We start from the raw sequence: 144,179 nt of genomic DNA, 5'->3' as shown, positions 1-144,179 counted from the left end.
ACCTAAAATTAGTTTGACATCCCTGTTCAAGATCATAAATCATGCCTTTCACCTGGATAGTAGAAGGACAACGAGTATTCCGAGAAGTTGGTACACTTTTACAGCTAATTTAGACCCGGAAATGGCAAAATGACTCATAATCGTGGGGATTATCAATCATTTTTAATCCAACGAAATTCTATCAATCAGCATCCTAATGACAGCAGACATTATACAGTAAGTTATGTTTTTAGCTCTCATAAAGTCTGCAATGAGTAGTAAGTAGTGATAAAGTGGGAATAAAAAAGTTAACTGTGTTTTTGAAATGAATGCGCCGCATATGCTTAAAATGATAAATACTTTTTAAGGGCTTTTATAGGCAGAATAGAATGGCCTCCATTGTAAGCAAATTTTTGAACGCATTTATTTAATATTTAGAATGCATAAAAAAAAGTAAAACATATGTGTTCTTGTCTTGCATAAGGATTGTGAATGATAGGCAAAATTAAAAAAAAAGGTGCAGTTCCCCTTTAAAGTTATGCACGTTCCTCTTATTTGTAATCCTCAATCCAGCCTGCGGACACCCCCACCCTGCGTAAGCGAGGCAAAAGGGCTTTAGTCGTGAATGAAAGCAGGCTCAATGAGCCGGACTTTGCCGTCACAGTTGAGATTTTTACTGACACTTGTGAATGCCATTGAAATCTATGAGGAAGACAACCCTGAATTTGAAAACTCCGTACCAATCCAGGCAGTGCTTGTCAAGTTTGTGTCAGCATGCATGCGCAACAGCGTCTTCTTTCAGCTTGATGTAACTCAGTACATGAAACTTTGTTTCACTTGTTATTACAACCAACCGCCCTGATGTTATTTGTGATATTAAGAGTTGTGTTAAGTATAAATGTTTGTGAAGCCGTGATGCGTCAGAATGTGTGTTTTTGTATGCGCGTGTGTGCTTGATAGGGAGAGCGTGACAGTTAGATATTAACTGTTAAAAATAAATTGATAGACGCTAAATTAAATGTTTTTTTCTGTTTAATAGTCACAAAGTTTAATGATGGCCTCACAGTACAGATCAAATCATGCATTATATATAGGTCTGTGCCAGAATGTCCACACACGGCTAAAATGCTCTTGTCGTACTTGTTTTCTCTCGCACTCAACCTGACGAGACTCATCTCAATGGATGTTTCCACGTGTCTCAATTGAAGTGATTAGAATAGATTTTAATATCTTTCTGGAAGTTTTTCTAAAATCATTTTATTACGTGTGGTGTCCACTGCATCCAAACCTCAACTGCAATATGTTTCACCTTCCCGGGACACTGGTCTGCAGCCTCAGAAGTGTGTTAGAACAAAAGTACCTCAATGATAGGAGAATTTGCGCAAACACGGATTTGACAGGGAACGCCCACATTTAAGGGTTTCTCCACCCAGAGTGTGCATCTTTGATGAAGACGCGCAGTAACAGACTGAAGTTGAGGCGGCCAAAATCCGTGCAGGTTTTTTCACTTAAGCACATGTGAGAATAGGCCCATTAAGGACAAGAAGTGAAAGTAACTTATTTGTGGTTGCTATGATATGGACAATGGATAGGAATAAATAAGCGTTTTGCACATGTTGAATTGTGTACAAGATATGAATGTATTCTGATATGTGTAAATCTGTTTGAAATAAACTATAGTACTACTCCTACTCTTAGGCACTCTGGCCGGTGGAATCGACATCACAACCCACTGGCTGACGGACTTGAAGGATGGCGTTTGTCTTGTCGGCTTCTGGTTTAACCACGAGCACTGCTGCTGGACCTCAAATGAGACAACCTTCCAGGAGCGCGACCAATGTCCACACTGGAAGAGCTGGGCCGAGCTCATTACAGGGACCTCAGAGGTAGAATAAAACAGAGTGGCCACCTGTATTTTGATTATGCTCTCATGTTTGATGACTGTAAAGAGTTCTATTCGATGATAGTATTATATTTTATTCTATAGTCATCAACAACAATTAACAATATTATTTGTCAGACATAATGATAAAAATAATCTCAGATGAGATAATAATAATAATACTATTATTATTATTGTTATAATAATCATCATCATTCAAATTAATGAGAAGATCCCTAATCAAATACATAACTTGCATGATATGTTTTGCACTGACTGCAGGACTTAAAACAGGAGTTTGTCTCCATCTGTTGGCTTTAAACTGTCTTACAGGGTTCGTCTGCTTATGTCGTCAACTACCTGATGTACATCTTTTGGGCTCTTCTCTTTGCTTTTTTGGCCGTGACACTGGTCAGGGCCTTCGCTCCGTATGCATGCGGATCTGGTATTCCAGAGGTAAGAGACACATCTATACAAACCATAAACATGTGGTCCTGTGCTTGTGTTTTTCTCTCTCGCTTTAATTTCCGAGCAAGCAGAGAGCTGGAGATTTTGTTTCGGTCTCAGTCCAAAGCACACAAACACAACTATTTCCTGCTCAGGAGGCCATTTCTTCACTCATGCTTTTCAAACACAAATCAGATCAGAATATTTTTTTTATTTAAACCGTTGCTGAAAGGTCAGATGATGGTCAAATATCCAAGGTGCATCAAATTTGATGCTTCTTGCAAACATAACATTAATAAATACAAAAGCTTCATCCACAATTTTTTTTCCCTTTTTAAAGATTAAAACCATCCTCAGCGGCTTCATCATCCGTGGCTACTTGGGCAAGTGGACCCTGATCATTAAGACCATCACGTTAGTGTTAGCCGTCTCGTCCGGGCTCACCCTGGGCAAGGAAGGCCCTCTGGTCCATGTCGCATGTTGCTGCGCTAACATCCTGTGTTACCTCTTCACAAAGTATCGCAAGAACGAAGTCAAGCGGCGAGAGGTAAAACTTTGTTTGCATCAGTTGTGTTTTTATTAGGGCTGTCAAAAAAAACCCGTTAACAACGGTAATTATTTAATTAATTAATTAATATTTTTAACGTGATTGATTGAGGCATGCAAGACTCACAGAAGTAGGTTTTAGCTTAATTTCCACTTTTATTTCATTTGGAGCTGTTAGTAAACAAAGTATGTTAAACAACTATCTGTATAGCTGTCTGTCTATCATTCTATTGTGCCTTTCTGTACAATATAGTGAAAATGGGTGTATTTCATACATACTTGCAAATGGTGAAAAATCATAATTAATTGATTTGTAAACATATCTGATTTGAAAATGTTAAACATATGACAGCCCTAGTTTCTATAAAAATATATTTTTCATGCAATGCAGGTGTTGTCTGCAGCAGCTGCAGTGGGTGTGTCAGTGGCGTTTGGAGCCCCAATAGGAGGTGTCCTTTTCAGTCTGGAAGAGGTAAATGTTATTATCAATGTATGAAGTTATTTATTGACCAAAGATTCTGTCAGTATTTAGAACAACACAAAGAAAAGAAGTTTGATTAGATTGACACAAGCTTAACATGAAAGAGAACGTTGTTTTTTTCCCCACTGTTCTGTTACAAGTTATATTTATCAGCACCAGACCGCTAATACCATCCATCCCTTTTTTTGTTTTTTGCTCCACTTAATTACACAGCTGGCGCCAACATGGCCCGTAATGAGCTTAATTTTGGCATGTACCTCATCTAGTTCCTCTTGAATTACTCTGAATGTAGCCCATAAAGCATGTAAACACTAGCAATAATTTAGTTGGGACCCGTTTCCAATTCTTCTTTTTCAGGTGAGTTACTACTTCCCTCTGAAGACTCTCTGGCGTTCGTTCTTTGCCGCCCTGGTGGCCGCCTTCACCCTGCGCGCCATCAACCCGTTTGGGAACAGCCGCATGGTGCTTTTCTACTTGGAATTTCATGCTCCCTGGCACTTTGTGGAGTTGGGGCCTTTCATCCTGTTGGGCATATTTGGGGGCCTGTGGGGGGCACTGTTCATCAAGGCTAACATCGCTTGGTGCCGCAGACGTGAGTGGTGTTTATTTGCATGTTCTTTTTTTAAAGGTTCCATATTGTACTCTTTATTATTTTTTTTTAACCATTTGTGTCAGAAATCCAACAATAGGATTTAAAAGTGCTTTTGATAAGCTCTACGGAGAACAGGCTGTTTTCTGTCAAAGTGTGTGTATTAGGGGTGTGGGAAAAATCGATTTGAATTTGAATCCCGATTCTCACGTTGTGCGATTCAGAATCGATTCTCCTTTTTAAAAAATCTATTTATTTTTTTTAATAAAAAAAAAAAAAAAAGTGTTAATTAATCAATCCAGCATAACAATACACAGCAATACCAAAACAATTCAATCCAATTCCAAAACCAAACCCGACCCAGTAACACTCAGAATTGCAATAAACAGAGCAATTGAGAGGAGACACAAACACGACACAGAACAAACCAAAAGTAGTGAAACAAAAATGAATATTATCAACAACAGTATCAATATTAGTTACAATTTTAACATAGCAGTGATTAAAAATCCCTCATTGACATTATATTAGACATTTAAAAAAATAAATAAATAAATAAGAACAATAGTGTCACAGTGGCTTACACTTGCATCACTTCTCATAAGCTTGACAACACACTGTGTCCAATATTTTCACAAAGATAAAATAAGTCATATTTTTGGTTCATTTAATAGTTAAAACAAATTTATATTATTGCAATCAGTTGATAAAACATTGTCCTTTACAATTATAAAAGCTTTTTACCAAAATCTACTACTCTGCTTACATGTCAGCAGACTGGGGTAGATCCTGCTGAAATCCTATGTATTGAATGAATAGAGAATCGTTTTGAATCGGGAAAAAATCTATTTTGAATCGAGAATCGTGTTGAATTGAAAAAAAAAAATCTATTTTGAATCGAATCGTGACCCCAAGAATCGATATTGAATCGAATCGTGGCACACCCAAAGATTCACAGCCCTAGTGTGTATCATGGAACAATTTCCCTTGTGGATCGCTATCTCCAAGAAGTGCATTAGCTGACAGATTTGCATATTCGGGGACATTTTAAATACTGCATCTAAATAATCTATGAGCGTTGTTTTCCCTTCTCACCACCAGGAAAGTCCACCCGTCTAGGTCACTACCCTGTCACCGAGGTGCTGGTGGTCGCCGCACTGACTGCCCTGCTCGCCTTCCCTAACAGTTATACCCGGATGAGTGCGTCAGAGCTGATTTCAGAACTATTCAATGACTGCTCGCTTCTTGACTCTTCCCAACTGTGCGGCTACAAACAAGTGCATGCTTGTGTATGTATGTGTGTATTTGTGTGTGTGTGTACGGGGGGTGTATACAACAATAGTTAGGCGTACATTGCTGTATTTTTGTCCATTATAATAATAATAATACTCTTTTTATAGCCCAGTAATACATCTGAAACAAGTGCGGGCAACAGCCTGGCGGACCGTGCTGCTGGAGAAGGTCTCCAGACAGCTCTTTGGCAGCTGGCCTTGGCCTTGATTTTCAAGATGTTGATCACTATCATCACTTTTGGCATAAAGGTCAGTGTGTCTCACACACATGCGACTGTGTCCACATTGAGTAGAGACACCTCACAGGGTTTTTAATCATTTCACACTGTTGTGTCTGCACACATTTTCTTTTATTTTTGACCAATGTCTTTGTCGCAGATACCTGTATGCCTCTTACAAAGATCATTTTGGCACATTTTTTAATTGAGTTAGACTACTTATTATAACTGTTATTATTAATATTGACCCTAATTTACATCAGCACCAAATCCTTCATCTGTTTGATTTTGCTAATGCAATATTCACTAGCACAGTGTTTTTCGACCTTTTTTGAGCCAAGGCACATTTTTTGCGTTGAAAAAATCCGTAGGCACACCACCAGCAGAAATCATTAAAAAATTAAACTCAGTAGACAGTAAAAAGTCGTCGCAATTGTTTGATATGAATTCAAACCATAACCAACCATGCATCACTATAGCTCTTGTCGCAGAGTAGGTCTACTGTTCCGACCTGTCACATCACGCTGTGAGTTATTTTGAGTTCTATGCTGTTTTCCTTTGTGCAGTGTTTTAGTTCTTGTCTTGCGCTCCTAATTTTGGTGGCTTTTTCTGTTTTTTTTGGTATTTTCTTGTTGCAATTTCATGTCTTCCTTTGCCGCATCTACTTTGTTTTAGCAATCAATAATATTTCAGTTGTTTTATCCTTCTTTGTGTGGCAATGTTGATTGTCATGTCATATACGGATGTACTTTGTGGACGCCGTCTGTGCTCCACACCCTGTAAGTCTTTGCTGTCGTCCAGCATTGTTTTTGTTTACTTTGTAGCCAGGTCAGTTTTAGTTTTGTTCTGGATAGCCATCCCTAAGCTTCAATGCCTTTTTTTAGGGGCACTCACCTTTTGTATTTTTGGTTTAAGCATTAGATATCTTTTTACCTGCAAGCTGCCTCCCGCTGTTTCTGACATCTACAAAGCAAATAGCTACCGGCTTCCACCTACTGACATGGAAGAGTATTACATGGTTACTCTGCCGAGCTCTAGACAGCACCGACACTAAACAACAACACATAATTTGCAGACTATAATTACTGGTTTGCAAAAAATATTTTTAACCCAAATAGGTGAAATTAGATCATCTCCCACAGCACACTAGACCGTATGTCGCGGCACAATAGTGGTTGAAAAACATTGCACTAGCAAATCAAGGAAAAAAAGGAAAAATCAATTGCTCTCAAAATAATAAAGTCCATAGCAAAAAAGATAGCAGTAGTGTCAATGTGTCTGCGTCCAATCCAGGTCCCGTCTGGGCTTTTCATCCCCAGCATGGCGGTGGGTGCCATAGCGGGAAGGCTACTGGGCGTCGGCATGGAGCAGTTGGCCTACTACAACCACGACTGGTTCATCTTCAAAGGCTGGTGCACGCCGGGCGCCGGTTGCATCACCCCGGGGCTCTATGCCATGGTGGGCGCCGCTGGTTGTCTTGGTGAGAGACTACTTACTTAATCACTTCATCGAGTTAGTTCTAAGTTATTCATGTCCAATTTTAGTTTTTTCTTCCTCTATTCATCACTTGGAGGACACTAAAATGTTCTCATCTCATTGTTTCCACTTACTGAAACTGTTGGGACTAATCAATGGACAAATGTCTTGATGTGGTGGTGACGTCTCATGTTAATTTGTGGTTTGGAGAAAACAGACGTGTGCTAAATCTAACTGCACACCAGAAGTAGAAGGTTCTCACGGTTACAAACTTAGTATTTAATTAAATTCTTTCCTCTGGTCACTAGAGGGCGTTGCGTCTTGTTTTTCCATGTAGAAAGCCTGCCAGAAGCATGCAGTTGGCAAGCATGGCAACACACTCTGCCTACCTTTTTTTTTTGGACATAAAAATTTGCTGACAAAGGATAGTTTGGACAGTTTTGACATATTTGACGAATGCTTACAAACTTATCTGGAGTCCTCCACTGATGCGACATGTGGATGTTTTCACAAGAATGGTGTCTAGGCTGTGCTGAACTCCAGGGAACCATTTGTGGTGCATGTAATAATCTCATTTTTGAAGTTGCACTAACGAGAAATCTGTCCCACTTGGCCCTCCCCTTAACAAACACACATACACAAACTGCTATAAGAAACATGGAATGGAGCTTGAGTTTTCAACCTTTTTGGCTTAATTTTTCATCCTATCTGAATGTATTAAGAACTGACAATTGTCTAACCAGTCAAGATTCAGTTATGAAAAACATCTTAAAGATCAGGTGCATTCTAACCCCTGGTCCCCGTGTCCACAGGTGGCGTGACACGCATGACCGTATCGCTGGTTGTCATGATGTTCGAACTGACAGGTGGCTTGGAGTACATTGTGCCTCTTATGGCTGCTACTATGACCAGCAAATGGGTCGCAGATGCTTTTGGACGGGAGGGAATCTACGAGGTAGGACTTGTGCGTGTGCAAAATTACCCCCACAAAGCAAAACTGTGTGTGTTTGTGTGATGCAGGCGCATATCCGCCTCAATGGCTACCCCTTCCTGGAGCCAAAAGAGGGGTTTGAGCACAGCAGCCTGGCCGTGGATGTGATGAGGCCCAGGAGGTCAGACCCCAGCCTCGCTGTGCTCACACAGAAGGGTATGACTCTGGGGGAAGTGGAGGTACTGAATTGTTTTATGCTTTACATACTACAAATACAAATTTCTATTCATTCACTGTAGATGTTGTCATGCCTCATTGGGTTTAAAACAGATGTTTAACCAGAGTAGGTGAACATTTGTAAAATATAGGTAAACATGTCTCTCAAATTGTTTTCACAAACATAACGTATTGTAAATAATATATTTTAAGGCAGTAATATAGCCAGGGTGTTTATTTACCAAAAAGAAGATGGGGTGTTAGTTAGAAGCAGGCAATAATTGGAGAGAGTGTATTGAAAACTCATTATACATCGAGTAAAAATTAAGCACAAAATAATGATTTGCATGGAAAGGTCAACATAGCTTTTTTTGACCACATGTTAATTCATCAACAAGCAGATTGCACAAGACAGAAGCAGCAGAACCACTCATGTAGTAGCAGTAAGGGCTAAGCTGCTCAGTCAGCATTATTAGCGCTGATGACTTCTTGTAAACAACAATACATCGACTGTAACACGCACAACTTTCACACCAACAGCTGAGTAGGAACATTTTAAATCAAATGCAGAGGTAGATTAAGCTGCTGGATGCTGACCACTTAAACTGTACATCAGCTATTAATGACAGTGTTTTTTTTACCTGTCTATAATTGAAGAACCTGGCGGCAATTTGTTTTCATAGGCCACTCACCCGACGACCTAATTGGAGACTTAACTGAATTGAGGCGGTAATTGAAGCATTTACATTATTTGTGTGCTTGCTTTTGTGCAGGCGCTGGTGGAGAGCACACAATATGGCGGCTTTCCTGTGGTCATCTCCAAGGAGTCTCAGAGGCTCGTAGGATTTGTGCTCAGAAGAGATCTACTCATATCAATTGGTGTGTGTTTGTGTGTGTCCATGTTGGCAAAGTAAGACACTAAGGACTCCTCCTCTTCCTCTCGTCCAGACAATGCCCGCCAGCGGCAAGAGGGCGTGGTCAGCGCCTCCCAGGTGGTTTTCACCAAGCACGGCCCGAGTCAGGCGCCCGACGCCGTGCCCCACCTTCGCCTCAGAGGCATCATGGACCTGAGTCCCTTCACCGTCACCGACCACACGCCCATGGACATCACAGTGGACATCTTTCGCAAGCTGGGTTTGCGTCAGTGCCTGGTCACGCACAACGGGTGAGGACAGACACACAAAGCAGACACATAAGCGTGAACCCAAGCCGAGTTGGCCCAATCAAAGTTAACCTTGTGTGACGACATGATGAGAACCAGCAACATTTAGTATTGAGAAATGAGGGCCTTAGCCTTCATAATCATCCAGCCATAACTAGTGTGCTCGTTGTTGCAATAGCACTGTGTAGAGAAATACTGAAAAAGCAGTCACCCAAATCCTCCAGAAGAACTTTCTTTGTCTGCATTTAAACACTAGCAAGACAAAACCATGTGTTTTACATCGAGCGAAAATATATGAATGTATCTAATAACACAACATTTTTTCTAGATTACATCGGAAAAGTTTTTTTAATGTTTTTTTTTCTTACCAAGCACTTTCTATATTAGACCTACATTTAATTAAATCAAGTCGACTATTTATCTTAAGTAATATAGCTTAGCTTTCAGTATATATATTACTTAAAGGGGCCATATTCAGATTTTTTTTTCTACATTTAAAAAAAACCTTAACTGTGGTCTACATAACATGTAGGTGGTTTTTTGTCAGAATTTTGCATAATTATGTTTTACAGACCATTTTCAAACCGCTTTCTGACTGTCTCTTTAGGATGTGCCGTTTTGTGTGCGGTCTTATTTACGTGACTGCGTCTTCACCCTGTCAGCTATGTTGTAGTTTTTAGCGCTTTTATATCGAGTCTACTGACAGATATAAGCTGGACTTTCAACTATACGTTACTTCGTATTTGGGCTCGACAATTAATCGAATTTTGATTTCGATTATGGCTCTTCACGATCATGAAAATATAATGATAGAAAAAAATGATTAATGGGCCACGCTACGCGCATGCAAATTCCGGAGCTTGTTACGGTGAAACGGATGAGTGCGCATGTGAGAGAAAAAATGACAATGTCTCCTCGAAGTTTAGGATGTCATCATGGTAACTACTGTTTATTTGACACATCACTCTTATCAATAATCACTAAACTAAAAAAAAAGGAAGGCATGTTTCCCGCGTTGACGTAACCACGGACACAGTCACATAATTGGCCAACAAAATGGAATCCGCTGATAAATACAAAATAACATCAGTGAAATTTACATAAATGTGACTGAAATGCTGTCATTGTGAGGAAAAGGAACATTTGTTTGAGAAAATAATTTGTCTTGACCGCTCATTCATCCCCGAAACACGTCCTGAATTAAACAATGTCGATACAATCACTTGAAACAGCAGCTGCACTACCAAGCTAAAGCTAGCAAGAACAAGCCATACACACACAACACATTATATCTGCTTGTGTTGTTAACGACATCATCGCTGTAAAATATATGGACAAAATTGGAGGACATCATCCTGTAGCTGCAACTTAAAAGTCGCTCTTTTTTTCTATTTTTTTTTTTTTTTTTTAAACAGCCTGAAGTCCTTTCTTTACTCATCAAGCTGAGAACAACAGTATAGCACACTTCCCCCATTCACAATAATAGCCTGGTGTGCAACATCTGGTTTGACTGACAAAATAATAGTTTAAAAAAAGTACCTTACAAAAACATAATGTACTTAAAGCACTTATTGTTATATTTACACAAATATTATGCTTTGACCTAAAATATTGGTCAAAATTGTTTAGAGATGTATTGCATCACTAAATGTGAGGATTTTTGCATTTATATAAGAAACATTCAATTTAAAAAAGTAATTTCACAAAAAGCACACACTATAGTGGTAAAATAAGTACATAAGGTAAAAAAATAGAACTAAAAACAAAAGGGAAAAATTAAATGTTATATATTTTTTTATATTTGCTCTTTGAATTTGTTATTACTATTATACTTGTTGTGATTTATTCATTACTAATTTATATACGTTTTTATTTTATTTTATTTGATTTAAAGTTACATTTTGGTGATAACTGAATATTATTTTTGCCATAATCGTCCAGCCCTACTTTGTTTTACAAATGACAACAGCGGAGGATGCATGTGCATGTACAAGTCAGTCTGCCCCACGACATGAGGATAGAGCAAAATAACAAACAGCGTCGGACTACAATGGTGGACTCACGCAAAGCTCTTCGGATAAAACTTAACCATACATGGAGATATCCACTGAAGTCACTAGCGATAAATACGTCACTAACTATTTTATTCCAAATGGCTTGTCTGGAGGAAGTATAGAAGAAGGCAAGATTGTTTTATAAATATCTCCGCCATGCCTCCATGGTTTGATTTATCATTTTTGGGAATTATAAGGAACCTCAATGCAAAAAAAAACAGGTGCCAACAGGTAAGAATAGTTTGTTTTGCATAATAAACCCCTTTAGGATAAGCAAATTGGTCTAACCTAGAAGGTTTCAGATGGGAAAAAAAGGTATTTTAGGGAGAAATAAGCACTTTTGACCTCTGTTATCATTTTGAACACACTTAATGATGGATGTTTTCACTTACACAATTTAATAGCGGTGGGCAATATTGGAAATTGTGGTATCGATGCGATAGAAAGTAAGATGCAATGCCAGGATTGCGGATACTGATACAGCTACAAATACTTTTTTACTTTAAATTCTTCAAAATCATTGAATGATTTTGCCTTTGATTTGCTGATCATAATTATATTCAGAATAAAACACAGGACTAAGATGTGCAAGCAAAAAACAGTCAATACACTTATATCTGAACAATATTTACCACAACAATAATTTTTTATTTATTTTACATTATATGAAATTCTTGGAGCAAAATAAAGTCAATAGTGCAAAATAAGTCAATAATAACATCCTTCTTTGTCCAAGAAAGAACTGAAACATATATTCTCTAGAGTCTATACACAGTGAAATATTTCAAGAAATATATGTATTTATCAATTACATTATATGTACATCTAAAAAAAAACAGCCATTTAAATATATATATTTTTTTTAAGTTCAACATTGTAAACCAAATAAGAAGATTCACACTCTTGTCAGCATTACCTACAAAAGCTTACTGAGTCTTGAATTGGTCTTTTTGTCTTAATTGAACTCCTGAGATGTTATACCTTTTGCACTATATTCAGATTTTTTGGGATGCACCTCTGTGTCTGGTTGTACACATACAAACAGAAAATTACAAACAATATGAACAATGTAATATGAACAACAAAAAAGATTGTTGTGAAAATAAACATAGAAGATAACTGAAAGGTTTCAATCTCATCATGCCTGTATTGATTCAATACAGATACTAATATTGATATTTGGCACGGGGAAGCGGCGAGCAGCTGTTATTGGTGTGCGCTCACCTCACTGCTTCTCTCTTCTCCCCTGTTGCTGTGTCATTAGGAAGCTTTTGGGTATAATCACCAAAAAGGACATACTCAAACACATGGCACAGATAGCCAACAGAGACCCGGACTCCATCCTCTTCAACTGAGCCCAATGGAGGAAAGACACCGTCCATGCAGCTTTTTGCACACAGAACAATGCTTTTTGTTTGTAGGATCAGGGCCATATTCTGCAAGTCGAAAAAAAAGAACAATGACTCATCCTCCAATTACATGTTGGAACCAGACAGATGTAAGACTCTGGAATATATCACATCTGCTCCATTTTGTTGTTGCGGCCTCCTCCTCCTTGTCCACCAAGCAGAGGATTTGGGTGCAGATATTATTCAGGACGGGAAGAATGTTGGACGTCAGGAGAGATAACGTTGGGAAGCTTGGTGCCTGCCCTGTGGCTGTCAGACGAGCCTAGACAGATTCTCCTGCTGCCCCCTCCTTTTGCGTCAAAGGCCGGGGGCAAGAGATGCGTAGTGTGAGAAGACACTCCGTAACGATGACATTGCAGGGGAATTAACCTACACAAAGAGAATCATTTCACATCTAATTTATGTCAAATTGTTTGTCCTACTAAATTATTTAACTGATTTTAATTTGCTGTCTGTCTTTATTTTTTACTCCAACCTGACCACACCGATATTATTCTGCGCTGTTTCAACACTTTGAACGTCCAATTAAATTCCCTCGGCCTTCATGTTTATCTTTCTTTGTTACATGCCAAAATTGGGTTCTTTGTGAAAAGACGCGTGGAAATGTGAGACGTATGCTTATGTTCTTTCACTAACCTTGGAGGCCAGCTCAAACTTTGAAAAGGTCAAAGAAGGGTAGGACCAGGAGGACTACACTTTATAAACTAAATGACTCTAGAGGAGGTGAAATGGGATGAAAATGCAAAGTTGCAGCTTCCGCTCTTCCAGACCAGTGTTTTTCAACCACTAGAGAATAGAGTATTTGTATGCCAGTGCAGTGTTTTTCAACCACTAGTGTGCCGTGAGATAAAGTCTGGTGTGCCGTGGGAGATTATCAAATTTTACCTATTTGGGTTAAAAATATTTTTTGCAAACCAATAATTATAATTCGCAAATGTGCCGTTGTTGAGTGTCTGTGCTGTCGAGAGTTCGGCAGAGTAACCGTGTAATAGTCTTCCATATCAGTAGGTGGCAGCCGCTAGCTAATTGCTTTGTCGATGTCAGCAACAGGGTTTCTCGTGATCACAATATGCGGGAGGCAGCGTGTAGGTAAAAAGGTATCTTAACACTTAAACCAAAAATAAATGAAAGGCGAGTGTCCCTAATAAAAGGCATTGAAGCTTAGGGATGGTTATGCAAAACGAAACTAAAACTGAACTGACTGCAAAGTAAAGAAAAACAGAATGCTGGATGACAGCAAAGACTTGCAGCGTGTGGAGCAGACGGCGTCCACAAAGTACATCCGTACATGACATAACCATCAACAATGTCCCCACAAAGAAGGATAGCGTCCGCAGAACTTAAATAGTCTTGATTGCGAAAACAAAGCAGATGCGGGGAATAGCGTTCAAGGAAGACATGAAACTGCTACAGAAAAAATCTAAAACACTACACACAGGGAAACACCAAAAATCTCCAAATAAGTCACTGTGTGATATGACAGGTTGTGACAGTACACCTACTTTGAGACAAGAGCTATAGTGATGCATGCTTGGTTATGGTTTTAATTCATAATCCAACAATTGCGAGAACGACTTTTTATTGTCAATATCGACTGAGTTTCATTTTTTTATGTTTTCGGCTGGTGGTGTGCCTCAGAATTTTTTCAATGAATAAAATGTGCCTTGGCTTAGAAAAGTTTGAAAAACACTGTTCCAGACAACAAGTTGGAATTTGTTCATACTCCTCAAAATATGCCCTCATTGTTGAGCAGCGTCCCAATTCTTTTGTCTCTTGCCTTATCAGTACTGTTGCCGTAGTAACATCAACCAAGCTGTTTTTTTAGGTACAGGTCGCACATGTTTATTAGTTTTTGATTCCGCCTTATATAAATGGGGTGTGCTTGATTCGTAGGCCCCTCGAGAGCACAGCTTGTCGCAATCTCTCCAAGAAGGAATTCGGAGAGGAAGAAGGGGTGTGCGAGCGTGCGCGTGCGTGTGGAATGTGCGCGCCGTCTAATGACTCAGCTTGCTTCCTCCTCGCTGACACTTCTCATGGGGCTCGAGTTACCCACCTGCCTACTCTTCACCTCACCACACTGCACCTTTAAATCCCCTGCCCATCTCGTCACCTTCCACTTTTCCCTCCGAGATACCATTCGGCTGCCTCTCCTTCGCTAAAAGAGGCGACCAATAAGGTGAGGCAGTCCTCCAGTTCCCAGAGGCCGCCGCCGCCGCCATTGTCTCGAAACGCATTACAACGTGTGGAAAGCATGTGGATGCGGTAACGCACCAATGGAAGGAGTCACCCAACACCCCCGAAGAGTCACGTCGCCTGTCTTGTGTGTGGACAAATGACGTGCATATTTAGGGATTGTGTTTGTGTGTGCAGAATGCAACCCGAGCTGCTTGCCACTGTTGCTTCTCTGCCCTCTTGGCTTCACCTGAGGTCTGAACCAGGCGGCAGGTTCCCACACTTTCAGTCAAACGCCCGCCGCCGCCGCTCGCATAACACAATCGCTGACATTTCTCGCCAAAACAAGCCGAGGTGCCTGCACACAGATTCCTGTTTGCGTCACTCACCGGCCACAATATTCACATCTTGTGTTCCCATATAGTTTTCAGCTAAATATGAGTACAAATGAACAACTAAAAATAAAGTGAGAGAAATCTTTGCTTTTATTATCAGTTTCTCATCATAATCAGCTTCTAAAATATTTTAAAGAACACTGTTGTCATCTGGCGATGTATGCACTAGTGGCCTGTTGAGTTGCAGGTTTAAAGGGGGAAACTGCACTTTTTATTTATTTTGCCTGTCATTCACAATTCTTACATGAGACAATGCATTAATGCATTCCAACAAGTAAATAAAACTGGGCAGAAATCGGCATACAGTGGAGTCTATGGGGGCTGCTGTATTCTGCCTATAGAGCCCTTAAAAAACATCTAAACACCTCCATTACGGTTTTATATACACGCTGTAAGTATATATATATATATATATATATATATATATATAATGTGTGTATATATGTGTATATATATATGTGTATATAGATATGAATATATGTGTATATGTATATATATGTGTAATATTCATAACATTTAATATTTACGTATTTTGCTCATTTTAGGCATAAAATGAGCAAAGCGGCGCATTAATTTTACAAGCGCATCACAACATTCACTTCTTTCGACATCACTTATTACTACTCACTGCAAACTATGAGAGTAAACAAACATGATAAAACATCACTTACTGTCGAGAGTCTGCTCTCACTGGATTCCAACTGTTATATGTATGTATATATATATACATATATATATATATATATATATATATATATATATATATATATATTCCCCTGGGCAGCACGTTGGAACAGGGGTTAGTGCATGTGCCTCACAATACGAAGGTCCTGAGTAGTCCTGAGTTCAATCCCAGGCTCGGGATCTTTCTGTGTGGAGTTTGCATGTTCTCCCCGTGACTGCGTGGGTTCCCTCCAAAGACATGCTCCTGGGGATATGTTGATTGGCAACACTAAATGGTCCCTAGTGTGTGAATGTGAGTGTGAATGTTGTCTGTCTATCTGTGTTGGCCCTGTGATGAGATGGTGACTTGTCCAGGGTGTACCCCGCCTTGAGATAGGCTCCAGCACCCCCCGCGACTCCGAAAGGGACAAGCGGTAGAAAATGAATGAATGGATATATATTCCCATTTAGATGAATGCTTTATAATCCTTGCAATAAGAAGGGGGGAAGAGTGGAACCAAGCTTTTTTTCGGATGTTTTTCGCCATTACCGGGTCTAAATTGGATGTTAACGTTGACAAATTTCTCGTCCTCATCCTTCTACTATCCAGGTGAGAGACATAATTCATAATCTAGAACAAACTTTCACAAGCTCCGAGGAGAGGAAGCAGCTCAACATCTGAGAATGTCAATGTAGTAGAATAAGCTAGTTGGCGCTCTGTGGTTACGGCGCCGCTAAAAAGTGGTCCTTAACGTTAGTGCTTATAATAATATCACTCATACTTGGTTAACATTCAGGTCACGAAATGGAGTAATGTTGGCGCTTTTTTTAGAGGACTTTGTGGGTGGAATAGAGGACCTCCCATTGACTATTGTAAGCAGACTTTTATTTAAGAGTTAGAATACATTAAAAAAAAAGAAGAAAAACTGATGTTTCTGTCTCTCATAAGGATTGAGAATAATGGGCAGAATTCCCCCCAAAAAGTGCAGTTCCCCTTTAAAGCTTAAGTCTTTTTCAGACTGTTATTTTGGAGAACAAATATTGTCTTATTTTTCAGGTCGATATGGTATTTTGTTAATCTATTGCGAATAATGAACCCTAATATTCAAACGTGGTGTTAAATTATGAGCACTATCTTTGTTTTTTACATGTATCTTTAAGAAGTGTCTTGTAAGAGTAAGCGTGCAAGTCTATAAAGAAGGAAGGCTCCAAAAATACGTCAACTAAAGACCCATGACTGGTTCTGGTTTCACCTGGGGGTTTGTTGGACGCCGCGCTGACCGCACCTGTGACGACAACCTCAAGGCGAACGTTATGCTAAGTGTTGTCCAACAGCCAATCAGCTGAGGTCACTTGGAAGCATATCGACAACCTGAAATTCCACAGCTGTCTTTTCAACATGAAGGTGTATCCTCGCTTGTTTTTGGCCTAATTCAAAGCCAGCAAAATGTAAATGACATCTGTGGCACACCCAATAGGTTGGAAGACCACTAGCACAGTGTTTTTCAACCTTTTCTGAGCCGAGGCACATTTTTTTCATTGAAAAAGTACCGAGGCACACCACCAGCAGAAAACATAAAAAAATTAAACTCAGCAGGCGATGTTGACAATAAAAAGTGGTTCTCGCAATTGTTGGATATGAATTCAAACCATAACCAAGCATGCATCACTATAGCTCTTGTCTCAAAGTAGGTGTCACAACCTGTCACATCACGCCGTGACTTATTTTGAAGTTTTTGGTGTTTTCCTGTGTGTAGTGTTGCGCTCCTATTTTTGGTGGCTTTTCCTTTTTTTGTTGGTATTTTCCTGTAACAGTTTCATGTCTTCCTTGAACACTATTTCCCGCACCTGCTTTGTATTCGCAATCAAGACTATTTAAGTTGTGCGGACGCTATCCTTCTTTGTGGGGACATTGTTGCTTGTCATGTCATGTGCGGATGTACTTTGTGGACGCCGTCTGCTCCACAGGCTGTAAGTCTTTGCTGTCCTCCAGCATTCTGTTTTTCTTTACTTTGCAGCCAGTTCAGTTTTAGTTTCATTTTGCATAGCCATCCCTAAGCTTCAATGACTTTTCTTAGCGGCACTCGCTTTTTGTTTATTTTTGGTTTAAGCGTTAGATACCTTTTTACCTACACGCTGCCTCCCGTTGTCCTCTGCATATTGTGATCACGACAAACATCTACAAAGCAATTAGCTACCTGCTGCCACCTACTGATATGGAAGAGTACTACACGGTTACTCTGCCGAGCTCTAGACAGCGCAGACACTCAACAACGTAACATTTGCGGATTATAATTACTGGTTTGTAAAAAAGATTTTTAACCCAATTAGGGGAAATTACATAATCTCCCATGGCACACCAGACTGTATCTCACGGCACACTAGTGGTTGAAAAACACTGCACTGGCATACAAATACTCTATTCTCAATTTGTTTTTGTAATCCTTAAAAAAATGCTTGATGACTAGTCAGACCCAAAACCCCGTAGGTGCTCCTGCAAATGTTTTTCCAAGCAATCTGGCTAACATTTTAGACATGTGCTTGTGAGTCCCATGAAGGGGTGCTTTTTAATTTGGCCGATTGTTGTGTAATGCACATTAAGCTGTGCGAGACATTTCAAGCCGGTCTACTTTGTGGGATCTAAGAAAAAATAATAGCACCATTTTCACACGACTTTATAAAACTGATCCAACTATGATGACGAGAACGTCTTTTCATATTTATTTTTATTTTTTTTGGTCCCACTTCCTGCTGCCGAGCCTTTTGTGCTTGCACGAGGAGGAGGGAGACTTTTCAAAGACCTTATCAAGCGCTCAGTGATGCATGCAGCCTGACTGCAGGAATACGCACATTGTTTTAGGTGCCCTGCCAGGGATTCTGATAGCCCGGCTCCCACTGCCTCTGACATTCCCGCTTCCAATGGCCGGTAGTCGGGGCAGCAGGGTCGCAACGCACGCATTGTTCTCCCAAAAAGGAGTGTGTGTGCTTCAGGTTTAGAGCTTGTCTGGCCCCACTTAGTCTCTTCAGGATGTTTTGGGATCTGTGTGTGTGTGAGAGAGAGAGCTTTATAAAACTCATTTCCTGGTTGGCTGTAAGGAAAACACACACGGCAAAGTGGGCAATAATACAAACCCCGTTTCCATATGAGTTGGGAAATTGTGTTGGATGTAAATATAAACGGAATACAATGATTTGCAAATCCTTTTCGACCCATATTCAATTGAATGCACTACAAAGACAACATATTTGATGTTCAAACTCATAAACAATTTGAAATGAGGACTCGTCAGACCACAGAACACTTTTCCACTTTGTATCAGTCCATCTTAGATGAACTCAGGCCCAGCGAAGCCGACGGCGTTTCTGGGTGTTGTTGATCAACGGTTTTCGCCTTGCATAGGAGAGTTTTAACTTGCACTTACAGATGTAGTAACCAACTGTAGTTACTGACAGTGGGTTTCTGAAGTGTTCCTGAGCCCATGTGGTGATATCCTTTACACACTGATGTCGCTTGTTGATGCAGTACAGCCTGAAGGATCGAAGGTCACGGGCTTAGCTGCTTACGTGCAGTGATTTCTCCAGATTCTCTGAACCCTTTGATGATATTACGGACCGTAGATGGTGAAATCCCTAAATTCCTTGCAATAGCTGCTTGAGAAAGGTTTTTCTTAAACTGTTCAACAATTTGCCTACGCATTTGTTGACAAAGTGGTGACCCTCGCCCCATCATTGTTTGTGAATGACTGAGCATTTCATGGAATCTACTTTTATACCCAATCATGGCACCCACCTGTTCCCAATTTGCCTGTTCACCTGTGGGATGTTCCAAATAAGTGTTTGATGAGCATTCCTCAACTTTATCAGTATTTATTGCCACCTTTCCCAACTTCTTTGTCATGTGTTGCTGGCATCAAATTCTAAAGTTAATGATTATTTGCAAAAAAAAAAAATGTTTATCAGTTTGAACATCAAATATGTTGTCTTTGTAGCATATTCAATTGAATATGGGTTGAAAATGATTTGCAAATTATTGTATTCCGTTTATATTTACATCCAACACAATTTCCCAACTCATATGGAAACGGGGTTTGTACGTTGTTGGTTGATAATGACGCGCGTGTGTGTGTGTGTGTGTGTGTGTGTGTGTGTGTGTCAGTGTGTGTGTGTGTGTGTGTGTGTGTGTGTGATGAATGTGTTGTGTTGTGTTTGAGAGATGGAGGGAGTGCTGTGGGATAAAGTCTGTGTGGAGGTGACCGGGCGCTTGTTTTAAGTCAGGATGGGCGGCGCTGCATTTTGAGGCGTGGGGGGGAGGTGCAGGTTAAAGAATAACAGTTGGCCTTTTGTTCAAACTTAGGGAAAAAAAACAAAACATGGCAGATCGAGTTCAATTGAAATGTCAGACATATAATCACTGATTAGCGACAGGAAGTGCAACAGTAGAGTGCGCTTGTGTATTGATATGACCTTTGACCTCAGTGACCCCCAGTCGTCTCAGACCACCAGTCGCCCCTGAAGGTCGGAGACAAGGCGCACATGGCTTTGACCTTTGATGCCCAGCTTCCTCTTTGTCGAACTGGGCACATATGCTTCTCTTATCCTACTCAGTGGCCTAGTGGTTAGAGTGTCCGCCCTGAGATCGGTAGGTTGTGAGTTCAAACCCCGGCCGAGTCATACCAAAGACTATAAAAAATGGGACCCATTACGTCCCTGCTTGGCACTCAGCATCAAGGGTTGGAATTGGGGGTTAAATCACCAAAAATGATTCCCGGGCGCAGCACCGCTGCTGCCCACTGCTCCCCTCACCTCCCAGGGGGTGATCAAGGGGATGGGTCAAATGCAGAGGACAAATTTCACCACACCTAGTGTGTGTGTGACAATCATTGGGACTTTAACTTTATCCAGTTGGCAAACCCTGTTTCTTCTTTACTTCCATGCAGCCCCTTTTTTCTTCTTCCCCATGTCACAGTACATGTTGAGGTTCATGTTTCCCCTCAGTGAACTGTAATCCCTCACTCATACGCCAGCATATTCGACTATATAGGCAAGACACAATAATCTTGCTTCTCACTTGGACGTGTGTTTTCTCATTTGGAGTGGATTGTAAATCTATACCGCTGTACAAGCTTTGCACTGACTACTTTAAAGTATACTCGAGTGCATAGATGCCGATCTACATTTCTGCCAGTGGGTGTTCGGTGTGTGTGTATTAGTGTTGTCCTGATACCAATATTTTGGTACGGGTACCAAAAGTATTTAGGTACTTTTCTAAGTAAAGGGGACCACAAAAAATGTCATTATTGGCTTTATTTTAACAAAAAAATCTTAGGGTACATTAAACATATGTTTCTTATTGCAATTGTGTCCTTAAATAAAATAGTGAACATACAAGACAACTTGTCTTTTATTAGTAAGTAAGCAATCAAAGGCTCCTAATTTAGTCTGCTAACATATTCAGTAACATATTGTGTCATTTTCCATTCTATTATTTTGTCAAAATAATTCAGGACAAGTGGTAGAAAATTAATTATTAATCTACTTGTTCATTTACTGTTAATGTCTCCTTACTTTCTGTTTTACCATGTTCTATCTACACTAGAGATGTCCGATAATATCGATAAATGCGTTAAAATGTAATATCGGAAATTATCGGTATCGTTTTTTTTTAAATTATTGGTATTTAAATTTTTTTTTTTTTAATTAAATCAATATAAAAAACACAAGATACACTTACAATTAGTGCACCAACCAACCCAAGAAACCTCCCTCCCACATTTACACTCATTCACACAAAAGGGTTGTTTCATTCTGTTATTAATATTCTGGTTCCTACATTATATATCAATATATATCAATACAGTCTGCAAGGGATACAGTCCGTAAGCACACATGATTGTGCGTGCTGCTGGTCCACTAATAGTACTAACCTTTAACAGTTAATTTTACTCATTTTTATTAATTACTAGTTTCTGTGTAAGTGTTTTTATATTGTTTTACTTTCTTTTTTATTCAAGAAAATGTTTTTAATTTATTGATCTTATTTTATTTTATTAATTTAAAAAAGAAAAATACCTTGTCTTCACCATACCTGGTTGTCCAAATTAGGCATAATAATGTGTTAATTCCACAACTTTATATATCGGTTGATATCGGTATCGGTTGATATCGGTATCGGTAATTAAAGAGTTGGACAATATCGGGATATCGGCAAAAAGCCATTATCGGACATCCCTAATCTACATTTCTGTTAAAATGTAATAATCACTTATTCTTTTGTTTTATACTTTACATTAGTTTTGGATGATTCCACAAATTTGGGTATCAATCCGATACCAAGTCGTTACAGGATCATACATTGGTCATATTCAAAGTCCTCATGTGTCCAGGGACATATTTCCTGAGTTTATAAACATAATATACATTTAAAAAAAACGAAAGGAGATTTTGTGATGTTAAATATTGATGTAATAATAGTAGTATCGACTAGATACGCTCCTGTATGTGGTATCATTACAGTGGATGTTAGGTGTGGATCCACCAATGGCGTTTGTTTATATTGTAGCGTCCCGAAAGAGTTGGTGCTGCAGGGAATTCTGGGAATTTGTTCTGTAGTGTTTATGTTGTGTTGCGGTGCAAATATTCTTCCAAAATGTGTTTGTCGTTGTTGTGTAGTGTGCTTTCACTATATGGCACAGGTTTATGACAGTGTTGGTGTTACTCATACTGCCACCCTTAGTGTGACATGTATGGCTGTTGACTGAGTATGCCCTTCATTCGCTCGTGTGCAGTGTGTTCGAGCACAATGAAGTCTTGGTTAGGCTTTGTTAATCATAGACTATATGATTTGTGACCTTTTTTTATTAAGTAAAACGGACCAAATTCGCCACAAAATTAACAACAAGAAGAAATAATTTTTCAAAAATTATATTAAAGATTGAAAGTTGGCATCAATCCCACGTGGGTGCTCGGCATTGTCACGGGATCGGCGCCTATGCTCGAGTGTACCTTCTCTAAAATAAGATGAGAGTTTTGAAGGGGCCTCATCACGCTGGCATGTGTGCTCGCATGTGCAACTGGCGATGACATCATCTTCGCAGCAGACATCAGTCACATCATTCATCTTTAACGATGATGTGTTCCCAGCAGGTGTGAGGCGTTCACATATTACGTAGTCAGTGGTTAGCGGGTGTGCAGATATTTGTGCGTCCAATGAAAGCCACATGGACAGAGGCTGTTTCTGCTTGACTGTCCCCGTCTCTCACTTTGTCTCATCAAAGGGAGTCGTCGACATAATCACAGGCCCCCCCTCCGTGGCAGTTTTTGTTTTAGTCTCGATAAAGCGTCTCCTAAATTACGGCCGCCGAACGTCACGCTGCATCCTCCAGCGTCGTCAAACAGCGGGAGTTGGACGGCTGGCAGATGAGAGACAAGCGCCACGCTGCTTCGGTTTGTCACTGCTTTGCTTTCCAATTTGCCAGGCCTCTGGGAGTCCGCCTCTTCTGCTGACCTTTGACCCAGTTAGTGAGATGGACCTTGTCAATTTGACCCTCCTTGCCTCCTCGCTTATCCCAGTCCTTCGGAGAAGGGAAACGGAGGACCTTGAGACTCTGGAGAAGGACTCTGCAAAGTTTGGCGGTTGATGTAGGGCAGCACTGCCAAGGTGCCGCGTCCACGCCCGCGCCCACAACCCGGAATTGTGGCACGGGATCAAGGGACACAGCTGCATCGTCTCGAGAGTTGGACGGAATGATGTGTGAACCGTCTTTCCATGTTCCCATGGCTGTGAAGGGCGAAGGAACAGGTGGTTCTCCAACCACCATTATAGCCCATCGGACAGCTATAGAAGTCCTTTTGGGACTATAAACTGGACTTAAAGTTAAAGTACCACTGATTGTCACACACACACTAGGTGTGGTGAAATTACCCTCTGCTTTTGACCCATCCCCTTGTTCCACCATCTGGGAGGTGAGGGGAGCAGTGAGCAGCAGCGTTGGCCACGCTCGGGAATCATTTTGGTGATTTAACCCCCAATTCCAACCCTTGATGCCGAGTGCCAAGCAGGGAGGCAACGGGTCCCATTTTTATAGTCTTTGGTATGACTCGGCCGGGGTTCAAACTCACGGCCTACCGATCTCAGGGCGGACACTCTAACCACTAGGCCACTGAGTAAGATAAGATAAGATGCATCAGATTGTAGGTGGGGTTTTTTTAACCTTCGCGTTCCTGTTTCGCTGTGTTTGTGGCATTTTTGTTGCGTTTTGCTTAATTGTAAAATATGTCGATCAAGAGGGAGTGTGACGTTCATATGTTGTCAATATTCAGTGTTTTATCATTCAGAGGTAATGGGTCCCATTTTTATAGTCTTTGGTATGACTCGGCCGGGGTTTAAACTCACGGCCTACCGATCTCAGGGCGGACACTCTAACCCAGGGGTCGGCAACCCGCGGCTCCGGAGCCGCATGCGGCTCTTTGATCACTCTGATGCGGCTCAGCTGCATACTTGCCGACCCCCTGATTTTCCCTGGAGACTTCCGGATTTCAATGCCTCTAGCAGAAAACTCCCGGGGTTAATATTCTCCGATTTTCACCCTTACAATAATAATAAGGGCGTGCCATGTTGATACAGCATTTAGCACCCTCTACAATCTGTATGAACAGCGTGCCAGCCGAGTCACCTGTTATATGCATCTTCTGCTTGCACACGTAAGTGACAGCAAGGCGTACTTAGTCAACAGCCACACAGGTTACACTGACGGTGGCCATATAAACCAACTTTAACACTCTTACTAATAATGCGCCACACTTTGAACCAAAACCAAACAAGAATGACAAACACATTTCGGGAGAACATATGCACCTTAACACAACATAAACACAACAGAACAAATACCCAGAATCCCATGCAGCCCTGACTCCCCTGCTCTAACCACAAGTCCACTGAGCAGGTGTTAGAATTAGAATTGAAGATCACATCTGCTTATGAAGGTAACAAAAGGTGACTAAATCAATTGCATTTCTCCAAAAAGTCTGCATGTACACAAACGGCCGACTCGGTCGCGAACAAAGTTTGTGTTCTCTCATTGTGGTGCACCTTTTGCATTTTCAACACCACACAGCAACATGTATGTTACTTTTTCTGTTAAAGGGGACCTATGATGATCTTAAGCTACATTCAAAACACTTCCATGTGGTCTAGATCAGGGTTCCCCAACCTTTTTTCCACAAGGGACCGGTTTAATGTATGCATTATTTTCACCAACCGGCTTTCCACGGATAAAAACAGCAAAAATATGCGCATGAAAAATCATCAGTGTTAATATTGGAGATGTCCCTGGGCTCCTGTGTTGTGGAAAAGTTGGGTGCCAAGGTCAAAAAGGTTAAGAACCCCTGCTATATACAATGACCCTGCAGGGCACTGCAGATGGAAATGAACCTTTAGCTACAATCTGGCACATTAACATTTTATATGTCCATTAAAATGAAGAATGTGGGATTTACAATATTAACTATGAATGATAAAACACTGAATATTGACAACATATGAATGTCACACTCCCTCCTGATCGACATATTTTACAATCAAGCAAAACGCAACAAAAATGCCACAAACACAGCGAAATATGAACGCGAAGGATAAAAAAACCCACCTACAACCTGATATATCTTATCTTATCTTATCTTATCTGGAAATGAGCCTTTAGCTACAATCTGGCACATTAACATTTTATATGTCCATTAATGTGCATTAATGAACTATGATCCTGCTCAGTGGCCTTGTGGTTAGAGTGTCCGCTCTGAGATCGGTAGGTTGTGAGTTCAAACCCCAGCCGAGTCATACCAAAGACTATAAAAATGGGACTCATTACCTCCCTGCTTGGCACTCAGCATCAAGGGTTGGAATTGGGGGTTAAATCACCAAAATGATTCCCGAGCGCGGCCACCGCTGCTGCTCACTGCTCACCTCAGCTCCCAGAGGGTGGAACAAGGGGAATGGGTCAAATGCAGAGGGTAATTTCACCACACCTAGTGTGTGTGTGACTATCAGTGGTACTTTAACTTTTTAACTTTATAACAAAGGAGTAGTAATATACATCTATTAACAAGCTTATTGGTGTGTTTAGTGCAGGAGTAGGGAACCTATGGCTCTAGAGCCAAATGTGGCTCTTTTGATGACTGCATCTGGCTCTCAGATAAATCTTAGCTGACATTGCTTAACACGATAAGTCATGAATAATTTTGCTGGTAATCACAGTGTTAAAAATGAACTTTCAAAATATAAAACATTCTCATGCATTTTAATCCATCCATCCGTTTTTTACCGCACCTGTTCAAGAAGTCGCATTAATGGTAAGAAGTATTTTATTTATTATTGGCTAGTTTCAGAAAAACAACAGATTAAGAGACTTATTATAATCTAAAAATATTGGTCTTACTTAAAAATGCACGCATTTAGTTGTATTCAGTGTTAAAAAAAATATTATATGGCTCTCACCGAAATACATTTGAAAATATTTGGGTTTCATGGCTCTCTCAGCCAAAAAGGTTCCCGACCCCTGGTTTAGTGGGACAGGCGAAAGTTAAGTCTGAGAAAATGCGGTAGTTTATGAAGTAATGTTTCTGTGCGGCCTGGTAGCGATTGCGTCACAGACCGGTACCGGTCACCACTGGTCTAGATAAAATGTATTGAAATATGCTTTGATGTATATTTTGCGTCAGTTTGCTCTACAGTCACTCTTGTGTCTGCAAAATGTTTAAAATCTGGAGGCGTTCCCAGATTGCAAACGAAACCAAAAGTATCAGAATGTATCTCTTGAAAAAGTACACTGTTAAAATATATATCTTGATGTCCCCATTCTTATTTTTTTACCCAAACACGGTCCAAAACAAACTTTATAAACATTAGGTACATCTGCAAATTGTCGATCGATTTAGACTCTGCATAACAATAGAATAGAATAGAATGCCTTTTATTGTCACAATACACAGGTAAAAGCATCTCCAGTATCAGTGCGACAGTCTATAAATATGCAAAACATAGGAAGGAAAGAAAATATAGTGCAAAAGGAGGTAAGATGCACAGTCCAGTCCTGAGAACAAATGTTCTGAATGTGTTGTTTAAATATTATACTATATACATATATACAGAAGCATTCAGACTGTAGGTGGAGAGTAAAAATTGCCCACATAGAGGTGCTAAACTATAAAATCAGTGCCTATGAGAGTTCACCGTGGTTATGGCTTTAGGGAAAAAACTGTTCTTGAGTCTGTCTTAGACCTGATGACCGTGTGGCCTTTATCTGCCTTTAACAGCATTTATTTCCCCGCTGTTGTCGCATGTCGGTGTTATTATGCACAAAATAATACTTTATTCTACCTTTCATGTGTGTTTTTTAATATACCGTATTTTTCGGACTATAAGTCGCAGTTTTTTTTCATAGTTTGGCCGGGGGTGCGACTTATACTCAGGAGCGACTTATGTGTGAAATTATTAACACATTATCGTAAAATATCAAATAATATTATTTAGCTCATTCACGTAAGAGACTAGATGTATAAGATTTCATGGGATTTAGCGATTAGGAGTGACAGATTGTTTGGTAAACGTATAGCATGTTCTATATGTTATAGTTATTTGAATGACTCTTACCATAATATGTTACGTTAACATACCAGGCACGTTCTCAGTTGGTTATTTATGCCTCATATAACGTACACTTATTTAGCCTGTTGTTCACTATTCTTTATTTATTTTAAATTGCCTTTCAAATGTCTATTCTTGGTGTTGGGTTTTATCAAATAAATTTCCCCAAAAAATGCGACTTATACTCCAGTGCGACTTATATGTTTTTTTCCTTCTTTATTATGCATTTTCGGCAGGTGCGACTTATACTCCGAAAAATACGGTAGCGTCTCCTCTCTTGCTGAGAGCTTGACTTAAAATAATTACGTCCACCTCGCTGTGACGTCACAACGCAGGCCGATTGCAAATCTCTGGTTAATAGCATTAACCAAAATAACATAGGAAATTACCAATGCAATAGATGGTAAAGAATGTGCAGCCGCAGTATTCATGGACTTAACAAAAGCATTTGACACAATTAATCATGATTTTTTAATACGAAAATTAGAACGATATGGCATCAGAGGTTTGGTATTGAATTGGGTAAGAAGCTATTTAACCAACAGGAAGCAATATGTGAAGATGGGTGAAAATATGTCAACACGGCTAGATATATCCTGTGGTGTACCCCAGGGATCAATACTGGGACCAAGATAGTTTAATCTTTATATAAACGACATTTGTAAAGTTACAAAGGACTTAAAGTTAGTTTTATTTGCAGACGACACAACTGCTTTCTGTTCAGGAGAGAACACACAGAAGATAATACAAATAATAACAGAAGAAATGAACAAATTAAAAAGATGGTTTGACAAAAACAGACTATCTTTGAATCTCAGTAAAACTAAAATAATGCTCTTTGGTAACAGTAGAAAAGAGCATCATACACGAATACAAATAGACGGAGTAGACATCGAAAGGGTAAAAGAAACCAGATTTTTGGGTGTATTAATAGATGATCAAATGAACTGGAAATCTCATATACAAAACATACAACATAAGGTGGCAAAAAACATTTCAATAATGAATAAAGCAAAATACGTCCTGGGCCAAAAATCACTTCATATTCTCTACTGCTCGCTAGTGTTACCTTATCTGAGTTATTGTGCAGAAATATGGGGAAATAACTACAAATGTGCACTACATTCGCTAACTGTGTTACAAAAAAGATCAGTTAGAATAATACGTAGGCTTGGATTATAGAGAACATACAAACCCTTTATTTATTGAGTCAAAAATATTCAAGTTTGGTGATTTGGTAAAATTGCAAACAGCTAAAATGATGTACAAAGCAAACTATAACCTGCTACCCAAGAATGTACAACAATTCCTCTCAACTAAAGAGCAGAAATATAACCTTAGAGGAAAAAATAATTTAAAACATTTATATGCACGTACAACACTTAGAATTTTTAGCATATCACTATGTGGAATTAAATTATGGAATGGATTAAGTAAAGAAGTTAAAAATTGTACTCATATGATCCAGTTCAAGAGGTTGTTCAAAAATAATTGTGCTTACAAAGTACAAAGAAGAAGAATTATGAGAAATACTTAAAAACTGTTGTGTATACTAATTCATAGATCTTATTCTATTATATAAACAGGTCAGTAAATGATTCTATATATTTGTAAACGCTCTGAAGTGGGAAAGGGGTAGAATTAAATAAGCTTTGCTTCTTCCTACTCCTTTTCGGGCATGATGTAAAATGAAATGATATGAAATTGTGTGTGATGTTTTATGCTGTAAGTGTGTTCATGTTCGAAATAAACTAAAGAAAGAAAAGAAAGAAATCTCCACAAACAGAGGCATCTAAAATTGTGTGCAAGCCCACACAAAAATGCATAAACCTTATGATTTGGTGCTTTGGAGTTATTTAATTGAGCATTGAGTATCTAATATTGCAACAACATGTATTTGTCAGAAAAGACGAAATTCATAATAGGGCCCCTTAAGGCTTCACGGAGGCTTGTTTGGCTTTAAGTGTCAGCACAAAGCTCATGTATTTGATTTATTGACCATTCAAGCTCCACATCAACAGTTTAGGCTGACATGTAGTTCTTTCATGTGCTGAAACATTTGGTAAAAGTAAAAGGAGGCACATCTAAGCACTTTTGGTTTACTCCCAAAATGACACACAATAACATTTTAAGACCATGTCGTGCAAATGCTTGCCTACGGTGCGGAAATGAGCTTCATCCCTTCGCAAAGCCCGAGTAAATCAAAGCGAGTTCTAAGCTTTGGGACGTCCATGGCAAAACTAAAAAGACTTCATGCGTCCTTTCAAATGTCACAATGAAAAAATAAATGAGTGGAAGCGGCTTCGGCGCTGGCCTGCTTCTAATCCATCATCTAAGCCCTGGTACCGCTTATTAATTGCCCCCATTTCGATGTGTGGCACTTTTATGACACCGTAAAAAAACCCCACTACATTCCATCTTAATGAATCCGTGGCTTCGTCCACTTGCCCTCGTTGGCTGCCTGAGCAACAGGAGGGATAGTCGGAATCGTGACCACAGGAATTTGGTCAATTGGATGATAATTGACCAAATCCGCTCGTGCTGAGTTGTCAGTGAGGTGCACATTGAAGATAAAGACAGTAGGATGGAACACATGTGGATGACAATGAGTTGCAGCAACATCTGGGCTTGATCTGCTGACTTATGCTGCAACAATAAGTAATTATTTGGGAGAATAAGGGCAACGGTCCAGACGGTGATATGTTGAAAATACCTCTGTTTTGTTCGACTCTGATAAGTCAGAGTTCAGGAATCAGGTTGCGATGAGTCCGAACCGCCAAGCAACGTGATGTCATGGCAGCATATTGGTGTCCGTGCTTCACATGCGTTCATTTGCTCGTTAACCTAGTAGTAACCTAGAGTAGTTAAGAGTGTTCGAGAGATCGGTAGGTTGTGAGTTCAAACCCCGGCCAAGTCATACCAAAGACTATAAAAATGGGACCCATTACCTCCCTGCTTGACGCTCAGCATCAAGGGTTGGAATTGGGGGTTAAATCACCAAAAATGATTCCCGGGCGTGGCCACCGCTGCTGCCCACTGCTCCCCTCACCTCCCAGGGGGTGATCAAGAGTGATGGGTCAAATGCAGAGAATAATGAGACCGGATTCCTTCACTACTACGTTTACATGCACTGAACTATTGCATCAACTGGCTTGAAAGCTGCTTTTTTAAAAACAGATGTAAACACCCTTATTAGAATGATTCTAAATATCAGATTAACATACCTAGACTGCACTATGCAGTTCTCTCTTGCATGTCGATAAAGCAAATAGTATTAAAGCATACTATAAAATAAAAACTTACCTGTTACCGTATTTTTCGGACTATAAGGCGCACTTAAGATCCTTTGATTTTCTCAAAACTCGACAGTGCGCCTTATAGTCCGGTGCGCCTAATGTTGGTTGTGCTTACCTACTCAGTGGCATAGTGGTTAGAGTGTCCGCCCTGAGATCGGAAGGTTGTGAGTTCAAACCCCGGCCGAGTCATACCAAAGACTATAAAAATGGGACCCATTACCTCCCTGCTTGGCACTCAGTATCAAGGGTTGGAATTGGGGGTTGAATCACCAAAAATTATTCCCGGGCGTGGCCACCGCTGCTGCCCACTGCTCCCCTCACCTCCCAGGGGGTGATCAAGAGTGATGGGTCAAATGCAGAGAATAATTTCGTCACACCTAGTGTGTGTGTGACAATCATTGGTACTTTAACTTTAAATCAACTTAATTGCCTCCATTACAAACCATTAAACCGGTTTCACTGCGGGGAAAATAGGCCATTGTGCAATATGCAATGACCAAGCAAGAAAACCATCAATAGTGACAAACTTCTCCATTGATGTGTGAGGCCGTGTTAAAAACTAGAGCAGGGGACAACAATTTGACACTTGAACATTTTAATTGGCCCAGATGTCTTATTTGTAGAAGTCAAAGTCGATCGGATTGTTTACACCGTTGGCGTTGTTAGGCCTATTTTAGGGGGGCTACAGCCCCCCTAAAATATTCTTAAGCCCCCCTAAATAATTTGGTGTTATATATATATATATATATGTATTTTTTTTTTACAAATACATATTCATTATAAAGTGGCCCGAATATGAGTTTAAATAAATAATCATATATCCTGTTATTATTCACTCAGTTTCCCCACACTTCGTAGCGTAAGGTAGAGACCCCCTTTAGTGTGTCGGTATCCAATCCATTCCACTTGTTCATATAGAAAATGCCAACATCACTCAAATTCCAGTCCGCATTTTCTCTGCGACCTTGCTTGCGGTCCTGCATGTGTACGAAGCACATTATCTTCCTTTACAATGAGTGAAGCTGCACGAAACCTTGTGTGTGCAATTGTAAATAATTTAGTTTTTAAGTTTTGTGTTTCTTGTAGAATCTATGTAAAGTAATGTACATTAGCCTATTGTTAAAATAATGAAAAAAACCCATCATTAAATATATTTGTTTTATTGTATTGTTACATTAATAGCTGTTGTATTATTATAGGATGGCTTGTTAAACATTTCATAGGATTTTCAGAGGGAAGAAAAACCAAGACATTTAATATAAAATGTAAAATGAATAAATACATAAAAAGAAAAAGAAAAAAATGATTAAAAGCCATCGTCCCGTGGAGCATTTCATTTCGTCCCGTGCATTTAAAAAAAAATAATAATAACAATGAATAATTTCTAAGTCTTTGTTAGCCGTTTGTGAAGTTTTGTGCTTGTGCGTAACGTTCGCTCGCATCCTGTACATCTCCTGGGGGCTAAGCCCCCCCTGTCCTTAAAATCTAGTGACGCCCCTGGTTTACACCCTAAAATATGCACTGTAATATTCAGCAAATATTACATTAACATCCCAGCTTGAGTGCTGGATAAAAAAACAGCTGGAAAAGACTCCTCCTGAACGGCCCTCCACCCGGACATTCCTAATGCATCGGTGTAGAACACAGTTGTGGGAATGCGGGAATCACTAAAAGACTCTCACAGCTGGGAACAAAGACAAAGGGATTAGCAGGGAATTTAGCAAGGATGAGAAACACATTCTCCACAAACTGCGGGGAAGAGTTTGAGTTTAATCAATGATGTTGGCTCATTTCAAGAGAGTGGACACACTTCCAAAACACGCAGCTGAAGCATGACAATATGGAAAGAGTTGACGCCAATGATTTGAGGACAGAACAGTTATTTGTCTAGGCTGGAATACCTAGAAAAACTTTACATACTGTGTTGAAGTATGGGGGAATACTTACCACAACACAATTCATCCTCTGATCATATTACAGAAAAGAGCAGTGCGGATCATTCACAACGTTGGTTATTTAGAACATACTCATAATCTGTTTATGCAATCAAAGTTGCTCAAATTTGACGACCTTGTTAAATATAATACATTAATAATCTTATATAAAGCATTTAACAAATTATTGACGCCTAATCTACAACGTTTTTTTTTATAAGACGAGTGCAGGCTCATAACTTGAGAGGCGTTGGATATTTCTTATTGCCGAGAGCTCAAACCACTCGTAAACATTTCTGTGTGTCTATATGCGGAGTAAAACTATAGAACAAACTGGACTTACAACACAAGCAACGCCAAACTATTAATGGATTTAAACTATTATACATACATGGGGTCTGGTTCAAATATAGAGATGAGGGTCTTTATTTTGACCTGCTGCTGTACTCTGTCTCAAAGTGTTAACATGTGCTCAATGTTTCCTTACCATTATTGCTATGTTGTCTAATACCATTGTTGGTGTATTCATTATTCCTACATTGTTGATACAAAGTATTGTTACAGTGTAATAATTATTGTTACCTGTGGTAATGCCACTATGATACAACATTTGTATTATAATCCTTGAACAAAGTAAGAGTGAAACTCATGTGAATAATCACTGAATGGATAAAATAAATTATCTTCTTCCCACTCCCTTTCAGGCAAACGGGACAATCATGCATTACATACTATACATTACCTTTTGCACTATATTAATTTATATTATTATGTGTTGTCAACTTTGTACTTTTTTATGTCATTGCCTGAAATAAATAAATGAAATGAAAATGAATTATACAACATACATTTTCCATGATATATACAGGTCTTTTTTTTTAAATTTTCTGTCATTTACACCAGGTCAAATATACTTGAGACATGATTAAATATCCCTTAGCATATTTCAGCTTGACTAGAATAGACTTCTGGCATATTTCTAACTGGATGTTTGGTGGAATTGATAGACTTAATTTAAAAGTCTTTCCTGGAATTTCAAGCGGAGTCCCTAAAGATCCAAACATACTCGGGTGGAACGTACGCGGAAAGAAGTCTGCAGAGGCCTGTGCACGCGGAGCTCAAGTTATGACCGCGTGGACTCTGCTCCGCGCACTTGTGTCACACAAAACACTGCTTGGCTGGTGTTTTTCCACATTGACCCACATTGCATTCGACTTTGATCCGCAGTTTGCCACCAAAGCATATCATAAAACGATCAAATCAGGTCAACGCATGGATGAAATGTTTTCCACGACTCACCTCTGTGACCGTTTCTGACACAGTTGATGTGCCTAGTCTGTAATTGTCTGCAGCATTTTTTACGGAGCAGCTGGGACTACATTGTGACTAATGTTGTGTCGTTCGCGAACGATTCGTTCGAACGAACAAATCTTTTGAGTGAACGTACTGAACCGAATCACTTCATGAACTGATTCGTTCCTTTCTCAGTTCAGTTGAGCTCCGCCGCGACCATGCCGGTATGAGTGGAACTGGCGCATTCTGTGACTCACTGAACCCTCGACGTCGGCGAACGACGCAGCCAGCTACTCATTATGGGGGTGGGGGGAGGGACTGAGCGAACGATTCGTTCACCGCGGATTAACGACATGAATCACTCAGTGAACGACAGAATCAGGACTCGCGAACCTACTGACACAGAGAACTGACTGTGTCGCGGAGGAGGACGTCACATTGAGGCTCTCGTTCAGTCACTGTGCGCATCGTTCATTGGGTGCTGAGGGCTTGTGTCGTTCGCGGACTGACACACACCGCTGTTTCTGACTGACTCATGATTCGCCGACCTGCACACAGAACTGCTGCTGCAGAAGTGATTCAGGTTTACGTACTGAACTGTGCTGACTGTGGCGCTGTGTCAGTCACTCACTGCCTGGTGTACTGCATGCACAGAGCTGTGTAGGGACTCGCGTTCACCCTATTTGCTGCTTCTCCCGCGAATGTCTGCACTGTACTGTACTACGCCCCCCCCCCCTCCTATTTTTTTTTTTTTTTTGGGGGGGGGGGGATTCGGTGAACCAATTTTTTGAACGACTCAATTTAAGGAACTGATTCTAGTGATTCAGTACAGTCAAAAGAACTGCCGATCCCATCACTAATTGTGATGTTCAATGGCCACCAACCGTCTCTTTTAGGGATGTCCGATAAATGCGTTAAAATGTAATATCGGAAATTATCGGTATCGTTTTTTTTATTATCGGTATCGTTTTTTATTTTTTTATTTTTTTATTTTTTTATTTTTATTAAATCAACATAAAAACACAAGATACACTTACAATTAGTGCACCAACCCAAAAAACCTTCCTCCCCCATTTACACTCATTCACACTCATTCACACTCGTTCACACAAAAGGGTTGTTTCTTTCTGTTATTAATATTTCTGGTTCCTACATTATATATCAATATATATCAATACAGTCTGCAAGGGATACAGTCCGTAAGCACACATGATTGTGCGTGCTGCTCGTCCACTAATAGTACTAACCTTTAACAGTTAATTTTACTCATTTTCATTAATTACTAGTTTCTATGTAACTGTTTTTATATTGTTTTACTTTCTTTTTTTATTCAAGAAAATGTTTTTAATTTATTTGTCTTATTTTATTAATTTTTAAAAAAAGTACCTTATCTTCACCATACGTGGTTGTCCAAATTAGGCATAATAATGTGTTAATTCCACGACTGCATATATCTGTTGATATCGGTATCGGTTGATATCGGTATCGGTAATTAAAGAGTTGGACAATATCGGATATTGGTAAAAAGCCATTATCGGACATCCCTAGTCTCTTTAATTAATTTACGGCTTTGCAAAGCGTGGAGGTAGGGAAGCTCCACTTCCTCTTCAGTGTAGGGCGCAGTGACAGAAACGTGAACAACTTGTAGGGATTGTGGGAAAAGTAGTGTTTCACAGAAAACAACCAAGTCGAAGGGCACACAACTCTGGAAGGACTAAGGACTTTTCGCTCACAGTGCGCCGGAGTCTGTGGGCGCACCCTCCAGAATTTCGTGACGTTCGTGACAATTCACGCAAATTCAACTGATCCCTGAAAATGTTTTTTCCTAGTATGTCCCTGAGCTGCGCTGTAACACGCCTGTCAACTCTCTAACCAATCAACCTATCTACCTACTCAGTGGCCGTGTGGTTAGAGTGTCCGCCCTGAGATCGAGTCATACCAAAGACTATAAAAAGGGTACCCATTACCTCCCTGCTTGGCACTCAGCATCAAGGGTTGGAATTGGGGGTTAAATCACCAAAATGATTCCCGGGCGCGGCCACCGCTGCTGCCCACTGCTCCCCTCACCTCCCAGGGGGTGAACAAGGGGATGGGTCAAATGCAGAGGACAAATTTCACCACACTTAGTGTGTGTGTGACATTCATTGGTACTTTAACTTGAACTTTTCCTGCTCTGGCCTGCATCAACCATCCGCGTCCTCATTTCCTTATACCTTTACTGACTTGTTAACATGTTAAAAGCGCCTATAATCTTTCATTTGCCCCACAAAAATACTGCTATTGATCGCTCTCAATGGTTCCCCAATGTTCTTTGAAAGCAGGGCTGAATTCCGTGTTGATACGTACACAGAAGCGTGACGTACGCGGAGAATGTCGGCAACTTGTGGGCGACAGAGCTGATAGCAGACAAAAAAAGGCAACCTTTGATGGCTTATTTTTAAAATCCGAAAAAGACGTAACAATAGAAAGGTCTTAAAAATGCAGTGTATGTTGGAATTTCCTGTATGGGCCATACTGTTCTGTTCATCACCGCTGCATACAGTGCAGACTACACTTTCAAGTGAGGAGGTAGTTTGTCTAAAAGCAGACAAAAAGTTGAGGCATTCGGCCTTGAAGTGCAGATTTAATCGGACAACAGTGCAATGCAGTCCAGTCAACATTCCCAAGTAACACCTCAGCTGCCATCATGCTTGTCAGCGGGGGATCGTGTCACCCCGGTCCTATAAGCTTGGCCCCCACCCACATTGTGTTTTGCATTTGCATTTCCTTACTGTGCAGGAAATTATTGTGCAGTTTTCTTGCATGTCTTTGTACTTTATTGCCAAGGTATATTTTATTATTATTATTATGACTATTACATTATTATGGTCTTAGAAAGTGTTAAATTTGACTTGTTGAAACATGCAAAGACACTGACTACAAAATAATGAATACAACTATGATGGTATGGATAAATTATGGTTATGGTTTGAGTTTATTTCGAACACTCATACAATTACAACATGATACATCACAATTTCCAGTTTCTCTTTTCAACATGTTCGAAAATGAGCAAGAAGAAGCAGAGCTTATTTAATCCTACCCCTTTTCCTTTACATAGCAATTGCTTTTTTTTGATTGATTGATTGAGACTTTTATTAGTAGGTTGCACAGTGAAGTACATATTCCGTACAATTGACCACTAAATGGTAACACCCGAATAAGTTTTTCAACTTGTTTAAGTCGGGGTCCACTTAAATTGATTCATGATACAGATATATACTATCATCATAATACAGTCATCACACAAGATAATCATCAGGGTGTATACATTGAATTATTTACATTATTTACAATTCAGGGTATGGGGGGGTTAGGTTTGGTTGTTATCATCAGTCATCAACAATTGACAACAGAGAAATGGATATTGAAACAGTGTAGGTCTGACTTGGTAGGATATGTACAGCAAGTAGTAGACATAGAGAGAGAGAGAGAGATCAGAAGGCATAAGAAAAATATCTGCATTTGATTGTTTACATTTGATTATTAACAACAATCCGGGGAGGGTGTTAGTTCAGGGTTGAAGTTGCCTGGAGGTGTTCTTTTAGTGCAGTTTTGAAGGAGGATAGAGATGCCCTTTCTTTTATACCTGTTGGGAGCGCATTCCACATTGATGTGGCATAGAAAGAGAATGAGTTAAGACCTTTGTTAGATCGGAATCTGGGTTTAACGTGGTTAGTAGAGCTCCCCCTGGTGTTGTGGTTATGGCGGTCATTTACGTTAAGGAAGTAGTTTGACATGTACTTCGGTATCAGGGAGGTGTAGCGGATTTTATAGACTAGGCTCAGTGCAAGTTGTTTTACTCTGTCCTCCACCCTGAGCCAGCCCACTTTGGAGAAGTGGGTAGGAGTGAGGTGGGATCTGGGGTGGAGGTCTAGAAGTAATCTGACTAGCTTGTTCTGGAATGTTTGGAGTCTAGATTTGAGGGTTTTGGAGGTGCTAGGGTACCAGGAGGTGCATGCGTAATCGAAAAAGGGTTGAACGAGAGTTCCCGCCAGAATCTTCGTGGTGTTTTTGTTGACCAGAGAGGAGATTCTATAGAGAAATCTCGTTTGTTGGTTGACCTTTTTGATTACCTTGGTTGCCATTTTATCACAGGAAAGATTAGCCTCTAGAATGGAACCTAGGTAGGTGACCTCATCCTTCCTGGTGATAACAATGTCACCCACTTTTATAGTGAAGTCATTGACTTTCTTAAGGTTGATGTGGGACCCAAACAGGATGGATTCTGTTTTACCCAAGTGTATGGATAGCTTGATATTTGGATGCTAACACTTTTGTTCACTTTTTGTTCTCAATTTTTTCACAATATACTTCAATAATAATCATCCATCTATCCATTTTCTACCGCTTGTCCCTTTCGGGGTCGCGGAGGGTGCTGGAGCCTATCTCAGCTGCATTCGGGCGGAAGGCGGGGTACACCCTGGACAAGTTGCCACCTCATCACAGGGCCAGCACAGATAGACAACATTCACACTCACATTCACACACTAGGGACAATTTAGGTTGCCAATCATATAATTGAAATGAAATTAAAAGAAACTGAAGTAAATTGTATTTCATATAGTGAGATGACTAAGATTATCAGTAAGTTCAGAATGTTTATCAAAGTTCTTCTTTGTACTTTGTAAACGATTGGCGTTTGAACAGTTTCTTCAATTGGATCATGTTAGTACACATTGATATATTTACTTTAATTAATTCCATAATTTAATTCTGAATACTGACATACTAAAGGTTTTAAGTGTTGTACGTGCATACAATGTTTTTAAGTGAGATTTTTGTCTGAGGTTATATTTCTCCTCTTTTGTTGAGAAGAATTGTACATTCTTGGGTAGCAGATTATAGTTTGCTTTGTGCATCATTTTAGCTGTTTGCAAATTCACTATGTCGTGGAATTTCAATATTTGTGATTCAATAAATGAAAGGTTTGTATGTTCTTTGTATCCAACATTATGTATTATTCTAATTGACCTTTTTTGTAACACCGTTAGTGAAAAAGTGTACTTTTGTAGTTATTTCCCCATATTTCTACACAATAACTCGATATGGTAACACTCGTGAGCATTAAAGAATATGAAGTGATTTCTGGTCCAGAACATATTTAGGTTTATTCATTATTGACATATTTCTTGCCACCTTGTTGTATATTTTCAGATGACATTTCCAGTTCTTTTTATCATCAATCATTACACCTAGAATTTGATTTCATTTACTATTTCAATTCATATTCCGTCTATTTGTATTTGTGTTTGACTTTCCCTTCTACGGTTACAGAATAGCATTATTTTAGTTTTACTGAGGTTTAAGAACAGTCTGTTTTTGTCAAACCATCTCTTTAATAAGTTAATTTTTCTGTTATTATTTGTATTAGCTTCTGTGTTGTCTAGAAAAAACCTGTTCCCCAGTCTGGTGGTCCCACTCTGAATCATATGTAACCTGCCTGAGGGGAGAGAGTCACAATGATGGTGTGATTTATATACTGAATGATATAGTAGGGTGTGGTATGATTTGTGCTGATATCGTATCAGATCGATATCGTATAGGCCAGGGGTCGGCAACCCAAAATGTTAAAAGAGCCATATTGGACCAAAAAGATAAATAAAAATCTGTCTAGAGATGCAACAAATTAAAAGCCTTATATAAGTGTTATAATGAAGGCAACACATGATGTAAGTGTCTATATTAGCTATATTAGCCTATAATCAAAGTCTGATGCAAATCTTCGTTGACAGATATGATGTATTTTTATTTTTACTCAACACATTTTTGTGTTGAATAAAAATGGAAAATTGGAAATCATTAGTAAAATGGAGGCTTCTCACAGGATGAGATAACTTCTGGAAATGACTGGCTCAGAATGGCCAAAGGTATAGATGTGCGTGTCCAAGTTAAAGGAAACGGCAAGCTGTCTTCTTCTAATGGATTTATTACAATCTTTGCAAGCTGGGTAATGTTTGCTGTGGTCTGGAACAACATGGCACACAAAACAACTATCAGACATGCAGCCAATATTACATACGGAGAATGTGTCATGAGACTTGCAAATATAAATTAAATACACAGAAGACATAAGTAAAGGAAATTAAATGAGCTCAAATCTACCTACAAACAGGGGCGCCGAAAGGGGGGGGGGGGGGGGGGGGGCCCAGAGAGGCCCCTAATGATGATGAAATTATAATACAGAAAAAATAATGACACTGTGTTGGGGGCCCTCTAAAGATTCTTTTCATGGGGCCCAAAATCCCTAGCGGCGCCCCTGCCTACAAATGAGGCATAATGATGCAATATGTACATACAGCTAGCCTAAATAGCATGTTAGCATCGATTAGCTTGCAGTCATGGATTGACCAAATATGCCTGTTAAGCACTCCAGCAAATCAATAAAATCAACAAAGCTCACTTTTATGCATTCATGCACAGTATACAACATTTGGTGGACAAAATGAGACAAAGAAGGAGTGGCATAAAACACATCTTTCTGTGGCAGCATCGGAGAAAGTTGTACATGTAAACAAACTATGAGTTCAAGGATCGCTGATATTAGTAGGACAAAACGGAGCTGGCCAAATACTCTCATCAGTGACGCATGTAACAAAAACAGTGGGATTTCTAACAATTAGGAAGATTTGTGTCATGTTTGTTCTCCTACAGAAAATATATTACAACAAAAAATATACTTTTTCCATTTTCACACATCTCTGAAAGAGCTCCAGGGAGCCACTAGGGCGGCGCTAAAGAGCAGCATGTGGGTTGCTGACCCCCGGTGTAGGCCAATGCTCAAGGCTACAATATCGGTATTGTAACGAGGGAAAAAGTAGTTTCGGGACACCCTTACTCAACACGTTCAAAATTCATAAAATTCCGAGCTAATGCAATGTTATTAAAAAATATAAGGCTCGAATCATTGCAATTTTTACAGCAACTTTGTGAGAAAGATACCATGATATCAAACATTTTAAGCCACAAAAGTAAAAAAAAAAAAAAATCTGCAAAATGTTATACAGGGTTAAGGATCATTCCAGAAGCTTACTTTTAGCCTGTTATATCAATTCCAACCTCCGTTTGGTTTGGCTTTCCTGTTGGAGCACCTGATTGTCTCCAAGTTTCTCCAATCAATCACAATCATTTTGTCAAGTTCAAAAATATTCTGTAACCTTCGGTATCACTCATAAGAATTCATTGAGCCTGTTTATGCACTCAAAAATATAAAGGCATCAATTTATTTCTACACCCATCGTTCATGAGCTGAACTCAAAAGTTCTAAAAGATTGTACACAAAAGGCATATTCCTCTTAAACATTGCTGACAAATCCAATTCTGTGTGAGAGAGCATGTTCCTTTGCCAAGACGTTACACATAGATAGAACATCTCAACGGATTTGTGCAAAAGCAATAATCTTTGCAAAATAAAGACTGAGATGTTGGTGGGCTTCTAGAAGGTCCGACACCCCCTTGCTCCCTGCACATCGGAGGAGCAGCTGTGGAAGTGGTCTCTAGATTCAGATATCTCGGGGTTCATCCATAGGTGCCGATCTACATTTCTGCCAGTGGGTGCTCGGTGTGTGTGTATTAGTGTTGTTCTGATACCAATATTTTGGTACCGGTACATAAATGATGGTATTTTGAGAGGTAATCATTGAAGTCGGACATCACTGAAGGCCTAGGTGGGAAACTCACGGCTCAACACTGGCAATAACAACATGTTAAGTATATCATTCTTACCCTGTCTAAGTAAGAGAAAATCCAAAATTAATTCAAAATCATGCACCCAATTATTCAAAAATCTTTGAGAAAGTACTTTGTTTTATATTTGCATCCTAAAAACAGAACAGCTACAATAGTAAAGCAATAAGCCACTCAAGCCCACGACTGTATGTCCTGTTTTATCATTCCACTATAGTGTATATTCAACTCTGCTCTGTTAAATATTGCTGTCATTTTGTTTTACTATAAGACTCCCCTTTTTAAAGGATGCATGTAATATATGGATTTTTTTCGCTAACAGCAAATCATGTTTTGTATTCAACAAATAGTTTTAACGCTGACAAAGTCACTGAAAATGTGTTTTATTGTTTGTGCTAAGGCGCCATCTTTTGGAGGTGTTTGCTCAATGTGGGTGCTGCGGGTAGAACATGTACTTCCTGTTTTGTGCTTTGAACCAGAACTACAACCTGTTTCATCTTCTATTCTTATATAGCGTTTTTGCTTGAAAGGATTCTTCATTCATCACTCCAAGCAACGTTTGTAAGTTTTACAATGTAACTAAAACAATTCGTACCTACTAAGCCGTCCCAGGTGTGATGTCTGTATAGAAATGTTTTAATGCATATTTGTACGTGCTATCGAAATGCAATCAAGCTAGCGTCGTCAACATTAGTGAATATGCTAACACTTTTACAAGTGTTAGTTTTTATTAACTAATAATGGAATTCTTTTTGTATTGTTTCAGTTTCGTAAATTCCCCAAAACGTCAACGTGAGTTATTGAGTCTGTTTAGCTGACTGGAGGGCTATCTTCCGCAGCTAGTGGATCCATGACGATGACTTCTGTTTTGTTTGATCAACAATTAATGTCTGTAAATAAATAAACATTTACATACCGGTACATATCTGCAGCTTATAGTACGGTGCTGCTAATACATGTACAAATATTTATTTCTTAAAAAATTGGGTGTGCGCTGGAAAATATGGTACCCAGTAAAGACATTCCAAAAGCTGAGCTATTCGTTTGTAAATGCAAAACTAAGAGTGTGAGTTGCGATGTCGTTTTGTTCATTTTGCCTTCATCCAAGCACTCGCTCTGAAACAGTTCTCGCAGAAAAAGTGACAGTTTCTCGTGTAAAAAGACAAATTATGTAATGCTTCATAAAGCGACACTTGGACCAAAGTATTTTGTTGTTGTGCTAGAGAAATCACTGTCATAGGTTGCGTGACAATGATGGTCGCCACACATGCCGGAGCACCAGCTGTTTGTTTCTGTGTAAGAAAGATTTGTTGTTGTTTTGGTAAAAGACACTCTGTACGCAGCTAGAGATGTTTTGTCATCGACAAAATTCAACTAAATTGTTCTGGGGGCCACGTTTCAGAAAGTTAAGGACCGGGCGCCCAGATTTCTCCCTTCACTATTATTCTTATTTTGTATATTCTGGAACACCAACGTCCTCTACAGTAGACATATGAGTTTGGTCTAGTCATTTTTTCAGAGTTATAGAAGCACTCTGCTGTTTTTAAGTACCTGCTGCAAAAATGTGTGTCTCTCACAAGTTTTTTCGACCAGTTGAATAGCCCCAAAACGATGAACAATAAAATGGAACCTTGCGGAACAACTAAAGAAGTTGAACAGCTTTTTGGCAGTGATTGACATCACTGCCAAGTGATTGACATCACTGCCAAAAAGGAGAGGACTTAAAGGAGTATGGAGTTCTATTTGTGACTTAATGTTCAGGTTGCAAAGACAGATTTTCCACACAGAGAAATATATTTTGCAAGCACATAAATGCTGTTTTGAGAATACATTTAACTCTAGTGAAAATTAAAATTGTTTGAGCGAAGATAGATGTATTGTACTTAATGTGTCTGAATGTTTGCTATTATCCATATTAACTTGCAGTTATTATTATCTCGTCCTCAACCTCTGCACTTTGCACTAGAGATGTCCGATAATATCGGCCTGTCGATATTATCGGCCGATAAATGCTTTACAAAATGTAATATCGGAAATTATCGGTATCGTTTTTTTTATTATCGGCATCGGTTTTTATTTTTTATTTATTTATTTATTTTTTATTAAATCAACATAAAAAACACAAGATACACTTACAATTAGTGCACCAACCCAAAAAACCTCCTTCCCCCATTTACACTCATTCACACAAAAGGGTTGTTTCTTTCTGTTATTAATATTCTGGTTTCTACATTATATATCAATATATATCAATACAGTCTGCAAGGGATACAGTCCGTAAGCACACATGATTGTGCGTGCTGCTGGTCCACTAATAGTACTAACCTTTACCAGGTAATTTGACTAATTTTAAACATAATGGCGCCCCATAATACACCTGCTGTGATCCTGTTTTTATGTTTTTATGTTTTTATTAATTCTATTTTAATTATTTATTTTTTATCATGTTCTGTTTGTGTTGTGTTGTGTTTGCTCGGTACTCGTTTTATCTTTTAACCTGCTCATTGTACAGCACTTTGGCTACCCCTGTGGTAAATTTTAAATGTGCTTTATAAATAAAGTTGATTTGATTTGATTTGATTTGATTTTCATTAATTACTAGTTTCTATGTAACTGTTTTTGTATTGTTTTACTTTCTTTTTTATTCAAGAAAATGTTTTAAATTTATTTATCGTATTTTATTTTATTAATTTTTAAAAAAAGGACCTTATCTTCACCATACCTGGTTGTCCAAATTAGGCATAATAATGTGTTAATTCCACAACTGTATATATCGGTATCGGTTGATATCGGTATCGGTAATTAAAGAGTTGGACAATATCGGGATATCGGATATCGGCAAAAAGCCATTATCGGACATCCCTACTTTGCACTTTCAGTTTTTTTCTGACACAGCATTCAGTTTGTGCCTAAAAAGGCAACCAATTAGAGAATTGGACAAATGTACGCTCTGATTGGCTGTTTGGTCTCCAATTGGATCACTTGCTACATTGCGGACAAATGAACACAAATAAATGTTTGTGAAACAAAAAAAACATTTGAACCTTTATGTGTAATGTTTTATAAACATTATGGCGTTATTTTTGCTAATTTGACCGCAATGTAACAAGTGATTTAATTGTGGACCAAACAGCCAATCAGAGAGTACATTTTTCCAATTGCTGCTTCCTCTAGACTGGACTCTCACTTAGACTTAGACATAGACTCAGACAAACTTTATTGATCCACAAGGGAAATTGTTCCACACAGTAACTCAGTTACAAAGGTTGGAAAGGGTAAGGATGGAAAGAATAATGCAGGTATGATCCCATGCTGGCCCCACTATGGACTGGGCTCTCACACCATTAACTAGATCCACTCGACGTCCACATCTGCGGTCCCCTCCAAGGTTTCTCATCGTAGCCCATTGGGTTGAGTTTTTTCTTGCCCTGATGTGGGATCTGAGCCGAGGATGTCGTTGTGGCTTGTGCAGCCCTTTGAGACACTCGTGATTTAGGGCTATATAAATAAACTTTGATTAATTGATTTGAGTATAAAGTAGACAAAAAAATGTACCATAGTAGCAATATAAAATATAACATATATGTAATATTTTCATATTGTATATAATATATACTGATATATTATATTATATTTTAATATAATATATACAATATATAACAAATTCCAATTACCATGTACAATATTACAGTATATGTAACAGCTGCAGCAAAGTAATTGTTCCCACTCGGTATTCATTACAGCCGGTCTTCCAGGAGAGGGGTCCCCCCCATTTGGCCCCTCCCCAATGTTAAGAAACTTCTGGAGTGTTTCCTTTTCCTTGTGGGTATAGATTAGGAGATGTCATGGTGGTTTGTGAAGCTCTCTGAGGCACTTGTGTTTAAGGGCTATACAAATAAATTGTGAGGGATTGATTGTGAATTGTGAGTTCTCTGAATGGTTGCCTTTTTAGAACAAATGTAATGTTGAAAGTGGTAAGCCTGCCCAGGAAGCAGAAATTATTGCATGACAATATTGATAACAGTAATCATGCAGACACGATAACGAAGCACAAACTACATTTATGTTCGCTCAAACAATTTTATTTTGAACTGTCGCCAGTTGAATAGCCCTGGCGGCGAGTAAACACGCAATCCCCTGACTATTCGCAGATTTTTTTGGAAAAATGACGTAGAAGGTTGTTTGATGGCGCAATCTGTGTGAATCTGTGTCGCTTCATTCATTTTCCAGCAGGAAAATGCTTTGACAAGATGTTTTGTAAGTACAATACTGTATAAATGTGTTTAATGGCTGTGAGAGGCAAATTGTAGGCTTTATAGGTATTAAACGTGTTCATGGGTGCTTCCATTAATAATGTTTTTTCGTCCATCGACTGTATTGATTACCCCTGTAAATAGCTGGGATCCACCTTACACAAGCATGTAAAGCAGACATGGGCGAATGAAGGCCAATCTGGCCCACCGAACATTCCCAAATAATTTTTTTTAGATCTTTAAGATGGAAACTGTAGCTGCCATTTTGATGTGCAGTCATGTTTTCAAATTACCTGGAAGTCCAGAACTATACAAAGTATTTCAATGGTTAGAATCTGCGCTTTTGCATGATATACTAGTTAATATGGTAATATAATTAGTTACTATGGTAATCTAAGTCACAGCAGCTCAGACGAGGCACCAAGCAGTGTGGGTGGGGAGCGTTTCCACCGAGTGTTTCCAGAGCGAGCTTGAAACGCGGGTGTCAGGGACAGACGCGGAAGGATATTTTTACAACAAAGTTCTAAAGTTTAGTGACATATCAGATATATCAGATTGTAGGTGAGGGTTTTTTGTTTACCCTTCGCATTCATATATCGCTGTTTGTTGCGTTTTGCTTGGTGTCGATGGAGAGGGGGTGTGACGTTCACCTGTTGTCAATATTCAGTGTTTTATCGTTCATAGTTAATATTGTAAATCCCACATTCTTTATTTTCATGTACAATCTGGGTGTCTCGTTCAGTAAAAAAATTAAAAATTCCATTCCGTTTTTTTTTAAGGCGATCTGTCATAACGTTTTTAGCATTCAATCAGACATTATTGTGAGGTTTTGTATTAGTGTTGCTAAAAATAGCTATATATATTTTTTTGTCTATATTTGGCCCCCCAAGGCAAAATAATTGCCCAGGCCTGATGTAAAGTATACTGTCTATACATGCATATACAGTACACATGTGCACGGCACTATGTTATTTCCTCTTAAAGGCCTACTGAAACCCACTACTCCCAACTACGCAGTCTGATAGTTTATATATCAATGATGAAATCTTAACATTGCAACACATGCCAATACGACCGGGTTAGCTTACTAAAGTGCAATTTTAAATTTCGCGCAAAATATCCTGCTGAAAACGTCTCGGTATGATGACGTCAGCGTGTGACGTCACGGATTGTGGAGGACATTTTGGGACAGCATGGTGGCCAGCTATTAAGTCGTCTGTTTTCATCGCAAAATTCCACAGTATTCTGGACATCTGTGTTGGTGAATCTTTTGCAATTTGATCAATGAACAATGGAGACAGCAAACAAGAAAGCTGTAGGTGGGAAGCGGTGTATTGCGACCGGCTGCAGCAACACAAACACAGCCGGTGTTTCATTATTTACATTCCCGGAAGATGACAGTCAAGCTTTACCATTGGTCTGTGGAGAACTGGGACAACAGAGACTCTTACCAGAAGGACTTTGAGTTGGATACGCAGACACGGTACCGTGAGTACGCATGCAGCTGCGGCTTCCAAACATTTGATCGCTTGCCCGTACGTGCGTGCCGCTATGTGCATGTCACGTACATAACTTTGGGGACTTTGGGGAAATATATGTGCTGTATGAACTTTGGGGAGGTGAACAGTACTTTGGGCTGTGGGATTGAGTGTGTTGTGCAGGTGTTTGAGTTGTATTGGCGGGTTATATGGACGGGAGGGGGGAGGTGTTTGTTATGCGGGATTAATTTGTGGCATATTAAATATAAGCCTGGTTGTGTTGTGGCTAATAGAGTATATAGATGTCTTGTGTTTATTTACTGTTTTAGTCATTCCCAGCTGAATATCAGGTCCCACCCGCCTCTCACAGCATCTTCCCTATCTGAATCGCTCCCACTGCCCTCTAGTCCTTCACTCTCACTTTCCTCATCCACAAATCTTTCATCCTCGCTCAAATTAATGGGGAAATCGTCGCTTTCTCGGTCCGAATCGCTCTCGCTGCTGGTGGCCATGATTGTAAAAAATGTGCGGATGTGAGGAGCTCCACAACCTGTGACGTCACGCTACTCGTCTGCTACTTCCGGTACAGGCAAGGCTTTTTTATCAGCGACCAAAAGTTGCAAACTTTATCGTCGATGTTCTCTACTAAATCCTTTCAGCAAAAATATGGCAATATCGCGAAATGATCAAGTATGACACATAGAATGGACCTGCTATCCCCGTTTAAGTAAGAAAATCGCATTTCAGTAGGCCTTTAAAGAGAAAACAGGATGTTGCAAACAAACTTTAGTTTGACCTTGATTTTTGGGCTGAAAGGAGCCCCTCAAGCAAACTCATGCTACTCACACACTAACTACCAGAAGCCGGCTAGACAGCGTGGCTAAATGAGAGCGTTTATGTCTTCACGCTGGATGATGACGGAGCGTGTGCACGTACGTACGCGCACCCTGGCCGAGGTTCGCCGGGGTCGAGGGCGTTCTGCTGGTCGGACCGTGGTTTGTGTCTGCGAATATCCTGCTTCTCCTCCCCAAACCTGCCCTGTGCTTTCCTATAATTTGCTGGACAAACTGTTTGGCTGCGGTTTGCTCGGGTCCAAATGCGCAGCATATGGTTCTCCTTGGAGCTGTAAAGTGTTTGCATGTGTTTACCTCTTGCACATTTTGACCTGCAGCTCAGACGTGACAGCACTTTTTTGGCAAAGCTTCTACCCCAAAAAGCCCTTCTTCATATGTAAGATTTTATAGGCGTACTTCGAGTAGACTGACTTCCATTAAGGCTAAACGATCCTCAGGTCTTGGATTTTTACAACATAAAGTCATGGTTTCTTCTGTGGCCTGTGCACCACCTGTCTATACAATATCAGATATGTGGTTATAGTGTAAGGAGCGTAAAGTGGCTTTTATAGTTCGTGCAGTATGCCGTAAAAGAAAATAATTAAAGGTGTTAAAAATGTAATAAAAATGCTAACTGTCAAAAAAAAAAGATACCGCTGTGAAAATCTGACAAAAATGTTTAATTCATAAATAAATACTGAATTAAGCAATCAATCAATCAATCAATGTTTATTTATATAGCCCTAAATCACAAGTGTCTCAAAGGGCTGCACAAGCCACAACGACATCCTCGGTACAGAGCCCACATAAGGGCAAGGAAAAACTCACCCCAGTGGGACGTCGATATGAATGACTATGAGAAACCTTGGAGAGGACCGCATATGTGGGTAACCCCTCCCCCCCTCTAGGGGAGACCGAAAGCAATGGATGTCGAGTGGGTCTGACATAATATTGTGAGAGTCCAGTCCATAGTGGATCCAACATAATAGTAAGAGTCCAGTCCATAGTGGGGCCAGCAGGACACCATCCCGAGCGGAGACGGGTCAGCAGCGCAGAGATGTTCCCAGCCAATGCACAGGCGAGCAAAAACCTATCAGTAATGATCAATTAATGAAGTACCAGTAAATTGCTTAACATTGTTATAATTGGCATATGTGCTTCTGCTGTTAGGATTATTAATGTATTGTTTGTTGTCTAATTAAATGTTGCTGATTGTTCCTGCATGGCAGTTTAAGCTCAAATAAAAAAAAAAAAGTGTTTTGTTTTGGAGTCAGACTAGTACGATTGCATCATGTTTTCTGTTTTGTTTTCTCTCATTTCCCGTGTTGTCAAGATGACGTAACCTTCAATAGTTATCCAGTTCCTTGATGTCTTTGACAAAAACATTTGGATTTTTCGGGTTCTTTAAAAAGTGAAAGTTAAAGTGCCAATGATTGTCTCACACACACACACACACGAGGTGCGGTGAAATTATCCTCTGCATTTGACCCATCCCCACGGGGGAGCAGTGAGCAGCAGCGGTGACCGCGCCCAGGAATCATTTGGTGATTTAACCCCCAATTCCAACACTTGATGCTGAGTGCCAAGCAGTGAGGTAATAGGTCCCATTTTTATAGTCTTTGGTATGACTCGGCTGGGGTTTGAACTCAAGACCTACCGATCTCAGGGCGGACACTCTAACCACAAGGTCACTGAGCAGGATTATTTCACTTGATGTCGATTTTGCAGGTTGCACTCTAAGTGCCTTGAATTTTCCCTGCTTGCTTAAATCAGGCTCTTTCTTGGTTTGTCACACGCTCCTTTATTTAGACCAGGGGTGTCAAATGTACGGCCTGAGGGCCGGATTAGGCCCGAGAACAGGTTTTCTCCGGCCCGCGGGATTAGTTTGCTAAGTATAAAAATTAGCCAACATTTTTGAATGAAAGAAACTGCTGTTCTAAATGTGTCCACTGGATGTCGCAATAGCAATTCTTTGTAATGATGCTACATATGTAAAAAAAAATATATATAAACCACACGATGTTAGTGCACCAGTCGAGGAAAATGAGCAAACTACATAAATAACATCCTGTAATTTGATTTTTGTATTATTTTTTTTGTCTAAGTGTAAAACAAACCCAACAACATTATGATTTGTTCATTTTCAGAATGTGCTTGTTCTATTTTTAAAGAAAGAAAACAATCTGAAGTTGTCTTTATTTTTAAGTTATCGTGCCATGATTTTACCAGTCTGGCCCACTTGGGAGTAGATTTTTCTCCATGTGGCCCCCGATCTAAAATGAGTTTGACACCCCAGGTTTAGACAGTTGTTCCTTTCAGCTTGCCTCTCTGTTTCATTAGATATATTTTGTGTTTTTACTTGGGGCCCTTTATGATTATGACCGGTGCAGTGTTGTCATCATCTTGTTAAGACCTGCATGTAGTGTGGACCTCTGTCCAGTTAATGCATGTGCTCTGTTTTAAATCATCCACTCTACACTTCATTTGCTACACTATCTGGTCCTTATCATCATTTTGCTTTTTAAAAAGCATCCACTTTTTCTGCCGCTCAACACCTTGTATGAAAGAAAACTGCTGCAATCTAATCATTCAGTTTTTTGAAATTACTTTGAATATTTTCTTTTGCCATTGTTTTGTGCTTTGATGTTTACTTAGTTGTGCTTCTGCATGCCGTTCAACATACAGTTGTGGTCAAAAGTTTACATACACTTGTAAAGAACATAATGTCACGGCTGTCTTGAGTTTCCAATAATTTTTACAACTCTTATTTTTTTGTGATAGAGTGATTGGAGCACATACTTGTTTGACCACAGAACTTTCCTCCAGAAGGTCTTATCTTTGTCCATGTGATGTCAGATGAAACAAAAATTGAGCTGTTTGGCCACAATACCCAGCAATATGTTAGGAGGAGAAAAGGTGAGGCTTTTAATCCCAGGAACACCATTACTACCGTCAAGCATGGTGGTGGTAGTATTATGCTCTGGGCCTGTTTTGCTGCCAATGGAACTGGTGCTTTACAGAGAGTAAATGGGACAATGTAAAAGGAGGATTACCTCTAAATTCTTCAGGACAAGCTAAAATCATCAGCCTGGAGGTTTGGTCTTGGGCTTAGTTGGGTGTTCCAACAGGACAATGACCCCAAACACACATCAAAAGTGGTAAAGGAATGGCTAAATCAGGCTAGAATTAAGGTTTTAGAATGGCCTTCCCAAAGTGTGGAAAATGCTGAAAATACAAGTCTGGGTCAGAAAACCAACAAATTTAGCTGAACTGCACCAATTTTGTCAAGAGGAGTGGTCAAAAATTCAACCAGAAGCTTGCCGGAAGCTTGTGGATGGCTACCAAAAGCGCCTTATTGCAGTGAAACTTGCCAAGGGACATGTAAGCAAATATTAACATTGCTGTATGTATACTTTTGACCCAGCAGATTTGGTCACATTTTCAGTAGACCCATAATATATTCATTAAAGAACCAAACTTCATGAATGTTTTTGGTGACCAACAAGTATGTGCTCCAATCACTCTATCACATAAAAATAAGAGTTGTAGAAATTATTGGAAACTCAAGACAGCCATGACATTATGTCCTTCACAAGTGTATGTAAACTTTTGACCTTTTGACCCCCCCCTTTGCTTTCAAGGGGAACAATCTTTTTTCTGCCCATTTAACTTAACTTTCTAGTTTAGCCGTTTAATCAGTTTTCTTGTTAGCGATTATTGCAGTTCATAGGAAAGGACGGATCGTTTTAGTACAAACAAACGAAAACACAAATAATTGGACTTCCTGGCTTTAAAAGCTCCACATTGTTTATATTTAAGACATTTCTTTCTTTATTGGAAAGTCTCCAAACTTTGTATGTTCAAATGGAACTTTTTAGCGTTGTGTATCAAAAGTAAACTTAGTCAGTTTGAGGCCAACTTTTAAAATGTTGTGCAAATGTTCCCATGTCAAAGCCTTGAACACAAGTGTCGGCTTCGCAGGTTCCACAGGAAAGACCGGATTGTTTGTTTAAATGTGAAAGTGAAGAAGTCAAAATAGAAAAAAGTGGCTAAACTGCTTCGGCCTCTATCTTTTCCCGCCTTTTTATCCTTCGCTTGTCTGGCTCAGTCTGCTCTCCCGACCATCGTCCTGCTCCACGCTGCCCTCACTTCAAAGTTGACTACTTGTCTTGGTGTGGTCTTCAGCAGGTGGCCTTTGTCCATCCCAAGTCAAAAATACAATTTTTAAAGTCTCCACCTTTCATCCTTCGTCACATATTTGTATGAACACAATCCTCATGGCACTTATTTGCTCCGCATTCCTTCAACGTTGCCTTTTTATTGTCTGTACATTCTTCGGTCTGGAGTCCAAATCTTAGGATTCCCTTGCAAAACAATAGCAGATTCATAATGATAAAAAAAACGAAGGAATCCTGGCGGATAAAAATGTAGCACAGCAGCACGGTCCTCGTTCTGCCCCTTAGTAGCTTGCGTTGGCTCAAAGGAGAAACCTCGGAATTGTCCTTTTCCTTGTCTTCTCGTGGAGTCTCTCTGCATACCCTTCCAGACAGACCAACTAAACCTCCAGGCTTTATCGACACGCTCACAGGTCCAGTCGGAAGGCGCCGAAGTAGCTGGACGAATCGTCGGCGTTCAACATCGTCGGCGACGATACAGAGACGAACACTTCGTCGCCCGCTCTCAGCTCAAAGAGTCCCCCTTGGTAGACGGAGTGAAGAGCGTACTCGGCGTCGGGCGCCCAACACTTGGTGCCCACCCCTTTCAGAAGCTGGTGGACAAAAACAGATGGCGTCATTAAAACGGTCCAACCAGCGTGAGACTAGTGCTTGTGTACCTGAATAGGGCTCGGGTACGACGTTTTCTTGTAGACACATTGCACCAGCTGGTGGCTGACGCTGCGCTGGTCCGCATCCCCGGCAGCGGGTGACGGGTAACGGAAGTAGACCTGAAAAACAAGCGTGGCCCACGTGTTACTCCTGTGCTTTTAACGACAGGAAGTTTTAACGCCAAAGGACAGGACCGCTCACCTGCGAGTAGAGGTAGTAGCGCCCATCCTGGGGCACTCGGAGCCTCCCGTTGGTTAAGGTCATGTTGTGCAGGTGAGCGCCCAAGCTTTGATTGGCCCATGAGCGCACCACATGGCGGCAAGACTGGTGGAGACCGGGCTTAGGGTAGTCTGTTCAAGGACAAAAGTAGCAAGTCCAGTTTAGCACTATGGCTTTGTCACGTCGGGGTCGCATGTTTATGCGTGGTCGTTCTCCCAGGATGCAGACGGACAACTCCGGACGAAGCGTGCAGGTAAGAAATGATTTATTTCTCATAAAATCATACCACATACACAATCATCATCATCAGCCGTTGTCAGTCCACTGCTGGACGAAAGCCTCAGCATGTTTCTGCCATAGTAAACTGTTCCCTGCCACTGCACTGTTCCCCAATATTTGTCTATTTCATCTCGCCATCTCACTCTCTGTCTTCCTCTATTTCTGCTCCCATCCATGGGTCTCCATGATGTCATTAGGGAAGTCCATCTATTATCTGTTCTCCTACTGATATGTCCAGCCCACTTCCACTTACTTAATTTGATAGTTCTCATAATGTCTTGGACTTGCGTTTACCAACCATGACATATGGAGCTGAAACCTGGGCATTGTCAAATAAAATGGAAAAGAAAATAGCAGCAGCACAACACAACATGGAAAGAAATATGCTCGGAATCACATATAAAGACAGAAAAACAAATGAATGGGTGAGAAAACAAACGCAAGTCCAAGACATACACAATACAGGGAACAAACAAAAGGGATGCGTGCCGATTGCACCGGGAGCTAAGGCAAAAAACTTAGAACAGGAATCATGAACTAGAAAACAGGAATAAACCAACGTATCTGTTGCTTACAGCAAATAAGGAGGCCAGACCGAGTGTGGTGCACAACGTGAATAAGTAGCTCTCTGATTAGTGCCTGGCAGCAGATGAGCGTGCCGAACACTAATCAGAGGCAGGTGAGACTAATCAGCACCCATGGAAACCAAAACACAAACCCAGGGGTTCTGAAAACAGAACTGAGGTAGTCAAACAGAACAAACTAAACAAAACATGATCTGGGCCACGGATCATGACAGGCTTGGTTCGGTCTTTAGACACTCGTCAGCATTGAGGAAGAGGCGGAGGTTGGAAAAATCATTGCAAGTTAGAAAAAAGAGCGGCACTGATCGGAGAAGGTCTCAAGTGAGTAAGAAACCAATATTTGCTAATTGTAACAACGTGATGATCATCAATCATCAACTCCCCCCCCCAAAGTGTCCCCTGCCACTCACCTTGCGAGCTGGTGTCTCGGAGTGTCAAGTGAGCCGATGGCCTTTGGACCACTGAGCTCATGAACTTTGACCCCGAGTTGTTGAAAGTGCGAGGCATGGTCCTGGCCACTGAGGTTATAAAACAGAGGACAAAAGGTTAGAAAAAATAATGAGTGTCCACCATGTGTGTGTGTGTGTGTGTGTGTGTGTGTGTGTGTGTGTGCATGCTCACCCATGAAGGTTTGCTTGGATATGATGTTCTCAGTCACCTGAAAAATAAAAGTGCAAACTATGAGTTTTAACCTGGAAAGGTTTTTCCTGATTTTGTAGATTATTTTCAGTTTTATTTTTGGAATCGTTCTGTTAACTTTTAGTAACAGCTATCAATAATTACTTGCCAGATTATTCATTAAATGGCACGTCTTTATTACACACATGAATGTAGTCGCGGGTGAACGAGCATACCATTGGTGACTTTGAAGCGTGTCGTTCTATGACTCAGCTATGTTGCTCCATGATCGGTTATGCCAGGGGTCGGCAACCCAAAAATGTTGAAAGAGCCATATTGGACCAAAAATAAATCTGTCTGGAGCCGCAAAAAATTTAAAGCCTTATATAAGTGTTATAATGAAGGCAACACATAATGTAAGTGTCTAAATTAGCTATATTAACCTACTATCAAAATGACTATGTGCCGCAGGCTGACACAAATCTTTGTTGACAGAAAAGCTAAAATGTAATATTTATTCTACAAATTTTACAACATTGGAAAGCATTAGTAAAACGCAGGCTTCTCAGGGGGTGAGATAACTCCTCTAAATCAGTGGTTCTCAAATGGGGGTACGCGTACCCCTGGGGGTACTTGAAGGTATGCCAAGGGGTACGTGAATTTTTTTAAAAATATTCTAAAAATAGCAACAATTCAAAAATCCTTTATAAATATATTTATTGAATAATACTTCAACAAAATATGAATGTAAGTTCATAAACTGAACATCAAATCAAGCAGGCTATTCCATTCATTACAATGCAACAATGCAATATTCAGTGTTGACAGCTAGATTTTTTGTGGACATGTTCCATAAATATTGATGTTTTAGATTTCTTTTTTCCAGATGGATCTCTATTACAATCCCCAAAGAGGGCACTTTAAGTTGATGATTACTTCTATGTGTAGAAATCTTTATTTATAATTGAATCATTTGTTTATTTTTCAACAAGTTTTTAGTTATTTCTATCTTTTTTTCCAAATAGTTCAAGAAAGACCACTACAAATTAGCAATAGTTTGCACAGTTATACAATTTAATAAATCAGAAACTGATGACATAGTGCTGTATTTTACTTCTCTATGTCTTTTTTTCAACCAAAAATGCTTTGCTCTGATTAAGGGGTACTTGAATTAAAAAAATGTTCACAGGGGGTACATCACTGAAAAAAGGTTGAGAACCACTGCTCTAAATGACTGTCTTAGAATGGCCAAAGTTATAAATGTGTTTGTCCAAGTTATAGGAAGCGGCAGGCTGTCTTCTTCTAATGGATTTATTACAATCTTTACAAGCTGGGTTATGTTTGCTGTGGTCTGGAACAACATGGCACACCAACAACTATCAGAAATGCAGGCAATATTACATACAGATAATATGTCATGCGAAATGCAGATATAAATTAAATACACAGAGGACCAGCGACCCCAAAAGGGACAAGCAGTAGAAAATGGATGGATGGATGGAGGACATAAGTAAAGGAAATTAAATGAGCTCAAGTATACCTACAAATTAGGTATAATGATGCAATATGTACATACAGCTAGCCTAAATAGCATGTTAGCATCGATTAGCTTGCAATCATGCACTGACCAAATATGCTAGATAAGCACTCCACATAAGTCAATAACATCAACAAAGCTCACCTTTGTGCATTCACACACAGCATAAAAAGTTTGGTAGACAAAATGAGACAAAGGAGTGGCATAAAACTTGTACATGTAAACAATCTACGGTGAGTTCAAGGACCGCCAAAATTAGTAGGACAAAACGACGCTCACCAAATACTCTCAGCAGAGAATCGTGTTTAATATAAACAGTGGGATTTCTAACAATTAGGAAGGTTTGTGTCATGTTGTCCTCGTACAGAAACCATATGAAAACAAAAATATATTTCCCCCCCCATATTTTTCTATTTTTATACATTTTTGAAAGAGCTCCAGGGAGCCACTAGGGCGACGCCAGGTTATGCAATCACGCCGTGCCTTGGCCCAAAGTAGGCCAAGTGTATCAAACAAAGCTCAACATGCTGGACTTCAGGTGTGAAGTGTGCCAAGGCACGGTGCAACTAAACTAGGCAAAGTATGACTCTGAGTGCCAAGTTGAAAAAGAACCCGCGGCCTTTGGTAATGCACCTTTGTACTTAAGATGCCAGCACAGGGAAACAGAATGTAAGACAGGGCCCTAATTTATTGGCCCATTACGAATCCATCCATCATTATTAGCCTTCAGTCAGCAAGCTCTTTGAAGACTTTAATTCCTTTCTTTGTTGCCATCATCTGTTTCTGCTCATCAGATGCTCCATCATGATCAACAACCAAGTCCCGCCAGGGGTTTACCTTATTTGCCTGTCTGGTTTATCTTTCCTCAGACTCCGGCTTGTGTTTGTACTCCCTACTTCCGGCCGACTCTAAATCAGCCGTTGTTACGTCACACCAGTCGTGTCCGTTCACCTTCTGTGTTTTATCTTCTAGTCCTAAACTCCCCTTGTTATCAACCGTCCTGATTAATCTGCCGAAAGGCCACAAAATAGGGAACATGATGGATCAGAAGTAAGCTAATAGTCTTGCAGCGATGACCAAGGTGTTGTTCTTGGCAGCCGGCCTGCTTCTCCCGCACCTCAAACTGTAAATTGGACCCGATGGTTGTGGGTTGTGGCGTGTGTGTATCGAATGTACTCTGAGGGGAATCGCCCTACAACAAAACCCAGATTGCGGCCATGCGAGCCCCGACACTCTGGGTGGGTAGAGTGGCCTCCCAGGGGGTACGTCTAACACGGCCACGACAACCATTTTCGAGCCACTGAACTGTTTGTTTTTCCTGAGATGCCTATAGCGCCCTGTGTTGTGAATTGAAAGGGTCAAATTAACTGCTGTCAAGGGAATTTGTGGTACATTTTGTTGCTGCTATATAAATACAGAAGCCCAAACTAGCTAACAACACTTGAATGTCCAACCCAGAATCCAAATGGCACCGTCTGTCCACTTGTTATATCCATAGATACCACTTGATACGTCACGTCCCTTTTAGCCGCTAGTGTTGTCCCGATAACAATATTTTGGTACCGGTACTAAAATTGTTTCGATACTTTTCGATACTTTTCTAAATAAAGGGGACCACAAAAAATTGCATTATTGGCTTTATTTTAACAAGAAATCTTAGGGTGCATTAAAAAGATGTTTCTTATTGCAAGTTTGTCCTTAAATAAAATAGTGAACGTACTAGACAACTTGTCTTTTATTAGTAAGTAAACAAACAAAGGCTCCTAATTTAGCTGCTGACGTATGCAGTAACACAGTGTTTTTCAACCTTTTTTGAGGCAAGGCACATTTTCCTCATTTAAAAAATCCGGAGGCACACCACCAGCAGAAAACGTTAAAAAAAATGAAACTCCACCAGGTCGTCATGCCTTATTTTGAGTTTGTTAGTGTTGTCCTGTGTGTAGTGCTTTAGTTCTTGTCTTGCGCTGTTATTTTGGAGGCCCTTCCTGTTTTGTTGGTGTTTTCCTGTAGCAGTTTCATGTCTTCCTTTGAGCGCTATTCCGCGCACCTGGTTTGTGTTAGCAAGCAAGGCTATTTACATTGTTGATTGTCATGTCAAGAACGGACGTACTTTGTGGACGCAGTAAGTTTTTGCTGTCGTCCAGCGTTCTGTTTCTGTTTACTTTGTAGCCAGTTCAGTTTTACTTTCGTTTTGCATAGCCATTGCCTTTCCCTTTCGTAAATTTTTGGTTTAAGCATTACATACCTTTTTACCTGCACACTGCCTCCCGATGTGGTCTGCATATTGGGATCACAACAAACCATCCTCGTCTCACCCGACACTTTACGACTTTTACAAAGCAATTAACTAACCGCTGCCACCTACTGACATGGAGTATTACGTGGTTACCCTGCCGAGTTTTACACAGCACAGACACTAAGCAACGGCACATTATTTGCAGATTATAATTATTGATTTGCAAAAAAATATTTTTGGACCAATTAGGTGAAGTTGCATAATTTCCCACGGCACAACGGACAATATCTCACCGCGGCACAATGGTTGAAAAACTCTGCAGTAACATATTGTGTCATTTTCCATTCTATTATTTTATCAACAATATTAAGGACAAGTGGTAGAAAATGAATTATTAATCTACTTGTTCATTTACTGTTAAAATCTGCTTACTTTCTCTTTTAACATGTTCTATCTACACTTCTGTTAAATGTAATCATTTATTCTTCTGTTGTTTGTATACTTTACATTAGTATTGGATGATACCACAAATGTGGGTATCAATCCGATACCAAGTTGTTACAGGATCATACATTGGTCATATTCAAAGTCCTCATGTGTCCAGGGACATATTTCCTTAGTATTTAAACATAATATAAATACAAATAAAAAATTAAAGTAGATGTGATGCCAAAAAATATCGACGTAATCATAGTAGTATCGACTAGATACGCTATTGTACTTGGTATCATTACAGAGGATGTCAGGTGTAGATCCACCAATGGCATTTGTTTACATTTTGACCCCAGTGAGCTACGGTGTGTAGTGATGTATGTTTAACTATTCCTCGTCCTGCAGGGATGATACTTGTAAGAAACATACTTTATTTGTCGCCATGGAGGTGAGGATTAGTGATTTAGAAGTAGCTAAAACACTGCCGACTGGGGCTGGACTTTAGCCGCTAGCTAGCTAGCCATGTCTTAAAGCACCTCTTCCTGAGGGCGTTTCAGTGTTATAACTTCACCTCTATCGTTAGTTTTTAAGCCAAAATGCTGGATTTTAGACGACATTTTTCGAATACACTATTGTGGGACTTTCTGAGTGTTTTTTTTTCAATCGGTTAAAAATGGCAATAATGCAGGTCTTTTAATTAACAGTCCCGTTTTTTGGCATACGGGTGCAGGCGCCCCCTGCTGGCCGACAAAGACAGGCCTCTCCCCGCGTTGTCGCCTCCTCCATCTTTCTACCGTCCTGCTAGGCCAAGCGTGTCGGTCTCAACCTCGCGTTCCTCGGGTCCTGAGAGCAGAAAATTGCCCCTCGCGACCTTGAAGAAAAGGAAGAAAATTGGCAGCAGATTCGCCTCGGCGGCTCAAAGCCGCACTTGAGTGAACGATGAAATGAAGTTCCATCCTCTTGCGGGCTGTCAGGCTCTTAAAACTCCAAAGACCACATTGGATATTAGTGGATGGCAAGGAGATTGGTTCTCAGCTGCTGCTTGCATGCTCGGTCTGCCATGATCCAGCATGAACAGCAGGAACTAGCATAACAATTTTCACTGCTCATAAACTTGCCAAATGATGCAAATGATTCCAAACTATCACAGAGACATATCTGCGTTTGACAGCCTACTTAGTCTGGTGCCAAATATGCTCACTTCTTGGCCGGCTTGACCTCTCTGACTTTCTATTTTATCTTCATGTCTGGATCCTGTCTTTCTTGGCATTTTATTTATAGGTGAAGAACCGGAGGAATGAGATATACGCACACCGGAACTATGTAATGTGGTCCAGTACTCCACGATTAACACCGTCATTTATCAATTAGTTTTTTATTGTGCTTGTAGGACTGCCGGGCAGCACAGTGTAACAGGGGTTAGTGCATGTGCCTCACAATACGAGGGTCCTGAGTTCGATACAGGGCTCGGGATCGTTCTGTGTGTAGTTTGCATGTTCTCCCCGTGACTGTGTGGGTTCCCACCTCCAAAAACATGCACCTGAGGATAGGTTGCTTGGCAACACTAATTTGGCCCTAGTGTGTGAATGTTGTCTGTCTATCTGTGTTGGCCCTGTAGTGACTTGTCCAGGGTGCACCCCGCCTACCGCCTGAATGCAGCTGAGATAGGCTCCAGCGGGACAAGCAGTAGAAAATGTATGGATGGATGTAAAACTGCCCTGCAAAGGAGGCATCGTTACACATCTTGGAATAAAGATTTGCCAATTATTCATCAGTCAGCTGCAGACGTGGGAGCTGTCAGCTTGATCATGTTTTTCTCGGGTGAATAGGCTAACCTAGCAAGATGCTGTTGTTAAAATGTGAATTGCCTATGTTACCCAATTCATACTCTATTAGTGTTGTCCCGATACCAAAATGTATTTTGATACATTTCTAAATAAAGGGGACCACAAAATGTTTTTCAATTTATTTTATATATATATATATATATATATATATATATAGGGTTGTTTTTTTAATTTATTTTATTTATATATATATATATATATATATATATATATATATATATATATATATATATATATATATATATATATATATATATATATACACACACACACATATATATATATTTATATACACACATATATATATATATATATACCGTATTTTCCGCACTATTAGCCGCACCTAAAAACCACAAATTTACTCAAAAGCTGACAGTGCGGCTTTTAACCCGGTGCGCTTTATATATGGATTAATATTAAGATTCATTTTCATAAAGTTCGGTCTCGCAACTACGGTAAACAGCCGCCATCTTTTTTCCCCGTAGAAGAGGAAGTGCTTCTTCTTCTACGCAAGCAACCGCCAAGGTAAGCACCCGCCCCCATAGAACAGGAAGCGCTTCTTCTTCTACTGTAAGCAACCACCCGCCCGCGTAGAAGAAGAAAAAGAGCGCGGATATTACCGTACATTTCATTTCCTTTGTGTGTTTACATCTGTAAAGACCACAAAATGGCTCCTACTAAGCGACAGGGATCCGGTTCATGAAAAGACGCAATCTCTCCATCCGCACACGGATTACTATTTCACAGCAACTGCCTAAAGACTTTCAAGAAAAGCTGGCTACTTTCCGTGCATATTGTAAAAACAAGATAGCTGAAAAAAAGATCCGGCCAGAGAACATTATCAACATGGACGAGGTTCCACTGACTTTTGATATTCCTGTGAACCGCACTGTGGATACAACGGGAGCACGTACGGTGAATATTCGCACCACAGGGAATGAGAAGTCATCCTTCACTGTGGTTCTAGCTTGCCATGCTAATGGCCAGAAACTTGCACCCATGGTGATATTCAAAAGGAAGACCTTGCCAAAAGAGACCTTTCTAGCCGGCGTCATCATAAAAGCTAACTCGAAGGGATGGATGAAGAAAAGATGAGCGAGTGGTTAAGGTAAGTTTAAGTTTACGCGAAGAGGCCGGGTGGCTTTTTTCACGCAGCTCCGTCCATGTTGATATACGATTCCATGCGCGCCCACATCACGCTGGTTTTAATATATTATTAAAGTTTGACTGACCTATTTGACTGTTTTTTTGACATTCCTTTAGCGCAGTTAGATGCGGCTTACAACACGGGGCGGCTTATAGGTGGACAAAGTTTTGAAATATGCCGTTCATTGAAGGCGCGGCTTATAACCCAGGGCGCCTTATGGTGCGGAAAATACGGTATATATATATACCGGTATATATATATATATATATATATATATATATAATAAATAAATAAACATTTTGTGGTCCCCTTTATTTAGAAAAGTATCAATATATATATATATACATATATATACATTATTATTTTAACAAAAAATATTAAGGTACATTAAACATATGTTTTTTATTGCAAGTTTGTCCTTAAATAAAACAGTGAACGTACAAGACAATTTGTCTTTTATTTGTAAATAAACAAACAAAGGCTACTAATTTAGCTGCTGACATATGCAGTAACATATTGTGTCATTTATCATTCTATCATTTTGTCAAAATTATTAAGGACAAGTGGTAGAAAATGAATTATTAATCTACTTGTTCATTTACTGTTAATATCTGCTTACTTTCTCTTTTAACATGTTCTATCTACACTTATGTTAAAATTGAATAACCACTTATTCTTCTGTTGTTTGATACTTTACATTAGTTTTGGATGATATCACAAATGTGGGTATCAATCCGATACCAAGTCGTTACAGGATCATACATTGGTCATATTCAAAGTCTTCATGTGTCCAGGTACATATTTCCTGACTTTATAAACATAATATACTTTTTTTTTAAACGAAATAAGACTTTATTAATGTTAAAAAATATTGATGTAATCATAGTAGTATTGACTAGATTACGCCCCTGTACTTGGTATCATTACTGTAGATGTTATGTGTAGATCCACCAATGGCGTTTGTTTACATTTTGACGCCGGCGAGCTACGGTGTGTAGTGAAGCATGTTTAGCTATTCCTCGTCCTGCAGGGATGATACTTGTAAGAAACTTACTTTATTTGTCGCCATGGAGGCGAGGATTAGTGACTTAGAAGTAGCTAAAACACTGCCGACTGCGGATGGACTTTAGCCGCTAGCTAGCTCGGCATGTCTTAAAGCACCTCTTCCTGAGGGCGTTTCAGTGTTTCACTTCCCCTTTATCCAAAATGCGTCCGTCCTCCCTTTTCTGTCTACACACTGTGTCTGCTTGTAAGTACTCCGTGATTGTGCGCTGCCGAACATGCTCCTCTTCTCGTAAGCCAGCAATGACACGACGTAACGACGGGGTGGAGGGGAACCGGTACTTTTTAGAGGCGGTATAGTACCGAATATGATTCATTAGTACCACGGTACTATACTAACACCGGTATACCGTACAACCCTGTACTCTATTATGCAGTTAAATCCTTTTGTACCAGTACCAATATAATGGAAAAACAAGCTGCCTCTATATTGAAGCTACTATCATATATATTTGATTTATAACAAGGAAGACTTACAAAGTTTGCAAGTCAATAGACATGATCAAAATAGTATAATTCTCACTGAGATTTTGGAGCCATTTTGAGAAGTAATGAGTCACGTGACCCGTGACGTAGCCTGGTGGGAACCACAGATCCCTACGCCAACAACAACAATGACAATCTACCGGACTGTCGTAAAAACATTGATCCAGAACCTTGTATTTTTGGTCCTGAATATAAAGGGGATGATCAACAAGTTTTAGAGGCTCTGTGCTAAACAGATGCAGCTTTAGTGAAACACTAAGCATCATGTAGCAGTATTGCTAAGTGCTAAACAAGAAATAAACTACGCACATAATAAAACAATCACTTACGGTACAATGTCTGCGCTCACTGGTATGCTGACTGATAGAATGCTCTTATTTTCTGTTTAGATAAATAATTAATCATAATCCACACAAAGGGTTGAAAAGAAAAATTGCAGCAGACGCTCGTCTTCGGTTTTGTCGAGTCTCTCTCTCTCCCTCTCTGGACACAATTTTCGATGTGGGGGGAAAACGTATTCAAATAGTTATTTTCTCAATTTTAAAATTTTGAAACTAGAATATTAAAAAAATATAATTATTCATGCTAAGATTAAGATTAGTCAATGACTAAAAATAAGTAAATAGCTCTTAAAACAAGGGAAGTTTCTAGAAATAAAATGTTGAATCTTGGCAAGTGGCAAATAATTTGCAGTGGAAATAAAAGTAGCACAATAATAGGCATAGATCTCAATGCTGGCCTTTTTATTTGTTTGGTATATCTGAAGTAACGTTTTTAGAATTGAGTGGAAAAAGCAGATTTTTTTTTTCACTGGGAATTTTGGAAGGATTTATGAGGTCAAATTCTTTCAAAAGTCTGTTTTAAGAGGAGAGAAGATAGAGGAGGTTAGCTTAGATCTTTGGTGCTCGTTAGCTGCAGGTATTTTTACGATGCATTCAGGGAGTCGTTTCGGGATATTTGCACGACGACGTATTCCCACCTCGAAGAAGTACATGCCTTCAGTGACTACTTGCAGGATCCTTTTGTTTATTTGTGAGACAAATGTGTTTTGCAGAAGGGCTGATCTTTGATATGGTCTTCAAAAAACTGGACACCAACAAGCATAGTCCAGATAAAAGAGTGTTCTGGTGCTTTTGCTCAGCACATCTTTTACACACATCTTCTGTCCTGTCAGGGGAGATGAAGCCATTATGAAAAAACAAATTTTCTTACATATATTGTATTTGAAATCTGCATAAGCCCTGAATTTAAAATCTAACCATGAAGGCATGGCAGAGATATTTATAAAACAATCTTGCCTTCCTTCATACTTCCTCCAAACCAGCCGTTTGGAATTTGTCCAATTTGTGACAGTTTTTTTATGTCCATATATGGTAGAAATGTACCTGTAGAGCTTTGCGGGAGTCCACCATTGTAGTCCGACCTTGTAGTCAATCATTTTCTTATTTTTCTCTATCCTTTTGTTGTGGGGCAGACTGGCTTGTACATGCACATGCATCCAAATAATAAACTTTATATAGCCATTCATACTGTAACTACCTGCTGGTGTTAATGTGTATGTTAATGTGTTATGATAGTCATTTTTCCCACGGTCTGTGAACACATCGTGTCGGCGGAGAATGAACAAGTGTTGTGTGTCTGGGAATGAAGCATGGAGGCAGACGTGTGTGCACAGAGGAAATACTTGTTGGAATTGGGTCCGTGGTTATCATCGAATTGGCAATAAAAGCTAAAAAGAAAGTCAGACTTTGTTTGTTTTGTCCTGAACGCTACAATACATTATATTGCTTTTTTTTGTTAGGTGTGGCGGCTAATATGAAGCCCGTACATTAAGGAGAAACCCTTGATGTAGTTAATTCGGATGTATAGCGTAGCACTTTTATTTTGAAGCCGGAAAAGTGTGTGATTGGTTTGAGAAAGTGTCTTGACATGTTTTAATGTCGGGTCAACTGTTTGCAAAAAAATCTCCTTTTTACATCCTGCCAACCGTCTTTCATTTCTGTTGCGCTTTTATGTCATCTTACTTACTAAATCTGTCACAGTAACAATCTAAATGTTATGTTATCACTGCGCCTTAACCGTAGTTTGAACACAGCAGTGAATCACCACCCACCTATGAACGACGCTCGCAGCAGGTGTTTGCTGCAGGGACGTCGCCTCTTCTCATTGCGAAAAATAGTCCTTTTATTGTCGGGAGAACAATTCGCCATGGCTTTGAACCTGATATTTCCTTTAGTTAGAATTTCTTTGTCCATTTCTGCTCGCTTGTGGCTCGTCAGTAGCAAGTGAACTGCCTGAGTGTCAAAAAGGAAGTGTTCGCGTTAATCGGGCGTCAAAAAAATGAATGCTGTTACTGAAATTTATATTTAACAAGTTATTATTGCGTTAACTTTGACAGCCCTAGTATAAATTAAATAAGTTCCTTAACTTTTGGTGGAAAAGGGCCAAATAGGACCCCTTTAAGTGCAGGCAGCCACAAGGGGAGAACGACAAAAGACTACAAAACAGATGGATGTATAGTAAGTAATAAATATCCTTGTGGATGCATAATGTGATTTGTACATGTTGTTCCTTCAATGAGGGGTGCACATGTGTCAAGAGCTGGAACGCAGATTGGTGGCGTGACCCCAAGGATGCAGAGAAGAGAGGCAGACAGTGAATAAAGTAATATTATTTAATGTAAACAAAAGGCGTGCTTACATGGAGAGGAGAAAAGAACAGAAAACTCACTCACAAAAGCAGCGGGGGAAAAACAAAAGAAGGCAAGTGCACAAATAAATGCACAAAACACGGAACACGTGTACGCGAAGCATTGATCCAACGCTGTCTGGAAGACAGGGCCGGACTGAAATTGGAGACTGATTGGCAACCATATACAGGTATGTCCCGGTTGCCAATCAGGAAGCAGGAATATAAGCCTGTGCACGGCACAAGGAAGTGAACACTACAAAATAAGGGCAGAAGACCGTAACTAAAATACCACACACAGAGAAAAAGCAAACAAGGATGTAACACACATGGGTCTCGAAAAAGCTCCAAAATGCAGGCGCTGACATGATAGCTGCCTCTTAGGGTGTATTTGTTGAATAATGTGGACCTACGAAGGCCATAAAACTTACAGGAAAACAATGGTTTTGATTACATGACACCTGCAAAGACTATTTTCCGTGCAATCCAAACAACCAGAAAGACATCAACTCCCATTGACTGTATTTGTGTGTGTAACTCCTGGATGGCTGCACACAAAGGGATGAAAATCTGTCAAAACATGCACCCCGACTGTGTGGTCTGCGCTATTATTTCTCTGACAAACTTAACACATGGGGATGCGCTTATAAAATCCCGCAAGCCGGATTAACTTCAAATTTCTCATGCGAGTCAACAAACAACCGGCGGTAACTTCAAAGTGTCTCGCCGACTTGCCGCAAAATTGGGCCAAGGCTGTGTACCACCGGTGCGGACTGACAACATCTGAGCAAAATGAAACAACTAACTGTCCATAAGTCATTGACCATTTGTGTAACTTTGATCTGTATTACTAAATGTATTAATTAAAGCAGTGTTTTTCAACCACTAGTGTGCCAAGACATATTGTTTGGTGTGCCATGGGGAATTTAACGAGTTGTTGTTGTTATTATTGTTGTTTTTATCCAATTTGATTTTATTGTTTTGATTTTGTACGGCATCCTTGAGTGCCCAGAAAGGCGCCTTATAAATACAATTTATTATTATTAGTATTATGTAATTTCACCTAATTGGTCAAAAAAATATTTTTTTGCAAACCAATAATTATAATTTGTTGTAGAGTGTCTGTGCTGTCTAGAGATCAGCAGAGTAACCATGTAATACTCTTCCATATCAGTAGGTGGCAGCAGGTAGCGAATTGCTTTGTAAACTTACTTTGAGACAAGAGAATTAAAGATGCATGGATGATTATGGTTTGAATTCATATCGAGCAATTGCGTCAGGTATTTGATGAGAACGACTTTATATTGTCAATATAGACCGAGGGTCCCCAGATTACGGCCGGATCCGGCCCGCCAGAGTCCAAAATCCGGCCTGCGGGAAGTCCCAAGTTAAAAAAAAAAAAATATATATATATATTTTTGTTTTTAATTTATTATTATTTTTAAAAATCTGTCCTTTCTAATCCATTTTCTACCGCTTGTTACTCTCGGTGTCTCATAGGCAAATCATATTGTCTAAAAATGCATTTTCCCATCGATAACGTGACATCATCACGCTCGGAATATATATATACATATATATATATATATATGTGTGTATACATATATATATATACATATGTGTATACATATACATATATATATATATATATATATATATATATATATCTCAACTAACATTGGCCACAAATTCCTCACTCTGATTGACAAACACTTCCCCAAAGGCAACACCCAAAGAAAAGTATTCAACAAGAACAACATTAAATTGAGCTACAGCTGTATGAACAATATACGACAAATTATCTCAAACCACAACAAAACAATTGCAAATGAGCCGTCGGCCCCCGGACAGAGCGACTCCAAAACCAACAAAGGCTGCAACTGCCGCAAGAAACCTGATTGCCCTCTCAACGGGGGGTGCTTACAAACATCAGTTGTTTACCAATCTAAGGTAACACGCAAGGACATTAACACATCCGACACATATGTAGGATTAACCGAGGGAGAGTTTAAAACCAGATGGAACAATCACAAGGCTTCTTTCAGGAACCAAAACCTGCGGAATACCACAGAACTCAGCAAACACATTTGGGACCTCAAAGACAATAATGTTGAATATTCAATAACATGGCAAATTCTTGCATCCAGCACACCTTACAATAGTGGTAATAAAAGATGCAACCTATGCTTGAAAGAGAAACTGTTTATTATATACCGTCCAGACCTGTCATCCCTCAACAAGCGCAGCGAAATTGTATCAGCATGCCGCCACAGACGGAAACACCTCCTAGGTAACACATGAGCCAATCACCACACCCCTACGCCAGCCTGTACCTACCCACTCTGTGCCCTATACAAACCATGGTATGTGAATGCTTCCATTAAAATATCCTGATGATTGAGGGAACCCCTCATGAAACAGGCCTGTAGAGATGAAGTAGTCTTGTGATTTTTTCCCCCATACATATATATATATATATATATATATATATATATATATATATATATATATATATATGTATACACATATATATATATATATACATATATATATATATACATATATAAATGATAAATGGGTTGTACTTGTATAGCGCTTTTCTACCTTCAAGGTACTCAAAGCGCTTTGACACTACTTCCACATTTACCCATTCACACACACATTCACACACTGATGGAGGGAGCTGCCATGCAAGGCGCTAACCAGCACCTATCAGGAGCAAGGGTGAAGTGTCTTGCTCAGGACACAACGGACATGACGAGGTTGGTACTAGGTGGGGATTGAACCAGGGACCCTCGGGTTGTGCACGGCCACTCTCCCACTGCGCCACGCCGTCCCTATGTATACACATATATATATATATATATATATATATATATATACATATATATATATATATATACATATATATATATATATATATGTATATATATATATATACATATATATATATATATATACATATATATATATATACATATATATGTATATATATATATACATATATATATATCTATATATATATATATATATATACATATATATATGTATATATATAGACATATATATATATATATATATATATATATATATATATATATATATATATATATATATATATATATATATATATATATATATATTTTTTTTTTTTTAACTTGGGACTTCCCGCAGCCACATTTTTTTAACATAATGCAGCCCCCGAGTCAAAAAGTTTGGGAACCCCTGATACAGACTATTGAGTTTCGTTTCTTTTTCAACATGTTCTGATAGTGGTGTGCCCCTGGATTTTTCAATTAAAAAAATGTGCCTCGGCTCTAAAAAGGTTGTAAAACACTGAATTAAAGCACTATTAGCACAACCCATGACCGTAAAATAGCATGTCCAGTCTTGTGCTTGGTGGAGGTAACAGTGCTTAGTTTTGATGATTTTCATTGCGAGTTAGACAAAAACGACGTCCTCTAAAACATTTTTCTTCAGCACCCCGCGAGGAATGTGTGAAACATCCCAATTCGGAGCACGCCGCGTTTGTTCATTTAATAAATCAGCCTTTCAACTTTGCTTCTAGCATGACCCCGTGACCCTACACGCTGACCCTCCGCCCTCCAAAGTGTCAGACCAGCTGACAGCGTTTTGTCTCGTCTTCGCCTCCCTCGCCAACTCCACAAACTGTGCAGCTGCAAAAACAATAGCAAATAAACTTTAGCCGGACCCCAAGCAGACGACAGTCTAGCGCGCTCAGATGCGACACTCGATCCGCTGTCTTTGCGATGCACGTGTTTTGTGTTTGCAGCTCATCTCTGAGATTTAGTGTGCAGGCCAGCTTCCTCCCGGGGAACTCGTAAATACAAGCTGTGAAAACGAGGCGCAGCGATTGACGCCTGCTGATTCACTGTTTGCTTGATTTAGTGCGGACGACTTGAGCCCTCCACTGCGAGCATCCTTCTCCCTCTTACTGTTCTTTGAGCTGTAGCACACCCGGGCAGGTGTGCTACTGTACGCAAAGATGCGTACAAACAGGAAGCCGATTGTCGCGGAATGAAGGGACATTCCAGCCCGCAGAGAATGATGGACAATTATGGAAACTGGAGAAGAATGCTAGAAAAAGCACCGAGGAGGAGGTGGACGAGTGAAGGAGCGACAAGCATGCACATGAAGGAACAGTTCCCCTGCAGATTAGTGGGAGCTGCAACCCAATACTTTAATATGTGGCTTGCTTAAGACAGGCCTGGGCTGGCTGTGTTTGAGGGTGTGTGGCCAAGTCCATGACTAATAGTGACTGGGACTGTCTTTCATAAAGGCAAAAGAAGACTTTTGTGTACATTCTTAACTGTTTTTTGTTTTTAATCAGCTGAGGAAATGATTTATATTTAACGTCAACGAAGGCGAGAGTCCCTATATCTGCGGTCCCCTCCAAGGTTTCTCATTATTTCCCATTGGGTTGAGTTTTTTCTTGCCCTGATGTGAGATCTGAGCCGAGGATGTCGTTTTGGCTTGTGCAGCCCTTTGAGACACTTGTGGTTAAGGGCTCTATCGATACACTTTAATTGGTTGATTGACTTTGAGCTTAGCAGTGCCGACATTACACTCATTTATTAAAAACGCTATTATGCTAAGTTTGCCTATCCACTGAAAAACCCCACAATGATCACTGCAGCTGACTGATTGATAGTTGGCAGATCTTTATTTCAAGATGTGTAGCTAAGTTTGCTCTTCAAGAAGTTGTGCACCGTGAAGTGGTGGGCATATACTGTAACTGTACACGGGGCGAGTTTATCTAGCTAGAGGCCGGTCAAAGGCGAAAGCATGTTTTCCCTTTGGGACGTCGTGAAAAGCCGCAACTTCAAAAGCGATCGTTTGTGCATTTTATTTGAAGATGTGTAGGGATGCCTGCTTTTACTTTTTATGAACTAGGGCCTCTCTCAGGTCCAACATCAGTGACCTCTGACCATGTATGTAAATTGGGGGAGTAGAGGCATGTCCCCTGCACCTTTTGAAAAATGCAGTTTTTGTCCCAAAATAATGTTAGGCTATTGAATGGAGACAAGTCAAACACTAGTGCCAGGCGGAAACAAGTCTTTAAGCTGCCCACGAGCTCATTGATTGGCTTTCTGGGGCTGCCTTCTTGCCAATGTGACAATGACTGACAGCAGGCAGCAGCTGACCAATCAGAAGACAGATGCAAGATAAAAGCCAGTTGGCCTCCACATGGCAATATGAATTATGAACTAGACAAATGAAAAAATCTGAACAAAAGGAGACGAGTGCTGCACTCAAAGAATGCAAATTGCAGCTGAAGTGTTAGCGAATCTGGTAGTCCAATGGCTTAAAGGTGAACTGCACTTTTCTTGGAATTGTGCTTATAAATTACAATCCTTATGAGAGACAAGAACATATATGTATTTGTCATGAATAAACGTAAATAAAAGTCTGCTTACATTGGAGCCTATGCGAGCCATGATGTCATTGCATCGATTGCGTTTATTCCCACCATACAACCCAATAAAAGGCATCCAAAACGCGGCAACAATACTCCATTTACATTTCGTGACCTGAATATTAACCAAGTTTTAGTGATCTTGTTATTTTCAGCGCTAAAGTTAAGGATCTACGTTTAGTGGCGCATTGTTCAGAGAGAGGCAACTTCCTTATGTTGCTGTGTTGACATCATCAGATGGTGAGCTGCTTCCTCGCCTCTAAGCTTGTGAAAGTTTGTTCTACATTATAAATCATGTCTCTCAGCTTGATAGTAAAATAATGTCAACATAAACTGAAGATGGTCAACTTTGACAGACAATTTAGACCCGGAAATGGCAAGAAAGACGTTGGTTTGCACCCACCCTTTTTTAATTTTTTTTTTAATTTTTTAACTTTGCAAAGATTAAAGTTAAAGTTAAAATCCCAACGATAGTCACAAGCACACTAGGTGACCCATCCCCATGTTCACCCCCTGGGAGGTGAGGGGAGCAGTGAGCAGCAGCGGTGGCCACGCTTGGTAATAATTTTTGGTGATTTAACCCACAATTCCAACCCTTGATGCTGAGTGCCAAGCAGGGAGGCAATGGGTCCCATTTTTATAGTCTTTGGTATGACTTTGGTTTGAACTCACAACCTTCCAGTCTCAAGGCGGACACTCTAACCACAAGGCCACTGAGCAGGTTTATGAGTCATTCTTCGTCGAAACGGGAATATATCAACATCCTGATGGTCAGCATCCCAGTGAGAGCAGACATTGTACAGTAAGTGATGTTTAATTATGTTTGTTGGCTCTCATGAAGTCTGCAGTGATGAAAAATCTGAGTAAAGTTACTTGTTTCATTTTGGTAATTTTGTTATTGTATTGAGTGTTGTGTTTGCCATTCGTTTTACTCTCAAACATCTAATCCCTTCAAACCTCGCCCCCTGTGCGCAAACAAGAGCCCCCCCGCCCCCCACACACACTTATGAAATCCAAAATTTTGTCCCTTTCTCTGACCACAGAAACCCCAAAATGTTGAAGAAGTAGACCAGCTTAATTTTTTTAATCTTAATTTTGTAAAAAAACAAAAGGTCAGATTTTACAATCTAGAAACTTCCCTATTTTATCTTTTCATGAACATGAGGAAAGATTACCAAACACACGTGAGTGTCCCACAGGGGGTGTGGGGCCTCTGGTTTGTCCCCCGTTTGCACCTGATGTGAGGATCACATTTCCATCAGCGAGTCCACAATACTTTTTTTTTTTTTTTTTTTTCAAACCCCCTGACACTTTCTGACCGTGACGAGGAAAGGTATGCGAAGTGTAACTTTTTTTCAACTTGACACGTCGTAAAGCATCGCACTCCTTGCAAACCTGGACTCATTCAGCTTTTCTTCCCCGCAGTCGCGTGGGGGCCCGGATGACGGAAACATGTAAAGAAGAGGCGTTCTTTTCTCAGAATCTGGATTGTGTTTCACTTTTATTTTACTTTCTAGGTTTGCTTGACCTCCTAAGTAGTCCCGCCCCCCACCCCTACTCGGTCCCATGATATGAGAATATGACATCATCGCTGTTATGAGCTCGTCCTGTGGCGGTTGTGCGGTGTGTCTTGTGCTACTTCAGGGAAATTCCCAGAGTCGCGACGGAATGAGGCATTTCATTAGTTGAAGGTGACCTTTGTGACGCATGTGAGTCCAGACAGGATGCTCATAGGGTCTTTGTGTTTGTGTATTGGCCGTGCATACGTGAGATAACGGTCTCTCTTTTTGCACAGCGTGACCAAACAACAATTTTATCGCCCTAAAAAGCCGTGGCGATTACGTCCAACCGCCCTCCATCTCTTTGTTATGATCGGGATCAGATTAGCGGCCAAGGGGCTGATTTGCAGCGGTTATCGTCGTGACTTTAGGGCGGGGGTCAGCAACAGCCGCATGCGGCTCTTTGGTGCCGCCCTAGTGGCACCAATGATGCCTGGAGCATTTTTAAAAAAGGATTGGAAAATGGAAAAAGATGGAGGAAAAATTATTCTTTTGTTTTAGTATGTTTTTTTGTTTGAGGACAAACATGACACAAACCTTCCCAATTGTTAGAAAGACCACTTTTTAATGTTTGTGTGTATGCTTCACTGATAACAGTATTTGATGAACATCGTTTTGTCCTACTAATTTCGGCGGTTCTTGAACTCACTCAACTGTGACACAACAGTTTGTTTACATGTAAAATCTTCCACTCCTTCTCTCTCATTTTGTCCACCAAACGTTTTATGCTGTGCGTGAATGCACAAAGGTGCACTTTGTTGATGTTATTGACTTGTTGGTGTGCTAGTCTGGCATATTTGGCAAGCTAATCAATGCTAACATGCTAGTTGTATGTACATATTGCATCCATCCATCCATCCATTTTCTACCGCTTATTCCCTTCGGGGTCGCGGGGGGCGCTGGAGCCTATCTCAGCTACAATCGGGCGGAAGGCGGGGTACACCCTGGACAAGTCGCCACCTCATCGCAGGGCCAACACAGATAGACAGACAACATTCACACTCACATTATGCCTATATTTGAGCTCATTTAATACCCTTTGCTTTTATCCTCTTTGTATATAATTTAATTTTGCATGTCTCATGACACATTTCATATACTTGTTTCTGTGCCATGTTGTTCCAGACTAGGGATGTCCCGATCCGATATTTGGATCGGATTGGCCGCCGATATTTGCAAAAAAATGCGTATCGGCAAGGCATGGGAAAATGCCGATCCAGATCCAGTTTTAAAAAAAAAACTCCGGTCCGTGTTTTCCAACGCATCGATTTAAATAATACATTCCACTTTTCTGCTGCTCCCTAATTTCCGTTCCGCATTTTCCAGCACACCTTCAACACATCCACAAGTCTGTGGATTCTCACGCAGTTGCATTTAGCTGCTGGCAGTACACGACAGGCTCTTCTCACTCTTTCCTGTGTCTCCTTCTCACAGACAGCAAGCGCACCTTCTTACACACGTCACATACTGTCACGTCACACGTCACATACGTATATATCCTCCCCGAGCAGAGAGGTAGCAGCATAACTAACGTTAGCTGTGATGCTAGCGCAGCCGTGTGAGCAACGTTCCCTCTAAGGTGCGCCTGCGCAATTGCGCACTGCTCAAGCGTCCTCTGCGCACGGCAAATCTATGCCACGCACGAAATCAAATAAAAAAATAAGCGCATATCAATTTTCGACACACGGACACGACAGAGAAAACAGTTTTCGTCATCATTGTTCAAATATTGTAACGTCTGTCGAGACGCTTATCTCCATTCGGTGCCACACGTCCACACCATCAAAATGCCGAGGCAAACATTTCCACATCAACACCGTATGAAAAAAATAGTGATTTTTTAGTTGTGATTTCCTTCTCTGCATGAAAGTTTAAAAGTAGCATATATTAATGCAGTATGAAGAAGAATGTTTTAATGTAGACACATAGAATCATCATACTGCTGTGATTATATGCATCAAGTGTTCATTCAAGGCTAAGGCAAAATATCGAGATATTTATCGTGTATCGCAATATGGCCTTAAAATATCGCAATATTAAAAAAAGGCCATATCGCCCAGCCCTAGTTCAATGATGCCATTTCTGTTTGTCATGTATAATTTTGTCTATTTTGTGTTTATCCTTGAATAAACAGGTCAGTTTCTTGTTACCAACCATTGTGTATTATTCAAACTCCCCTAATTCAGCTGGCTAGTTGTTATCAAGAGTACTAAAACCCTTTTCAACATGATTCTGACAACTAAGTAGGCTAAATAACTTTAAACTTTAATACATGCTCGGTTAGGCCAGTATCGGTCAGTATCGGTATCGGATCGGAAGTGCAAAAACAACATCGGTATCGGATCGGAAGTGCAAAAACCTGGATCGGGACATCCCCATTCCAGACCACAGCAAACATTACCTAGCTTGCCAAAGATTGTAATAAATCTATTAAAAGAAGACTGCCTGCCGTTTCCTTTAACTTGGACACACGCATCTATACCTTTGGCCACTAAAAGCCAGTCATTTCCAGGAGTTAGCTCACCTTGTGAGTAGCCTCTGATTTACTAATGGTTTCTAATGTTGTAAAAATGTGTAGAATAAATATTAATGAAGATTTGCTTCAGCCTGCGACACAAAATGATTTTGATAGTAGGCTATTATAGTTAATATAGACACTTACGTCATGTGTTGTCTTCATGATAACACTTATATAAGACTTTTGAAGTCATTTTGATAGTAGGCTAATATAGCTAATATAGACACTTACATCATGTGTTACCATGAATTGATTAACGTGGACCCCGACTTAAACAAGTTGAAAAACGTATTCGGGTGTTACCATTTAGTGGTCAATTGTACGGAATATGTACTGTACTGTGCAATCTACTAATACAAGTTTCAGGCAGCGGCAGCGGCGATGACCAAGAAGAACATGGAGTTGGAATATAATTACAACATTTTATGTACATATTTATATACAGATTTGAACAATTAGTGATTCACTGAAATATATTTATTAATTGTGGTTCTTACAAAAAATATATCTTATAAAATATAAAAGCTAAAATGTCTTTTAAAGCTCTGCCCCTTTAATTAGTGAACACTAAATAATTTAACTTTAGCCTACTACTACAACCATATTATTTACCAGCAACATGAAGTGAAACAGAGGCAGAGGTGTCCTGCCACAGTCAGTCAACCTCCTCCTCCTCCTCCTGCTGCTGCTGAACAGGTCGCACCTGTGGTCCGGACTGTAGGCCTACCTCCTCTCCAAGTCGAGCCCTTTTCGGCCGTTGAAAATATTTTTCTATACTCATCTGTGTGAAGGAGTGAACATCCAACATTAGAATGTATTACTAACGAGCAGAAGCGCTCTATGTACAGTGCCGTCTAACCTTAAGCGGCAGCAGCTCAACACATGCAGGGTTCAACGTTAAGGTTTTTTTCTACTTGCCCGACTTCTCAAATCTACTTGCCCCAATATTTTTACTTGTCCTGCCTAGGTTTTTTTCTGGCTGTGTAGTGCTCATGGCTTATATCTTACTAAAATCCTTCCTGTTGACTATTTACAACACTACACAGTATTTATTATTATTATTATTATTATTATTATCTATAATTACATTTAAATGGCATTGCATACATGTAAAATTAAATGCCATTTCACATTATTTGACCAGTAGCAGTTACACTCATCTGAACAGGTCAGCCACCTGTTTAAAGCCCGATCACAGTTGAAATCTTGAAATGAAGGGCCTTTAATGGCCAAAACATTAACCTGGACAACATTTTAACAGCTGGTTGGCTCTGATTTTATTCTTTTCATTGCATTCACATGCTGCAGTGGACAGTGGACAATTTAGCTTCAGTCCATGTGTGTTTATCAGGGGCGCCGCTAGGGATTTTGGGCCCCATGAAAATAATCTTTACAGGGCCCCCAACACAGCGGCAACATTTTTTGTTGCTATTTTACATACAATTATGCATTTTAATGGTATTTTTGACTATCATTACCATATTTTTAAAAGAAGAACAGCATCACAGTTGACATGTACAGCAGGGGAAGAACTGAGCACTCTGAATACAATGGAATTCATTTTGAGTCATTTATTTGCTGCACCACTAATTCTTAAATTGGAAATAAACTCTTATTGAATAAGAACAGCTTGATAAATGTTTGACTGGATTGATTATTTAACTAATATAGCAGTAAAATGTAAAAATCCAGAGTTTTCTTGAGCTAGCTTATTACCACAGACAGGGACAAAGTTAATATGCATAACTTTCCACCACAACTAACAAACCCACCTTTTTTTTTGGAAATATTGGGTGACATATTGTCGACCCTTCAACTCCTTCTCCTCTCTTATTTTCTTTTCCTTTCTTTTTTGGCTGCCTGATTTTTGAGGCATACTGCTGTCTCCTTTGCTTTGCCGCTGTCTGTGACAAATCGCAGGTGCACTACCTGCAGCTGATCCAGTCGGACTGAACCATTTTACGTAAATAGAGGGGGGGAGGGAGGGCCCTGCAGGGGTTGATGCTTCCAAAACAAATAAAGGTATTGTTACCAGGACATGGAAAATAAAACATATGTGATTATATGTTAGTTAATAACTTAGTGTCATTATTTTTCTGTATTATAATTTCATCATCATTAGGGCCCCCCTCCATCATGGGCCCCTAGAATCCGTCTCCTTTACCCCCCCCTTTTCGGCGCCCCTGCTGCCACCGTCAGTAAAACGCTCGGTGAAATCGCGGATTAACGTTAAATATATGACGAGCCGCGAGCGATGCAGCTATAACCTATATACTTATAACCTATATTACCCTCGTATTTTGATCCCGTCCGTCCGTCCGTCCCTCTTCTTCTTCTTCTTCTTCTGGCCCACCAGGTGAATTAAGTGCTATTGGCGGAGTTACAATGCTACCGCCACCTACTGCACCGGAGTTGTAACTACAAGCAACATTCACAGACAGTCCCATTGCTTTTATGAGCGGTCGAGCGAGTCAAAAGCCGAAAAATCCATTTGTGGCGGACGTAATTCTTTCGTGGCGGGCCGCCACAAATAAATGAATGTGTGGGAAACACTGGTATAGTACCGCGATACTAATACTAATTCAGTACTATACCTAAAAACAAACGCCCTTGGTGGATCGACACCTAACAGCCACTGTAATGATACCAAGTACAGAAGCGTATCTAGTCAATACTACTATGATTACGTCGATATTTTTGGCATCACAACATCTTCTTTGGTTTAAAAAAATATATATATTATGTTTATAAACTCAGGAAATATGTCCTTGGACACATGAGGACTTTGAATATGACCAAAGTATGATCCTTTAAACAACTTGGTATCGGATTTATACCCAAATTTGTGGTATCATCCAAAACTAATGTAAAGCATCCAAACAACAGAATAAGTGATTAATACATTTTAACAGAAGTGTAGATAGAACATGTTAAAAGAGGAAGTAAGCAGATATTAACAGTAAATTAACAAGTAGATCAATAATTCATTTTCTACCACTTGTCCTTAATAATTTTGACAAAATAATAGAATGGAAAATGACACAATATGTTACTGCATATGTCAGCAGACTAAATTAGGAGCCTTTATTTGCTTACTTACTAATAAAAGACAAGTTGTCTTGTATGTTAATCTGCATTTAAAAGTCGATGGAAAAATTAGAGCCATTAGATATGTGTACGCTTTATTATCTGATGAGTCGACTAATCATTAACATAATCGTTGACTAAAAGACTATCGATATAATCGTTAGTTGCAGTCCTACTGCTCACCCAAACAAATCAGCTGGAACAGTCTTCAGCTCACCTGTAATGCTGGCAGGGACAGACACTAACAAACAGATTGTTTTTATTTAGTTTTTACTGTTATTATTATTATATAATTGTAACTCATTAGGATCACACACAATTTCATTGTACTCTCTACAATAACATTAATAGAGATTCTGATTCGGATTATAGAAAACGAAAAAAATACTTTATGGTAGAAATTGCGTGTGACTGCTGAAAAGCCGACGCCAAACTGAAATGCTAAAAGTTAGCAGCCAGATAGCGCCAGGTAACAAAAAATACAACTCATTAGGTGTATACCTGCAAAATTTGCAAGAAAGGTGAGCGTACTAACTTTTAGCTTGCATTAAGTGCAAAAATGTATGACTCTGTAGTAGTGTTGTCCCGATACCATTATTTTGGTACCATAACCAAAATTATTTTGATACTTTTCTAAATAAAGGGGATCACAAAATATTGCATTATTGGCTTTATTTGAACAAAAAGTCTTACGGTACATTAAACATATGTTTCTTATTGCAAGTTTGTCCTTAAATAAAATAGTGAACATACAAGACAACTTGTCTTTTATTAGTAAGTAAACAAACAAAGGCTCCTAATTTAGTCTGCTGACATATGCAGTAACATATTGTGTCATTTTCCATTCTATTATTTTGTCAACATTATTAAGGACAAGTGGTAGAAAATGAATTATTAATCTACTTGTTCATTTACTGTTAAAATCTGCTTACTTTCTCTTTTAACATGTTCTATCTACACAAATTTGTGTATCAATCCGATACCAAGTAGTTACAGGACCATACATTGGTCATATTTTCTCAGTTTATAAACATAATATACATTTAAAAAAAACGAAAGAAGATGTGATGCCAAAAAATATCGATGCAACCATAGTAGTATCGACTAGATACGCTCCTAACTTGGTATCATTACAGTGGATGTCAGGTGTAGATCCACCAATGGCGTTTGTTTACATTTTGATGCCGGTGAGCTACGGTGTGTAGTGAAGCATGTTTAGTTATTCCTCGTCCTGCAGGGATGATACTTTTAAGAAACGTACTTTATTTGTCGCCATGGAGACAAGGACTAGTGATTTAGAAGTAGCTAAAACACTGCAGACCCCGGATGGACTTTAGCCGCGAGCTAGCTAGCCATGTCTTAAAGCACCTCTTCCTGAGGGCGTTTCAGTGTTATAACTTCAACTTTATCTTTATATTTTAAGCCAAAATGCGTCCGTTCTCCCTTTTCTGTCTACACACTGTGTCTGCTTTTAAGTACTCCGTGACTGTGCGCTGCCGAACATGCTCGTCTGCTCGTAAACACGACGTGACGACGACGGTGGGGCGGGGAGGTGGTGCACCGTTATATTTCAGAGGCGGTATAGTACCGAATAGGATTCATTAGTATCGTGGTACTATACTAATACCGGTATACCGTACAACCCTACTGTGTAGGCTACCTGTAAAAGTAGCTAAAAAAAGCCAGCATACTTACAGTTTTCATGCATCCAATCAGTCATCCGCTTATTCATTCATACACAAAAAGACAATATAACATACATCCATAAACGTGGACGCATGTGAAAAAGTGCAATATATTTATCTGTACAGTAATCTATTTATTTATTTATATATATTTATTTATTTTATATATATATATTTATGTATTATTTATATATATTTATTTATTTATATATGCACCTTATTGCTTTTTTATCCTGCACTACCATGAGCTTATGTAATGAAATGTTGTTCTTATCTGTGCTGTAAAGTTCAAATTTGAATGACAATAAAAAGGAAGTCTAAGTCTAAGTCTAAGTCTAAGTGTGGTTGACTTGGCTCAACTTGACTATGTTTTTGTCGTCATCATTTTCAATTCGCCAAGATGCTGCATGTATAGTTAAGCCGGGGTCAGGACGCAAGACAAAAGTGGGAGTGGCTTATCTTGCCTCGCTGAAATGACGCAGCAGTTGATGCCGCCTGTTGCTTTGCCATGCATTTTAAGCACAGGAATGTGTTGTCCAGTGCACCGATGACACTGCAGTGTGCTTCTTGCACATGCAGCACCCTGCTATTGATTGTTTTTTTTTTTTTTATTTCAAACCAGCCTTGAGAAAATGATGCAGGGTGGAACAACGTTGATGATGTCACTGAGCGAGCGCCGCCAGCATTTCTCACACAAAGAGTTTGTAGGGCAAGCCGGCAAAGTGCATTAGAGACTCACACGAAGCCCAGTAACACAAGTGAAACAGACCTATACCTGGGGCCGGTATGGCTCAGTTGGTAGACTTGAGGGTTCCAGGTTCGATCCCCGCTTCCGCCATCCTAGCCCCTGCCGTTGTGTCCTTGGGCAAGACACTTTACCCACCTGCTCCCAGTGCCACCCACACTGGTTTAAATGTAACTTAGATATTGGGTTTCACTATGTACAAGCGCTTTGAGTCACTAGAGAAAAGCGCTATATAAATACACTTCCCTTCACTAACACAAACTTGGCTCTCATAAATTCATTTTTTTGTGGTTTTTCAAGTCTGCTGAGAGACTGATTCGCTTTCTTTTGTTTAAAGTCCCACAAGTTGAGTCCTGGATGTAATTTCCACTCGTCTATGGTGTGAAAGTGCTGAGGTGGTGATTGAAACCAGACTTAAGTCCTTCCGGGGAATGTCTTTTTACATAAATATTGGATCTAGATAGCTGCGAGTGAGCTTCCGCTGAGTTCTTGTTATCCGTTTTAATTTGGATGACACTCCGATGATTTAGTATCGCTAATGCATTTCGTTTGTGAGCAAAGCCTCCAAATCCACACTTTATTTGAGTTCTTTACTACCAACACAGCTTTTATTTTCCATTTTAGAAGGATTAAAGTCGCTCCGGAGTTTCTTTCCCGATCTCTCATCTGCTCTCACTTTGCACTTCCCGTCTTTTCACCCACATCATTAATAGTCTTTGGTCTCGTCTTCCTACATGCACTCTTCCTTTTTCTGCCTGACCTTTGACACAGCATTTACTGCTGGCTGAAATTCTAATACTTGACGTTAACAAGATTTCCTTTGAATGTCCAATATTATATCATACAGTGGAACCTCCATTTACTCTATTTGTGTCCTTTTTGGTTTACAAACGTTTACACCGCGCCAAATATCGCTTTGTGTGCGAACAATGCTTCATTCATTCATTCATTTTGCATGCCGCTTGAAGCCATCAGGGGCTGCCATTTTGTGACATCACTTCCTTTGTACACGGGCACGGCCTTTTTAAAGAAGCGGGGCCCCCCTACGTCACGTCTTGTTTACACACTGTACACACGGGCGCCACTATTTTTAATTGTGATGAGACCAACAAAGATGCCACAGCGGGCCTTTGTTACAGCGAAGGTGAAGGCACTACCGGGACACATGCCGATGAAGGATCGCCTCACACTGCGAGTTTGTACTAACGCTAGCGGTGACTACGTGAAGCCACTTCTCGTTTATCACTCCGAAAATCCCAGAGTGTTCAACAATGCCACAAGGTAAAATGATTTTCCTTTTTTTGTTTCTGGGTTTTTGGAGCGCACCAACGAGACGTGTGTGTGTGTGTGTGTGTGTGTGTTGATATTTAGGCTTGTTGTAATGTTGTTGTGTTGTTTGGATAACAAAGAGGTTGTTGAGTCATTACCCCCTTTTTATGTTAGTTTTGATATACAGTACAGGTCAAAAGTTTGGACACACCTTCTCATTCAATGTGTTTTCTTTATTTTCATGACTATTTACATTGTAGATTGTCACTGAAGGCATCAAAACTATGAATGAACACATGTGGAGTTATGTACTTACAAAAAAGGTGAAATAACTGAAAACATGTTTTATAATCTAGTTTCTTCAAAATAGCCACCCTTTGCTCTAATTACTTTTTCGCACACTCTTGACATTCTCTCGATGAGCTTCAAGAGGTAGTCATATATAACTATACATATATATATATACATATACATATATATATATATACACACATATATATATATATATATATATATATATATATATATATATATATATATATATATATATACATATATATGTATATACATATGTATATACATATATATATGTATATATATATATATATATATATATATATATATATATATATATGTGTATATATATGTATATATACATATATATGTATATATATGTATATATATCTGCGATGAGGTGGCGACTTGTCCAGGGTGTACCCCGCCTTCCGCCCGATTGTAGCTGAGATAGGCTCCAGCGCCCCCCGCGACCCCGAAGGTAATAAGCGGTAGAAAATGGATGGATGGATGGATGTATATATATATGTGTATACATATATATATACATATATATATGTGTGTATACATATATATATATATATATATATATATATATATATATATATATATATATATATATATATATATATATATATATATATATATATATATATATATATATATATATGTGTATATATATATATATATATATATATACACATATATATATATATATATATATATATATATATATATATATATATATATAGTTTTTTTTTTTTTTTTTTACTAAAATTGAGTCTTTTGTCGAGGCTCGAACCAATTATCCATGTCTACATTGATCTTTATGGGAAATTCTGCTTCACTATACAAACTTTTGGATTTACAAACCATGTTCAAGAACCAATTAAGTTTGTGAATCCAGGTTTCACCTTAGTTTAGTCTCCAACAGAGTGTAACTCCAAAAAGCACTATTGTGTGTTTTATCTGCGTGTTACATACTCTTACAAAGGAGTGGAACAGAAGGACACAAATGTTAGCATAGCTATCTATATGTCAGTGCTAACATGATAGTTAAAATTTAACAGCAATATCATGCTAGGTTAGCATATTTGCTGAAGAAAAACAACATGATCAAACTTACAAATTCTATAAGCTGACTGATAGATAGTTGGCAGAGCTTTATTTTAAGATGTGTAGGGAAGCCTGCTCCCCCCGCCCACTCACGCTTGGTGCTCATAAACAGACTCTAAAGATACATAATACTTATAGAACCTTGTTAAAAAAGGCCCTTTTGTAAGATAGGGGACCTTTTTAAATGTTTATTAAACAACCCAAAGATGGCCGTGTCATCAACACAACAATGAGCTCAATCAGCTTGTGTCTGAAAAAATAGCATCACATCTAAAAATAGCTGCAGATAGAATTTAGTGCTACACTTGCGGCGTCAGCCTCTCACTGGTCAACTTAAATGATACGAGCTAACCACTATCCTATATTCCCGGACTTTATTTCAGCGACTAGAAAAATAATAAACAGATAAAACACACACACACACACACACACACATACACACCAGGTCTTAGATGTAAACAATAATGAAGGTCAGTGGTGTTTATATGAGTCACTGCTGGCCGCCTGACAGTGCAGCAACAATTCCCGCCCGTCAGCACCGAGACGTCGCTCTAACAAAAACACGTCGGCATTAACTGCACAACCGCTTCCAATTGGGTCGTCACGCCTATTTTCCAGCCGGGACGAGAGTCTAAAATCACCGGCATTGGACACGCTTTGCTCTGATGTCCTCTGTCAGGGATTGTGATGGCTCCACAAGTGAGCCAAGGAATCCGCCACGTGTGTCCCGTCACACACCGTGTGTGTTCCGCGGAACGCAATCGGTCGCACCCGAAAGGTCCGCCCCCCCGCTGCGACCCCTGCAGATGTTACCCCATGAGACCGGATTCCTTCGCTACTACGTTTACATGCACTGAACTATTGCATCAACTGGCTTGAAAGCTGCTTTTTTAAAAACAGATGTAAACACCCTTATTAGAATGATTCTAAATATCAGATTAACATACCTAGACTGCACTATGCAGTTCTCTCTTGCATGTCGATAAAGCAAATAGTATTAAAGCATACTATAAAATAAAAACTTACCTGTTACCGTATTTTTCGCACTATAAGGCGCACTTAAGATCCTTTGATTTTCTCAAAACTCGACATTGCGCCTTATAGTCCGGTGCGCCTAATGTACGTAATGATTTTGGTTGTGCTTGCCTACTCAGTGGCCTAGTGGTTAGAGTGTCCGCCCTGAGATCGAAAGGTTGTGAGTTCAAACCCCGGCCGAGTCATACCAAAGACTATAAAAATGGGACCCATTACCTCCCTGCTTGGCACTCAGCATCAAGGGTTGGAATTGGGGGTCATATCACCAAAAATGATTCCCGGGCGAGGCACCGCTGCTGCCCACTGCTCCCCTCACTTCCCAGGGGGTGAACAAGGGGATGGGTCGAATGCAGAGGACAAATTTCACCACACTTAGTGTGTGACAATCATTGGTACTTTAACTTACCGATGTTGAAGCTATTTTATTTGGTAGATGGTGAAATGATAAGTGTGACCAGTAGATGGCAGTCACACACTCAATTAAACAACACCAAAATTGTATGTATTCCATTGAAAATATAAAACACTACACACGGCGCTCAAAAATCTATTAAAATGTTTTAGTACTACTTTGGTAAGATATGAAGCCCCACCGATTGATGGATTGTACTGTGCTTCAACATATGAGTATCATTGTGGTTTGTGTATAAGGTAAGACATATTATCTGCCGCTTTCTTTCGCTATTTTATCGAAAAACAACTTTTCTTACCTTTTGGGACATGCTGATCTTTATTTGGGATCTGCATAAGTCCTGAAAATTTGCGCACGTCCGCTTTTGTAGTCCGTGCCGACAACGTAGTTGATAAGCTTTCTTCTTTTTCTCTATCTTCTTGTTATGTGACATTCATCCTCCACTGTTGCCATTTCTAGTATAAAGTAGTGTAAAGTTCTAACTTATATCTGTCAGTAAACTCGGCATGAAAGCACTAAAACATACCGGTGTAGTGAGTTTACATTATTCACCCAAGGAACTTTAGTTATTAGAGAGTTCCGGTCGGACGGTTTTTCACGGGACATATTTCCGGTGTTGTTATTGCACTATTGAGCTACTGATGAGGAGATGCTGCTCCGTTATTGATCGAAGTAAAGTCTGAATGTCATTAAAACAGTTAGCGCCATCTTTTGACACTTCTTGCACGCTACACCTCTACAACAAAGATTTAATTTTAGCATTTTCCTGCTAAAACCCACAATCCCACATAATTAAACAAGCTGAATGACCACAATCGCCCCCTAGCTTTTTGGAGGCATACACCATTTGGCCAACCGTTGGATTAGAGATAGTGCATGTTGACTTCACATACAGTAGTGCATAAAACGTACTGACTAGTGGTGTGACGAGATTAAACAATATTTTTATTTGAGAGAAAATTCAGCCTGAAGTTGTTTTTTTATTAGTCAAAAGAATATCCATCTGGCTTATACCAAGAGCTAGCAATAGTTCAAGGATAGTGCTGGCGATCTAGAAGATTGCCTGTGCTTTTAGCTCAGTAGTCAGTACACTCGTCTCTCACACCGGCGACCTGTGTTTACACCCCGCTCGGAGCAGTAGGAAAAAACAACGCAGAGAGAGAGAGAGAGTACCCAATTGCTACACGAAGCAGAGCTGTCTACAAAACCCAAAACCAGTGAAGCTGGCACATTGTGTAAATCGTAAATAAAAACAGAATACAATGATTTGAAAATCCTTTTCAACTTACATTCAATTGAATAGACTGCAAAGACAAGATACTTAATGTTGAAACTGAGAAACTTAATTAATTGTTGATAAATGGGTTTCACTTTGCATAGTAGAGTTTTAACTTGCACTTACGGATGTAGCGACGAACTGTAGTTACTGACAGTGGTTTTCTGAAGTGATCCTGAGCCCATGTGGTGATATCCTTTACACACTGATGTCGCTTTTTGATGCAGTACCGCCTGAGGGATCGGCGGTTACGGGCTTGACGCTTGCGTGCAGTGATTTCTCCAGATTCTCTGAACCTTTTGATGATATTACGGACCGTAGATAGTGAAATCCCTAAATTCCTTGCAATAGCTGGTTGAGAAATTTTGTTCTTAAACTGTTTGTGAATGACTGAGCATTTCATAGAAGCCGCTTTTATACCCAATTATGGCATTCACCTGTTCCAAATCAGTCTGTTCACCTGTGGGATGTTCCAAGTAAGTGTTTGATGAGCATTCCTCAACTTTTTTGCCACTTGTGACAGCTTTTTTGTGAAACATGTTGCAGGCATCAAATTCCGAATGAGCTAATACTTGCAAAAAACAACAAAGTTTTCCAGTTCGAACTTTAAGTATCTTGTCTTTGCAGTCTATTCAATTGAATATAAGTTGAAAAGGATTTGCAAATCATTGTATTTTGTTTTTATTTACCATTTACACAACGTGCCAACTTCACTGGTTTTGGGGTTTGTATGATGGACAGCCATGAACAACAATCATTGCATCATTGCATGGCGCCGTTAAAATTGGGGAGCTCTGAATGGGTGGGGGCCGATGGGCTTCAGCCCAAGGAAACCCCTGGCTAGACTGTCAATCTTGGACCCAAAGACAGGACAGAAAAGCAACCCGGACACACAGGATGGCTTACCCCAGCAGCCAAGAGATAAACAATACAGCAGAATTATTGAGCTGCTAAATCAGAGCTGCTGAAAACTCCCATGAAAGCTCCTTAATAAAGATATTTAATTATATTGACTTTTCATTTTTGTCTTTATTTTTGAAAACATGTTTAACAGCAACTAGGGATGTAACGATATGAAAATTTCATATCACACTTACGGTATTATGACCAAAATTATTATTATTATCATGGTAATGGTGAATGTGCTCAAAAAGTACTTTAACACACACATAAATCTTTTAACCAAGCTTAAAAAAAATTAAAAATTAATACATAAAAAATAAACACAATATAATTTTCCTTTGCAGAATAAACATTGTGTTATTGCTTCTTAACAGCCATATCATTTGTATTTGTTTGTTATCTTCTACTGTTTTTATTTGTAAAAGTTTTAGAGTGTTTCTTAATAGTTACAACGTTTGCCAGTCAGGGATCCTAGAAAACTCCTTGCTAGCAAACATACAACACTGTGATTTACATAACTGACAAGTTCCTAAAGGCACCCCTTTGAAGTTTTTTTCGTAATGTAATTTATATACCTATGGTGTTGCTGTAGCCTGTTTACTTCCAATGCAGTCAGTAGTCATTTGTTCCACTAGTAGTGTTCCTCAAGGTTCCATTTTAGGTCCTCTCTTTTTCATATTTTGGGCTATTCAACTGGTGGCCCCTAAGTTCAGTTCAAAAATCTTTTGAGATATTCATAAAAACACAAGAGTGCTGCCATAGAGATGATCTTTGGCTAGTTGTTTTGCAGAATGTTCTGAAAAACAGCAGAGTGTTCCTGTAACTCTGCCAAAATAAATATGCCAAAATCAAATGTCTACTGCAGAGGAAGCTGTTCTTAGGAAAATACAAAATCAGAATAATATAAAGGGACAATTCTGGCCCCTCGATCCTTAGCTTTCTTGAAACGTGACCTTGATATATTCAATTTAGTTGAATATCCCTGGTCTGTGGTCACACTTCTAGTACTGAGTCAATCAGGCTCCATCTGCTCTTCATGTCCACGTTTAGTAGCGCCAACAATGCACTGGCTCACTTGTGTTGATGTTACCTTGGAGATGTAGGCTTTGATGCCCTCGGCCAGCTTAATGCAGGGTTCTCCCAGGACCTGGGCCAGCTGGTCAGGGATGTCCTGGTCCAGAGCGTTGAGTAGACTCAGGCACTTGAGCTCCTCTGTAACACCTTGACTGCGCACCTGTAAGACGTGAACACACACGGTAATGTAAGAAAACAGTCTCTGACCCATTATTAAGACAAGTCTTCTTCTTTTAGGGAAATTTGAAAAAACCCACAAAAAACTGTTAATTGTACCGACCTGGGGAACATCATTCACTCTCTCTGATTGTATTGGCATATTCATAACAAATGTGTTTTTCAAGCTCATCTTTACTTTTTCTTCCAATATCCGTGGGAGACTTGTTTAGAGTTCTGCTTCCATCTAAGTGATTACATTCCTCGCAATCAAAAATGCTTTGATCGATTAATCCGGCTTGCCCTCCGAAGGAACATTTTGACTAACTTAGCCACCAGTCTGTAAACTTTGTAGCGTGGATGCACACTTTTTTTTTGGAAACATGGCAAAACGTCGAGAAGTAAAAGTGAAATCAAATGTTAGAAATAGATTTTGATCTGACATGCGATAGAAGCGAATACAGTTTTATCAATAAAGACAAAACTTAATAACAATCTACAAGGTTAATGTAAGTTGCTTCTCTTTCTCCCCCTCCATTTTTCTGCATTCTTTCGTATCTCAAGTTATCATTACGTATATGTATTGTTGCATTTGAACAACTGTATTGTTGATAATAAAGGTAAAGTATTGGTATTGTTCATTATCAATAGCACTATTTCTATTGGTATTTGTATTGCTCCATCTGTAGTGTAATAATGCTCATTGTTATTTCTGTATTTTTTATTTTCGCTAACTGCTTATTTGCTATTACTTTTACCATCATATTTGTACATGTCGTATTTGCTGATGTTGCTCTGTTGTTCTTGTTGTTGTGTTTGCTGTTGTTGTTTTTGTCTCTCTGTCTAATCCCCCTCTTGTCCCCACAATTTCCCCCTCTGTCTTCTTTTTTTTCTCTTTCTATCCCCTCCTTCTCCGGCCCGGCTGCACCAAATGATAATATAAATACATTTAATAAAGTCAAATACAAATAAGGCAACAAGAGAAGTATCCTACACTTCTCTTTTGTAAAGTAAATCTGAACAGCCGATATGGGCATCTACATCAACTATATGATTTGCCTGAGAAGCTGGACAGGACAAAAAAAAATAAAAAAATAAAAAATAAAAAAATAAAGACAAAACACTGGTGTCTAACATTTATTAACTTATTGTTGTTTTGTTTTTAAATGCTTAATCAATTATTGCATTACCAGTCACATCGTTATTGACGTAAAAAAAAAAAAAAAGGTCAATCAAATCTAATTGACCAGTGGTTCTCAAACTTTTTACACCAAGTACCACCTCAGAAAACACTTGGCTCTCCAAGTACCACCATAACAGCCAATATTTGAACACAGTAGCGTAGTAGGCCTAAATATTCATTAAAAACAAGACAGGTTTTATCTAATAGGTATATTTATTGTTTTTGGCCACTGTAACATTACACACAGTTTGAACAGTGACACTGTGTTTGAATATTTAATTAAGTCATTTTTTAGCGTACCACTAGATGAATCCTGCGGCCCGCGTACCACTAGTGGTACGTCTCCCACACATTGGGAATCACTGTAATAGACTATATTGTATGTGCTTGTCAACATATGAGTGGTGAGTGTGAAGAGATTGATTGCCATGGTAACAGAGAGTAAACATATCATTATGCACAAGTGTATTGATTGATTGATTGATTGAAACTTTTATTAGTAGATTGCCCAGTACAGTACATATTCCGTACAATTGACCACTAAATGGTAACACCCGAATAAGTGTTTCTACTTGTTGAAGTCGGGGTCCATGTTAATCAATTCATAAGTCGCAGTTTTTTTCATAGTTTGGCCGGGCTCCAGTGCGACTTATATATGTTTTTTCCTTCTTTATTATGCATTTTCGGCAGGTGCGACTTATACTCCGGTGCGACTTATACTCTGAAAAATACGGTACATAAAAAACAATGCAGTTTTTTGCATTTCTGATCATCCTATTTTATCCTCATGAGAATAGTTCTTATTGTGAATTATAATAAACATCAAATCATCAACTCAATACAATTTATGGGTTTAAATTTACGAGATATGACGGCGACCCAACACGCATGTCGTCAGAGCTGCGATGATCCACTTTGGACATTTGATCCAAAAATTAGGCGACTTTTTGTGTAAATGTGTCTCTATCAGTGTGTGTAGAGTCACTCGTATAAGTTGTGTTGTAAGTAATACAGAAAATAACAGTTCCTCTGCTCAAAACCTGAGTTTTCAGTCAGATGGTCCAAGCCCCACCCTCAAGTCCAAGGCGCCCCATCACATGAAATCTCTGCCAGTAAAAATTGAAAGTGACAAAAAGAAAAGCTGAAAATGAAAACCTCTAAAACTGTTAAAAAAAAATGAAGATTGGTATTGAAAAACATGACATGGTACAAAAAATTGTTTTTTTTAAATGTTTTGAATCATTTTTACACTTCAGTGTCAATGTGACTTTTTCTACGATACCATGTTTTTTTTTCTTCCTATACTAAAAGTATTGTCAGTGTTTCTGCCTCCATAAAAACAAACGTTCCTCCCTTTTTTGTGTGCCGCGACTCCCACGTGGTATAAGAAATGTCAGGTCGGCCGTCTCTGGTAAGGGAGGGTGACGTGAACCCTTCAGGGAGGTTGCGAGCGTCACGGTCTGCGAGCGCCGCTAATGACTGTAACAAGCTGCCATGGGGAAAGATAACAGTGTTCCCTTTCTTCCCAATAATATCTTTCTACTCCACTTCTGTCTTTTCATGGAACTCCTTTGCTTTGTGCTGCCACAACCACGCTCCCCTCCCTGCACCGATGCATGACGGGATCTCACAACCCTTTCGTGGCATAGTGGCGGTGAGATGACTGGAAAGGGTTAGGAGTCTTTGAAAAGCGTCTGTCCGTCTGATTCTGTAAATAGAGTGACTCACCCCCCCGTCTGCACGGGGAGCTCTAATGAGATTCATATGTACGCTGCGCGTTGTGCTGACAAGTAAAGTATACTTTCAGTTTTTTCCACACATAGTTTAGGTATCATAAAACTTTGGACAAAAATTTTGAATGCGGGATGTGGTCTATAAAAACAAATAATCGATTGTGCAAAAAGGAGCGGGGTGTATAAATTATGGCATTAACAGTTGTGGCTGTAGGCAACCTCCTAATGTAGTGTTTTTTTATTGACTTCAGAAGATGGTGTGCACTTTATTTATAAATACATGTTGAAACTCACGTGCTTCCTGTTTCCCAGCCTGCATTGTTGTGGATAATTGCTAACGTTACGTGTTACTTAAGAAAATAGATTCTGTTCCTTGTGTGTGTTTTCTCTACCTGTTTTGCACCCTGCTATTATTTGTGTGTTCCGTGTAATGACGCCAACGCTGCTTGCGTTTACTCGACAAAGCTCTGGGTGTTGCAATAGGTTTCTGCCAGGGTAAAGTACGCTGCCATAAAAGTAACGAGCAGCAGTGTACTGGAAGTACCTATAACGAAAGGAATAGTCATCAATTAGTTTATCAGTTCAGTTCAGTTTATTTATTTATATAGCACGTTAAAAAACAACCCCAGTTGGCCAAAGTGCTGTACATAAATAGGAAAAGGGTCACACAGTGTCACATTTACATCATAACACGGAAGGATGAATAAAATACAGTAGTGAAATATACCTTCAAAGAAGTGCAGAATACGTCACCTAAAAAACTGTAATAAATAAATAAAAAGGATAAAACCAAAAAATATAAAGCCAACCAAGACATAAAAACAACCAAGATATCCTGTCTGACTGGATTTGAATGCCAGGGAGTAAAAATATGTTTTAGCCTAGATTTAAATTGGCTCAGAGACTGGGAGGACCTAATAGATAATTGAAGGTTGTTAAATGGGTTATACTTGTATAGCGCTTTCCTACCTTCAAGGTACTCAAAGCGCTTTGACACTATTTCCACATTCACCCATTCACACACACATTCACACACTGATGGCGGGAGCTGCCATGCAAGGCCCTAACCACGACCCATCAGGAGCAAGGGTGAAGTGTCTTGCTCAAGGACACAACGGACGTGACTTGGTTGGTAGAAGGTGGGGATCGAACCAGGAAACCTCAGGTTGGTGGCACGGCCACTCTCCCAACCGCGCCACGGTGTTTCCCGTTCCATAGTCTGGGCCCTGCCACTGAAAAGGCTCCATCTCCTCTCGTTTTTAGCCTAGTTTTTGAAACAGCGAGGAGGAGCTGGTCTGAAGACCTCAGGCCTCTTCTACACTAAGCTGTCTAAGGTTATTCAGGGTAAATCCCACCTAACCTTATCCATGTCCACACACACACAATGGTCGTTTAAGACCCCCTCCCCTCTCCGTCAGCCGGCGCAACACGACCTAGTACGCATGCGCGGAAAATGCGTACGTCATAGTCACCTCCATTGTTGCTTTGTGTGCAAGTTCTTAAATTAAATGTAACTTATCTGAACAATATCCAGTGTTGTGGTATTTCAATTAACTGGAATCCAGTGTGTTGTGGGGCCCTATTGTAGTGAATCACACCTGAGCCATCATAAATTAATAAAGTCTTTATTAGACACGTGATAAGTACACAATGTGAAAAATAACATTTTACATCAATCAATCTAGGGATCTAGATATCTGGTCAGGATACTCCTCACTTTTTTGCCTTCACCTTCATTGTCCATTTGTTTTTGGTGACTTTATATACTCTGGACCTAGACGTTGAGTCCGCGGCATACATGGCGGACAATAACTGATAAAGCATTTGCCGTTTTTCGTAGTCTTCCCTCGAGGGCCAGGTAATACAAAGCACACGCTACAGATGGACAAAGTTTTTCGCGAAGTAGAATCACAGCTGACCTGGACATTGGAAAGTTCTCTTGCCGTCTGAGAAGTGTTGTATCCCAAATAGCTGCAATCGCTTTCTCTTAAGGTATTCATGTGTGATTTCCACAAGCGTCTGTAAAGACAGAAGGAGAAACACGGGCATGTCTGGATGACTCACCTCCATATTTCCAATGGTTACCTCCGAGTTACAAAACCGCTTTATTATGAAGCTGGCTGTGGCGCGTTCTTTTTGACGTCACTTCCTTTGTGGGGCGCGGCCTTTCTGGCGTCACTTCCTCTCCGAACTCAGTTTGTAAACGATCAATGAGTCCATACAAAGCTAAGAGCCGGAGATTCAAGAAATACACGGCTCACTTACCCGTGTAAAAAATTGTCCGTAGAGGGGGACCTTAAACAATGATTTAGTTTGGCTGACACGGGTCTTAGGCTAAATAATTATTTGTTTAAGGGGTTATGCGGCTTCGTGTAGACATAGCCTCAGAGTCCTGCTGGGACAATAAGGCTGCAGCAGCTCAATTAGATAAGGTAGGGCGGGGCTTCTTGGTGTAGGCATTTAAAAACAATAAGCACAATTTTAAAATTAACTCTAAAAGCAACTGGGAGCCAATGAAGGGAAACTAGTACAGGGGTTTTTAGTTTTGGTTTTAGTTAAAAGACGAGCAGCAGAGTTCTTACCTTAATAAACAAATGGTGCTAACTAACTAACGCTACTACAAACAACTACGTCTCAAATAATTAGGCTCAAATGAAGCATCCTATAGCCCATGGAAACACCTTAATCCCATCGTGTTTGGCTTTTGAGAAGTGTGACTAACACACCTGGATTATGCGATAGGAAACCAGCTCTCTCGAGTGGGTGTGTGCCGTCGCAGAGGACCCTTCGTATCGCGGATGCAACAGTCTCAACCCGGAAGCAGATACCGTTTAATAAAAAAGTAGCAACAACTGGCATGGAGAGGAGACTCTTTATTCACTTTACAAATGTAAAAGGACAGAACATTTTGAAGTGCATCGATGGGTGAACAAACAAAATTATTTAAGAAGGTAGCAAAGGAAATGGAGAATGTCGCCTTCTTTCGGACTACAGAACAAAAACGAGTGAGATGGAAGAGAAGCAGGTACTGTATTTTCAGGACCATAGGGCACACCGGATTATAAAGCGCACTGCCGATGAGCGGGTCTAGTCAGGTCTAGTTTCATACAAAAGGCGCACCGGATTATAAGGCGCATTAAAGGGGTCATATTTTTTTTTTTCTACATTTAAAACACTTTCTTGTTGTCTACATAACATGTGATGGTGGTTCTTTGGTCAAAATGTTGCATAGATTATGTTTTACAGATCATCTTCAAGCCGCTTTGGCAGCGTTTTTTCTCTGTCATCTTTGTTGTAGCGGTGTAGTGTGCAAGGACGGGGGTGGAAGACGTGTCAAAAGATGGAGCTAAATGTTTTAATGACATTCAGACTTTACTTCAATCAATAACGGAGCAGCATCTCCTCATCCGGAAACAACCATACAGGAAATGTGTCCCGTGAAAAACCGTCCGATCGAAACTCTAATAACTAAAGTTCCTTGGGTGAATAATGTAAACTCACTACACCGGTATGTTTTAGTGCTTTCATGGCGAGTTTACTGACAGATATAAGTAAGAACTTTACAATACTTTATACTAGAAATGGCAACAGTGGAAGATGAATGTCACATAAGAAGAAGATAGAGAAAAAGAAGAAGCTTATCGATTACGGTGGGATGCGCGCACATTTTCAGGACTTTTCAGGTACCAGAAGGTAAGAAAAGTTGCTTTTTGCATCATCATCATTTGCACAAAAGGCCAGATAATATGTCTTACCTTATACACGCACCATAATAATACTCGTATGTTGAAGCACAGTACAATCCTTCAAGCGGTGCGGCTTCATAGCTTACCAACGTCGTACTAAAACATTTTGATAGATTTTTGAGCGCCGTGTGTAATGTTCTATATTTTCAATGGAACATATAACATTTTGGTGTTGTTTACTTGAGTCATATTGCAGTCTACACGTATATCTTATGTGTGACTGCCATCTACTGGTCACACTTATCATTTCACCATGTACAAAATAAAATGGCTTCGAGGTCGGTAAGCACAACCAAAATTTGCACGTTTCCACGAGACAGTCCTGATCGACAGCTTGAACGCCAGTCATCTTATGCAATCCAAACAGCAATTTTCACAAAGTTTAACTCCCAATTGTGACTAATATATACATTTATTTGTTACACCAAGGGGTGTCTGACAATAGTCGACTATTTGACGATTGGTTTCGGAGGAGTTTAATTTGACTATCAAGATCGCAGACAACCTACTCAGTGGCCTTGTGGTTAGATGTCCGCCCTGAGCTCGGTAGGTCGTGAGTTCAAACCCCGGCCGAGTCATACCAAAGACTATAAAAATGGGACCCATTACCTCCCTGCTTGGCACTCAGCATCAAGGGTTGGAATTGAGGGTTAAATCACCAAAATGATTCCTGGGCGCGGCTACTACTGCTGCTCACCTCTCCCCTCACCTACCAGGGGGTGAACAGGGGATGGGTCAAATGCAGAGGACAAAATTCACCACAGTTAGTGTGTGTGTGACAATCATTGGTACTTTAACTTTTTTAACTTAATCAGACACTGAACCCTGTTCATTTAAGAAGTAGGAGCCCCACCCCAATGATTGCATGCTTCCAAATAGCAGCGCATCTTTGCAGTTTCGGTCAATAAACACTATAATTGGAGGTTTAACCCAAGGTTTATTTTAATTGTTTGAAAACGTGGTGTGTTTATTGTGTTGGTAACTTTATTTTCACCAGTCCACATGTTAGATTCCGAGTAGTCCTCAATTTACCATTGTGGTTTGTGACTTTTCCCAAAAATGATTTTCTTCTGGCATGTGATAGCCTGCACTCAAGGCGTACTTACATGAGGCCAACTTCACGCCTAGAGTCTGGCATGGCAGAAGTGACAGATAATCGCTCCTTGCAGGTTCTTTATGATAACGTACGGAATTCAAATACAAAGATTTAATATGATCTAAGACATGCTCGCTCACCTACAACTACATTTGTGTGCAGAGTAAAGACGCGTCATTAAATTACAAAACCCAAAACCAGTAAAGTTGGCACGAATACAATGATTTGTTACCCATGCCTTGGGCACTAATACATCCCCATACCATCACAGATGCTGGCTTTTCAACTTTGCGCCTATAACAGTCCGGATGGTTCTTTTCCTCTTTGGTCCGGGACACGACATCCACAATTTCCAAAAACAATTTGAAATGTGGACTCGTCAGACCACAGAACACTTTTCCACTTTGCATCAGTCCATCTTTGATGAGCTCAGGCCCAGTGAAGCATTTCTGGGTGTTGTTGATAAATGGCTTTGGCTTTGCATAGTAGAATTTTAACTTGCACTTACGGATGTAGCGACGAACTGTAGCTACTGACAGTGGTTTTCTGGAGTGTTCCTAAGCCCATGTGGTGATATCCTTTACACACTGATATCGCTTTTTGATGCAGTACCGCCTGAGGGATTGAAGGTTCGAAATATCATCGCTTACGTGCAGTGATTTCTCCAGATTCTCTGAACCCTTTGATGATATTACGGACCGTAGATGGTGAAATCCATAAATTCCTTGCAATAGCTGGTTAAGAAAGGTTGTTCTTAAACTGTTGGATAATTTGCTCACGCATTTGTTCACAAAGTGGTGACCCTCGCCCCATCCCTGTTTGTGAATGACTGAGCATTTCATGAAAGCTGCTTTTATACCCAATCATAGCACCCACCTTCACTTGTGGGATGTTCCAAATAAGTGTTTGATGAGCATTCCTCAACTTTCTCAGTCTTTTTTGCCACTTGTGCCAGCTTTTTTTAAACATGTTGCAGGCATCAAATTCCAAATGAGCTAATATTTGCAAAAAATAAAGTTTACCAGTTCAAACGTTAAATATCTTGTCTTTGCAGTCTATTCAATTGAATATAGGTTGACAAGGATTTGCAAATCATTTTATTCTGTTTTTATTTACCATTTACACAACGTGCCAAATTTACCGTTTTTGTGTTTTGTAATTTGATCGCTTCTCTCTGAAGTGATTACTTACAGCCTTCACCTTGCCCCAAAAAATAATCTGAATGATGAATGAAGTCTGTAAAATTGTAGTGATACAAAAGAATAGAAGTGATGACTGGATCGTTCCCATTTACAGTAGCATTATGCTAAGGAAGTTAACGTAGTTTGGAGAATAGACAACAAATGAGTGTGATTTGTAACACAAAACAGGTGCAGTGACTTTTTCCTTTAGCAGGATAAATCAGTAGAGCACCGGCGGAACCATACCGACAGAAAGTGCTGACCTGGCAAAACACCCTCCCAACTTTTTTTTTTTGGGGGGGGGTTATTATTATTACATGCTGTCTTTGTGTCTGAGAACACACGGCCAGGCTGTGTTTTTGTGTGCATGCGTCCATTAGGCTTTGACAAGGCCAGCAGGAGGGTTTGATCTATTGTGGGAAAGAAGTGTCTGAGGCGTGTTAGCGAGGAGATAAAGGCAGCCAACATCATCGCACTCAGCGGAAAAAAAAAAAAAAAAAAAGACAGATTAGACAATGAGGCCAGAGGCTAAAATAAGACAATTATTTGCCACTTGTCGAGATTTAAAATGTTATTTCTAGAAACTTCCCTCATTTTAAGAGCTATTTACTTATTTTTAATCATATATATATCCATCCATCCATCCATTTTCTACCGCTTATTCCCTTTTGGGGTCGCGGGGGGGCGCTGGAGCCTATCTCAGCTACAGTCGGGCGGAAGGCGGGGTACACCCTGGACAAGTCGCCACCTCATCGCAGGGCTCATATATATATACTAATCTTAATTATTATATTTATATTATATTTTTCTATTGCTGTTTAAAAATTTTAAAATTGAGAAAATAATTATTCCATAAATATATTTTGGTTTTCTCCACATGGAAAATCTTGCTTAAAGATTCTGCAACATCTCGAGGATGCTAAACGTAGGAATTGCCAGTTGAATAATGCTTGTTTTCAGAATAAAATACTTACTGCTCGCTTCAAAGTTCTGTTAATTTCCAGACATACAAATCTTAATTTAGGATGTATTAACAAGTAAAATTACCTGTCCATGAAGCTCGTTCATTTTAATAGTTTTTAGTATTTTTTTCCCCCTAAAATCTAGTCTTTTTACGTTTGCTCTTTTTTGCAATAATATGCAATTTTTTTTAGATAAGGTTGTTTAAAAAAAAAAAATATTCCAAAAAAATATTGGGAAAGTGAATCTAAGTTAACAAGCTTTCTAATGTATACATACTGTAACTGACAGACTATTATTCCAAAATAATCAGGAGATAGAAAATACACTGAAATACTTCAAATGGGCTTTTGGAGCTTGCATGCTAATGAGTGTTTCCAGAGTAGCATTGACAACGTTACTGTTATCATCGTCATGTTTATAAACTCAGGAAATATGTCCCTGGACCCATGAGGACTTTGAATATGACCAATGTATGATCCTGTAACTACTTGGTATCGGATTGATACCCAAATTTGTGGTATCATCCAAAACTAATGTAAAACATCAGAACACGTTAAAAGAGAAAGTAACCAGATATTAACAGTAAATGAACAAGTAGATTAATAATTCATATTCTACCACTTGTCCTTAATAATTTTGACAAAATAATAGATTGGAAAATGACCCAATATGTTACTGCATATGTCAGCAGCTAAATTAGGAGCCTTTGTTTGCATACTTACTAATAAAAGACACGTTGTCTTGTATGTTCACTATTTTATTTAAGGACAAACTTGCAACAAGAAACATATGTTTAATGTACCCTAAGATTTTTTGTTAAAATAAAGCCAATAATGCAATTTTTTTACCAAAATATTGGTTTCGGGACAACACTACTATGTATACTGTACATAGATAAATCATAAATATCTAAATCACTACACTAACTTCCGAACTGTCTAAAAAAATGTACAGTAACTTGTAGTTGACATTTTAAGAAAAAAAATATCTTCTTTTCTTGTTATTTAATTATTGCAAAGCCCTATTTTCGGGGAAACTTGCCAAATACGCTGACATATGGACCCGTGCATGCCAACACACACACACAACACACAACACACGCACACACAACCACCCTTTTTTCGCCACATTGTTGTCCATTTTACCCATAATGCTTAGTAATGGGTGTAATTTTGAATTGTGCGTGGTGCGTAGACATTTCGTTTTTTTTTACAATAGCCACTTAGTTCAGTTGGTTTTTAATAGAGATAATATCGGCAGGCCGATATTATCGGCCGATAAATGCATTAAAATGTAGTATCGGAAATTATCGGAATCGTTTTTTTTTATTATCGGTATCGGTTTATTTAAAAAAAATAAAATTAATTATTAAATCAACATAAAAAACACAAGATACACTTAAAATTAGTGCAACAACCCAAAACACCTCCCTCCCCCATTTACACTCATTCACACAAAAGGGTTGTTTCTTTCTGTTATTAATATTCTGGTTCCTACATTATATATCAATATATATCAATACAGTCTGCAAGGGATACAGTCCGTAAGCACACATGATTGTGCGTGCTGCTGGTCCACTAATAGTATTAACCCTTAACAGTTAATTTTACTCATTTTCATTAATTACTAGTTTCTATGTAACTGTTTTTATATTGTTTTACTTTCTTTTTTATTCAAGAAAATGTTTTTAATGTATTTATCTTATTTTATTTTATTAATTAAAAAAAAAAAAACCTTATCTTCACCATACCTGGTTGTCCAAATTAGGCATAATAATGTGTTAATTCCACGACTGTATATATCGGTTGGTATCGGTAATTAAAGAGTTGGACAATATCGGAATATCGGATATCGGCAAAAAGCCATTATCGGACATCCCTAGTTTTTAATTAATCAGACCATGTGTTGGAAAGCTTATTTGATACTGATGATACTTCTTTGAAACTCAGGGTCAATAACTAACACGAGGGGACCTGCCGCGGCCCGGTTTGTAAATGCTGGATCCGGCCTGTGGGCCATATTTCGGGGACCCCTGCTCTATATGATATCCACACCTCAAGCCTTCTTTCCTCAGGGGGTCTCCAGTGAAAGTGATCTTTGACAAGATCTCTCACTCTGCACTTTGCATGTGTGAAGCTTTTGAAAAAAAAAGTCTCATTGATCTCCTGCCTGAGCGCTTGCATCAGAATTAATAGCTCACTGATTTCAGGGTTTCCGCTTTGCCTTCGCTACGTTGTGATGTGTGGTTGCCGTCTGGCGCCAAACTGGCTCTTCCTCCTTCCAAGTTGAAGAGTCCCAGTGGTATCGTTTTCCTTCATTTACTTTTCCGATCAAACTCCCGGAGCCAAGTTCGGTCTTCACACTGTTGCAGTGAGTTGGTCTTCCTCTATCACAAGAATAGTCATCATGCTGAGATACTCTGTATGGTCGCACAGACCCTTTCTTTGGGCCACAATCCTGTAACTGAATCACCGCCCCCCCCTTAGGTTTTTCCAAGGATTCAGCAAAAACAATCTTTGAACACTTCCTTCATCAAATAATTTCCGACAGACTCCTAAACTCTCAATACCCCACTGAAGCTTTTTTTCTAAACGTGATGTTTCCTTGTCTCGGATGAAGCAATGAGTGCAGTCACCCAAGGGGGTCCAAAGTAACGCAGGTGCACACATGCTGAAGACATTGAGCAGCAAGTCCATGCTGAGCACTCACGCTAAGGAAGTTAGCATTTCTTTTTTTTTAATCTGACGACAGGATGCACAGCCTGACTCTAGGCCCTTTTACACCACAGGAACCTTTACAGCAGGGGTGTCAAACTCATTTTAGATCGGGGGCCAAATGGAGAAAAATCTACTCCCAAGTGAGCCGGACTGGTAAAATCACGGCACGATAACTTAAAAATAAAGACAACTTCAGATTGTTTTCTTTGTTTAAAAATAGAACAAACACATTCTGAAATTGTACAAATCATAATGTTTTTTTTTTACACTTACCTGGTATTCTGTCGTTATTTATATTTTCCGAATAAATTATGTGATAAAGTTCATCAGTCAACTCATTGGTGTTCATTTTCAATCTATCAAGATAAACAAATAATATCAAAATCCAATTAAAGTATTTTATTTATTAGGGGTGTGGGAAAAAATCGATTTGAATTCGAATCGCGATTCCCCCGTTGTGCGATTCAGAATCGATTCTCATTTGAAAAAAAAAATAAAAATTATTTAAAAAAAAATATATTAATTTTTATTTATTTGTATTTTTATTTTATCAAGATATCAAGATAAACAAATAATATCAAAATCCAATTAAAGTATTTTATTTATTAGGGGTGTGGGAAAAAATCGATTTGAATTCGAATCGCGATTCCCCCGTTGTGCGATTCAGAATCGATTCTCATTTAAAAAAAAAAAAAAAAAATTAAAAAAAAAAAATATTAATTTTTATTTATTTGTATTTTTATTTTTTATTAATCAATCCAACAAAACAATACACAGAAATACCATAACAATGCAATCCAATTCCAAAACCAAACCCGACCCAGCAACACTCAGAACTGCAATAAACAGAGCAATTGAGAGGAGACACAAACACGACACAGAACAAACCAAAAGTAGTGAAACAAAAATGAATATCATCAACAACAGTATCAATATTAGTTACAATTTCAACATAGCAGTGATTAAAAATCCCTCATTGACATTATCATTAGACATTTATAAAAATTAAAAAAAAAAGAACAATAGTGTCACAGTGGCTTACACTTGCATCGCATCTCATAAGCTTGACAACACACTGTGTCCTATATTTTCACAAAGATAAAATAAGTCATATTTTTGGTTCATTTAATAGTTAAAACAAATGTACATTGTTGCAATCAGTTGATAAAACATTGTCCTTTAGAATTATAAAAGCTTTTTACAAAAATCTACTACTCTGCTTGCATGTCAGCAGACTGGGGTAGATCCTGCTGAAATCCTATGTATTGAATGAATAGAGAATTGTTTTGAATCGGAAAAATATAGTTTTTGAATCGAGAATCGCGTTGAATCGAAAAAAATCGATTTTGAATCGAATCATGACCCCAAGAATCGATATTGAAACGAATCGTGGGACACCCAAAGATTCGCAGCCCTAATATTTATGTAGTTTGCTCATTTTCCTCGACTGATGTACTAACGTCATGTGGTTTATTTTGTACATATGTAGCATCATCCGCAAAGATACAAAGAATTGCTATTGCGACATCCAGTGGACACATTTGGAGCAGCTGTTTCTTTCATTCAAAAATTTCAGGTACATTTTTATACATAGCAAACTCATCCCGCCGGCCGGATAAAACCAGTTCGCGGGCCTGATCTAAATGACACAATATGTTACTGCATATGTCAGCAGACTAATTAGGAGCCTTTGTTTGCTTATTTACTAATAAAAGACAAGTTGTCTTGTATGTTCACTATTTTATTTAAGGACACAATTGAAATAAGAAACATATGTTTAATGTACCGTAAGATTTTTTGTTAAAATAACAATAATGCCATTTTTTTGTGGTCCCCTTTGTTTAGAAAAGTATCAAAAAGTACCAAAAAGTATCGAAATACATTTTGGTACCGTACCAAAATATTGGTATCGAGACAACACTAATATCTATATATTTATCTGTCCATCTATATACTTAGACTTAGACTTAGACTTAGACTTAGTTAATGACTACTGCTGCAAACCACATTGCCCCTCGGGGACAATAAAGATTTTCTAAGTCTAAGTCTAAGTCTAAAACCCTGATCGGAACAATCTTAGTGACACTTATGTAGAATGGGTCAGTGAAAAGTAATATCTGAAATAGAGCAGTATTTTTAAACCTTTTTTGAGCCAAGGCACATTTTTTTCACAGAAAAAACCCGTAGGCACACCACCAGCAGAAAACGTAAAAATATGAAACTCAGCAGCCGATATTGACAATAAAAAGTAGTTCTCGCAAGTGTTGGATATGAATTTAAACCATAACCAACCAAGTAGGTGTACTGTCACGACCGGTCACATCATCCCGTGACTTATTTTGAGTTTGTTGGTGTTTTCTTGTGTGTAGTGTTTTAGTTCTTGTCTTGCGCTCCTATTTTGGTGGCTTTTCCTGTAGCGGTTTCATGTCTTCCTTTAAGCGCTAATCCCTGCACCTGCTTTGTTTTAGCAATCAAGACTATTTAAGTTGTTGCTATCCTTCTTTGTTGATTGTCATTTCATGTACGGATGTACTTTGTGGACGCCCTCTCAGCTCCACACGCTGCAAGTTTTTGCTGTCGTCCAGCATTCTGTTTTTGTTTACTTTGCAGCCGGTTCAGTTGAATTTTGTTTTGCATAGCCTGCAATCTGCAAAGACTCCTCCCACCCCCACCAAGGACTGTTTTCACTGCTGGACTCTAGAAAAAGGTTCCGCAGCCTCCGAAGCAGAATCTCCAGGTACTGTAACAGCTTCTTCCCTCAGGCCGTAAGACTCTTGAACGCATCATAAAAATCCCCTCAACTCCCCCCAAAAAGGATTAACTCACTGGAATAAAAAAGACAATATAACATACATCCATAAACGTGGACGCATGTGAAAAAGTGCAATATATTTATCTGTACAGTAACCTATTTATTTATTTATATATGCACCTTATTGCTTTTTTATCCTGCACTACCATGAGCTTATGAAATGAAATTTCGTTCTTATCTGTACTGTAAAGTTCAAATTTGAATGACAATAAAAAGGAAATCTAAAGTCTAAAGTCTTCCCTAAGCTTCAATGCCTTTTCAAAGCGGCACTTGCCTTTTGTTTGTTTTTTGGTTTAAAGGGGAACATTATCACAATTTCAGAAGGGTTAAAACCATTAAAAATCAGTTCCCAGTGGCTTATTTTATTTTTCGAAGTTTTTTTCAAAATTTTACCCATCACGCAATATCCCTAAAAAAAAGCTTCAAAGTGCCTGATTTTAACCATCGTTATATACACCCGTCCATTTTCCAGTGACGTCACATAGTGATGCCAATACAAACAAACATGGCGGATAGAACAGCAAGGTATAGCGACATTAGCTCGGATTCAGACTCGTATTTCAGCGGCTTAAGCGATTCAACAGATTACGCATGTATTGAAACGGATGGTTGTAGTGTGGAGGCAGGTAGCGAAAATGAAATTGAAGAAGAAACTGAAGCTATTGAGCCATATCGGTTTGAACCGTATGCAAGCGAAACCGACGAAAACGACACGACAGCCAGCGACACGGGAGAAAGCGAGGACGAATTCGGCGATCGCCTTCTAACCAACGATTGGTATGTGTTTGTTTGGCATTAAAGGAAATTAACAACTATGAACTAGGTTTACAGCATATGAAATACATTTGGCAACAACATGCACTTTGAGAGTGCAGACAGCCCAGTTTTCATCAATTAATATATTCTGTAGACATACCCTCATCCGCTCGCAGATTTCTTTGACTTTATCGTTGGAAATGCATCTGCTTTGAGTGTCGCAGGATATCCACACATTCTTGCCATCTCTGTCGTAGCATAGCTTTCGTCGGTAAAGTGTGCGGAACAAACGTCCAATTTCTTGCCACTTTCGCATCTTTGGGCCACTGGTGCAACTTGAATCCGTCCCTGTTCGTGTTGTTACACCCTCCGACAACACACCGACGAGGCATGATGTCTCCAAGGTACGGAAAACAGTCGAAAAAACGGAAAATAACAGAGCTGATTTGACTCGGTGTTTGTAATGTGTTTGAGAAAATGGCGGATTGCTTCCCGATGTGACGTCACGTTGTGACGTCATCGCTCCGAGAGCGAATAATAGAAAGGCGTTTAATTCGCCAAAATTCACCCATTTAGAGTTCGGAAATCAGTTAAAAAAATATATGGTCTTTTTTCTGCAACATCAAGGTATATATTGACGCTTACATAGGTCTGGTGATAATGTTCCCCTTTAAGCGTTAGATACCTTTTTACCTGCACACTGCCTCCCGCTGTTCCCGACATCTACAAAGCAATCAGCTACCTGCTGCCACCTACTGATATGGAAGAGTATTACACGGTTACTCTGCCAAGCTCTCGACAGCACAGACACTCAACAACGGCACATTATTTACGGATTATAATTACCGGTTTGCATAAAATCTTTTTAACCCAAATAGGTGAAATTAGATGATCTCCCACGGCACACCAGACTGTATCTGTTGAAAAACACTGAAGTAGAGGACATTCAAGTCAGAAGATGAGGAAAGGTCGAGTCTGACTGCATGAGCTCCTGTGATGCCCATGCCGACTCTCTCAGGAAGTCAGGAACAATACCTCACTGTTCCCACCCTGTGCGCGTGCATGTGTGTGGCCGGCCCAACTGTTTTTGGCTGGCCTTCGCTGGACACCAGAAACCTGAAAAGAATATCTCTGAGGCCTGCTTGGAAACCCTACTGCAAACTGTGTGTGTATGTGTGTGTGTTTGGTGGCTTTTTGGCAGTCCACAGCTCTCATTTGAAAGGATTAGCAAGAGTTGAGAGGGGCCACGTAACTAAGATCTAGCAGGCCAGTGAAGGACAGACCAGGCAAGAAGTCCAAATATAGACGCGCACTTAAATGTATCGTGCAAGTTTATATTTGTCTGCACGAGCACACATACGGCCACAGCTGGGCCCTCAGAGTATAAATTAGCCAAACACGGGACAAGCGCAAGTGGAAAGCAAACACGGGAGGACATCCAACATGGCTGCGTCCCGCACACGCTACACAATCAATCATCCGCTCTGGAAAAAAAACAAATCTCGCTCTGTCTGGACCACTTCTGATAGTCATGTGACGCCACTTTGAGATGTTGACATTTGACGCCACATTTCAGCCAAAGAGTTAACCTTGGAGAAAAGTCTGTCTATAAAAAAAAAAAAAAAAAAAGCATATTTACAGACAGCGTTGCGCTATAACCCACGACCATAGTAGCCGATCAGAAGTCTAAAGAAAACAATTCCGGGCAAAGAACTGAAGATGAAGACAAAATACATGTAAACAAAAGACCGAAAACAAAAAAAAATTTGATTACTGGTGTGAACTTGAAGAGATGAACAAAGCAAAGTTCCATAATGCTGGGGCGTAACAGAGGTGAAACGCTCTGCGTTGTTATTTTTGGGTGATTTGTTGGATTTTGGTTGGCCGCAAATTTGACAGCAGGTTATAAATTCAAAAAGAAAAGATTACAAAAGTAATTCACTTTCACTCTTTTTTTTAGGTCACTTGTTGACATAGATTGACATTTAAAAATCCCATTCTAGTACTTTTCACCCACTATAAACAGTGACCAAGGATGGTCTGTTGGAAGTGTGTTTTCCAAAAATCTAGTCTTAATTGGTGCTAGGATGCAAGCGGTTTGAATAAAAGTGCTGCAGGGGTCTCAATTTCGGTAAATTCATATTTTGTGGCCATCTACTTAAATTCATACTTTAGTGTACAAAACCCAAAACCAGTGAAGTTGGCACGTTGTGTAAATGTATCCACATTGAACATAAAGGCTGTGCCCTCTTTACACAAAGTGATGGAAACACACTGATTCCACACTGCAGCGTTAAACAGACTGTTTTCAACCGGAAGTGAACTTGTGTGATGTCACATAAACCAGAAGTGGAAAACGCATTCTAAAACATTTACAAAACAAAAAGCTAAATATATTCAAACACACAAATAAAATAATATGGCTCTGATATGCCCGGGTTTAGTATTTCCTTAGTTGTTGAGTAATTCTGGTTCAGCGCCCTTGTTTGTTTTTCTTAGTTGCTATTGGTGCTGATTTTTGTCACCTGCCTCTGATTAGTGGTCGGGACGCTCACCTGCTCCTGGTTATTAATCAGAGAGCTTTTTATTCCTGCCTCGTGCTGCAATCTGCCTGGCGGTCTTGTTCGCAATACGTGACGTTTACGTTGTACTACTTGCTTCTTGTCCGCTCCCTGTATGCTCAGTGCCAGAGCTTGGTCCGCATTGCCGGCAGTAAGTCGGACACGTTTCCAGTGAGTGTTGGACTCCGCCAAGGCTGCCCTTTGTCACCGATTCTGTTCATAACTTTTATGGACAGAATTTCTAGGCGCAGTCAAGACGTTGAGGGGATCTGGTTTGGTGGCTGCAGGATTAGGTCTCTGCTTTTTGCAGATGATGTGGTCCTGATGGCTTCATCTGGCCAGGATCTTCAGCTCTCACTGGATCGGTTCGCAGCCGAGTGTGAAGCGACTGGGATGAGAATCAGCACCTCCAAGTCCGAGTCCATGGTTCTCGCCCGGAAAAGGGTGGAGTGCCATCTCCGAGTTGGGCAGGAGATCTTGCCCCAAGTGGAGGAGTTCAAGTACCTCGGAGTCTTGTTCACGAGTGAGGGAAGAGTGGATCGTGAGATCGACAGGCGGATCGGTGCGGCATCTTCAGTAATGCGGACGCTGTATCGATCCGTTGTGGTGAAGAAGGAGCTGAGCCGGAAGGCAAAGCTCTCAGTTTACCGGTCGATCTACGTTCCCATCCTCACCTATGGTCATGAGCTTTGGGTTATGACCGAAAGGACAAGATCACGGGTACAAGCGGCCGAAATGAGTTTCCTCCGCCGGGTGGCGGGGCTCTCCCTTAGAGATAGGGTGAGAAGCTCTGTCATCCGGGGGGGAGCTCAAAGTAAAGCCGCTGCTCCTCCACATCGAGAGGAGCCATATGAGGTGGTTCGGGCATCTGGTCAGGATGCCACCCGAACGCCTCCCTAGGGAGGTGTTTAGGGCACGTCCGACCGGTAGGAGGCCGCGGGGAAGACCCAGGACACGTTGGGAAGACTATGTCTCCCGGCTGGCCTGGGAACGCCTCGGGGTCCCACAGGAAGAGCTGGACGAAGTGGCTGGGGAGAGGGAAGTCTGGGCTTCCCTGCTTAGGCTGCTGCCCCCGCGACCCAACCTCGGATAAGCGGAAGAAGATGGATGGATGGATGGATACTTGCTTCTTGCTCTTTTTGGTTTACTAGTCAATTGCTAACATAGGTTAGAAACTTACAGGTGTTTTTTTGTTGAAACCTTTAAAGAAATGTTAGAAATAGGATCAGGATTAAGCGAGTATGTTTGGTTTAGTATTTCATTTGTTGTTGATTCATTCTGGTTCAGCGCCCTGGTTTGTTTTCTTCGTTGCCATGGGTGCTGATTTTTGTCACCTGCCTCTGATTAGTGGTCAGGATGCTCACCTGCTCCTGATTATTAATCAGAGAGCTATTTATTATTGCCAAGTGCCACAATCTGTCTTGTTCGCAACACGTGACAGTTACGTTGTACTACTTGCTTCTTGCTCTCTTTGGTTTACTAGTCAATTGCTAAGCTTTGCTGTAGCTTCTCGTGCCATCCGCACGTTTTCCTTTTTCGTGTTTTTGTCCTGTTTCTTTGAATAACGACCACCGCATAAACATGCGACCCCGACACGACATTAGATTTTATCTGGATACAGGATTTTTATTTTTTGCTATTGGGTGATAGGGCTTGGTGGAGGTCTGTGCTCTTCAAAGGCATTTCTAGTTATTTCCGTTTTTATATTATTTCTATACTTCATGATCAATTATTTGTATTCGGCGATTGGATGGGGAGAGATGTGGGGCCGTATTTATCGAGCGTCTTAGAATTACTCCTAAGAAGTCTGCTAAGAGTTGACTTATGAGTAAAGAAATTCTTCGCTGAAAGCTGCACTTAAAAGTTAGTTATCAAGCGTCTTACTCACACTTTCAGCGAAGTGTAGGACTGAATCTTAAGTGTCACACTCAAGGCTGAATTACGACATTACTATGTGCCGTAAACGGAATTTTAGGTGTCCATAGAAATGACCAATCACGGAACGGAATCTCTTGTCTAAGAATAAATAAATATCTTAGAAATATTTAAGTGGACAATGGGAGTGTATATTTTGACAATAAACTACAAAATAATACAAAACAAACAAACAATATTGGCAATGAATCAAAAATAAATGTTTCCTTTTCTTTCCAATTCATTAATTAGGCAACTAATTTGAAACTGGTGTGGATGGCTCTATATATACTAGCCCACTGCAGCCACATGCAGAAATAAACATGGAATCGAAAAGAAAATCCAAACTGGCGAGAGGAGGAGCAGTAAGGGCCATTATTGTTTCCATAACAATTCTGCTTACTGATGGTTGTGATGGCCCCAAATCCTCAGCGTTACACTGTTGCATTTTCCCAGTGGCGAGATATCGAAGCATTGTGATGACCTTTAGTTCTGCTGTGAAAGCTCTGCTGCGTGATGTTGCTGATGAGATGACGATCTGTGACAAAAACAATACCCGCTCTGTCTAAACGATACCGTTTGATCAGCTGCTCGTCATCAAACAAAGCCAGGACATCCTTCGGCTCCCTGAACGTTCGCGCACGTCTCTCTCGCCTCAGTGCCATCCCCCGCTGGCAACTCCTAACCACTTAGGACAACTCTGAAAGTCTCTTGAATATCGTGGAGAGTAGGAGTGATTCTTAGACTTAAAGGGGAACATTATCACAATTTCAGAATGGTTAAAACCATTAAAAATCAGTTCCCAGTGGCTTATTATATTTTTCAAAGTTTTTTTCAAAATTTTACCCATCACGCAATATCCCTAAAAAAAGCTTCAAAGTGCCTGATTTTAACCATCATTATATACACCCGTCCATTTTCCTGTGACGTCACATAGTGAAGCCAACACAAACAAACATGGCGGAAAGAACAGCAAGCTATAGCAACATTAGCTCGGATTCAAACTCGGATTTCAGCGGCTTAAGCGATTCAACAGATTACGAATGTATTGAAACGGATGGTTGTAGTGTGGAGGCAGGTAGCGGAAACGAAATTGAAGAAGAAACTGAAGCTATTGAGCCATATCAGTTTGAACCGTATGCAAGCGAAACCGACGAAAACAACACGACAGCCAGCGACACGGGAGAAAGCGAGGACGAATTCGGCGATCACCTTCTAACCAACGATTGGTATGTGTTTGTTTGGCATTAAAGGAAACTAACAACTATGAACTAGGTTTACAGCATATGAAATACATTTGGCAACAACATGCACTTTGAGAGTGCAGACAGCCCAATTTTCATCAATTAATATATTCTGTAGACATACCCTCATCCGCGCTCTTTTCCTGAAAGCTGATCTGTCCAGTTTTGGAGTTCATGTCAGCAGGCCAGGGAAGCTAGGGTCGTTAGGGGGTTTAGCTCGCTCGTCTGCGGGAACAAACTGCCGCCATTGCTTGCCGTGCTACCGAGGTCCTTTGTCCCTGAATTGCTCACACACTCCAGCAGATTCAATGGGGGTCTGGCAGCAGATTTCTTTGACCTTATCGTTGGAAATGCATCTGCTTTGAGTGTCGCAGGATATCCACACATTCTTGCCATGTCTGTCGTAGCATAGCTTTCGTCGGTAAAGTGTGCGGAACAAACGTCCAATTTCTTTCCACTTTCGCATCTTTGGGCCACTGGTGCAACTTGAATCCGTCCCTGTTCGTGTTGTTACACCCTCCGACAACACACCGACGAGGCATGATGTCTCCAAGGTACGGAAAACAGTCGAAAAAACGGAAAATAACAGAGCTGATTTGACTCGGTGTTTGAGAAAATGGCGGATTGCTTCCCGATGTGACGCCACATTGTGACGTCATCGCTCCGAAAGCGAATATTAGAAAGGCGTTTAATTCGCCAAAATTCACCCATTTATAGTTCGGAAATCGGTTAAAAAAATATATGGTCTTTTTTCTGCCACATCAAGGTATATATTGACGCTTACATAGGTCTGGTGATAATGTTCCCCTTTAAGAAAGTTGATAAGTAGCTTTTATTCTTAAATTTGAGAGTAGGACTAAATTTCGCAAATTCTCAGGACTTAAGTGTAAAATGGCACTCTAAGACGCTTGATAAATACGGCCCCTGCGCCTTAGTGTGGCATTCTGACCACATGCTTTTTGATTGATTGATTGAAACTTTTATTAGTAGATTGCACAGTACAGTACATATTCCGTACAATTGACCACTAAATGGTAACACCCGAATAAGTTTTTCAACTTATTTAAGTCGGGGTCCACATAAATCAAATCATGGTACAAATATATACTATCAGCATAATACAGTCATCATACAAGTTAATCAATATAAATTATATATATTAATATACATTGAATTATTTACAATCTGGGGTTGGAATGTGACAGGGGGGTAGGTTAGGTTGCTATCAGCATATTGCAGTCATCATACAAGTTTATCATCTGAGAAATGGACATTGAAACAGTGTAGGTCTCACTTTGTAGGATATGTGCAGTGAACATAGTGAGCTCAGAAAGCATAAGAACAAGTATATATATCTGATTATTTACAATCCGGGGAGGTGGGATGTGGTGGGGGGAGGGGGTTAGGCTAGGGTTGTACCTGCCTAGAGGTGTTCTTTTCGTGGAAGTGGTGGCACTGATGCAACTCCTATTAAGCGTGCCACTTCAATAAGAAGATCATTTATTGTCACGACACTTAAAAAAGTACGGCAAAATTAGTTTTCAGTACAACCTATGCAAGAACAGACAGAGTATACAGGGGGGAGACAGAACAGGAAGACTGATGGGTCGCCACCTAGTGACACCTGGTAAAATGTGACAATTTTTTTTTTCTCTAAATAAGCAATAAGTCATCTTTTCCATGCAAAATACATTCATGTGGTGCACACATGCGTCTCGTTGTCAGCACGGAGGCTCGCTGGCAGCTTTCGCTTTTCACGATGATGTCCTCTGTGGTGAGGAATGCTTCGACAAGGCGGCCAAACCTGTCTTAAGATGCCTTTTGTGTGCACCTGCATGTGTGTGTGTTTGTCCACCACACACACACACACGCACACAATAAGGCAACAGACCACTCCCGGCCCTTCGCGTGCTCACCTTTGACCTCTCATTGTCAGCAGTGCAGCTCTGGATTTTATCATGTTTTGATAAAGATGCGAGGCGCAGCCTTCTTTTTCTTTTGGCTTTTTTGTTTGCTCTATTTCCTTGTTGCTGCTTACGTAAAGCACCAATAAAGATAAAAGCAGCTTTTAATACCTGACCTAACAAAGATTAACAAACACAGGCTTCTCGTAAGCGGGCCAGGAACGAGGAAGAAGATGTAGAAAAGGAAAAGCAAAACAAAGGTTGGGATTTTCAGGTTTGTTTTATTGCACGCAATACGCACTTGAGCAGAATTGCCATGTTGGCCTCATGCTGCAGCTCAACTGACAGCTGACTGCTAAAATGAGCATGCTGAATCTGCACTATTTAATGCTACTCCCATTACTAATAGTAGGCTATTCGAACGTCTAAAACAGGGGTGTCAAACTCATTTTAGATCGGGGGCCACATGGAGAAAAATCTACTCCCAAGTTGTAAAATCACGGCACGAAAACTTAAAAATAAAGACAACTTCAGATTGTTATCTTTGTTTAATAATAGAACAAGCACATTCTGAAATTGTACAAATCATAATGTTGTTGTTGTTTGTTTTTTTACACTTACATGTTGCGGTTAATAGTATTCTATCTTTATTTGTAGTTATTTATATTTATATAAATATTATTATATAATGTTCATCAGTCAACTCATTGGTGTTAATTTTCAATCTACTGTATCAAGATAAAAAAAATAATTTCAGAATCAAATTACAGTTTATTATTTATGTACAGGGTTCATGCAGTTTGGGGACCCCTGCTGTAGACTATTCAATGTCATTGGTGTTTGCTTGTTTGTTTGTATCATCATTATTCATGTGTACATCATTCCTTACAAGAAATAACATTAATTATTATTGTTTACTTGTTTGTATCATAATTCATGCATACATCATGTTCATTAAAACAACAACCTCCCGGCATGATGGACCGATGCACCACTGTCCTCTTGGGGGCGTATATACGGCTCTGGCATGACAACAACCTAATGTAAGGGCTCATGCAAAGCCAACAGATCAAGCGTGTAGCTTTCATTTTTAAGGAAACTTATTTGATTTTTTTCCATTTTATAATTAGCCTATTGAGTCAGACTGCCGAGAAATATGATGAACATTTCCAAGCATTTACAGGCGCTTCACCCAAAATTCAAGCATTTTTTTCAAACCTTGAAAACACAACATTAAAATCCAAGAATTTTCAAGGTTTTTAAGCACCCGTACGAATCCTGTATGTAGTTTGATCATTTTCCTCGACTGATGTACTGACATCATGTGGTTTATTTTGTACATATGTAGCATCATCTACAAAGATACAAATAATTGATATTGCAACATCTAGTGGACACATTAAGAACAGCTGTTTCTTTCATTCAAAATGTTCAGGTACATTTTTATACTTAGCAAACTCATCCCGTGGGCCGGATAATACCTGTTCGCGAACCTTATAGGGCCCTCGGGCCGTACGTTTGACACCCCTAGTCTAAATAATGCCAATAGAAAGATGAATTGTACATCATAGCAGATCCCTGATTTTTAATAATTGTATTATAATTAGAGATGTCCGATATTATCGGCCGATAAATGCGTTAAAATGTAATATCGGAAATTATCGGTATCGTTTTTTTTATTATCGGTATCGGTTTTTATTTTTATTTTTTTTCATTTTATTTTTTTTATTAAATCAACATAAAAAACACAAGATACACTTACAGTTAGTGCACCAACCCAAAAAACCTCCCTCCCCCAAACCTCATTCACACTCATTCACACAAAAGGGTTGTTTCTTTCTGTTATTAATATTCTGGTTCCTACATTATATATCAATATATATCAATACAGTCTGCAAGGGATACAGTCCGTAAGCACACATGATTGTGCGTGCTGCTGGTCCACTAATAGTACTAACCTTTAACAGTTAATTTTACTAATTTTCATTAATTACTAGTTTCTATGCAACTGTTTTTATATTGTTTTACTTTCCTTTTTATTCAAGAAAATGTTTTTAATTAATTTATTTTATTTTATTTTATTAATTTTTAAAAGAAAGTACATTCACCATACCTGGTTGTCCAAATTAGATATAATAATGTGTTAATTCCACGACTGTATATATCGGTTGATATCGGTATCGGTTGATATCGGTATCGGTAATTAAAGAGTTGGACAATATCGGAATATCGGATATTGGCAAAAAGCCATTATCGGACATCCCTAATTATAATTAAAACTATTGAGAAAGAAAGTTGGACTCCGGTAGTTAATTATTTTTTTTAGAGATAGGAGACTGTGGTATATTGAACAGAACAACATGAGCGTCAACTTTAATGGACCCCTGCTTTAGAACGAAATGTTTTTTGTGCTTCTTTCGCAAGAATAATCACCTCCATTTAGCTTCCCAAAAAGAACTCATTAGCAACTCGCGGAACAAAGATGTCTCTGAGACAAAACCTAATGAAGGCGAGCGCATCACAAAGGCCCACACGGGAGGTGCACGGTCAAACAAAAGAGTCGAGGCGGTCAGCGTGTCTCTATGGGGTCCGCTCGCCGAGGGCCCCGCATGGGTGGGCGCACGCTATGACTGGAAGGGCGGCTGGAAGTGTGATTGTAGCGACTCTGCGGCGGGACACACACGAACCAAAGAGGAAGCGGTCCCAAAATGTGTTTAAATTAGGGCTGGGGGGAAAACAATGCGTTAACTCATGTGATTAATTACAACAACAAAAAAATCCTGTACAACAACATGGCTCATATGAGGGTTTGTGGTCAAAATCCAACTTCCACCATCCTAGTCACTGCTGTTGTGTCCTTGAGCAAGACACTTAATGCCACCCACACTGGTATAAATGTCACTTAAATGTAGATCATGGGTTTCTCAATGCAAAGCACTTTGAGTCACTTGAGAAAAAGCGCTATATAAATGTACAAACCCCGTTTCCATATGAGTTGGGAAATTGTGTTAGATGTAAATATAAACGGAATACAATGATTTGCAAATCATTTTCAACCCATATTCAGTTGAATATGCTACAAAGACAACATATTTGATGTTCAAACTCATAGACATTTTTTTTTTGCAAATAATCATTAGCTTTAGAATTTGATGCCAGCAACACGTGACAAAGAAGTTGGGAAAGGTGGCAATAAATACTGATAAAGTTGAGGAATGCTCATCAAACACTTATTTGGAACATCCCCCAGGTGAACAGGCAAATTGGGAACAGGTGGGTGCCATGATTGGGTATAAAAGTAGATTCCATGAAATGCTCAGTCATTCACAAACAAGGATGGGGCGAGGGTCACCACTTTGTCAACAAATGCGTGAGTAAATTGTTGAACAGTTTAAGAAAAACCTTTCTTAACCAGCTATTGCAAGGAATTTGGGATTTCACCATCTACGGTCCGTAATATCATCAAAGGGTTCAGAGAATCTGGAGAAATCACTGCACGTAAGCAGCTAAGACCGTGACCTTCGATCTCTCAGGCTGTACTGCATCAACAAGCGACATCTGTGTGTAAAGGATATCACCACATGGGCTCAGGAACACTTCAGAAACCCACTGTCAGTAACTACAGTTGGTCGCTACATCTGTAAGTGCAAGTTAAAACTCTCCTATGCAAGGCGAAAACCGTTTATCAACAACACCCAGAAACTCCGTCGGCTTCGCTGGGCCTGAGGTCATCTAAGATGGACTGATACAAAGTGGAAAAGTGGTGTGTGGTCTGACGAGTCCACATTTCAAATTGTTTTTGGAAACTGTGGACGTCGTGTCCTCCGGACCAAAGAGGAAAAGAACTATCCGGATTGTTATAGGCGCAAAGTTGAAAAGCCAGCATCTGTGATGGTATTGGGGTGTATTAGTGCCCAAGACATGGGTAACTTATACATCTGTGAAGGCGCCATTAATGCTGAAAAGTACATACTGGTTTTGGAGCAACATATGTTGCCATCCAAGCAACGTTACCATGGACGCCCCTGCTTATTTCAGCAAGACAATGCCAAGCCACGTGTTACATTAACGTGGCTTCATAGTAAAAGAGTGCGCGTACTAGACTGGCCTGCCTGTAGTCCAGACCTGTCTCCCATTGAAAATGTGTGACGCATTATGAAGCCTAAAATACCACAACAGAGACCCCCGGACTGTTGAACAACTTAAGCTGTACATCAAGCAAGAATGGGAAATAATTCCACCTGAGAAGCTTAAAAAATGTGTCTCCTTCGTTCCCAAACGTTTACTGAGTGTTGTTAAAAGGAAAGGCCATGTAACACAGTGGTGAACATGCTCTTTCCCAACTACTTTGGCACGTGTTGCAGCCATGAAATTCTAAGTTAATTATTATTTGCAAAAAAAAAAAAAAGTTTATGAGTTTGAACATCAAATATCTTGTCTTTGTAGTGCATTCAATTGAATATGGGTTGAAAATGATTTGCAAATCATTGTATTTCGCTTATATTTACATCTAACACAATTTCCCAACTCATATGGAAACGGGGTTTGTAATTTATTTCACATTTTGTCAATAAAATTGCATTTGTCTCCAAATAATAGTCTTTTTTTTTAAACTAATATAAATTATGCAAACAAGTAATATGGTTAATTCCAATTCAAAATTGTGATTAATCTGATTCAAATGTTTTATCATTCGACAGCACTAGTTTAAATGACTTCCAGTTCACCCTCAAGTCCGCCAGTGTTGACGATACAGACCAACATCTTTTTTTTGTTGTTGTCTAATATATTCAACAATTCCAACTAAAGGGGCTCAAACTCTACTTGACCCATTGAAAGTGTACAGTATGTCAAGTGCGTTGACAAACAATGGCTCTTATTGACGTTTATGATTCAGCGAGTACAGTTGGCACAAGTTTATTGGGACCATCAGTGTTGTAAATCTCAACACAACCCTGTCTGTCAGCACACACGCACACACACACACACACACACACACATGCGCGTGCACGCACACACACACACATGCAAACAGCTGTAACCACATGCTAATAGACATTCCAACATGGGAATGCAAATATCGAGATTTCACCAGATAGACAGGTCTGGTGATGACAGTATCGTGCATATGAGCTGCATTGTTCTAAGAAAAGTCTCAGTGCTCCATGAAAATGTTGCACAATATATTGTTTTTTTCATTATTCGCAGCCTTTATAAAATTAGCTTCACTTTAATAACTGGTGATTTGCCGTAGGTCAAAGTTAACAGCCTAATTGTTAAATCCCGGTGCACTGTATTTTAAAGGTGACCTACGATGATGCTAACCTATATTTAACACACTTCCTTGTGGCCTAGATAATATGGATGAAATATGCCTTGGTGTTTACGTAAATTCTAGTTCACAGTCATATTTTTAACCCTCCTTCTGCATATGTCTGCAAATGGTTTATGTGTGGAGGCCTTTCCTTCAGATTGCAAATAAAACCTTCAACGCTCGCCCTCTCGAAAAAGTGGCAGAATTTGTCTTTTGAAAATGTGCACCGTTAAATATACATCTTGAAGACACATTTTTTTCCCCAGACACGGACAAAATCACACTTTACACACGGTACACAGATTCACCGGTCACAACATTAAGTACACCATGTGTGACGCACAAAAAATAATACTTTATTCTACCTTCTCTTGTGTTTCCTCGAACCGACTGCTAATGTCGCAATTACTTTTTCATCTTAGTTTCGTGGCTACTCCAATTTCATAATGGCTGAAAATGTTAAATAAAATGTCAAACAAATATTTTATAGACATCAAAGCAGGTGGGAGGGCATGAGACGGGACTAAATAACACGTCAGATTGCAGGAAAACATCTCTACTCAGCAGAGTTAAGATTAGGCTTGCTGACACACAACAGCATGTACGAGAAAGCCCCTATAAGTACGTCCGTCAATCTGTGACATCACAAATGGGCCACTGTTGAACAAAGACTGCAAAAGACAGTGTTCAGAGGCATGCAGAAATCTGTGCAAGCTCACACCCAAATGCATGAACCTTATGATAGTGGCGCTTTATCATTGTTATGTAACATTGTAAGAACATTAATAATAACCACATAGATCCATTCATGTATCCATATATTGCCAGTTACAAATAGCTTGTGCTCAGCTAGAAACAAGTGGAATTAAAGATGTCATTACTGTATGAATATATATATATATATATACACAGTATTTTTTGGAGTATAAGTCGCTCCGGAGTATAAGTCGCACCGGCCGGAAATGCATAATAAAGACGGAAAAAAACATATATAAGTCGCACTGGAGTATAAGTCACATTTTTTGGGGAAATTTATTTAAAAAACCCAACACCAAGAATATACATTTGGAAAGGCATTTTAAAATAAATAAAGAATAGTGTACAACAGGCTGAATAAGTGTACGTTATATGAGGCATAAATAACCAACTGAGAACGTGCCTGGTATGTTAACGAAACATATTATGGTAAGAGTCATTCAAATAACTATAACATAAAGAACATGCTATACGTTTACCAAACAAACTGTCACTCCTAATCGCTAAATCCCATGAAATCTTATACGTCTGGTCTCTTACGTGAATGAGCTAAATAATATTATTTGATATTTTACGGTAATGTGTTAATAATTTCACACATAAGTCGCTCCTGAGTATAAGTCGCACCCCCGGCCAAACTATGAAAAAAACTGCGACTTATAGTCCGAAAAATACGCTATATATATATATATATATGTATATATATATATATATATTTATATATATATATATATATATATATATATTATTATTTATTTTTTTTAAATATATATATACACAGTACAGCCCAAAAGTTTGGACACACTTTCTCATTCAATGCGTTTTCTTTATTTTAATGACTATTTACATTGTAGATTGTCACTGAAGGCATCAAAACTATGAATGAACACGTGGAGTTATGTACTTGGTGAAATAACTGAAAACAAGTTTTATATTCTCGTTTCTTCAAAATAGCCACCCTTTGTTCTGATTACTTTTTCGCACACTCTTGGCATTCTCTTGATGAACTTCAAGAGGTAGACACCTTAAAGGGTTTTCACTTCACAGGTGTGCTTGAAGCTCATCGAGAGAATGCCAAGAGTGTGCAAAGCAGTAATCAGAGCAGATATACTGTTAAAGGCATACCAAATAATAATAGAGATATCAATAAAGAAAATTGACTGAATGTGGGCATAGAAGGCATGACGTGCTATCTGACGGGGCAGAAGTGGGAACTGATGTCAGACGCCACCTGGAGACTGTGTCAGCCGGTTATATTTTTGCTGCGGCGCCACCGCGTAGATTATTTCCTAATTTGTACAGTTTTTTTGTGCATTTATCATTGGCCTGTGGAAAACTGGGACAAACAGAGAAGTACCAGAAGGAGTGTTGCGTGTAAACTGCAGCTTCCAACAATCTGTCACTAGCCCGTAACTTTTGGGTAATACAGTTATTGTATAAACTTCGGGTGGTATAGATTTGATCGGGTTGTGGTTTTGAGTGTTTTTGTGTGGGTGTTGTCGTCGTTGGGTTACGTGGACGGTTGGGGGGAGATATTTATTATGCGGGATTAGTTTGTTTTATTTTTAAAAAAAGCCTTGTGTTGCGAATAAAAGTCAGTTTATTTATGGTTTATTACATTCCCAGTTGAATAGCTTTTAAATAGCGTTGTGGCAGCAACACCCCAAGTACGTGGGAGCGTTTGTTACACATTTATAAGTCAGAAGAGAGGAAAAGCATATTCGGTCGCCTTGATCTTGTCGTTTGAACTTTGAGAAAAACTTCTCCTTGACTTCCACACCCAGGACCTGGTGCTGGAGGGATTATGGAGCTCAACTCCTGTAGCGTGAGACCACCTTGGAATCTCCTTTTGATTGTAGTGATAATTTTTTGATAATTTGCTCCGATCAAGGTTTTATGCTGAATATTCTGATACCGATCATCCGTGAGTGAGATCGGCCGATACTAACCAATCATATGTATTAACTGTACGGTTTTCACTTTATCTATGGTGAGTGTTATTGACAGTTTAAGAATGTCAACACAATATTTGAACTACCGTATTTTACGGACTATATGCCGCACCTATTTTCCCATGCTTTGGCCACCGCGGCTAATAAAAGCGTGCGGCTCATATATGGATTTTTCTGCGCTAACGGCCACAATGTTTTGTATTCAACATATAGTTTTCATAAAACACAGACTGAGACACTGAACATGTGTGTTATTGTTTGTGCTATGGCGACATTGTTTGGACGAGTTTGCTCCCTGCAGGTGCTGCGGGTTGAACATGTATTTCCTGTTTCGCGCTTTGAACCGGAAGTATATCCTGTTTTGTCGACTATGCGTGTGTAGTAATGCTGCTCAGAAGGATTCTTCATTTATCACTCCAAGCAACGTTTGCAAGTTTTACAATACAACTAAAACAATTCATACTTACTTAGCTGTCTCATGTGTGATGTCTGTAGGAGTGTTTTCATGCATATTTGTACATGCTATCGTAATGTAATCAAGCTAGCGCCGTTAGCATTAGCGAATATTTGAACACATTGACAAATATTTGTGTTGATTGAGACTTTTATTAGTAGGTTGCATATTTTGAACTTCCGATGGCATTCTGTTCGTATAGTTTTAGATTTGTAAATTCACCAGAATGTCACCGTGGAGTTTTTGAGTCTGTTTAGCTGTTTAGAGACGTGGGTTCATGACGATGACTTCTGTTTTGTTTAATCATCCATTTTACTGCCGTGTGACAGGCACCATTCGAAAATAATCAAAATATGTAAATAAATATTTCGAAAATCGTTCCTACCGGTATATATCTGTGGGTTATGGTCCGGTGCGGCTAATATATATATATAAATATTTTTTTTATTTTGAATTATTGTGGATGTGGCTTAAATACAGAATACGAAAAGTACCGTAGTTCCTCATTTGCTTATTGTCAAAGTCAATACTACACAATAACTGAACAAAAGAAAAAATTACTATCTGACAGCTACTCATTTAAATACTTTGGTTTTTTGCACTGATGATTAATCATTAACAATTATTTTGAGAAAAAAAAAGTTTTTCAACAAAAATTGCAGCACACTTCCAATACACTATTAGACTTATTCAAACGTGTTGTTTATGTTTAGGTGAGCAGAGGTCACATGGTTTCCAGGAGCGTCCATGTTTCCACGTGCCCGTGAATGCAGCATCACCACAGTAACACTGTAGAATCCCTCATTGTGTGCTGTGTGTACTCTCCGTTGTCGAAGAGCTGCCGTGCGTATGTGTGTTCATGGAAGGGGGAGTATATTGAGAGAAGGGACTGTTCAAGAATCAAAAATAGCCAGCTGTGGGGAATCCCCACACACACACACACACACTTGTATATACTCACAAGGTCTGGCCTTCGCCTGACAAAAAGTTTAGACATGAATACACAATGAGATCACTATTTTAAATGCATGTGTTTTTGGACTTTTTGTGGACATTTTACCTCAAAGGTCTGGCAAAACGCCTTCTCATTGGCTGAAATGAGGATTATTGGTCACAGCGTTGCCTGTTGCTTTGGCATGCACTTGACAATCGTTGCTATGGTCGCTTGATGGAGATGTCTTTGATTCCGGAGTAGGAAAACATGTATTTAAATAAGCAAGTGCACATTTATTAGCGGGTGTCCTTAAAACAATAAAGATAAACCGCGTGTTAATTATGTCTGAACATGGTGCTGATAAAACCACGTGTTATTATCGCCCTGTCAGCCAAAAAGGGCCGAAGATCTTGCACCCCCTCCTTTGAGCGCTTGTAATGAGGACGTGGCGAATAACAACAACAGCGCCTTATCACTTTGGAAAGCTTTTTGTCACTTTGTTGCTCCTCACCATGCACTCATGAGGCCGTGCAGTGGGGAGTGGTCTGTGTTTTCACAGCTGGGGTGCAGAGGGACACGTCTCCCCCCCCCCTGAAGACACACTGTGAGAAATATGTGGTTTGAGCTATCACGCTATTATTATCATATATTTATGCATTTAATTAGTTCCCCACCTAAGCAATAATGCTTTCAAGACTAGGATCATTCCACCACTTTTTTAACCTTTTTAAACTCTTTAGAGCCCCCCCTAAAATTAATTTATGGTTATTAGAATCATGAGGACACATCAATAACCACACTGTCAGAGGTCTTGTTCCAGTGTGTCGAAACATATTTTGTTATGACTTCAGAAGACAAAAATGTCCAAAGTGGACCTCGATATTTCAACATTTGTAACTATCCTAGTGCCCCCAAAAGTGGTAAAGCCCAGTGCTACCAAGCAGACGGTCCGTCTACCTTCCGTTCATTCCATTTCCAATTCTAAAACGCAAATCAAAAAATAAAAAAGGGCCGTTTTTCGATGTTTATTATATATGGCAGATTTTAAAACCAACAAAAAGGGGTTGATTTTCATTAGAATATTGCCATACAATTGGATTTTGTGCTGTTTTCCTTTTTATGGATTTTTATTTTTCCAGATAAACACAAAAATCTAAAAAAAATTGCAAAAATGCGTTTTTATCTGTGACAAATTGAACCGGAAGCAGTATTTTAGCCTTTCATTCGCGTTTAGCATGTTTTTAGCATAACGGTAACATCTTTGTTCAGCAGGCGTCCTAAAAAACAAGTTTCAGACCATTTTTTCTATTTTCATTTCTGAAACAAAAGTTGAACAACTATTTAATGACACTTTTTTATACATAGGACTCAATAGGACTCCTGCTGAACAAAGATGTCACTGTTGTGCTAAAAACATGCTAAACGCAGAGGAAAGGCTAAAATACTGCTTCCAGTTCAATTTGTCATCACACAGATAACCACAGATTTTTGCAAATATTTTGGCGTTTATCTGGAAAAATTCAAATCCATGAAAGCAAAACAGCACAAAATCCAATTTTATGGCAATATTTTAATGAAAATCAACCCTTTTTTGTTTGTTTTAAAATCTACCTTATAAAATAAAAATATAAGATATATATAAAATCATCACACAGAAAACCACACATTTTTGCAAATTTTTTGGCGTTTATCTGGAAAAATTCAAATCCATGAAAGCAAAACAGCACAAAATCCAATTTTATGGCAATATTTTAATGAAAATCAACCCTTTTTTGTTTGTTTTAAAATCTACCGTATAAAATAAAAATATAAGATATATATAAAATCATCACACAGATAACCACACATTTTTGCAAATTTTTTGGCGTTTATCTGGAAAAATTCAAATCCATGATAGCAAAACAGCACAAAATCCAATTTTATGGCAATATTTTAATGAAAATCAACCCTTTTTTGTTTGTTTTAAAATCTACCGTATAAAATAAAAATATAAGATATATATAAAATCATCACACAGATAACCACACATTTTTGCAAATTTTTTGGCGTTTATCTAGAATAATTCAAATCAATGAAAGCAAAACAGCACACAATCCAATTTTATGGCAATATTTTAACGAAAATCAACCCTTTTTTGTTTGTTTCAAAATCTACCGTATAAAATAAAAAATAGAAAAACGGCCCTAATTTTATTTTTTGATTTGCGTTTCAGAATTGGAAATATAATGAACGGAAGGTAAACGGACCACAGACGTTTCACTTCGGAAGTTATGTGTTTGTTGTTGCAGTCAATCGTACCACTTGTCTGTCTGGCTTACTTTTTACTCGCCTCCCTGACGCTACCCTTGCATTTAATCATCGTTTAGAATTTTGCCATAATCGCCATTAGGGGAGTAACGATCTGTTTTAACCACGATTCAATTCGATCCAGAATTTGGGGTTGCCGCTACGATTCAAGGAGGACTCAATGATTTTAAGGCCATGTCCACATGAACACGGAGAGTTTCAAAAACGCATATTTGGGGTTAAAACAATGTCCATCCACACAAGTGTAGTTTCAAAACGGTCTATGTCTACATACAAACACATACACCTGCTGTCATGCACATTTTTCCAATCAGAAGCCTGAAAAAAGCAGCAACAGATGACTTGATGGCATTACACTTCCTATTATGGGTTGTACTTGTATAGCGCTTTTCTACCTTCAAGGTACTCAAAGCGCTTTGACACTACTTCCACATTTACCCATTCACACACACATTCACACACTGATGGAGGGAGCTGCCATGCAAGGCGCTAACCAGCACCCATCAGGAGCAAGGGTGAAGTGTCTTGCTCAGGACACAACGGACATGACAAGGTTGGTACTAGGTGGGGATTGAACCAGGCACCCTCGGGTCGCGCACGGCCACTCTACCACTGCGCCACGCCGTCCCTTATTATGTTTGTTTTGATATACTAGACCAGGGGTGTCAAACGTAAGGACAGGTTTTATCCGGCACGCGGAATGAGTTTGCAAAGTATAAAAATTTGCCGAAATTTTTGAATGAAAGAAACTGCTGTTCTAAATATGTCCACTAGATGTCGCAATAGCAATTATTTGTATCTTTGTAGATGATGCTACATATGTAAAAAAAAATAAACCACATGTTAGTGCACCAGCCGAGGCAAATGAGCAAACTACAGAAATAACATCCTGTAATATGATTTTGATATTATTTTTTTATTTTGATGGATTGAAAATTAACACCAATGAGTTGACTCTTGAACATGATCATATACTTTATTCAGAAAGTATGAATAACAACAAATAAAGTATTCTATTAACCCTAAAATGTAGGTGTAAAAAAAACCCAACAACATTATGATTTGTACATTTTCAGAATGTGCTTGTTCTATTTTTAAAGAAAGAAAACAATCTGAAATTGTCTTTATTTTTAAGTTATCGTGCCGTGATTTCACCAGTCCGGCCCACTTGGGAGTAGATTGTTCTCCATGTGGCCCCCGATCCAAAATGAGGTTGACACCCCTGTACTAGACGTACACAATGACACGTACATTATCTTTAAAACCAGCCTGCACGTACACAGAGCCCTGGGAACATTATTAAAGAGCGAATGCACGCCTGTGCTGCTGAAACCCAACACTCATAGAATTATAACGTGTTCAGCACACACTAACGAGCCAAGGACACACTTTAGCATGTTTAAGGGGATTATAAAGCATTTAATCATGGATATAGTGCAAAAGTTCATGTGCAATGAAGTGTATATTGTCTTTATTTTTTATATTGTCCTGGGCATGACGTTAAAGTGCATCCGGCAGTGGAGGCTCCTTTATGGGGTCTTGGGGCACTAGGTTAACCCCTTTACTACTGTTACCCCAGGTGGCCCTAGGCAAAGGCCTAGTACCTGACTGCCTCCTAGCCAGGGATACGGTGAAGACCTCAACGGCGGAGCAGGCGGAAGACGGTAGGTTTTATGAACCACCACAAGGGCACCCCCACATCCATGTGGGCCCAGTTATGAGGAAATAACAACCCAAGACCTCAACGGTGGAACAGGCGGAGGATGACTACTAACTAGGGATGTCCGATAATGGCTTTTTGCTGATATCCGATATTCCCATATTGTCCAACTCTTTAATTACCAATACCGATATCAACCGATACCGATATCAACCGATATATACAGTCGTGGAATTAACACATTATTATGCCTAATTTGGACAACCAGGTATGGTGAAGATAAGGTACTTTTACATTTTTTTTATAAAATAAGATAAATAAATTAAAAACAGAGGGGTTAGTGCGTCTGCCTCACAATACGAAGGTCCTGAGTAGTCGTGAGTTCAATCCCGGCCTCGGGATCTTTCTGTGCGGAGTTTGCATGTTCTCCCCGTGACTGCGTGGGTTCCCTCCGGGTACTCCGGCTTCCTCCCACCTCCAAAGACATGCACCTGGGGATAGGTTGATTGACAAGACTAAAATGGTCCTAGTGTGTGAATGTGAGTGTGAATGTTGTCTGTCTATCTGTGTTGGCCCTGCGATGAGGTGGTGACTTGTCCAGGGTGTACCCCGCCTTCCGCCCGATTGTAGCTGAGATAGGCTCCAGCGCCCCCCGCGACCCCGAAGGGAATAAGTGGTAGAAAATGGATGGATGGGTGGAAAAAAGAAAGTAAAACAATATAAAAACAGTTACATAGAAACTAGTAATTAATAAAAATGAGTCAAATTAACTGTTAAAGGTTAGTACTATTAGTGGACCAGCAGCACGCACAATCATGTGTGCTTACAGACTGTATCCCTTGCAGACTGTATTGATATACATTGATATATAATGTAGGAGCCAGAATATTAATAACAGAAAGAAACAACCCTTTTGTGTGAATGAGTGTGAATGAGTGTAAATGGGAGAGGGAGGTTTTTTGGGTTGGTGCACTAATTGTAAGTGTATCTTGTGTTTTTTATGTTGATTTAATTTAAAAAAAAACAAAAAACGATACCGATAAAAAAACAAAAACGATACCGATCATTTCCGATATTACATATTAACGCATTTATCGACATCTCTACTGCTAACCCTATGGAGCGTCACAACGGCTGGGATGGCGATGAAGGCTGCAGCAGAAAAGGGTCCCCAGTCGTCTTGGACTCCATGCCACTGGACCCTGACCCGGATCTGTCTAAGATCGTGTGGTGACTGTCTGTGCATCAGTTTCCCCAAGTCACGCACAGGCATCCTCCATAAAGGGATACACCCCTACCAGGAGGATCGTCATACTCGCTTCGAGTGACCGCCGTTGATGATATTGTCTTTAATATTAGTACTCACTACAAGGAGGATGCTACATCATGTTTTTTTTAGTTGCTTGGTCACTTTTTACACGCGAGCACGGTCTCGCCCGACTCCATCTACAAAAATGGAAGCAAGACACGTAAGTTGACTTCATGATTTGTCGTTAAAAAAGGACTAAAAACATGAGATAATGTTGCACCGATCTTATGACATAAAGCAGAAAGTCTTGCTTGTCAAAGTTGTTCCATCAGGTGGAGGTTCCACAGTGATCGTATCCAAAACAGCTGACTGTCATTAGCGTTAGAGTGTCGCAAAGCCTCTTTTGATGTGTATTTTTTTTATTAATGTTCAGTGAAAAGAGCAGCATATGTACGTTCAAACATACAGTAAGTCCTCTTATAGTGTGTTTAAAGCGTTGTTGAGCTTGGAAATGACAGAGCATCACATCACAAGTCTCCGTGTGTGCCGTGTACACGCATACGCTCAGCGGAGAGTTTTGGATCTCTACACTTAAACCAGCGTTTGCAAAAGTCTGCGTTTTTAAAGACAAAAATATGCGGTTGCGTGTGGACAAGAGGCCTCAACGCAGAGATAAGTAAGCGTTTATTAAGTATCTGTGTTCGTGTGGACATGGCCTAAATCGATTCAGTAACTTCTTAACAAAACTATTCAAGCAGTGTGACTGTGAAATAAATATTGGATACTGGACCCTGCAGGTGAAGTTACTTATTCCTGTTATTTCTTGTAAGGGGATTATGTATAAACTAATTATAGATACAAACAAGCAAGTTAATGATTAATGGCCAATGCATTCACGTCTTATTTGAATAAAGTGCAACCAACACATTAGGTTGAACGAACAAAATTCAAGCAATTTTCAACAAAAGTACAATAACCAACATTTTAACAGTAGATTTACCTGCTACTTCTGCCTTTGTTGTCCAGCATACAAATAATCCAAAATTATTAACAAAAATAAAGTGCAACCAACATGAATTCAGCCTATTAACAGTAGGTTTACTTGAGAAATTAAGTGCAACTAAATCTTTTCAGGTTAAATGAGCAGTGCTTTGACCTGCCACTACTCACATCAAGGACAAGTTTCAGTGACACACGGACAAAAAGTGATGAACAAAGTTATAACTTTTTCAGTTATGAATATCTAGAGGTGGGAATCTTTGACCACCTCATGATTACGATTCAGAAGTTACTATTCGTTTTTTTTAAATCTTTTTTTCTTTTTTTCTTGTTTTGTTATTTATTTATTTATTAGTTATTTTGTTTTCTTTTTTGGGGGGCAGGGGGTCATGTATGTGTGTGTGTATGTTTGTATACAAATATGCGTATCGTTGGTTTTATTTGTTCATAACACTTTACTGTATTTGTGTATAGGGGTGTGTGTGTGTGTATGTATGTATGCATGTATATATATATATATATATATATATATATATATATATATTTTTTTTTTTTTTCTTTTCTTTTCTTCACTGACTGTTAAGATTAGTCTTATTGAAATGTGTCGTCTTGTTAAAGTTAAAAGTTAAAAGTTAAAGTACCAATGATTGTCACACACACTAGGTGTGGCGAAATTATTCTCTGCATTTGACCCAACACCCTTGATCACCCCCTGGGAGGTGAGGGGAGCAGTGAGCAGCAGCGGTGGCTGCGCTCGGGAATCATTTTTGGTGATTTAACCCCCAATTCCAACCCTTAATGCTGAGTGCCAAGCAAGGAGGCAATGGGTCCCATTTTTATAGTCTTTAGTATGACTCGGCCGGGGTTTGAACTCACAACCTACTGATCTCAGGGCGGACACTCTAACCACTAGGCCCTGTTGTTTGTGGTGTTTTGTGGGCATTTGCATTTCCAACAATTGTACTGCTGTAAATGTGTAAAAATTTAAAATCCGAAATAAATCTTAAATTAAAAAAAAGAAGTTACGATTCGATTAAAAATCGATTATTATTGATTATTATCTTTAATTTATGTATGTTTGCGCAATTTAAAAAACTTTTTTTTTTCACTAAATAAGCGTTACAACTTTTGAAAACATTGCATTTGAAACAAGAAACAGTTGACTTACATTTATTCGTGGAAATGTGTGCAACACTGGAACATAAGTGCCCTGTAGTAAAGGAGCTGCTCATTCTCGGTGAGGTGGCTCGCTGCAGTCAGCCACATTTTATAACTATCTGCATTAATTTATTTACTGTAAATAAATCGATTATCGACGTTTACTAATCTATTTTATAATCATCCAAGTGCGAATTGCGATGCATCTAAAAATCGATTATTTCTCCCCACCTTTATAAATAACTATTTCTAACTTTTTCAACAATACCAAAATACAGAGAGTGTTTCTTACACTGTTTTCAACCTTCCTTCTCAACATGGTGCGTCTGCAGACTTGCTCATCTGTCACTTCCCTTTTGTCCATCGCATCGTTTGTGGTGTAAAGTTAAGTTGTGGCTTTATATTATTGTGTTGTCTCATTTCTCTTTCTTGTGGCTTTTGCATGAACGTTTTGGGGTTGTTATTTATAATCTTGGCTTGTGACGGTTGTTATGACCTTTCTCGACCACCGGCGATAACCGCCAGTTTTGTTTTTATAACACCACAGATGGACAGACAGACTTGAATAACGTTTAACATCCTTATTATTAAAAGTGTTAAACTTCATATAAAGTCTGCCGTTCTTAAATTCAATGTTTTCTTTTTTTCAAGTATCGATAAATCCGACGTTGGAGCTATAGCCGTCTTCAGGAAGGCTAAATTGCCCAGCACAGATTTATAATGTTAGGGCTGTGAATCTTTGGGCACCGCACGATTCGATTTGATTCTTGAGGATAATAATTCGATTCAGAATCGATTCTTGATTCAAAATTATTCTCAATTCAAAATCCATACTTTTTAATAACATTGGGTGCCAGTTCTATGATTAATTACATTCCTCCATAAAATAGATGAACAGATGTGATACATTTCTATATTACTTAAAAGAAACCTGGTTTTGTTAAATAAAATTTGACGCAAACATTTAATAAAGTCAAATACAAATAAGGCAACAAGAGAAGTATCCAACATTTCTCTTTTCTAAAGTAAATATTTCCAGCATATATGGGCATCTACATCAACAATATGATTTCCCTGAGTGGCTGGACAGGTCAGATTAAAAAAAATAGATTAAATTAAATTAAAAAAATTAAAAATTGGATTTTGGGGACGGAGTGGTGCGGTTGGAAGAGTGGCTGTGCCAGCAACCTGAGGGTTCCTGGTTCGATCCCCAGCTTCTACCAACCTAGTGACGTCCGTTGTGTCCTTGAGCAAGACACTTCACCCTTGCTCCTGATGGCAGCTCCCGCTATATGTGTGTGAATGGGTGAATGTGGAAATAGTGTCAAATAGCTTTGAGTACCTTGAAGGTAGAAAAGCGCAAAACAAGTATAACCTATTTATCTTTTTTTTTTTTTATCAATTAAGAATCGTTACAAATAAGAATCGCGATTAAGTCGAAAATGTATATACCGGTACTTGAAATATAGGAATATAAATCGATCTATCGATATATCTATCAATCGTTACAGTTCACCTCTAATCGCCATACATACAGTATATACAGTATTGTACTTAAAAAACACACAAACGTGCAGTTACACAACATGTCTTGATTGTCAAAGCTTCTTTCTGTGCCCTCTGCTGAACTCTTAACTGCAGCATCCTGCAGATAGCGCCATCAAACCACTTTCTATTTAAATTACCATTTAAAAAAAAAACAACATTATTTTAATTTGAAACAGAGAAAATAAAATTGGTATTACGCGGGGTCACAAATGTTGAATACTTTCCGAAAATGAGGTGCAGCGTGAAAAATATAGCATGAGGTTATAGGAAAAAAAATATAACTTTGATTTTAATGGAGCTGTGTGAGCACAATGCGACCGCATTGGTCCAGAGCAGTGGTTCTTAACAGGGACGTCCGATAATAGCTTTTTGCCGATATCCGATATTCCGATATTGTCCAACTCTTTAATTACCGATACCGATATCAACCGATATATACAGTCGTGGAATTAACACATTATTATGCCTAATTTGGACAACCAAGTATGGTGAGGATAAGGTACTTTAAAAAAAAAAAAAAAAAAATAAGATAAATAAATTAAAAACATTTTCTTGAATAAAAAAGAAAGTAAACAATATAAAAACAGTTACATAGAAACTAGTAATTAATGAAAATGAGTAAAATTAACTGTTAACGGTTAGTACTATGAGTGGACCAGCAGCACGCACAATCATGTGTGCTTACGGACTGTATCCCTTGCAGACTGTATTGATATATATTGATATATAATGTAGGAACCAGAATATTAATAACAGAAAGAAACAACCCTTTTGTGTGAATGAGAATGGGGGACAAAGGTGTTTTGGGTTGGTGCACTAATTGTAAGTGTATCTTGTGTTTTTTATGTTGATTTAATTAAAAAAAAAATCATAATTTACGATATTACATTTTATTACATTTCATTTTGACATCTCTAGTTCTTAACCTTGTTGGAGGTACCGAACCTCACCAGTTTCATATGCGCATTCACCGAACCCTTCTTTAGTGAAAAATAAAATGATGGGGTTTTTTTCAAATTCAAGACAAAGTTATATGTTTTTGGTAACACTTTAGTATGGGGAACATATTCTAAGTAATAAAGACTTAATTTAGAGTTATTTGGTTAGGGTTAGGGTCAGGGTTAGAGGGTTAGGGTTATAATAAGGCCATGCCTAATAAGGCATTAATAAAGTATTTAATAATGATAAGTTAAGAGCCAATATGTTACTAATTTGTATGTTAATAAGCAACTAATTAATGATGAATATGTTCCCCATACTAAAGTGTTACCATGTTTTTTTTTTACTGGTGCACAAAATGAAGCGTGCATGAACATCTCCTTGTTCAAAGAACAAAACCAACACAGTGCATTAACTCACAACAAATTACACACCTGCAAATCAGTCAACTGTTGCTGTATCCTTAATACACCGATAAGGAGAAGTTTGTATTTACACGATGAGTCGGGTGTTTTTTGACCTCCTCCGAACCCCTGAGGCCGACTCACCGAACCCCTAGGGTTCGATCGAACCCAGGTTAAGAACCACTGGTCCAGAGGGGCAATAAATACAAACACCTTCTAATATAAGGGTTAATTTAAATATATATATACTTCAAAAAGTGTCCATGTATTGAGAATATATATGAGAATGCAAACTTGCACACATTCAGGCTGACATCACTTCTTCTCTGCGTATGCATAACACAAGTGAAAGTATTTGATCTGCATCGTGGTGTTTCGATTCGCCTTCTTGTCATTTTGTGCACCTGTATGCACTTTCATTTGCCCTGTGTGCTTTATCGATAAAGTGCATTGCCTTGCAAAACAACACGTCCAGTAAGCAACATGATGAGTTTGGTGCGTCAAGGGTTAAAAAGGCCGAGGCGTATAGTTCCTGCTTGCAGACAGGTCTTACCTGCGATATGGACATGTTCAGGTAGACAAAGAGTCCGGTGGTGGAGGCAACCTGCAGCACCACCACCACGACCACCACCAGGGCCACCCACATCTTGGAGGGCGCTTCCCTGCGTCCTGCGCCGGGTCCGCCGGCCGGAACCATCATGTAGGTGGTGGACTCGCTGCTCACAGATCGGAAGTAATCCTGGTTCTGGTTCTGCTGCTGCGCGCTCGGGGCGGCCATGGCGCTCCCGACGCATGGAACCCGGGAGAAGAGCGGCGAGGCAGGGTGGGCGGGAGTGGCTGGATGGGGTCAGGGGCCCAGGGTGGGGGGAGGAGGGGGAGGAAGGGGGTCCCTCCAGGACTTTTTTTTTTTTTTGGAGAGAGAAAAGTTAGATTTCCATGCGAAAGGAGGGAAGGAGTTAAAGCTCCATGTCCTGCTGTGCGCTTTCCAGCTGCCCGGAGCCGAACTGGAGCTGCAGAGCAGGCAGAGAGGGGCTGGTTTAACCTCTTCATCACCCGGGGGGGGGGGGATGGCGACGACGAGGAGGAGGAGGAGTAGGAGGACTAGGAGGACGGCGCTGTCTCACTCGCAATAGGCGATACTGCAAAAGTTGGTGTCGACCCGATACCGCGTATGGCCGATACAGAAACTTTTTGCTTGAAATTCGTCAAGATCTGGGGTCCCCAAACTTTTTGACTAGGGGGCCGCATTGGGTTAAAAAAATATACATATATACATCATACTTGCCAACCTTGAGACCTCCGATTTCGGGAGATGATGGGGTGGGGTGGTCCCGGGGGGGCGTGGTTGGGGGCGTGGTTAAGAGGGGAGGAGTATATTTACAGTTAGAATTCACCAAGTGAAGTATTTCATATATATATATATATATATATATATATATATATATATATATATATATATATATATATATATATATATATATATATATATAAAAAAAAAAAATCTGATGATTGAGGGAACCCCCCCTCATGAAACAGGCCTGTAGAGATGAAATAGTCTTGTGATTTTTTTCCCCACACATACATATATTGCGCTCTACTACGGTATCGAGCACTATTTTTTGGATAACCTTATTAAGACATATATATATATATAAATATATATTTCAGTGAATTCTAGCTATATATATATATATATATATATATATATATATATATATATATATATATATATATATATATATATATATATATATATATATAGATATATAGCTAGAATTCACTAAGTCAAGTATTTCATATATATATATAAGAAATAATTGTCTTTCAGTGAATTCTAGCTATATATATATATATATATATATATATATATATATATATATATATATATATATGAAATACTTTATAATAAAAGAAATATATATATATATATATATATATATAAAATACTTGAATTTCAGTGTTCATTTATTTACACATATACACACACATAACACTCATCTACTCATTGTTGAGTTAAGGGTTGAATTGTCCATCCTTGTTCTATTCTCTGTCACTATTTTTCTAACCATGCTGAACACCCTCTCTGATGATGCATTCTGCTTCGTCTCCTTGTTGTGTGCGCAGTTGTGCACTGCACTCTCTAAAAGCCGTAGATGTTAATGTCACATATGCATGTACAGTAGATGGCAGTATTGTCCTGTTTAAGAGTGTCACAACATTGCTGTTTACGGCAGACGAACTGCTTTACGGACGTGAAAACAGGCTGTTGACACGTCACTCAGGTCCGCATGAATTTCGGGAGATTTTCGGGAGAAAATTTGTCCCGGGAGGTTTTCGGGAGAGGCGCTGAATTTCGGGAGTCTCCCGGAAAATCCGGGAGGGTTGGCAAGTATGATATACATTGTCTTTATAATCCGTTTTGGTCATTTAACATCAATTAACATTGATGTTCATCAACATTTAACATTGTCACGTTATCAATGGGAAAATTCATTTTTAGACAATATGATTTGCCTGAGCGGCTAGGAGACACCAAGAGTAACAATCGGTAGAAAATGGATTAGAAAGGAAAGATTAAAAAATTAAAAATTTTAAAAATTAAAAAATTAAAAAAATTACTTGGGACTTCCTGTGGGCCGTATTTTGGATGTTGAGGGGCCGGATCCGGGCCGCAGGCCCTAGTTTGGGGACCCCTGGTCAAGATCAATGGAATGATTTTTGCAATGTAGTTAATGTGTTCATCGCACAAGGCACATATTTTAGGCAAACATAGATTAAATATTCTTAATAACAGTAAATATAGGACACTGTAACAGTAACAACACTATTATGTTAGATCCACTATGGACTGGACTCTCACACTATTATGCTAGATCAGTGGTTCTTAATCTTGTTGGAGGTATCGAACACCACCAGTTTCATATGCGCATTCACCGAACCCTTCTTTAGTGAAAAATACAATTTTAATTTTTTTTCAAATTCAAGACAAAGTTATATAGTTTTGGTAACACTTTAGTATGGGGAACATATTCTAAGTCAGTGGTTCTCAAATGGGGGTACGCATACCCCTGGGGGTACTTGAAGGTATGCCAAGGGGTACGTGAGATTTTTTTTAAAATATTCTAAAAATAGCAACAATTCAAAAATCCTTTATAAATATATTTATTGAATAATACTTCAACAAAATAAATGTTGAGAATTAAGTTCATGAATCCAGATGGATCTCTATTACAATCCCCAAAGAGGGCACTTTAAGTTGATGATTACTTCTATGTGTAGAAATCTTTATTTATAATTGAATCACTTGTTTATTTTTCAACAAGTTTTTAGTTATTTTTATATCTTTTTTTCCAAATAGTTCAACAAAGACCACTACAAATGAGCAATATTTTGCGCTGTTATACAATTTAATAAATCAGAAACTGATGACATAGTGCTGTATTTTACTTCTTTATCTCTTTTTTTCAACCAAAAAAGCTTTGCTCTGATTAGGGGGTACTTGAATTAAAAAAATGTTCACAGGGGGTACATCACTGAAAAAAGGTTGAGAACCACTGTTCTAAGTAACAAAGACTTAATTTAGAGTTATTTGGATAGGGTCAGGTTTAGAGGGTTAGGGTTATAATAAGGCCATGCCGAATAAGGCATTAAAAAGTACTTAATAATGACTAGTTAAGAGCCAATATGTTACTAATTTGCATGTTAATAAGCAACTAATTAATGGTGAATATGTTCCCCATACTAAAGTGTTAGCATATTTTTTTACTGGTGCACAAAATGAACCGTGCATGAACATCACCTTGTTCAAAGAACAAAACCAACACAGTGCATAAACTCACAACAAATGACACACCTGCAAATCAGTGTGACTTTTGCTGTTGCCGTATCCGTAATACGCCGATAGGGAGAAGTTTGTATTTACACGATAAGTCAGGTGTGTTTTGACCTCCGCCGAACCCCAGAGGCCGACTCACCGAACCCCTAGGTTCAATCGGACCCAGGTTAAGAACTACTGTGGGCGGCGTGGCGCAGTGGAAGAGTGGCCGTGCGCGACCCGAGGGTCCCTGGTTCAATCCCCACCTAGTACCAACCTCGTCATGTCCGTTGTGTCCTGAGCAAGACACTTCACCCTTGCTCCTGATGGGTGCTGGTTAGCGCCTTGCATGGCAGCTCCCTCCATCGGTGTGTGAATGTGTGTGTGAATGGGTAAATGTGGAAGTAGTGTCAAAGCGCTTTGAGTACCTTGAAGGTAGAAAAGCGCTATACAAGTACAACCCATTTATCATTATTATCATTTACTGTGCTAGATCCACTCGACGTCCATTGCACCGGTCGCCCAAATCTGCGGTCCCCTCCAAAGTTTCTCATCGTCATCCCATTGGGTTGAGTTTTTTCTTGCCCTGATGTGGGATCTGAGCCGAGGATGTCGTTGTGGCTTGTGCAGCCTTTTGAGACACTTGTGATTTAGGGCTGTATCAGTAAACTTTGATTGATTGATTGGTTGACAATTATACAACATTCATCTTTATTGCACATGCAATCGTTTGAGTGAAATGCACCATCTGTAAAATAACTTGTTGTTTCCCAAGTTTTTAAACAAGAATAGGTTGTTTCCAATGCCCATCATTTTCTGGAAAATCAATCAAATATATTTGATTAAAAAAAAAGAATGGTAACACTTTAGTATGGGGAACATATTGCTTATTAACATGCAAATTAGTAACATATTGGCTCTAAATGAGTAATTATTAAGTACTTATTCATGCCTTATTCTGCATGGCCTTGTTATACAACCAGTGAGCCATTAACTAAGAGTCTTCCCTCAATAACCTCAGAATTATTGCTTATTAGTAACCATAACCCTAACCCTTATATGTTCCCCAAGTGTCCAAATAACTCTAAATTAAGTCTTTGTTACTTAGAATATGTTCCCCATACTAAAGTGTTGCCAAAATAATTTGTTGTTTACATATGACAACATAAACAGCATAACAAAAACATGGATTTTTGTGGGAATAAACTTGATAAAAAAAAACGATCTTAAACTTATCGATACTATCGATATTTAAGTCTGTGCATCTTGAAAACAGATTCTTATTACAGTGATTTATTCTCTATTTCCCCTCTTTTAAACCCTCAATTCCTCTGGCACGGAGCTCTGAGGCACTCCTAAAAGTGTTTATTACAGTATTCTTGTTTTATATCATTTCCACCCACATTCTGACCCTTTTCTGGTTTTTCCAGTTTGGATTCACAAGTAAAACAGAGGCACCTGATTTTATCTAGGTCACAGCACAGATTTAGTGCATCAGTTTTTTTTCCCTACACAGGACAAAACACATGCATTTCCCCATTTTGGCCACCAGGAGACCTGGTCAGTAGTTTGCATTCTACTCTTTTGTCATCTTAAGAGGGCTGTTTGCAACTTGCTCACAGTTATATTTTTAAAACTCTCACACTATTAACTAGATCCACTCAATGTCCATTGCACCGGTCGCCCAGGGGTGGGTCCCCACATCTGCGGTCCCCTCCAAGGTTTCTCATTGTATCTCATTGGGTTGAGTTTTTTTCTTGCCCTGATGTGGGATCTGAGCCGAGGATGTCGTTGTGGCTTGTGCAGCCCTTTGAGACACTTGTGATTAAGGGCTATATAAATACACTTTGATTGAATGATTTTTGTTCAACCACAAAAAAGAACACCAGCGTCTAGCGTATGTTAGTGGTTTTACAGAAAATATCTATTTTTAAATCTCTAGAGTAATTATAAATGATGAATTCAAAACAGAGAAGTAACATATCAAAGTGTGAGCCTGGACTTGCTTTTCCAAAGAGAAGATGCTAATGCTGTGGCCTGCGGTGAGTGATTTGTTATTAATGTCCTTTTCAAGGCTTCTTTTTGTCATGAAAAGTCCAGTTTAATGCAAATAATGGGAGGGACATTCACATTCTGAATAGCTCCTTTCAACTTTAATCCAAAATGACAGAACAATGAACGTCCCACTGAAATTAAACACACAAAGGATGTAAAAGCGACCATAACATATTTCATCTATCTTGTGACAGTAAGTTGATTGGAAATAAAATAACAATATATACTACAATTTGGGTTGATTCTGTGGCACTGATATCCCTTTAAAACGGCGTTGCTGCTCCCCATGCCAGAGGGTCCTAGCAGTCCAAGGTGACACAGGTATTCCACCAATGTAACATTTACATAATCCACACTGCATGCCTGTTGCAATTAACCATTTACCATATTATATTAACTAAAGGGCTGTAAAAATTAACAAGTTAACTCATGTCATTAATCAGGAAAAATGTCACATTAATTATGAACAAAATTTGTTTAATCATGCAATTTATTTTTACTCTTTTACCTTAACAAATTAATTATTAATTGATCTGCTCAATGATCAGATCAATGGATACATGCAGTACACAAATGAGTGAGGAGACTCCGACCGGTGTGTTTGCTGGCAAATTTTACCCCAAAATACAACCTGAGAGCGCGCTAGATAAAACTGTTACCAAGTTTTGTGCAAATAAAATAAATGACTTGCGTTCAAGTCAAACTTTAAAACATTCCGGCAATAAAATTACATTTTGTTTATAAATATTGGGGTCTTTTCTTAAGCAAGTTTTAACAATGCAAGTGAATACTCAGCTGTGATTAATCATGATTAATCCAAATTTCAAAATATAATCAATTTGATAAAAATAAAAAAAATCATGTCATGACAGCACCAATATTAACTTATGCTCACAATGCGTTTTTTATTCATGAAGTGTTTATCCATTATTACCAACTTAAGATGAATGCAATGGGGTGTTTAAAAAAAAAAAAAAGAAATTGGCCAATTTTCATAAAAAATAGTTTGTGATACCCATTTGCCAAATATGCAGGATCAAAAATTAATTCAGATGTACAAACCCCGTTTCCATATGAGTTGGGAAATTGTGTTAGATGTAAATATAAACGGAATACAATGATTTGCAAATCCTTTTCAACCCATATTCAATTGAATGCACTATAAAGACAAGATATTTGATGTTCAAACTCATAAAATGTATCTTTTTTTTGCAAATAATAATTAACTTAGAATTTCATGGCTGCAAAACGTGCCAAAGTAGTTGGGAAAGGGCATGTTCACCACTGTGTTACATGGCCTTTCCTTTTAACAACACTCAGTAAACGTTTGGGAACTGAGGAGACACATTTAAGCTTCTCAGGTGGAATTCTTTCCCATTCTTGCTTGATGTACAGCTTAAGTTGTTCAACAGTCCGGGGGTCTCCGTTGTGGTATTTTAGGCTTCATAATGCGCCACACATTTTCAATGGGCGACTGTTCTGGACTACAGGCAGGCCAGTCTAGTACCCGCACTCTTTTACTATGAAGCCACGTTGATGTAACACGTGGCTTGGCATTGTCTTGCTGAAATAAGCAGGGCCGTCCATGGTAACGTTGCTTGGATGGCAACATATGTTGCTCCAAAACCTGTATGTACCTTTCAGCATTAATGGCGCCTTCACAGGTGTGTAAGTTACCCATGTCTTGGGCACTAATACACTCCCATACCATCACAGATGCTGACTTTTCAACTTTGCGCCTATAACAATCCGGATAGTTCTTTTCCTTTTTGGTCCGGAGGACACGACGTCCACAGTTTCCAAAAACAATTTGAAATGTGGACTCGTCAGACCACAGAACACTTTTCCACTTTGTATCAGTCCATCTTAGATGAGCTCAGGCCCAGCGAAGCCGACGGCGTTTCTGGGTGTTGTTGATAAACGGTTTTCACCTTGCATAGGAGAGTTTTAACTTGCACTTACAGATGTAGCGCATACTTGCCAACCCTCCCCGATTTTTCGGGAGACTCCCGAAATTCAGCGCCTCTCCCGAAAACCTCCCGGGACAAATTTTCTCCCGAAAATCTCCCTAAATTCTGGCGGAGCTGGAGGCCACGCCCCCTCCAGGTTTATTGTTAGGCAGTTTCATTAACGTCCTCCCAGCGCGGCAACAACACATAACAACAGCAGTCACGTTTTGTCTACCGTAAAGCAGTTTGTCTGCCGTAAACAGCAATGTTGTGACACTCTTAAACAGGACAATACTGCCCTCTACTGTACATGCATATGCATGATATATATATATATGAAAATACTTGACTATATATATATATATATATGAAATACTTGACTTCACCAAGTCAAGTATTTCTTCTATATATATATATATATATATATATATATATATATATATATATATATATATATATATATATATATATATATATATATATATATATATATATATATATATATATAAGAAATACTTGACTTGTATATATATATATATATATATATATATATATATATATATATATATATATATATATATGTGAAATACTTGACTTGGTGAATTCTAGCTGTAAATATACTCCTCCCCTCTTAACCACGCCCCCAACCACGCTCCCACCCCACTCCCGACCACGCCCCCCGCCACCCTCCACCCTCCACCTCCCGAAATCGGAGGTCTCAAGGTTGGCAAGTATGATGTAGCGACCAACTGTAGTTACTGACAGTGGGTTTCTGAAGTGTTCCTGACCCCATGTTGTGATATCCTTTACACACTGATGTCACTTGTTGATGCAGTCCAGCCTGAGGGATTGGAGGTCACAGGCTTAGCTGCTTACGTGCAGTGATTTCTCCAGATTCTCTGAACCCTTTGATGATATTACGGACCGTAGATGGTGAAATCCCTAAATTCCTTGCAATAGCTTGTTGAGAAAGGTTTTTCTTAGACTGTTCAACAATTTGCTCACGCATTTGTTGACAAAGTGGTGACCCTCGCCCCATCCTTGTTTGTGAATGACTGAGCATTTCATGGAATCTACTTTTATACCCAATCATGGCACCCACCTGTTCCCAATTTGCCTGTTCACCTGTGGGATGTTCCAAATAAGTGTTTGATGAGCATTCCTCAACTTTATCAGTATTTATTGCAACCTTTCCCAACTTCTTTGTCACGTGTGTCACGTGGGGGTCGCATATTTATGCGGGATCGTTCCTCCGATGCAACACGGACACTCTGGACGAAAGCGTGCAGGTAGGATTTGGTTTATTTAACTTAAATAGTAAATGGATACAAACAGACAAAAACAAAAGGAAAGCGTGCCGTTCGCACGAGAAGCTAAAACAAAAACTTACTTAGCACCGGAATCAGGAATCAGGAATCAAGACCAGGAATAAACAAACGTGACTGTTGCATACAGCAAACATGGAAGCCAGGACGAGTGAACAGAAAAGCAGGCTAAAATAGTGTCTCTTGATTAGGCACAGGTGTGCTTCCCGAATAACGGAGGCAGATGAAAATAATACGTAACCATGGTAACAAACTCAAATAAAGAAGTGCACAACCAGGAACTGAGGGAGTCCAAAACTAACAGAACATAACTAAACTGAACATGATCCGGACCACAAATCGTGACAACGTGTTGCTGGCATCAAATTCTAAAGTTAATGATTATTTGCAAAAAAAAAATGTTTATCAGTTTGAACATCAAATATGTTGTCTTTGTAGCATATTCAACTGAATATGGGTTGAAAATGATTTGCAAATCATTGTATTCCGTTTATATTTACATCTAACACAATTTCCCAACTCATATGGAAACGGGGTTTGTATGTCTATGGATTTATTTTCTGTTTGGTTAAGGGCTTGGGGGCACTGTTCTAAATCAGATTTGCATCTTGCAACATTTATATTTAGATACAATATTTAGGTTTAGGGTTAACATGTAGGTTTAGAGTTAACATTTAACGCTTACATTTAGATTTAGAATTAAGGTTAGATTGAACATTTAGGTTTACATTTGAAATGTAGATTTAGTTTTAACATTTGGATTTAGATTTAACATTTAGGGTTAGGTTTAAATTTGAGATTTATATTTATATTTAACATTTAGGTGTACATTTAACATTTAGATTTAGATTTAAAATTTGGGTTTAGATATTAGACATTTGGATTTAAGATTTAGATTGAATAATTAAATGTAGCATTTATATTTAGATTTAACATTTAGGTATACTGTTTAGAGTCAACATTTCATTTCAATTTAAATGTGACAAAAGTGAGCTAAATGTGAAAAATATATCTGCAAGAAAAATGTGACTGAACTTTTACAATCTGCACCCCACATATGTTGCTGTATTTAAAAAAAAGAGAAGAAAAAAATGTTTAGAAATAGCAGGCATCCGTTTGAATGCTAATGAGGTGGAGCCTTCAGATGTGACAGCCGCTTCTCTCGAACACAAACTGAACGTTCCAGCGAGAGCGTTTTTGAGGCCTCGACGGGCCTGAATCGACCCACATGTTCTAATGGATTCAATCAAGACAAGAGAGGCAAGGAGATAGTTTGTTCCCCCACAAAAACATATTGATGATGATGTTTTGGTTTCTGACGGCAGGCAGATTGTGTGCCAAAAACGCCTCTATTTGGATTCTGCAAGGTCACGCGATGACCGCAGACACAAGTCGAGACTCCACAACCTGTATTAGCGCTCACGCCGCGAATCACTTTTGTCTTCCAACATTCTTGTTTGTTTTAAAGAACTGTCATCTTGTGGCAATCCTAATAAACGCTGAGGTCAAACCCAATCCACAACAACACTCCAATAAGGTACATTGTTTACCAGTGGGTCACAAAACAGTCCCTCTCAGTCACATGAGCTTGGAAAACGTTTTTGTTTTTTAAGGGCTGTCAAAGTTAACACGTTAATGCCTGCAATTACAAAACCCAAAACCGGTGAAGTTGGCACGTTGTGTAAATCCTAAATCGTAAATAAAAACAGAATACAATGATTTGCAAATTCTTGTCAACCTATATTCAATTGAATAGACTGCAAAGACAAGCTACTTAGCGTTCGAACTTGAAAAATGTGTTATATTTTGCAAATATTAGCTCATTTGGAATTTGATGCCTGAAACATGTTTCAAAAAAGCTGGCACAAGTGGCAAAAAAGACTGAGAACATTGAGGAATGCTCATCAAAAACTTTTTTTGGAACATTCCACAGGTGAACAGGTAAATTGGGAACAGGTGGGTGCCATGATTGGGTATAAAAGCAGCTTCCATGAAATGCTCAGTCATTCACAAACAAAGATGGGGCGAGGGTCAGCACTTTGTGAACAAATGCGTGAGCAAATTGTCCAACAGTTTAAGAACAACATTTCTCAGTGAGCTATTGCAAGGAATTTATCATCATCTACGGTCCGTAATGTCATCAAAAGGTTCAGAGAATCTGGAGAAATCACTGCACGTCAGTGGCAAGGCTGTGACCTTCGATCCCTCAAAAACCGACATCAATGTGTAAAGGATATCACCACATGGGCTCAGGAAAACTTCAGAAAACTACTGTCAGTAACTACAGTTCGTCGCTACATCTGTAAGTGCAAGTTAAAACTCTACTATGCAAAGCGAAAGCCATTCATCAACAACACCCGTAAACGCCGCCGGCTTAGCTGGGCCCGAGCTCATCCAAGATGAACTGATGCAAAGTGGAAAAGTGTTCTGTGGTCTGACGAGTCCACATTTCCTATTGCTTTTGGAAACTGTGGATGTCGTGTCCTCCGGACTAAAGACGAAAAAGACCATCCGGATTGTTATAGGTGCAAAGTTCAAAAGCCAGCATCTGTGACGGTGTGGGGGTGTATTAGTGCCCAAGGCATGGGTAACTTACACATCTGCGAAGGCACCATTAAAGCTTAAAGGTACATACAGGTTTTGGAGCATCATATGCTGCCATT

At 39.3% G+C, this 144,179-nt stretch overlaps 2 protein-coding genes across 12 annotated transcripts in view; one reads left to right on the top strand and one right to left on the bottom strand.

The window, feature by feature from the left end:
- Nucleotides 1–13,126, top strand: part of clcn5b (chloride channel, voltage-sensitive 5b) — a 24,186-nt gene extending 11,060 nt beyond the window's left edge. For all 11 annotated transcript variants that reach the window (XM_061960909.1, XM_061960905.2, XM_061960911.1 and 8 more), the window contains 13 exons: nucleotides 1,678–1,865; nucleotides 2,195–2,317; nucleotides 2,649–2,855; nucleotides 3,246–3,326; nucleotides 3,693–3,927; nucleotides 5,026–5,213; nucleotides 5,325–5,465; nucleotides 6,728–6,914; nucleotides 7,723–7,865; nucleotides 7,931–8,080; nucleotides 8,831–8,936; nucleotides 9,006–9,222; nucleotides 12,538–13,126. In XM_061960909.1, the coding sequence (XP_061816893.1) occupies nucleotides 1,678–1,865; nucleotides 2,195–2,317; nucleotides 2,649–2,855; nucleotides 3,246–3,326; nucleotides 3,693–3,927; nucleotides 5,026–5,213; nucleotides 5,325–5,465; nucleotides 6,728–6,914; nucleotides 7,723–7,865; nucleotides 7,931–8,080; nucleotides 8,831–8,936; nucleotides 9,006–9,222; nucleotides 12,538–12,628 (2,057 nt within the window). In that variant the 3' untranslated portion in view covers nucleotides 12,629–13,126. The remainder of the gene's footprint in view (nucleotides 1–1,677; nucleotides 1,866–2,194; nucleotides 2,318–2,648; nucleotides 2,856–3,245; nucleotides 3,327–3,692; nucleotides 3,928–5,025; nucleotides 5,214–5,324; nucleotides 5,466–6,727; nucleotides 6,915–7,722; nucleotides 7,866–7,930; nucleotides 8,081–8,830; nucleotides 8,937–9,005; nucleotides 9,223–12,537) is intronic.
- Nucleotides 13,127–51,938: 38,812 nt separating this feature from the next.
- On the bottom strand, nucleotides 51,939–133,394 carry tnfsf10l (TNF superfamily member 10, like). The gene is made up of 7 exons (XM_061960918.2): nucleotides 132,927–133,394; nucleotides 88,750–88,893; nucleotides 54,892–54,928; nucleotides 54,681–54,788; nucleotides 53,390–53,538; nucleotides 53,197–53,307; nucleotides 51,939–53,130 (listed from the first exon to the last, which is right to left on the bottom strand). Exons 1-7 carry the CDS (start codon nucleotides 133,149–133,151, stop codon nucleotides 52,945–52,947), a joined length of 960 nt encoding a protein of 319 aa, XP_061816902.1. The 5' UTR covers nucleotides 133,152–133,394; the 3' UTR covers nucleotides 51,939–52,944.
- Nucleotides 133,395–144,179: the final 10,785 nt, after the last annotated feature.

Source organism: Nerophis lumbriciformis, linkage group LG05, assembly GCF_033978685.3.
Source record: "Nerophis lumbriciformis linkage group LG05, RoL_Nlum_v2.1, whole genome shotgun sequence".
Taxonomy (NCBI): domain Eukaryota; kingdom Metazoa; phylum Chordata; class Actinopteri; order Syngnathiformes; family Syngnathidae; genus Nerophis; species Nerophis lumbriciformis.
This window is presented reverse-complemented; position numbering and strand designations above follow the sequence as displayed.

What these genes read in the sequence shown, in the direction of transcription:
- tnfsf10l (XM_061960918.2), bottom strand. Translation starts at nt 133,151, where the DNA reads ATGGCCGCCCCGAGCGCGCAGCAGCAGAACCAGAACCAGGATTACTTC. An exon ending in ATCCAAGCAAACCTTCATGG is followed by an intron (nt 54,789 to 54,891) that starts GTGAGCATGCAC and finishes TTATAACCTCAG; the next exon opens with TGGCCAGGACCATGCCTCGC. An exon ending in CGTACCCGAGCCCTATTCAG is followed by an intron (nt 53,131 to 53,196) that starts GTACACAAGCAC and finishes TTTGTCCACCAG; the next exon opens with CTTCTGAAAGGGGTGGGCAC.